This window comes from Stegodyphus dumicola, chromosome X1 (assembly GCF_044657685.1).
Source record: "Stegodyphus dumicola isolate Sdum_Otavi_A_Nest chromosome X1, ASM4465768v1".
Lineage (NCBI taxonomy): Eukaryota > Metazoa > Arthropoda > Arachnida > Araneae > Eresidae > Stegodyphus > Stegodyphus dumicola.
This window is the reverse complement of record NC_140780.1, coordinates 66657543-66801721: the sequence shown is the minus strand read 5'-3', so window position 1 is coordinate 66801721 and position 144179 is coordinate 66657543. Positions and strand designations below refer to the sequence as shown.

Genomic DNA, 144179 nt, shown 5'->3' with positions numbered 1-144179 from the left:
AAATTCTAAAAGCTCCGTGGTTTGTACGAAACGAAGAGATTCATAACGACCTCAAAATTATGCCCATTATTCGCTATATACAGCGACTTTCGGAAAAATTTTTCAAAAATATTCAACGTGTTGCAAATCCTGTGCTTCATATGCTACCCGTATACGATCCTGCTGTTGCTTCTTCCCGAAAAAGACCCAGAGCGGTTCTTAACAGGGAATATTCAGCTCTGCCATTTAAACGGGCTAGATATGAGCACACTGATAGCCACGTGAATAACTACCTCTCGTTCCTTAACCCCCCGCCTCTAAAGTTCTTTAATGCACACGGCATTAACTCGAGGAACCTCCTTAACGTTTCTTTAATAAGAAACATCACAGTCAAATAGGACTGATTTAACATACTTTAATCTATCAACTGCAATAAAACTGAAAAAGATTCTTTAAACTTTAACTTCTCTCTTCCTTTAAAAAGGAACTTTCTTAGGCGCTTAACAGCGTCCTTTTGGCTTTTAAAAACCGCATTGAATAGCGGTCAAAAATGAAACTTCTCCGTCCCAGCTGATCACTGACAGAACTACTTCTTCTAAAAAGCGACCCAGAGCAATCTTACAAGCTGATTATGCTCAACTACCTTTTAAACGGCGTCGGTATTGGAATACAGACGCCCAAGTGGATGCTTTCCTCTCGTTCCTAAACCCCAACCGCCCCCGCGTTAACAATGCGTAAGGGCATTGACCGGGGGAACCCTGTTCTTTAACTCTTTAAGAAGAGTCTTCTAACGTTTCTTTAACAAGGGACAACTTATCTCCGCAGCCGCACGCGACTGCACTTAATTTCTCAATAGCTTCTTAAAAGCTTCTTTTCCACCCGCTAAACGGGTTGCTTTCGACCCCCTAAGGGGACCTTTTAACGTCGCACTAAATAGCGACCAATAATTTTCTTCTCCTGCTTCAGTGTATCACACTGAACTGCTACCAGAACCCGCCCAACGGGTTTCGCCCCCAGCCCTTTTTGCCCAACTCTCCGGATTGTCCTAAGGATTTTATTTTGCTGTTGATATCAAGAATCAAGGAAATGTATTGCACCTTTTTATTCTTTTCAAAACTTTTTGAATGTTGACTCCTCTTTCAAAATTTATTCCTGGCCCTTTTTAAACACAAAATTTAATTTAAAGACTTTCTAAGAGTTTTCCTTTTTTCTCATGCGGAAGGCATTATCTGAAAAGCTTTTATTTTTATAATTAGGCTTCAAAATTTTCCCTTATTAGATGAACCCCTCTTTTGATGTAATTATTCTATCTCTGATGATGCGGAGTTAAAGGCCTAGCCTAGCGCACTCCGTAAATTAACTTCCTTGATCCTTGATTACGTGATTGGCTGAGAGTAGAGTGAGTCTGGTGATTTTGCATATTTGGGGAATTGTTTGGTGTTTCTTCATTAATTTTTTCAATATCTATATTTCCTCGTCTTTTGGGGCATTCCTTACTACAAGATGCATGTCCTCCTCCACAGAGGACACATTTCGCAGGAAATTCTTTACCTGTTTGAGGGCACTGGAAGGATTTGAGATTCTCGGCGCATCTGACGTTTTGTCAACGAACGTTTCTTCTTAACACGTGTTCCTCAATTTCCTGTACAGGCGGTCACAAAAGTATTCGATTACCGGTACCCTATCAGAAAATGACAAGATGGCGTTTTTTCTCTCTATCTCTCTCGTATTATTCCATCCTAGGTTTTCTTCTTTCCCCATCTTGGAAAAGACTGAAAAATGGTCACTATCTCTCTTTGAATTGGGACGCCATTTTGAGAAAAGCGGACGACATCACCTTGGAGAACGGATATGACCTAAGGCTCCTATATACCAGGCTGAATCATCAGGCATTCGCTATCCCAAGTGGGAGATTAAATGGCGGCTGTGTAGTTACGGTGCAACAATTTTTTGTGTTTTTTTTTGTGTAAAATGGGCGGATGTGCAGCTATTAATTGTTCAAATCATTCACGGAAAGGTCATACATTGGTAAAATTTCCTAAAAATGAAGCAAGAAGAAAAATATGGGTAAATAATTGCCGAAGAGACAATTGGAAACCTGGTCCAAGCGCTGAAATTTGCTTAGTAAGTATAATGTTAATTACGCCTTGATTTAGAGTTTATATCTTCTCTGATGTTTATAATGTCTAAGTAAAGTGAAATTCTTGTGTACAATAACCTAAGTATCTGCTAATTTCTGTAATAATAGCTATAATTAAATTAGTCTAGGGTTAATGTACCCGTCGCCAAACATCGCCAATGTGGATGTTTTGAATGTGGAAAAGAAATTTCTCTTCTAATATAAAGCGCAAATTTTGTTTTCCTGTGCTAATTGTGGAAATTATACTAATGTAACATGAAAATCATTAGCATATTGAAATTTATTAAAAAACAAATCATAATTTGGAAAGTCAAGATAAAATCTGAATGTTTGCTAAAGATATATGTAACATTATACTATAGTTGCAATATCGTTGGAATGATATATAATTTTTTTCTTTATTTTATAATCACTATTGTTAAAAAGTTAGATGAGTTTTTTATGCACGGTGCCCACTAATGTTTCTTGGTTAAAATAACTTCCAGAATTTTGACATTGACATCTGAAGTCAATAGAATAAATTGAATAGTATGAGACAAAATATATATAATCTGACTTCAATAATTGCAAGTACCATATATTTATAATCACAGTATTATACAATTTGGCAATGGAGTAAAGATTTAGAAATGAATGCAGAACATTCAAATAAGCACAGAAAACTTGTGAAACTGCATGTGTATTTTTCAAAAATAATTGTAGTGTTTTTAATGCATGTGTAGTGTTTAATGCATGCATAACAATCAAATAAATCTGCCTATAATGATGAATTTCAAAGGCCAAGCCAAAATCCTTTCATGAATTTGATACTTCTAAAGAATGTGATCTCGTCAAATTAAATCCTCATGACATTGATAAACAGTTATTACTGATATGTGTTACAAAGCAGATTTTTATACATGATAAATAATATTTTCTGAAGCGTTATTTTGTGTTGTCATCTCTAAATAAGAAATTGCCTACAAATTCAGAAAGCTACTGAACTACGTTCTAGAGTTTTTAATAACTTTAATTGGATATGTCTGTGGGGATGTAATTTAAAAAATTGTCGTTTAAACTGGCCTTGATGCTTTTTAAAATGCATGTTGGCACTGTGCTTCGAAATTAGGCCTATGTTTTGAATGATTAGAGAATTAAAAATTAAATATTTCAATTAAAGCAATAAACATTACTACAATTATAACAAGAATCATAGTCTGCTCTAATTATAAATGTATTTATCGGCCTAGTATCTTAAAAGTTGGGTGAAGTGAACTCATATTTTCTTATCTATTGTAAGAGCACTATAGCAAGAAATATAAAGTTTTATTTTAGTTGTTTTTAATTTTATAGCAAAACACTACTTCATTTAATTTTTGGATAATGTTCTAAAGAACACTTTAAATTATAGGCAAAAAATAAATATTGGATAATTAAATTCTGCCCAAGCTTACAAGATGCTGCTGCTGATATGTTAGGTTTGTTTATTGTTTCAGTTTTTTATAATACTGGGCCTTAATACTGGGCTTTAGAGGAGCCTTAATATGACCCAAGGAGGTTAGAATATAAGGAGGAGGGTTCGCAGTTTCCTCCACTATCGGGAAATGAAACTCCACCGAACAAGCGGCGTCCATGTTTGTAACTTCAAAACATTGCATTACGTCAGTGAAAAGTGCGTGTTTTTAAGCTGTTCCGTGCATGTATTTTCCACTAAATATATATAAAATTTATAATGAAATTTTACATATTTTATATATGATATCTTATAAAGATGATAATACCCGTAATTTACTACGTACAGAAAATCATTAAGAAATAGTTCGAAATCTAAATGCATGTGCATAACATTAAAGCCTTTAAAAATAGAATTTGTTTAGGTTTTATTAGCAACCTGTTGGGTGTACTTTCCAGTTTTTCCTTTAAGAAGTGATATTTCTGATTTATTCACAGTATTGTAAAATTTTAAAGAATCATTTAAAATATATTTAACCTGATATTAATAGCAGATAATTATCTAAAAAAATAGTCACAGGTTGCATTTTTTTTAAATGAAAGTTTTAAACTCTTTTCACAACTGACAATCTTATAACAACAAGAATATAAATATTAATAAAATAAAACAGATTTTTGTGAATTCAGTGATTTCAGTTTATGCGCGTTTCATATTTAAGAATCTGAAAGAAATTGCCTTGAATTAAGCTAAATTAGAGAAATATACCTATATTTTTGGATACATCTTTACACATGTTCAGTTGTGTAAATATTTTACTTACTTTTATTGCTATACTGCCCACAAATTTGTAAATTTATGCAAAAACATTTTAACAACAGAAAAGTTAGTTTATCTTGATCAAATGCACAAATTATATTCTTAACAGTTCAAAAATTTTAAATTGAATAATAATTAATACATAAAGAAAAGCATTACTTTATTTAATACCTTTAAAAACCATAAAAATAGTAACAATTGGTGTCTAATTTTTCATGAAAATTATCAAACGAATTACCTAAAACGTTCAAATTATACAGTTTAAATCCTAGCATACATCATTGTGTGTTAAGGAACAAAGATTCCAGCTATAAACAGAAACATTAAAATGTATTTAACATATTTTGATTATTATTAAGTCCCTTTTTTACATCTGGAAAAAAAACAACAACATGACATTGTGATATTTTTTTACCATAGTTATCAAATTACATAAAAAAAGATAATCAATACTTACGCGTGAAAAGTAATCCCAGGAATCTTTTTCAAAAATCTTTTTGTGCATCCATATACAACACAAGATGACATGCTTCAAAAAGAAAAGAAAAAAAAATATTCCAATTACAGACTTCCTTGCACAAGTCACAGCGATAACAGGAACATGGCCGCTAAGCCTCACCGTTTGAGTTGAACCTTCCCTCCTTCTATTCTAACCTCCTTGATATGACCAAAGAATATGTATTGTTGTTGCATAGACATTCTTTGATATGACCGCTCATCACGCCCAAAGAATCTCCTACCCCTCTCCCTCTCTTTGAATTGGGACGCCATTTTGGGAAAAAGCGGACGACTCCATCTTGGAAAAACGGCATTAGATATGTTTTGGCTTGCTGTATTGAAGTTGGGGTGGAATCCAGTCAGCTAGGCATGTTCTTTTCCTCGGTGAAATATTGCTGTCATTTTGTTGAAAGTGACCTGGTAATATTTCAGGATAAACCCTCGTACGTTGGGCTGAGCTGTCACCTCTCATGCATGAGAGTACCTGGGTAAAGAACTTAAAATTAGAAACGTTTCTTACGTTAGAATTCTGATTGAAATACTTCTTTTAAGTTATGTGACATAACTTTCCAAAGTGTCACTAATTGTGTGTGTGTGAATTAAGGTAGTTTAATATATAACACCTGCTTCAAAAATAACCGTAAAGTTTATTTTGTTTATTTGTCATTTAAAATTACCGGCTTATTGTCTTTCGGTGCCATCTTTCTACCATCGCCGAAATTATTTACTCTTCTTGAAGATCATTATGCCATTTATTCTGTGTATCCGTAATAACTGTATAATTTGTTTTTCTTTCATTGTTCATGTTGTACCCATACATTAAAAACACCATTCGCTTACTGTACTTCGTAGTATTAGGAAAATCATTTGCTTTTCTATCGACTGCAGTCATGATTTTAGTAACAATGTAGCACATTGCTGGAATTTAAAACAAAGAAGGCTACTTTTGAAGTTCTATATATATAGAAACAATATTAGATATTTCTCTTTGTGTACAATTATTCTTTAATTTCAAAGTAGTTAAAATCTAATGATTCCTTTTTTCCCCCTCTTGGCCTCCTCTAGTGTAATTTGTCATCATTTTTGTGCACTCTTGGATTGCAGAACATATCATGAAAGAAAAAGAACAGAGAAATAGTGCAGAGCAAAAAGACATCTGTGGTTGGTAATTCTTGTATAATATTAACTTTATTTTCACTAGAAATGCTTGAATATTATAATTTGTAGGTCCCTTTTCACATGTTGCTTTATATTGGAGTTTTAATACTTATTTATTTTACGTGAACGCTTCACTTTATGTTTTAATGTTTAGGGTAGCGTCTATGCATTAATTTCTTAGGTTTTGAATTCCATATTGAAGTGTCTGAATTGGTTCTTTCTTTATATTGTATTGTAATATTCGTAGTCAGGTTGAACTGTTAATCACACTATAATTATCAGAAGTCTGAGATTTGTTAGAGTTCTGTTGCTTCTTAGTGGTTTCAAAATTACTGCTGTAGTGTAATTTTTTCCCAAGTGGCCTCCTTTCGCATTACTATAAAATTATGAGAGAACACTTTTAGCTTTTAGAAACTATTTATTTACAATCTTAGAATGTATAATCACAGAGAACTGAAATACCAGCATAGTTCTATTTTTCAAATCTGTATCCAAAGTGTTGCCAATTACAAGTTACTAAATATTAAATGTTACCATTTACAAATTATTAAATATTACATCTTCCGTTTTTTTAAAGAGTTCAAAAGTTTTAATAGTCTAAAATCAGTCCAAATACCTGGCCGGCTTTCTAATCAGTCTCCCACTTCTAGTTCTTAGCTCACCGTTCCTTGTTTCTGAGTTAGCAGAGTTTGGTAGTTGATGTTCTAAACTTTGCGCTTGAGAATATCTGGAATCATATCCTTTTACATCTGTTTTCTGTGTATTAACTCCTTGTTCTGTTCCTCTGATATTCTCATCAACAGCTGAACTGTTTTCTCTAATATCTTTTCTATTTCTTCTCAATACTGATCCACCTGATCTAAGTATATATGATCTAGGCATCTTATGCACTTCTTCTACAACTGCTGGTTTCCAGCGATTATCGTGATATATCCGAACACAATCTCCTTTATTTAGTGATGGTAATGTTTTTGTATGACGATCATAATATGACTTCTGTTGAGTTCTTTCTTGGTTGATTTTTTCTTTTACATTTCTCACAACTTGAGGTTTAAGTAATTCTTCAGATGTAGGAAGAATTGTTCTTGTTCTACTCATAAGTCATTGAGTTGGTGATCCTAGCATCTCATTTGTTGGAGTGTTCCTATGAGCTAACAAAACTAAATAAGGATCAGCATGATCTGCTTGAGCTTTCTTTAACAATTTCTTCGCCGTTTGTACTGAACGCTCTGCTAATCCGTTCGACTGTTGATGGTATAAACTGCTTGTTATATGTTTAAATTGGTATTTCTTTGCAAATTCTGAAAATTCTTTACTTGCAAACTGAGGTCCATTATCAGATATCACTATCAATGGTATACCGTATCTTGCAAAATGAGATTTCATGTAACTGATCACTGTGTGACTTCGAGTATCCGGTAGTTTGGAGATTTCAAAAAAGTTGGAATAGTAATCTACAATTAATAAATATACATCTTTGTTAATCTCAAATAAATCTGTCGCAAATAAGGTAAATTGGGAATTTCATGTGGTATCATAGGCTGTCTTATGTTTTTGTTCTGGTATTCATTACATATAGAACATTTTGAAATTTTATCTTCTATCTGCTTGTTGATAAGTGGCCAAAACAAAACATCTCTAGCTCTTTTCTTACATTTTTCTATACCAAAATGACCCTCATGAATTAAATTTAACATTTCCTTTTGCATAGATAAAGGAATAATTACCCTTCCTCCTTTGAAAAATAAGTCATTTTCCATTGTCAACTCTATCTACAATTAATAAATATATCCCAAATACTTTACAAAGTCCCAAAATACTTTGACTTGAGGTTCTACCTGATGTTTCCTTTCTGGCCAGCCTCTCAGAATATATTTCTTTAAGCACTGTAGTGTAGCATCACATTCACTTTCTTTCTTCAATGCATAAATTTTGTCATCAGATGCTGGAATCAGTGTACAAATTTCTGTATCTTCATCATTATCTTCTGTTGTATTCAAATTTGCTCTACTCAAAGTGTCTGCTATTAATAAGTCTTTCCCCTTTTTGTATCGTACATCTAGATCATATTTTTGTAAATTTAACAGCATTCTTTGCAATCGCTGTGGTGCTTTAAAAAGAGGTTTCTTAGTTATGCTTTCTAATGGTCGATGATCAGTTTCAACTGTAATACGTTTGCCATATATATATATTGATGAAATTTAGAACATCCAAAAGTAATAGCTAAAAGCTCTTTTTCTATCTGAGCATAATTTTTCTGACTTTTTGTTAGAGCTCTGGAAGCATAAGCAATTGGTTGGTTTTCTTGTAGTAAAACAGCACCTAATCCTTCAGAACTTGCATCTACTGAAAGAGTTATTAACATGATAGAATTTTAATACGGGTGCTTTTGCAATCAATTCTTTAAGTGTTTCGAAAGCTTTTTGATGCTTTCCAGTCCAGTGCCAGAGGACATTTTTCTCAAGTAACTGTCTTAATGGTGCAGTAATAGTACTTAAGTTAGGAATAAATTTGGCTAAATAATTAATCATTCCCAAAAATCTTTGTAGCGAAGGCACATCTGTAGGTTCTGGCATTTTAACAATTGCTTCCACTTTAGAAAAATCAGGTTTTAGTCCATTTTCACTTAACTCGTGCCCTATATAATTCACACGATTAACTTTTATTTTACATTTAGCTTTATTGAACTTCAAATTATTTTCTCGTGCTCTCTGGAGTACTTTTGAAGTCGTAGCTCATGTTCCTTTTCATTAGATCCCCATATTAAGATATCATGTATAATACATTCAACGCCTTCTAGACCTTCTATTATTTGGCTTAATTTTCTTTGGCAAATTTCTGGAGCTGAACATATGCCAAAAGGTAATCTTTTAAATTTGTATCTGCCAAAAGGTGTATTGAATATACACAAATTACTACTTTTTTCGTCAAGCTGGATTTGCCAAAAAGCACTATTAGCATCTAAAACAGGAAATATTTTTGCGTTAGGCATTCTAGTGACAACTTCGTCAATGGTTAACATCGGATAATGTTCTCGTTTTATAGCTTTATTTAAATCTCTAGGATCTAAACATATTCTTATTTTGTTCGGTTTGACAACTGTGACCATTGAATTTACCCATTCAGTTGGTTCTCTTACTTTCTCAATAACATTTATTTTCCATTCTTTGTAATTCTTTCTTAACTTTATCACGTATAGCTATGGGTATTTTTCTTGGAGGATGAATGACTGGTGTTACATCTTGTTTTAACTGGATTTTATATTCTCTATTCAAACAACCTAAGCCTTCAAATACATCTTTGTATTCCTCCAGTAAGTCTTCAGTGTAAACAGACATTACTTTCTGAATCAAACCTAGTTGCAAACATGATTTTAATCCTAACATAGAAGGTACTTCTTTGTCAATAACTTGGAATTCCAGAACATAATTATTTTTTCCATATTGGCAGTTAAGTACTACTTTTCCTAAAGTATCCATTTTATTCCCAGAGAATGTAACTAATCTTTTAATTTCAGACTTCTGTATCGGAACATTTAGCAATTTCACTTTGGTTTTAGAAATAACATTGCACATTGCTCCAGTATCTAACTGCAAATTTAGTTTACTTTTATTTACATTAACGTCAACAGTCCATTTCTCTTCCTTGTTATCTGAATTAAGGTTTAATGTGCCAACATAAAATTCTAACTCTTCCTCAGAGTCATGATTTATTAATTTAATTTGTCTATCTTTTTTGTTTACCTTGACTGCTTCATTTTTTATTATATTGCTTTTACACTGACTTGCGAAATGATTTGCCTTTTTACATTTATGACAGATTTTTCCATATGCTGGACACATTCAATACTCATGAGATGTTCCACATTTAGAACAAATTTTTGTCTTTTGTTTATCGGTATTTACCTCTTTGTAAGTATTCTTATTATGTTTACTTGGTTTCTTTTTCACTAAGTTTACAGCAGTTTCCTCATCTTTTATGATTTTCATTTGATGTGCACTTATTTCAGCAGATCTGCATATATCAAGAGCTTTTTCTAATGTTAATTCTGTTTCATGTAACAATCTTGCTCTCACTATATCATCTTTAATACCACAAACAATTTTATCCTTTATTAAACTATCCGTTAATTGTGCAAACTCGCATGTTCTAGCTTTATTTCGAAAGTCAGTTACGTATTCATCTATGGTTTCTGACGCGGTTTGATTTCTAGTAAAGAATAAATGTCTTTCATATGTAATATTTTTCTTAGGAATACAATATTCCGTAAATTTTGTTTTAATTTCACTTAATTTAATTTCTTTACCCTCTTCTATAGGAAATGTATTATATATTTCAAGACCACAAATTCCTATTACATGAAGAAAAGTATTAACTCTTACCTTCTCTTCTTTATTATGTAATTCACTAGCTACTTCATATATTTCAAATGATTGCAGCCATCTCTGCCAATTCCAAGCTAGATTTCCATCAAATTTCATCGGCTCTGGTGGTTTTAAACTTTCCATTTTGAAAGCAAAACATTCCTGACACCATATAAAATTATGAGGGTACACTTTTAGCTTTTAGAAACTATTTATTTACAATCTTAGAATGTATAATCACAGAGAACTGCAATACCAGCATAGTTCTATTTTTCAAATCTGTATCCAAAGTGTTGTTAATTACAAGTTACTAAATATTAAATGTTACCATTTACAAATTATTAAATATTACAATTACGAGGAGGAGGCTAAGCATTTTCCTCTCTGTCTGGCCTAATATTTTCCTTGCCTAATGTGGTCTTCTCTTCCCAACAGGTCAGTGTAATTGCACTTCCTGTGTATAAACCAATTTTGTTTCAGTTTTTTCCGAATTTTTAGATTCTCTATGAAGTGCTGTTTCTCTTAAAACCATTGAAAGTTAAATGTTGAACAAAAAAGAAATGTAAATAAAAATTTAATGAGTACTCATAAAGAAAGTTAGTGGGGCCAAATTGTCTTCTGTTAAGGCTGCTCAAAATGTGTTTTTATTAGTTGTTTTAAGCATACTTTATTATATTTTTCCCTTAATCTCAACTATTTTGGCATATTGTGAAGTTTTATGAACCTATTTGCGAAGATCTATTTAAAATTGATTCCACAAATAAAAATTCGTTTTGAAATAAAATCAGAGATGTTTTCTTATTATCGAAGTAAAATTCTGCAGATTAACTTTCAACTTTGTTTTGCAAAGCACTCTGAAAGTTTCTTTTGGACTTCTTTCCGTTCTCTTGGCAAATGCATGACAGAATTATTTTTTGAGAAAGCTGATGTCTTTTGCTTATAAGAATGATTGATGCAACTGTATGGGTGTCGCTGTAAAGAGCACATGTTTTTTCTTGAATTGGGTAATTCTTCGCTAGAAGATCAGACATTGCTTTTTGTGTTACTTAACAATTTCTTCATCTTATCTTCAGTTAAAAGCTCTTTTTCATAATGAGCGCTTTTATTATCAAGGTGTTTTATAAGACCCCAATTCTTCTTTTGTAATTTTCTGATTCATTGTTTGACTTCTCTGTCTTCCATATGTGAAAATTCTTCGGCATCGATTGCTTTTGAAACTTGTAAGATTTTTCTGACTTCATTTTCAGTCGATGGAAATTGTTTAAAGTAGCAGATAAATTCTTTCCGGTGTTGATGGATGAATGTTGCACCACGTATGAATGAAATTCTAGCAGTGGACAAATAAAATGGGATCCTTTAAGGTACTGCTATACGCAAAATCACGCTTTACAAGTCTGCGCTCAGCAAGTACCTGCCGTATTAAAAATGATAGACTAAGAAATATGACTTGAAGAATTGTTTGAATTAATTGGAATGCAGATTGGGAGTTTAGTCGTGATAGGTAAACAGTCTATACACATGACCGGAAATAATAAAAATTTAGATGGGTGTACTATAAAATATTTTTCTCCTGGACCATGGATTAGTCATAAACAGTACTTATGTAAAAACAGATTAAAGTATATGAATTCCCTGTTTAAGAAAGGAATTTTAACTCTTTCTATATGAAAATGAAACCGAATACAGACAAAGAAATAAAATTGCATTCCTTCCCTTGGTGCAGTTATTAACAACTTTAACTTAATGGGAGCCAATTTTAAGTTTATAAAATTTTGGCTAGCTGCAATTATATATTGCACTTTTAATATTTCAGTTATAAGTGCATTACACAAAAGTATAAAAATGTGTGGTAAAATATCTTAAAGAAAAGGTATACTCTTTGTATTATTTACAAAAAAATTCCGCAAGATGAAAATTAAATACAGGGAAATCATATTTTAATGTGAAATTTAACATTGCATTTCTTCTGAGAGTTTTTTTTTCTCCCTCTGGTACATGCGATGTTATTGCTAAATCCATGCAGTCGTCCGGATGTTTGTTTGTTATTCTGTATCTGAACACTGATTTTAACAAGTTTGTTGTTGAAAATCCTCTTTCACATTTTTCAGTAGATCGAAAGCAGGAATTTATCTTTTTAAAAGTTTAACAGTTCATCATTTTTCTGATCTAGGACTATTCAAATAGCTTTTTGTGATATTCTTCATCTTAATTAGGATGAAAACCAATTATTTCTATTTTTAGATCAGTAGAATTGTTAACATGTTTGCAATCTTTTACCATTTTTCTTAAATACTAGTCTTATGTAATGGGTTTGAAGTGAACGTAGTAGTTGGCCTAATTTTAAATACACTCAAAACATCTAATTTAGAAACTAATTTAAGCTCGATGAGATTTTCCAAATGTTTGTTTCAGTTTTCTTATATTTCACGCTTTAGTTCTCCAGATTTTCAAAGTGGCAAAATGTACATTGCATTATGGTAAAAATGTATATTTCTTATATTTGTGTAATATTTTTACAAAATTAATTCTGATTTAAAATTAATTTAAAATACCCTTAAATTCAAAAACTTTAGTTTAGTTCTCTCCCCCCCTCAAGTTTAAGATTTTAGTTATTATGTCTGTAAGAATGACTAAATCATAGAACCAATTATGGTCGATAATTTCTTCATAAGTTTCGTTTCTAGATTTTTAAAATTCTTCTATGAAACTTTTGTAACAGAAGCTGGGATGGAAACCAGGCAGCCAGACAGAATGTCCCTTCCCTGAGTGAAAATTTCTATCATTTCACTGAAAGTGACATTATTATATTTCAGAATAAACCCTCGTAACACTAATAAATGTATGTAGATTTTTTGTAGATTTTTTTTTTAATGTTTATATAATGCGTGTTTGGTTCTTACAACATTTTGAGCTATTATATTACTAATTCTGTATGTGAGCTAAGACAGTTTAATATAGAACATCTGCTTCAAGACTAAAAGTAAAGTATTTAAATTGTGTTTTACCTTTCGTGTGTTTTGAGAGGTACGTTCTAATCTACAATTTATGAAATTTCTTGGTATTGGACATCTCACACAGCTGACAAAATTTCATTCTTATGTTTAGGTTTTATAGTACAATAAGTTGAGCATCCCTCCATTAGTATATGACTTTGATTCCTTCGAAAGAAAAAAAGAGTATATTAGTTTTGTTGAATTTTTGGTCAAAATTTTAGTATATAGGTAATTGCAATAGCTCATTCACGAAATTTTGTTCTGTTTTTAGAATGGTGTTTTTGAGCCCTTTCTAAAAAAAAAAAAAAAAAAAAAAAAAAGAAGCTATAAAAGTATATATGTATAGCTCTTTTAATGTCAATATATTGCGAGTTTGATTCTTACTCATTTTTGATCTGTTATGTCACTAATTCTGTGTGTGAATTAAGATAGTTTAATATATAACACCTGCTTCAAAAATAACAGTAAAGTTTATTTTGTTTATTTGTCATTTGAAATTTCCCGCTTATTGTCTTTCTTAGCCATCTTTCTACCAGCGCTGAAATTATTTACTTTTCTCGAAGATTATTATCCCTTTTATTCTGTGTATCCATAATAACTGTATAATTTTTTTTTCTTACATTGTTCATGTTGTACCCATACATTAAAAACCTCTTTCGCTTACTGTACTTCTGTCGTATTAGGAAAATCATTTGCTTTCCTATCGACTGCAATCATGATTTTAGTAACAATGTAGCACATTGCTGGAATTTAAAACAAAGAAGGCTACTTTCGAAGTTTTATATATTAAGAAACAATATTAGTTATTTCTCTTTGTGTATAGATATTCTTTAATTTCAAAGTAGTTAAAATCTAATGATTCCTTCCCGCCCCTTGGCCTCTTCTAGTGTAATTTGTCATCATTTTTGTGCACTCTTGGATTGCAGAACATTATATCATGAAAGAAAAAGAACGAAGATGAAAAGAACCGAAAAATAGTGCAGAGCAAAAAGACATCTGTGGCTGCTAATTCTTGTTTTATATTAACTTTACTTTCACTAGAAATGCTTGAATGTTATAATTTGTAGTTCCCTTTTCACATGTTGCTTTATATTGGATTTTTACTAGTTATTTATTTTATGTGAACACTTCACATTATGTTTTAATGTTTAGGGTAGCATTTATGCATTAATTTCTTAGGTTTTGAATTCCATATTGAAGTGTGTGAATTGGTTCTTTCTTTATATTGTATTGTAATATTCGAAGTGAGGTTGAACTGTTAATCACACTATAATTATCAGAAGTCTGAGATTTGTTAGAGTTCTGTTGCTTCTTCGTGGTTTCAAATTTACTGCTGTAGTGTAATTTTTTCCCAAATGGCCTCCTTTCGCATTACGAGGAGGAGGCTAAGCATTTTCCTCTCTGTCTGGCATAATATTTTCCTTGTCTAACGGGGTCTTGTCTTCCCAACAGGTCAGTGTAATTGCACTGCCTGTGTATAAACCAATTTTTTTTTTCAGTTTTTTCCGAATTTAGAGTCTCTCTATCAAGTGCTGTTTCTCTTAAAACCAATGAAAGTTAAATGTTGAACAAAAAAAGAAATGTAAATAAAAATTTATTTAGGAAGTTATTTGGCTTAATTTTAAACACACTCAAAACATCTAATTGAGAAACTAATTTAAGCTCGATGAGATTTTCCAAATGTTTGTTTCAGTTTTCTTTTATTTCGCGCTTTAGTTCTCCACATTTTCAAAGTGACAAATCGTAGATTACATTATAGTAAAAATGTATATTCCTTCAATTTGTGTAATATTTTCACAAAATTAATTTTGTTTTAGAATGAGTTTATAATACCCTTTACACCGTTCAGTACAGGCGTGTGATCATATGTGCATCAGCAGCGAACATTACCTCAAGGCCGGGTATGTTATATTTGAATCGCCATTTAATTCACTGTATCGACCGGGTGTACCACATTTGACTTTTTAGCCGCTAGATGTAGCTGTATGCCTGTTATGGGGAAATATATGGAAAGTTAAGTATGGTTACCTTCATTCCTATGCAATGATTTTTATTTTTGGTATTTTGTTTCCGAATGCGAGTGAGATTTGTGGGTGGGTGTTGAACAATGTAATGTCTCTTAAACGGGCTGTCCCTGCATTGAGGTACCATTTTTATTTTTGGGATATAGTGAGGTAGAGGTTCTATCATTAGAGTATTTTTTTATTATTATTACTCTGATATTTTTCCTCCCTTGTTTTTATTTATTTTATTACTCTTAGATTTTTGGTGCTTTGTGATGAATATTTTTAATCCTCAGCAAAACATACAGGGGTTGGACAAAAATATGGAAACACCTTTAAAAAAACATGTTTCTTTGCTTAATATGGTGTAGGAAACTCGTTGGCATCAAAAACAGCTTGCAGTCTTCTCGGAATGGATAAATACAGTTCCTGTATGTTTGCCAAGGGAATATTATACCATTCTTCCTGCAAAACGGTGGCAAGTTCAGATAACGATATTGGCGGTGGATAACGAGAACGCACTTTCCGTTCCAATGTAGACCACAAAGGTTTGATAATATTCAGGTCTGGTGACTGTGGTGGCCAGGGGAGATGGGACAACTCATCCTCGTGCTCAGAAAACCAGTCATGGACAATGTGAGCTGTGTGAACAGGGGCTTTGTCGTCTTGGAAGACACCATCACCATCGGGAAACAAAGTTTGTACCATGGAATGAACTTGATTGGCCAAAATGTTCACATAAGTCTTGGCAGTCATGTGCCCTGACACAGTTATCATGGGGCTAGCGGAGAACCACAATATGGCTGCCCAAACCATAACAGAACCCTGCCATGTTTCGCTCTTGGCAACAAGCAGTCTGTATTATAGGCTTGAGATGGCGTTCTTCAAACGTAAACTCGGCCAGAAGTGGGAAACAATGTGAAAGAAGACTCGTCAGACCATATTACTCGCTTCCACTGCTCTATAGTCCAGGCTTTATGACTTAAACACCACCTTTTCATGTTACGGGCATTAGCATCACCGATGGGTGGCTTCTCAATTGCAGCACGGCCAGGAATTCCCTGTTTATGAAGCTCCCTTCTAATTATTTTGGTACTCACAGGGTTCGGTAACACAACATTCATTTCAGCAGTAACTTTTGCAGCTGTGGTCTTCTTATTTTTCGTCACAATTGCCCTTAATGATCGTCTGTCACGATCACTCAGGACACACTTTCGTCTGCGCTGTGATTTAGCAGATGATGTTTTTCAGCTTTTCAAATATGCGGAATAAATCTTTGATACAGTACCTCTTGAAACACTAAACACCTCGGCTACCTTGCTTACGGAAGCACCTACCATACGTGCTCCAACAATTTGCCCACGTTCGAAGTCTGTTAACTCTGACATAATGCAATGACAACCTCACATAACAGTACTCCGACAACAACTGAACTGTTTAGCACATTTACGAAGTTGTATAGGTGGCGTCAGTAGTCAAAAACGCCAGCGCCACCTACATATTTCATTAAAATCAATCTTTCTTTTCAAACATGCATTTCACAAGGTGTTTCCATATTTTTGTCCATCCACTGTATATCTTTTCTTAATGGCAAACGAAAGCAATCTAAACTAAATGTGTAGAATATACACAATCACTAAGTGTTGAGTAATGTAATGGGTCATTTTATATAAACAAATGAATGTAGAATTTATTTTCGTAATATGAGGAGAGCACGGATATTGCATTATTAAAAGCTTTATTTTACTAATAAGAAATATATAAAAATAATAAAGGTAAGTCAAGTAAAAATTAATATTGCAGGTGATGTCATGATAGTTAAACTCAGTCCACAGGATTCATGTAATGATGAACATTTCAGTCCTATACACACGCAACATCCACAGCTATTTTAGATAATATGATCAGCTTGGCTACATGGAACTTAAACATCAAAGGAAATCGTCTGTTTCCACCAACTCTTGGAGAATTTACAAGCCATCTGATTGCCTCCGCTCGTCCCCCCCCCGTCTGGACGCTATCTCGCATTGGTCTCGACTGCTCCGCACTGTGCTTGGCTGGGATGACGTCACCTCCCTAGGTATTCTAAGTCCGCATTGGTCGTCGATGATTTCTACATGAATATGTTCTGGATGCTCTGGAATACTTTTAATTTAATTTATTAATTTGTCTTATTTTTATTATCGGTTATAGTGAAGTAGATGTTCAATTATTAAAGACTTTTTTATTACTCTTTGAGTTTTCCGGCATTGAGAGGAATATTTTGTATCGCTTAGTGAAAGTTTTTTTAATGGCGATATGAAAGCTCTATCTGACCGTATAACATATACAAATGCTAAATGAGTCAAATTTGCTGAGTAAAATATCAGCAGATATTATATTCCTGTGACAAATGCAAGGTTGACCTATGTTTCAAAGAATATCATACACTGTCTCATTTTGAAACATTGCTTACTTTTCGTTGTTTGCTCGTTGAATTTTTATGAAACATGGTTTTAATATTTTTTAATTGTGTGTTGTGTTAAATAAAATTTGCGATTGTTTGGATATTTTTCCATGTATATTTATTTGTGGGAAAAGGGCAAAATTATATTATTTTAGAAGGAGTATTTTATAAAATCTTTAAGGAAAATATAATAATAAAGGTTTAGAATTAATTCTGACGACTACATGAATGTTCTTCTCATAATGTAACTAAAATTATAAGACGAATTTCATTTATCCTTTTTTTTTTTTTTTTTTAGTTAGGCTTAGCATAGTAAATTGCCCATAGTGAACGGGTTAATTCAAAGACTTTAGTTTTCCCCCTTCCTTGAAGTTTAAGATTTAGTTATTATGTCTGTAAGAATGGCTAAATCATAGAACCAGGTATGTTCAATAATTTCTTCGTAAGTTTCTTTCCTGGAATTTTAAAATTCTACTATGAAACTTATGTTACAGAAGCTGGGATGGAACTTGGGCAGCCAGAGAGAATGTCCCTTTCCCGAGTGAAATGTTTCTATCATTTCTTTGAAAGTCACCTTATAATATTTCAGGATCAATCCTCGTACACTAATAAATGTATATAGATTTTTTTAATGTTAATACAGTCAAAAGTCGTTAATCCGGAATGATCTATAATCCGGACCTCAAAGCTACAAACTTTCTGCGCATGTGTTGTGCGTACGGCAACGCAGTTGATAAACAGACGGCGCGCAATGAACTGTAAGTTGATCTGTCAGCACAATCCTTATCTTCAGGGCAGATGTTTTTATTTTAATCGGCTTATAATGTAGATTTCATCTCGATGTACTCAGTCTTTGATATGATTTAAATCAAATTCCTCGTCATTATAAATATCACGAATACAAATCAAATAGTTTTCTGGTTGCAATTTTCTACTTTTGACTATGCGTAATGTATGCTTTACACATGCGCGCGTTGAAAGAAATGTTTAATAAAGTAAACAAATAAATATTAAGCTTTTTTTTTTTTTTTGTAAATTTTGATACCCTTTAGATCATAATTGCTCTTTATTTCATAAATTACGGTTTCATATTTTTCATTTTATAATTTCTGCATGCCATTTTACCAGATTTAAACTGATGATCTATAATCCGTAAAAATCGATAATTTGGAATCGCCGAAGTCCCGACGAGTCCGGATTAAAGACTTTTGACTGTATAATGCGTGTTTGATTCTTACAATATTTTGAGCTATTATATCACTAATTCTGTATGTGAATTAAGACAGTTTAATATAGAACACCTGCTTCCAGGCTAAAAGTAAAGTATTTGAATTATGTTTTACCTGTCGTCTGTTTTCAGACGCAGGTTCTATTCTAGAATATATAGAATTTCTAGGTATTGGACATCTCAGATAGCTGACATAATTTCATTCTTATGTTTAGGTTTTATAGTACAATAAGTTGAGCATCCCTATATTAGTATATGACTTTTGTTCATTGGAAAGAAAAGGGAGTATCTTTGTTTTCTTGAATTTTTGGTCAAAGTTTTTAGTGTGTAGGTAATTGCAATAGCTCTTCCACAAAATTGCATTTAAAATTTTTGCAACATTTTAAAATGCTGTATCATTCAATTGTATTTGATGTGTTTTGGCTTTCTGTATTAAAGCTGGGCTGAAACCCGGGCAGCTAGACAACATGTTCTTTCCCTGAGTAAAAATTAATTCTGTTAAAATACATTTATGTCATTAAATGAAGAGGTTAGATGAAATATTCAAATCGTCTAGCTTCTACATTTAGTTTGACAGTAAAAAGTCTGAAAATAATATTAATTCTTTGGTGAAAAATATCTTTATTTATACCAAGTGTTGTAAATCAATCTTAAGTTATTTCTCAGAATAATATATAAAAACTGTTACCCTCTAGCTACATTCCTGAAAGTAAGCATTAAGTATTTAACAAATAGATTTGATCGTATTTTATGCATCATGCAGACTATATTTCCAGCTCTTTCATTAAAGTGCACTTTATTTTCAGTGTATGAACATGAAATATCTTCTAAAATACTGTACAAGCCCAGTCACTTATTCGAAATTTAATTCAGTTTTCATATAAGAATTAAAATTTGCCAGACAATTGCTTTCTTAACAGTTGTAATTTAACACTTTTGACTTTAATGTTTCAGAAATTTGCTAAATCGAGTTTATCTTTGTGTGACCTTGCATCAAAGGCACCGATAATAAATTTGTTTTGGCATTCACTGGTTAAATTTTTAAAGAAAACTTATTGATGTAAAAGAAGGAACAAATTATACTTAACTTGGTAGTATGTCTTATGATATTGTCTTAAGTTATCGCGTCTTATGGTTATTTATGGTGTCTCATGATATTGCAGTAACTTAAAGTGCATTTCATAGAACTTGTTGTTTCTTAAGTTGCATAACCTATTTTCATAACTTCTTGTGATCTTTATGTTTTACTGTTCCATGTTATCAAATATATATAAAAGGTAAATTTCTAATTAAATATTCTTCCATTCACAGCACAGTGATATAATGTGTGTTCGCATTTATTATACAGTTATGATCATTATTCATTATAGAGTTTTATATATTTATTATATGTATTTAATTTATATCATTATGTATTATATAATTTTGCTTTTAGAATACAGTAAGACCCCGCTTAACGCTGTTTCGGTTTGGCGCTCTTTTATTTAAACCTGGAGATTCCACGAAATCACTCGCAGCATACGGGGATTCCCCGAAATATTATGTAGCGATAGGTTTCAAATACATATCCGAAAGAGTGTACTTGTATTCTTTGTTTCGAGCGGTATTGTACAGACATATTTTGAAGGGGTAAATGTGGAAGATGTCGAAGAAATAATTCAAGAAGCAGCGGCTAGTCTTTCTAATGATGAGCTCAAGGAATTAACTGAACAAGAAGAAAACAAAAATGTTGACAGCAGTGATTCAGAAGAAGAGCAAAATGAACTTTCGATGGCGTTTGTAAAAAGGAGTTTGTCTATCATATCTGAAATAATGGATCAATTCATTGAAAATGATCCAAATTTTGACAGGAGCTCAAAAGTAAGGCGTGGTGTTAGAGATGCTCTATCCGTTTATGAAGAACTTTTAAGAGAACAACGCAAAAGAAAAAGGCAAACAACATTAGATGCTTTTGTCACAAAAAGGCAGAACACTGAAAACGCAGAAGGCTAACTAAATATGACTGACTGAGAATTTTATTTGTTTTTTTTAAGAATATTCGTTTTGTTATTTATATTTTGTTTTTATTTTTGCAAGAAATAATAATGTGGTATTAATTTGGGCTTTAAGAAATAAATGTTTGGTTTTATTTTTATTAAAAAAACATACTTTTTAAATTTAATACCTAACCAATTTCCTAGCCATCTTCCCCTAACCCCAATATTTACATGTAAAGATAGCCTCGTTTAGCGCTGTTTCGCATTACGCTCTATTTTGATGGAACGTATCCCCTGCGTTAAGCGGGGTCTTACTGTATATCACAATATATAATTTGAATTGCTTATAGAACTATTATGTTTTTCATATGTTAATGAGATCTGTGTGTCTTTTAGGTTAATTATTTTCATAAAGGAATTAAAATAAAATCATACCCTTTTGATGCAATTCACATTTTACTATAAAAAAAAAAGAATTTTTTAAAGTCACATTTGATAACAATATAAAAAATGTTGACAGAAACTTTAAAATTATTCCTATTTTTATTGGCAAGTTTAAATTTTCTTCACAAAATTCCATTTCTCAGCACACACCATCACAATTAATTTAATCAGTTTCCAAATAAAAATTAAATTCAGTATGTCGCAGAGTAAGTACCAGAAGTAGAACTGCATGAAACACACAAGAACATATCCATATTTAGCCAATCACTATTCATTTCTAACTGTTAATGATTGAATAAAAGAAAATACAAGTATAAAATTCTATGAATAAAAGAACAGTTACACTAAAGAAAATTTTTTTAATATATATTACATCTTAATTCTATATAATTATTCTTTTGTTTTTCACTTGCTCTTGACATTAGTTGATGACAGCTGATTCATATCAGAAATATTGTTCCTTATAAAAAATACACACATAAATTTTATGTTTTATTATATAGAAAAATCTATGTACTCTTCTGTTATAGGGACTGGATTCAGAAATGTATGTATGTGTGTATGCACTTTTATATGTGTGTTTATATACAAACATACATGCATACGTACATATATACGTGCATATGTGAACGCATTCATACATACATTTCTGAATTCGGTCCTGATAACAGAAGTGTACCAAATTTTGCCGCAGTTGTTAAATGAATAGTCTAAGGTAAAATGGTTATGGTTTATTTGATTACAGTAAAGCTTGCTCAGGCTCATCTATACCCAAGGGTGTAGATGATGCCCTTGTGTAGTGCTTTCGATTGAAAACTGGCACACATTAATATTACATGTGTATAATCAGCTATGAAATATGCACCAAAAACTGAAATTGTCAACAGTAATTTAGTATACTTTATTTTGTGTTACATACGAATAGTACATTGTTTTTGGACAAAGCTATATAAAGCATACACAATCAACCTCATTCAAATACTAAATATTTAAGTATTTTCTGATTATCCAACCCCTAGTTTCAGCATTTTATAAAAGTGTTAGGTTTTTTTTTAATGCATTCCTGGTACACGTGCGACCAAAGACAGTGCATACAAATGGTTATATTATACAAATGGTTATGATTTTATAGTTAACCGTTATTTTGCTGGCAAATGCCTTTTTTATTATAATTATTAGAATTCTGGAGTCTATGTACTTATAAGAAAGAAAGCGTCGTCTTTCTTTCAAAATACAATGTTTTCCGTAAGAACAAAGAATAAAAAATGTGCATTATATGAAATTGTACTTTTTAAATGATCAAATTTCCACCAAAGTGCTTTTAATATTCTGTGATGAATGGAATTCTCTTATGAAAATTATGTTATGTTACTTGAAATGGTTTCTTGTTTGCTTAAGAATTTTAACCAGATAATGAAGCTCTTACAACAAATTTTATCTGATTAATGTAATTTATGCCTTTTTTTTTTAATGAAATGGCTGTTGTATATAATGATTGTAGTTGTTTATCTAAGAGGTGTGTTATATTTTCCCATGAAACTGTTATGGCATACTAAAATTCTTTTGATAATTTTTTTTTGGGGGGGGGGTATTATATTTCTGTTGCAAAGATATTAATGTATATTGATGATTATCTTCAAACTCCTAATATTTTTACTCAACCTTCGACCATTTTGGGCAAACATAAACTGATAACAATGTATGTTAGCCCCAATAATGGATAAACATGATATCGAAACATACTCATAAATTCTCGTTGGTTTCTTATAGCACTGAGAAATTTTTAATAAACCACTTTTACCTCTTGATTATCGAACCAAATAAATTTCCCCAAATTTCCACAAGTTTCAATATATAATTTTTCAAAGTTTTTTATACGCTATAGCTGTATAGTTTCTGTTGATCATGTAACTCAAAAAGAAATATATATGTTTCTCCAAATATACGTCAGAATAATTTTTGTAAGAACAATATTTCCATCAATCTTCTTGACTGACAGGAAAACACATGTGTAGATAATGTGTAAAGTTATTATAGCATAAAGACATGGCACCAATTTTACAACAAATCTGAATTTTTTTTGTGTGTGTGTCTTTCTTTACTCTAAATGCTATAATTTATTCAGGAAATTTAAATAATTCTTTGGCATAATGTAATTTATATCATCTATGTTGCTACAATTCTGTTTCAGTACAAGACCATTATGTCAGTGTAAGATTTTGTAAGTGGAGTCTTGGTTTCTAATCTTTGTGTAATATAATACGGAGAAGCTCTTACTGTGAATTTTGATATGTATAATTTATTCTTGTATTAGATTGAAATGGACTCGGTGTTTTCATTTAGGATGTTTCATATTCAAAGAGTTAGTTCAGTGTTTCATATTCAAAGATGATGAAGTTCATACAATGTTATTAATTAATAGACTTATCACACAGACCTTTTTAATAGACTTATTCTTAAATTTTTTGTTCAGACATAATGTTACTAATTAAAAACAGCATTAGAAAAGCAAATTTGGTTAAAAGAAAACTTCAGTTATTTTTAAAATTGATATTTTATATTTAAATGCTTTTGTTAATATAAAAACAACAATAAACGCATTTCTAAATAATAAGGTTATTAAGAATCCTTAAGAAAATTTGGAACATTTATAAAGGTTTGCAAGGTGAAAACATCGATTTTGTTATCAATCACATGGATTTGACGTTTTGAGTATGCTCCTGCTGGATTGGTAGAAGCTTGGTGATCCTGTTATGAACAAATCTTAACAGATAAAGATATAACATGTGAATATGGAATCTAAAGGAAAGGTAAGGTTAGATTAGGGTCTTTGAATATGACTAAGCACATTGGTTATCAGCCTGAAGAAGAATGCTTTATGAAGAACTTTATAGGGAAAACTCGCTTGTATTCGAAAAAAAAAAAAAAACTGCACTGCTTGTTCACCCGGATTTGAGCTGAGATGGAACTATCAGTTTTAACCACTCGTAGGACAAATCTAAAGAAAATGCTTGTAATATTATGTAATCAAAAATTAACTACACGTTATATGGCAGGATTGCTTTATAGTACTGAGTACTGAGGTAGAAAATACTTAATCTGCTTTTTTTTTTTTTTTTGAAGTGTTTGGTAATGGTATTATTCATTTCATGTATTTTCTATAATACATATAGAACACTAATATTTCTTTTACAAGTGTCTTTTTTTCATTTTTAAGTGCTTTGCTTGTTGATATTCTCAAAATTGCATCTGATAAGTAGTGCTATTATGTATATAATAGCCAGTGCTTAAATTGCATCAGAGCCCAGCACCGGTACTTCTCAATTTTTAAAATAAATTACAATTCTAGCTGGAGCACACCGGAGCCCTAACTAAGATGAGGTCCGGTACTTCATTTTACAAAACTGAACTACAATTTCAAGGGGAAAAAAGTAGAATTCTTAATGTTTTAGTTTAACAATAAGCAGATCTTGCAATACTCAATTTCCCTAGAAATGCGAACTAATGAGAACATGAGACGTTCAAGTAAAGCCCCCTCACTGATATTCGGAAACGTTTCCCTTTAGGAATGGCAATAAATTTGGGGGACTTGAGTAGGAACGCGTAAATTCCTCGCCAGACAGACAGACAGACAAAGTAGACAGATGTGTTGTTTTGCACCCGCTAAGTCTTTCTGCACCGATGGGCGAAAAATCAAGCATAGGTGCGAAGGAAAGGTATATAGAAAGAGGGGCAATTTCGTATTTGAGGAGAGTAAAAAGGAACTTCGTACATTTTGTACGAGTTCAAAAGGCCAGAAAGAAAAGATGGGACAAAATAAAATTTAAATTAAATGGCCCAAAAATAATAGAGGGGGAAAAAAAAAAGGGCCTATAGAAAGAAAAGGAAAAGAAGTAGAAAATACCCTAAAATACGATTGTGTCCATGAGTGTAGTTAAGGAGTTCATCTTCAAAAATTTTTGTGTCTTTAAGAAGCAAACTTTAGCTAAGTTAAAAAAAAATAAATGAATGAAGAATGAATTCCTACATGGTAATATGTATGCCGTTATCTTGAGACCTAACAAGAAAAGACATATATCATCACAGAGATGTACATAATATTTTAACTAAAGTAACATTAAATATTACCGTTCCCAAAAAATTCATGTATATTTCATAAAAACAGTAATTGACAAAATCATAAATCCATACACAGTGTGAGAGCATTTCAGCAAAAATAAATTACACAGTTTATTTTTCTTAAATATTAGTTAAATATAAAATTAATTTATTAATTTAACCGTTGTAATTTATTATAGTACAACTTTAACAAATTCCGCCACACTGTATTTTTATTTGCTCATAATTCTAAGTTTGAGACCTGAAAAAAAAAAAAGTCGGGGATCTTAGTTACAAAAATCACAATCTATACTCATCGATGGTCAAGAGATCCCCATTTTTTCCCTCTCAAGAAATTCCTAAGCACGAAGAGGGGGGCCTCCGAAGGGTGTGAATTGCTGTGGACAACTTGTATTCATAGCATTCTAAAATGAGCTTTTGGTAAAATTTAACCGCAAATAAAACAGTAGTAATGAACGAATGTTTTTTCACGAAGTGGGTCCAATACTTTCACAGCAGGGTTATTTCATGTATTCTGCAGAGAGACTGTTGTATGGTTTGTTGTAACTGCTGTATACAAATGTCTGGCTCAGAATTCCACAGCAGTAATTAGCACAACTTTCATGGTTGATGGTATAATATGGAGGTACCAAAAATTAGTATTATCACAGTAACTGCAAGATGGCTTATATTTCTAAAACTCAGTTAACACATTTCATGCAGAAAGAAAATATTATCCAGTTTCATACTTAAATCAAGGTCACTGAAATGTGGTAAAAGCAATCTGCTTAAGAAAACAGATGCCTCTGTAGAGGACTTTCTATGGAAAACTGGCTTTCATTACCATTATACATGGGAAAAACCAATGTCATGTAATATAATAATCTATTAGTACAGTAAATACATTTAATTTCTTTGTATTTATTTATGTCATGCTGCTTTTCGTGTAATTTAGTATGATAACCTTATAAGTTTATTTAATTCTGATCATGTTCTACGGAAGTAAGGTACGTCACCTGTTATCGAGAATATCAAGTTATTAATATTTATGTGAAAGTCTGCAATAACTTTTCATATCATAAGAGATTTACGAATGTGTATATAACTTACATGTGTAGTTATTATGCAAGATCTATAGAAAGTATCCAAAATTACCATGACATTAATCACACTGTACGAACAGGCAAGACATTATACATTAGGAGAAAATTAACTAATATTTTGGGGGATGAAATACTATTTTACACATGGGAACTGTTTAAACAGCTGAGAAAAATTCATGCTTTTTCCCTTACAGTTACAGAATATATATATATATATATATATATATATATATATATATATATATTGTTTCATAAGAATAAAAAGTAAAGTTAAATTTAAATAATTCTCATGCGCCATTGCTGCAAAGAATTAAATTTGAATTTAACAAATATTCTCTCTTCATATAAAGTTAATTTAAATTATGAAATTTTAATTGCATACATATCAAAGATTAATTATTGCTGCGAATTAATTTACTATATCATTGAAATTCTGAGAGCATTTGTAAATTAAATGCACGTATCTAAAACCATGAAAAAATATATAATATTCCAAAAAACTAATCCCAAACATATACATATATATATATATATCTCAAAGACAGGCATATGCATAATTTCTGTTAGAGAAACAGTTTCTCCGAGATTACGTTTTAGAGTAATTAAAACGATAAATTAATGGTGATATTATTACTGCATTCCAAAATTCGCAGTAATTAACGATTTCGATCATTACTATGGAAAAAAAAAAGGGGGGTTGAAAAAGAAAGAATCCTGATACAATAACATTAAAAATTTGTGTTTACGCATAAAAATATATAACATTCTCAAATAGGTCATTTAAGCATAGTCTTTGATTCGGAAACATTTCCAGAAGTATTTCAGTTTTCATAATTTGAAGTAAAAACAAACCTGCTTTTGCAGAGAATATCCATTGGCAGTTGCCTTCAGAAAAGGTTTCAATTCATTGAAGCAAACCGATTTAATCTGAATCAACTGATGAATTCACGCTCCACCATTTCAAGAGCATTACGACTGTCTCTTAAATGCCAAGGGATTCGATCAGCATTTCTCCGATTTCTTAAAGGTCTGAGCAAAATCACTTCATCCATCTTGTTTACAGTCGCTGTTAAGAGTTTGCGGCAGGTCAGGAGTAGAGCTACTAGAGATACAGGCTGACTCGTCAGCCATTTTGAATCTAAGCTTTAGGGTTGCAATTTAGGTGTGGAGCGGCAACTTTGGCTCTTTAGCGCTGTCCGCTAAAATTTAACATTCTAGAAAATCCGAATTTCATCTTTTTTCTGCACTCCTATAAAGATGTGTGGCTTTTCCCCCTTCTTTTGTCTGCAGTTCAGATTCTTTCTCGTATTTTTTTTTTTTTTTTAAATTGCTAAATTTCTCGTATGATTCAAGTTATTTTAAAAGTTTTTAAAACATTTTCACATATCATATTTCAAATTTGTATTTTTAGTTAAAAATACTTTCTTTTTGAATTCCTTTATTGAATTTTCAATTTTTCTTTTAAATACACGTTTAATGTTATTTATCTCAAAATGTATTTTTTGACAAGAGCATTCACATTCTTAATATGGTTCTCCATTAATTCAGGATAAGTTTTAATCTTTAATTTTTGTTTTTTATTTTTAATATGTTATTTGAATTTTGCTCACATGGAATCAAACGTCTATTACTGTAGCAAATTTGTTAAAAATGTTATTTTGTGTGTGTTTCCAAAAAAAGCTGCTAAACACTTTATGATTTTAAATACTGATTCAAGATATACACCTTTAAATTATAATGCTTTTAGAATGAAATGCAGAATGCTATAAAAATTACTTCAATGCTCAGATGACTGTGGGATTCATAGATTTAATAGAGTAAAAAATTCCATTAAATATTTTTTTTTCTTTATTTAGCTAAAAACAATATTAAAATAATACAGAAATAAATAAAAATAAAAATAATACATTTACATACAGAATTTACAGATACTATTTACTTATAAGTTTATTTGTTGTTGATGGTTACTTTTTATTATACTTGGAAAAATTATACTTACATACATATGCTCTTAATATTACACGTATCTGAATATTTAAATGATAATTCCATAACATAATAAGATTCAATCTATATCACAGCAAAGACAATACTTAAATCACAGTTCTTTTTATTAATTAATTTGCATAAGTAAAAACATAAAAATATTATTTAGCTTCAAATCTATAAAAAAAGTCCTCCAGTAACAAACATATGACAAACACATATAGTGAAAATAAAGATAAATAAATAAAAATGTTTTGCTTTTTGGTCTAATGTAGTGCAATTCAGTCTATTACATTCAAATTTTATTAAAACATACTGCAGTAATTGAATTTTTTCCATTATACATCAAACAGCTTTATATAGAATGATATTATATTAGTTTTACTTTTAAAACTAATATAATATAATTAATTCTCATTTATATGCGGAGATGTTTGAATAAATGCAAAAAACCATCTGAATAAATTTTAGCCAACACTATTCAGATAGTATTCTTGTTTTCAAGGTATATCATTTTTATTTTGTTCTTTTTCCATTAAAGGAGCTAATCTAAGACCACAAAGGTTCAATAATATTCAGGTCTGGTGACTGTGGTGGCCAGGGGAGATGGGACAACTCATCCTCGAGCTCAGAAAACTATAGTAGCCTTAGTCAGGAGTAGCCGCAAAATTCCTCTATGGTAGTGACGTATTTTCAGTAGGCGTGTCCGAAAAGCGTTGCACTTGAATTCGGTTTTGCAATGCAAGTGCGATTACCATGACAAGCGTTGCACTTGAATTCGCCCCAAAAACGGATAAGGAATGTGGCGTCTCTACGGAATAGTTACGAAGAAAAGAACCACATGACTTGCTACTATTACTAACTATTGTATAATGCTAGAATCTTATGAAAAATAATAAATAAAAAAATTTAATTGCACTCTAGTGATAGAGAAACATATATTGTATAGAGAACAGAATGTTACTTATCTGAATATTCCGTGTCAGGGCCTCTTTTGGATTTCTCGTGTTGATAGTAAACAGCTAAGAAAACACCTGAAGTTTCGATGAAGCGAAGTTTCCTTTTTCAATTTGATGAAAGAGACATTGCATAGGAAAGGTGCATTAAACTTTTTTAGAGAGTTGAAAATATTTACTGAAACAGTTATTTAAAAAATTTCGGAGCTATGTTTAGACACTGCCTCCAGTTTTCGTGATCGCAGCGCCATCCAAGAAGACCAATTTCTCGCCATGCTATCGTATCTAGTGTATTGTTATCGATGGTTAGAGTTAGTTATCCTCGCAGGAAGGAAAATTTGTGTTCTTAAATGTGCGTAAAGTGACAACGAGTACAATAAGAGTGAAATACTGCAATAAATGGCTCATTGCTTCTATACATCGTCTTGTCACAGTATCCACAAGTGTAACCAAATACGGGGAGCGAAAAGTGTAACCAGTAACTTTACATTCAGCCTTAGGATTCAGATTGAGGACTCATTTTACCCGTGACACACATCCGTTTAATGGCTATAATTATATCAACAAAGAGCCGCGGTCAAAGAAAACATTCTCTCTCACCAAGATTTCCCTCATTTTTTGTTTCCACCCTCTCATACGCTAACACCATCATTCTCTTTTGCCCTGTTTTCAGCATTATCTGAATTTCCATCAGCTATACTTTATAAATTTTAATTATTACTTTATATTATTTTAATAATATTTAATTTTTGTGATGATAAAAGAAGTTTTTTCACCCTACGATCAGAGCTTAAATTGGGCCGGAGCTTCCCGGATCCCGGCTCCGATGCTTCTTAGTTTTTGTAAAAAATCATAATTCCAGCCGGAGTGCACCAGAGCTCTAAAGAAGAAGGATGCTGCACTTGTAATTGAATATTGTAATTGCAGCTTTTATGTAATTGAATAACAATTTCAGTAGGAATTCTATCTTGAAAATTTTATTTTTAGCAATAAATTTATATTAAAAATCGCTTATTAAATTGAAATTTATCTGTTTACATTTAATTTAATTTTAAATATTTAATTACTTTAATCTTTAATTATTAAATCTTTCAATAAATAATTAACTAATTATCTAAAAGCTATCAATTAAATTGTAATTAATTATATATAATTATTGATTAAATAGCATTTAATAAACAATAATTAAGTAGATATTAATTAATTTGATAATAATTGACTATTGAATTTTAAAATTATTAATTAGTTTAATAGTCGTTTTATTTATTTACTCTTGTTCCCTATTTGCTGACGGTCTTCCATAGGGCTCCGGCACTTCAATTTTAGAAATTAAGCTAAATAGCTATATATTATGTATAAATTATAATATAATGTATAACATATAATGCTATGTATTATGTGTGCTATTATGTATGTATAAATACAATAAACGCATATATAGATCAATATATTTTTAGTATATAATGATTCAAAATAAATTTTATGGAAAAAAAACACACTTTTGACAGCAAAGAATTTCTGGACATCCCAAGTTAAATACATATGAAATCATTTGCTTACATTCAGTGAACGTTAAAATCAAAACAGCGACACAATGCTTACAACAGCCAGCAATTCCTCCTTTACATGAACAAGAAATTTAAAAAAAAAATAATAATAAATTATTTTTCCTTTTCCAGCAATGAAATGTCCGTCGATTTCATGCGATCATTACACTATAGAACTTACCCTTCAATAGGAAGTCAAAATTTGTACATTGGGATTTTCAAGTAAAATTCCGTGCTTTACCAAATGATGCGCTTTTTAAAATTCTCTCTGCTTCAGTAATATAGCGAGAATTTACGCCTCCTTGAACAAAATCAAACATTTCGCAAAAGCTAAGCAACTCCATTTTTGGATGGACGAAGTCAGATCACAAATCAAAATACCGGTTTTTATCCGCCATACCTACATGCGAATTTAATCGCGGATAAAAAGATAAGGAAAAGTAGTAGAAAATATCATATCTAGAGCTTTAGCAACTTTCCACACAGAATGGTCGGTGTGCGAAAGACTTTCAATGAAGTTATCCCAGCAATTGTTTCTGTACTCTTGGATAAGTTTTCTGAGGTTCCGATTGGCAGCATTAAATCTTCTTTTGTCTTGGGTGGAGTGAGAACGTTGATAAATTTTTGTTAGTCTATTTTTCTCTGTAATTTTCTGTCTAATATTCTGTGGGACCGTATAATTAGTCTCTTTTGGAATAAATTTGGCGTGGTTGATGGCTTCGTTGATTTTACTGCTAAGATAGACTGTGGCATCATGAATTTCGCTTTTATTAGTCATTTTAGTGGTAGCAGATATGTTTTCTTGAAGGTGTTAAGCATAGTTTTCCCAATTAATGCGGCACTTTATAGGCGGAAGACCATGTTTTAAGCCGTACAAAGTGAAGCGTACTGGTAGGTGATCTGAAGAAAGTTCATTATCCACTTGGAGAAAAGGTATTTGAGGAACATTGAAGGTAATTAAGATGTCTAATACATCAGAAGTATTTGAGATTTGATGAAGATGCGTAGGTTCATCTGGACCATAAATGTTGATATCAGGGTTGTTGATGATGTAATTATTAAGAATAATTCCGTCTGGATTATTTCGCCTGGAGTTCCAGTTAGCGTCCTTACAGTTTAGGTCCCCCGCAATAATAGTTGGATAACTTGAGAATATAGTCAAGATCTTGAATGTTGAGGCTATTGTTGAGTGGCTTATAAACAGCAATGATGAGATATTCTTTATTATCACTGTTCAAAATAGATACACTTGCTTCAAAGCTCATAAGGGGAAGAGGAAAGATGGTACTGTTCAGACATTTTTTCATGAGAATAGCTGTACCGCCACTACGATTATGAAGACGGTCAGATCTATAGATGTTGTAGTTGGGAATTTTAAATTTGTCATTTGATTTGAGGTAGGTTTCAGTTCATAAAATTACATCCAGACTGTGCTGGTTGATGCAGTTTTGAATTTCAATTTTTTGATTTTGAATACCATTACTATTATAAAATATAAACTTGGCATAATTAATATGTTGCATGGTATTTGGATTAGCCGTATGGGCGTAATTATTGGCCGATGCTATTCGCACCACCGGTGCGATTAGCCGCTTAAGCTATTCGCACCAACATTAAGCACGCATGCGCATTGAGTTGTAAAAGGCGGGTTTCTACCTTGGCGTAGTTTATCATATTTTAAGCGTTGGCGACTTTCAAAAGTTTAGAATGGAAAATGGGTTCCTTTTCTTATAAAAAGAAGGAACGCATTTCCTTTTATTAAAGTATATATAAAAAAGGCAGATTTTTATGTTCGCAATGTTTATCCTTTTCCTGAACGGTTTAAATAGTTTAAATGACTGATTTAAAGGGGGGGAAATCGTGCTGACATTTTTTATACTTCTTAGAATACATTTAGCTTTAAAGATGTGTTTTGCTCAATCATGCCTTTAATTCATTCCTCTTTGAAAAATTTCGTCCGATAAAAGATACTAAAAATTAGACAGCGGATTTCTGTGCAGAAAATTTAGACATGAAATAAGTTAAAAGCGATTATATGAAATATTAAATGAATTATTCTGTATGCCTGATTATTTTTTTTATAGAATTCCTTGGCATTTTCAGGACACAAAAAGTACTTCAAAGAACTTTGAAATATTAGTACAAACACATTAATCAATTAAATTGAAATAAACAATGGGATGTAATTTAAAAGACAGTTATAATTTAATGTAAGCGATTTAGATTTAAAAATTTGCACACACAAATGATTTATCAGATTTTGTAAGGCTTTATTTCATAAATAACTTTAATTTTGAAATATGGCATTTAAACCTATAAACCTGCCTGGATACTGAAGAAGTGCTGAATATATAAGAATATTATCATTTTCAGTAAGTTTTCTTATTGAATAATAAATTTTGACAGTCCTATGCGATAAGAATAGGTGTAAGTTTGCATAAAAATTCCTCTGTTAAATAAAAGAATTTAAGTAATTTTTGTAGCCTTTTTGTCAAGACACTAAAGATTTTTTTAACTAATTACTTGTCCTCGCTTGCAATGAGAACCATCATTAAATCCCTATTTTATCTAATCATTTCCTGCACATTTTCATGTATATAGATTGACTTCGTCTTTGTAACTGCTAATTATTACTTGCAAATTATTCTCTTGCTGGTGAACTACTAACAAACCTTTCTATTGCTGAGTTAGGGTTAACAACCTTCGCTCTCACTAACGCCTGCCTTACGGAAATCGGCGTAAAATGCGGACGATGCTATTCGCACCAGCGGTATACCAGCTCCTATATACCAGGCTGAATCATCAGGCATTCGCGCTCCCAAGTGGGAGATTTAATGGCGGCTGAGTGGTTAAGGTGCAACAATTTTTTGTGTAAAATGGGCGGATGTACAGCTATTAATTGTTCAAATCATTCACGGAAAGGTCATACATTGGTAAAATTTCCTAAAAATGAAGAAAGAAGAAAAATATGGGTAAATAATTGCCGATGAGACAATTGGAAACCTGGTCCAGGCGCTGAACTTTGCTTAGTAAGTATAATGTTAATTACGCCTTCATTTAGAGTTTATATCTTCTCTGATGTTTATAATGTGCAAGTAAAGTGAAATTCTTGTGTACAATAACCTGAGTATCTGCTAATTTCTGTAATAATAGCTATAATTAAATTAGTCTAGGGTTAATGTACCCGTCGCCAAACGTCGCCAATGTAGATGTTTTGAATATGGAAAAGAAATTTCTCTTCTAATATAAAGCGCGGATTTTGTTTTCCTGTGCTAATTGTGGAATTTATACTAATGTAACATGAAAATCATTAGCATATTGAAATTTATTAAAAAATAAATAATAATTTGGAAAGTCAAGATAAAATCTGAATGTTTGCTAAAGATATATGTAACATTATACTATAGTTGCAATATCGTTGGAATGATATATAATTTTTTCTTTATTTTATAATCACTGTTGTTAAAAAGTTAGATGAGTTGTTTATGCACGGTGCCCACTACTGTTTCTTGGTTAAAATAACTTCCAGAATTTTGACATTGACATCTGAAGTCAATAGAATAAATTGAATAGTGTGAGACAAAATATATATAATCTGACTTCAATAATTGCAAGGATTGTGCAAGTTTATTTATAATGACAGTATTATACAATTTGGCAATGGAGTAAAGATTTAGAAATGAATGCAGAACATTCAAATTAGTATTTTCTTGTTTCTAATATATAGAAATATAATCTATTTTCCAGTATAAAAGTTTTACTTAAAAGTATGGGAAAGCAGATTTGTTTCATGCATGATCTTTATAATACTGGTATGAAATGAATGAATTTTAATCTGTAAACAATTTTTTGTTAATATTGAAATGCGTTTCTTTGGGTACATTTTTAGGTACTTGTGGATCATGTCAGACAACATGCAATAGAAAAAAAGATGTCCGTGTGCATAAATTTTCCCATTGTGTTACTTCATTTTATCTAAATTTCAAGGATAATTCTTTTCATTTTTATATGGCATGTTATCAGTATAAAGGCTAGTGAAAATAAATTGGTATGTGTATCTGTTTTTGAAGTGTAATGCTTAAATAAAAAGATGGTGTGTGTTTCTTCATTTAAACAAAATTTCAAGGATAGTATTTTTCAGTGTTGTACGGTTTGTTATTTCTCAATGTAAAGTGTAACAAGGGGAAAAAAAACTGGTATGGTATATCTGTTTTTTAAGCATGATAATTTTATTTATTTCTTTAGTGATGCATATATATAGAGAGAAGGTGTTTGGTCCAACTGAAGTTATAATAAATCTAATTTTACTAGATCTTTCCCTCCCCTCAGGTGTAGAAAATTTTCAAGTGCAGAAAGTTTATTTGCAGATTTAATTCATTTCTGATAAACTTATTATCATTAATTTTTTATATAACATGTTATTAAGTTACACATTTGACTACTGTATAATAAAATTGTATTTAGGGCAAAAAATTAACTATAATTTTGCATCTGGTGACTAATATCATATGCTTCTAAGAATATTACTTTAACTTTTTCCATAATTTTTGTATTTCAGGAACATGAAACTGTTATTTTGATATACTTAAATAATAAAAGTGTGTATCTGAATCAATTAATGGATACAAATATTTTACAGTTATTTTTAGAAGATATTTGCCATATCGCTTCTAATAATTCATAAAGTATGTTAAAATATAGGTAAATAATTTGGTGCAGAATTCAAATTTAGGGTTTAAAATATAGTCAATCATAAGACTAAATGATTTTTATTGTCATGATTTGCCTGGGCTTAAGAATGTACTTTTCGTCCGGTGGAAATTGTCATCAAACTGTCCTGAACAGGCTTTTTGTTGATAATAACTTCCAGGCTTATCAGTACCTCCTTTTGAGTGGAGGGTATGCAAATATAGTACCCAATTTAAATTACATTGTGATTGTAATAATATTGTGGTATGAAATAAGTGATTATAATTACAATTTAGGTAATTGCATTGTAATTATATTACATTGTATCTGTGAACTCTTAATTTCATTACTTTATGCAATTATGTTGTAAGTGCATAATCTAATTGCAATAATATAATCTATTCGCAATTACAAAATAATTATAAATGCAGTTACATCTTAAATAGAGGCCATTTTAATACTTTTAAATTTTCGCAAGATAACTTCCCATTAAGGTTCATTTGGAGGAAACTATGCAAATATTAAAAAAGAAGTTATGCTAAATTTACATATTTTGTACAGTACTTTCTTGTTATAATGCTGTTCAATATATCTTCAATACTTTTGTAAATTTAACGACATTCTTTGCAATCACTGTGGTGCTTTAAAAAGAAGTTTCTTAGTTATGCTTTCTAATAAGAATGGGTTTAAAATTAAGTATTATGTATAATAACTAGCAGTTAAAAAAACTTGACTGCATGAAAATGCTGTTGCTGTGTAAAATAAAAAATAAGCTTTCTTTTATGCTTTGAAATGAATTACATGTGGTTAAGTCGTCCTTTTACAATTTAAGAATGTGGTTAACACACATTCTTAAATTGGACAGGTTTTATCTAAATTATTAGTATAAAATATATAAACTATGAATTATTTTGTAACATAACTCAAATTACAAAATTCATTCTATATACATTCAAAGTTATTATCTTTTATGGAATAACTGTTTTTTTAATTTAGGTAAAAACTGGATTTTTAGAAGTATTACAAATACAATGCAACACAAAGGTGATCTGATTGAAGAGGAAGGACTTTTTATTACGGTTTCTAGTTCGTATTTATATTACATTTGATGAAAAGCATCCAAAACACAGAATGCTGTACTTTCTTCTTCCATAATATGTTATGAAATATTTCACACATTTAAAAGAAAGTGTTTCTTCAGAATCTTGCACAATTATTTCCGTGTACCTCAGACTTAAATGACAACATATTCTTAAGTTATTTTTTTAGTATGAATTTACAGTGTTTTTATGGAAATTTTTGTTAAAATGTCATTAAGATAAATTTATTTGCACACTCTACGCTTTAACTATTTCCCCATTTGACACTATTGAAAGTTTTTATTCATATCTTATTTATTATAGTCTGCTAACGAAACTGAAACATCTAAAGAATAAGTTATTTTGAATATGTTTACAAAATATACGCGAAATTTTTATTTAAGTGAAAACGTCTATATACTATTCGAGAATTAATAAATTATCCGAAAAGTTTATATGCGCTGAATACCGCGCGTCTATAAAATAAATCTTTAAAAAAACAGCAGACATTCAGCCAGCGTGTGCGATAAACGCGCCAAAATTGGCAGCGCGTTCACTCCCTCGCCAAGAGAGAAACGTTGGTGATTCAGCCTGGTTTAGAGGAGCCTTAGGTGCGTTTAGCCGCTTAAGCTATTCGCACCACTATTGACCACGCATGTGTATTTAACTGTTAGATCCATAACGGATTCGACGTACGCGAACTGCCTAAGTGTTGTAGTGAGCCTTTTTTTTTTTTTTTTTTGAAGGCGGTTACTACCTTGGCGTAGTTTATCATTTTTTAAGCGTTGGAGACTAAACTTTTAGAACCATTTTGCTTTCTAAAATTTGTTCCTTTTCTTATAAGAAGAAGGAACACATTTCCTTTTATTAAAGTACATATAAAAAAGGGTAGATTGTTCGCAATGTTTATCGTTTTCCTGAACGGTTGAAATAGTTTAAATGACTGATTGGGGGGGGGGACAAAATCTTGTCTACATTTTTTTGATTTTCTTAGAATACATTTAGCTTCAAAGATGTGTTTTGCGCAATCAAGACTTTAATTAATTCCTCTTTGAAAATCTTCGTCCGTGGAAAGATAATAAAAATTAGACAGAGGTTTTCTGTATAGAAAATTTAGACATGAAATAAGCGATTAAATCAACTATTAAATGACTAATTAATCACATAATACTGGTTAATAACAATTCTGTATGCCTGTTTATTTTTTTATGGAAATATTTGGCATTTTCATGACACATAAAGTACTTCAAAGAACTTTGAAGTATTAGTTCAAGCACATTAATAAACTAAATTGAAATAAATAAACAAATAATGGGATGTAATTTAAAAGACAGAAAAAAATTAATGTAAGAGATTTAGATTTAAAAATTTGCACACAGAAATAATTTATCAGATTGTATAAGGTTTTATTTCATAAATAACTTTGATTTTGAAATATGGCATTTGAACCTATAAACATGAGTGAATACTGAAAAAATGATGAATATATAAGAATATTATAATTTTTAGTAAGTTTTCTTATTGAATAATAAATTCTGACAGTCCTATGCTATAAGACGTCTAAGTTTGCACAAAAATTCCTCTCTTAAGGGGACTCATACACCTTAAAACCCATAAAATGTTCGAATAGGTGACTGTTGCAAGAATCTGGATAACTTATTTATTTTACAAGCAATTACTACCAACTTTTTACAGCTGACTACATAATATAGCTGCTTTCTGAAACAGTAATCAGAAGAGTTTGTGTTCCCACAAATATTTTTATAATTTATTCCGCTTTGTGACTACATTTTTCTTCATGTTTCCGCCATACCTACATGCGAATTTAATCGCGGATAAAAAGATAAGGAAAAGTAGTAGATAATATCCTAAAAATATTATTGTGTCCATGGGTGTAGTCAAAAGGAGAGGAAGCTGTGATCATTTGCAATAAATAGTGTCTCACACTGAGTATGTTTGCTAAGGCTGAATAGATGTGATGATGGGGGGGAAAGGTTAGTGTTGAGGTGCTTCGTATTCATGGTATTGAACATGGAATACAAGGCAATATGTATGCTTTCATCCTGAGACACACAGCAAAAGACCCATAACATCAGACAAAAATATATATTACTTTAACTAAAATAACTAAAGACAATAAACATAGATCGGTGGTATTTATTAATATATTTATCATAATTTATTACAAGTTTATTTATTGTCAGTTTGCTATCATACAATGTAAGCTCGATTTTCCGACCAGCGTGTAGAAAGACTTTGCGAGTGCAAAACAAAGCATCTGTCTACTTTGTCTGTCTATCCATCCTTACAGATTCTTTGGTCTATCTGTCTCTGTTTAAATATATTAGCTGCAACACAAAATGGAGGTAGTGGAGTTCGTGTACTGATGATTACGTTCTAGTTAAATGACTTTCCTATTCTTTCTTGTGATGTTAATATGTCCAATGTGGATTTAGCTAATGGGGAAAGAGAAAGTGAATCTAGTTCTGAAAATGTTGACGGCGTTCCGCGAGAAGAATTAGTAGATCCTCGCGTCCAGGTTAGTGTTCGCTACTAAAATATATATATATATATATACCTCTCTTAAATATTGTCTCTGAGCAGGGATGTTCTTTTTTTTTCGTGGCTAAATGTTATCCTAACTTTTTCGATTTCGCTGTGATTAAAGTTTGGTGAATTAAACTCATTGATTAAGCTAGCTCTATATACGAAAGTTTTGGATTTGCATTATAAATATATAATGGCAGGACGAGTGAGGCGGCTTCCGGAGTGTTTAGTTTATATCTAATGAAATTACTGCTCTTTATGTACGTATAATTCGGAATTTGTGTTATTGTAAATGTTATCATCCGTCTAAAATATAACTACTGTTGCATGTAGGCAGTCATATTAAGAAATAGCTGGAAATCAAAATGTTTCATTTCCATCAAGAGCTTGATAGTTCCAGATAAAAGTTGAAGACTGCTTATTGAAGACTGTCTTAAAATTTGATTCGGAGAGTAAGTAAAGAGTAAAGGTACTTCGAAGAATAAAGAAATGCAATCAAATAAATAGCGGGAATAAAATATTTTAAAATATTGTTAGGAACATGTGTAAATTTTGATTAGCACATATGCTATTTCCTTTTATTTAACTTACTCTGTCTATGGATTCTTCATACGGCAAAAATTATGTGACCATGACCATTAACTAATTCAGTTGAGGATTTTTTTACTGTTTTCTAAATGTTTAAATACTTTTCCATTCAAATTTATATCAGTCTCAGAAGATTCACAAGTTTTACTTTCCAAAGAAAGAGCTTTCTATTGCTTTCTAATTGCTAATTCAATTTGCTTTCTAATTGTTGCTGATAGAAAAATTTTATGTTGACTGATTTTCCTTTTTCTTAGTTCAAAAACGGGTTGATCTTTACATTATGGTAACTTGGCGTTTTTTTGGCGAAAATTTGGCGACCAACTCTCCTACAGGAACACTCTATTTTTTTTTTCCCGCCGCCATTTTGTCTTCACGAAGTAAAGACATGTTTCTTTTCTTTTTATCTACTGAACACTTTTTAAAACAATCTTACTAGCCGAATTACACTTATGCTAAAAATTTTATCTAACAAAACTGCTTAATCATGACAAATATTCACTGCAAAATTGGGAAAAGTGCACAATACCATACTCCTTACGCGTTTTTCAAAATAACACATACACATAAACCATGTACACGTCGACTTATTTTTACTTAAAAAAAATCCCAGAATTACACAAAAATGGCATTGCTCACACTCTTCACTATATCCATGTACACTGCTTTTTTCTCATAAATTAGAAAAATTTCACGAAAATACATGACAATTTTCTCAATCTTTAAACCCGGTAAAAAGAACATATATGAAATTACCTTATCGCGAAAAAGCATATACCCTTTCCAAATATAAACATTTCCACGTATAAAATAAATAAAATATCTAAAAACTTTTACCTCTAAATTATCTATTATATTTTAAACGTCACCAACGAATTCATACCGCAAACATTACAAATACTTAGTGTCAAATATTTAAATTATTTCCATGCACGTTTACTTCAGCTAAAACGTATACCAAATTCCTAGAAACATAAAATTCACAAAATAACTATCATTTAATTAAAATATCACTAAACCATGTACACGTCGACTTATTTATACTTAAAAAAACATCCCAGAATTGCACAAAAATGGCATTGCGCACACTCATCACTATATCCATGTACACTGCTTTTTTCTCATAAATTAAAAAAATTTCACGAAAATGCATGAAAATACTCAACGTATACTACTCAAATATATTCCAACAAAATCACGATCATTAAATTAAAATATAATTAAATTAAGAAACACTACTTAAAATATAAATAAGCACATACATTAAATTAATAAAAATTAGATTACAATCCTAATTACTTTAAACTAAAACATTGCTAATAACAATTTTCAAATAATACCATTTTAATTTATTTACTCCTTACATTTAGAACAATGCATAAAAATAATATCCTCAAATGATTAAAAATACTAACTTACCTAATCTTCTTTAGAATCTTCATTACGTCCCTGCAGTACTACTGCTAATTTTTAAATCCTAAATCCAGTAGTCAGCTAGAAGTCTATTCACAAATAATAAGAAATTAATAAAATTTCACCTATACTCAAACTACTTTCAGCAAACTAAGTACCCTTCCTTACACTCCTTTTCACAAAATTTCCATTTTCACCATATTTCTTGCACCGCCATTTAAACTTGTAATATCCTTCCTTTCACACAATCCCAACTTATTATTATTATCAGATAAACGCATTAAAAATTTAGAATTCACTTTACAAAGCGCCATGCAATCCAAAAATTAATCAACACTATTTCACACAACACACAATGAAGCTTTTCCAAATTAACCCCTTTTCTGATTAAAGAACTATAATTCGTCCATTAATGTCACGTTTCACACAACACAGAATATAGCTAAATACGAAATTTCCAGATTTCCCCCCTTTTCCGATTAAACAACTGTAATTCGTCCATTAATGTCACATGACATATCTCATGATCTCTCATTTCCCTCACACAAAATAATGCGTAATCGGAACTGCGTGCTTCTCACATTATTACCAAAGTCCTAGGTAGTAACCTTTATCGCCTCCAAAATGTCGCCAAACTACCAGTTACCATATTCTAAAGATCAGCCCAAAAAGGACATTAGTCATGAATTAGCCTCGAAACGGCAATTTGCATTAAATCGTTGACGTATCACTTTTCAAATTAATGCCACCAAATATTGTTGCCCTGTATTATATTTAAAGAAATTAAATAATGAAGAATCTGCATGAAAACAAGCGTGTTTCTTGCATTGTAAAACAACATCGATATCTAGAGCCATCAAATTTTGAATAACATAGACCTCCATTTGACCTGGAAGTCAGAATTTGTTTTATTATCTATTTCATATTTTCAGGGTTTGTATGGTCCTTAAAAGACCTTAGGTTTTCAAATCGATTTTTGGCCCTTAATTTTGGCCAAAATCAGCAGAAGGTCCTTAATTTTAATCATCTGAAATTTTTGTCTGTTTTTACGACTACCATTTTGAATGTGAATTAAGATTTTGGAAGAATATTTTTAGCAATTCACCAACAAATATGGTTATCTTTTGACTGGGTTAATGGGTTATAATTTGTCCCTATTTCTAATATAAATGGGTTTCATAGTGAAAGAAGTGAGATGCAAGCATTTCGAAATTATTTCATTTTTTCTAATGAAGAGCTGTTAAGCAACTTTTTGCTTTAGGGATGCAAATTTTTTTACTAAACGGGTCTAAATATAATATAGTGACTCATAAATGTCATGATGTCAGTTTCTATTGAAAATTTTTAACCTGGGAGCGTGCATGCTCCTTTGAGTTACGCGAACATGCGCCCTGGGTTCAAAAGACCTGGCTCGTGTTTTTTGAAGAAAAATGTGTAAGGTAAAAGTGTTACATTTATACCAAAATATTATGATCAAACTTAAAAAATATGCAAATTATAGAAATTAAAATTTTAATCTTAATTTTTGTAATATTTTTATGAAATAAATTTTTTTAAAGGAATAGAAAAACATATTATATTAATAAAGAATTTATTAGGTATTCATTATATCTTTAACGGTTTGACCCGTATTTTCTCATTCTTTTATGCAGTTCTCTTGATGTTTCATTATGTATTATTGTTAGTTTAAATGTACCCTCGAAAACCGATCGTCCCGTGTTTTTGTAATAGCGAAAAGATATGGCAGAAACGACTAGCCTGTATTTTTGTACGCCTTCCAACCTCCATTGCCTAAGGGGACAAGGGTCCACGCACACCTGACGACAATGGGTAATGGCTGTCATTAGCATGGGGAGAAGTCTTGATGTTTTGAGATAAAGGCCTTACACTGACTCTAAGGAAACAAATTTATTACCAGTTACAAAGTGAATGTATATATATATATAAGGAATTAAGAATTTCCATTTTAGAACAATTATTGAATAAAATAAACAAGTTTTTACAAATAATCTTTTATTTATGACTCATAAAATTATTAATGAATTAAAATGAGAAAAATAATGTGTTATATAATTTACTGGGAACACGTGATTAAATAATTCTCTTTAAAAAAAAATTCTACAAATTTAGAAAAAAGTGCGGCTCTCTTGATAAATTTATAAATCTCATACTTTTGACAATGCGATTCGATTATTTGATTTCGTTATTTAAGAATCTATTATTGTTACAAAACTACTGTACAGGAATTTTTCAAAAGGGCTCGTATTCTCATTAATCTGTACGACAAATTATTTTTCTCCTTTTGGTTCAGTCTTTTACTTTCTATAAAGTTTTAAAAATTTGCCCAAAATCAGAAATTATATTAATTTTATGCAAATTTTATTTTAAAAGCTATTTTAGGCTCTGTAAAATGATGCAAACTTAAAATCTGTGAGATTTTGTTTATTTTTTAAATGGAAATATGTGCAAAAAATTTTTTCAACATTAAATTTTAAGACTTCTAAATCGAATTTTATAAAACTTGGTTTACCACGTCATATTTTCATCTGTAAACGGTGTGAATACAAAATTTGAACTCGGTAGCTTATCGAGAAATAGTCTAAATATCGATGACGAGCTTCTGATTATAGCAACAAACACCGTGATTTGAAATGCATACAATTTTTTAAACAATCTTGCCGACTCTTAAATATTATATTTTTAAACATTTTGGAAAGTTTGGTAAATGTTGATATCAGTTAACCGTCATTTTTATAACATTCTTGGTATTATAAAGCATGTATGTGACATTCATACGCTATTCCCGACAGTTCTGTTCATTTATCAAAGTGGCTGCTTTTGCGACAAACACAATTATATATTGTGATGCTCATTCTATATGCTGCACTATCTATGATACTCATTATCGATATTTAATTATGTTCTATATCTATACAGAACACTCGAGTTCAGTTAATATTGTAGAGGGCTCTTCGAAAGTCAGTAATGCTCTCCCTAAGATTTTCTTCAGAGGTTCCTTGATGCTTCTCATCAAACGCTCCCAGAACCCTCCCCACCATGGGGAACGCTCAGGTATGAATTTCCATGTTACCTCTTTGGATGTCAAGAAATCTCACACTTGGCTCTGCTTTGATTCTTTTAAATCCTTTAATTATTTCACATGTGCTGCAGAAATTCTTGGCATTATCTGAATAAATCACTTTGCAGCTCCCTCTTCTTGCTAAAAAACATTGTAATGAAAAAATGAAACTTTTTGCTGACATATCTGAAACCACTTCAATGTGTACAGCACGAGTGACGGCGCATGTAAATAAGGCTATGTATACCTTTTTGTTGTTATCTGCTTTTTCTCTAATAGTAACTGCTTCCGTCAAGTCGATGCCTACAACTGTGAAAGGATTACTTTGGACTACTCGATCTCTGGGTAACTGGCCCGTTAACTGTTTGGCGGGCTTCACTGCGAACTTTTTACAGGCAAGCGTTAATAATTTTCTTTACTACTTGTCTTCCTTTAGGTATCCAAAATTTATTCCTGACTTTGGACAACGTTGCCATGACTCCTGAATGGAATAATTTTATGTGTTCACTAAATATCACTAGTTCGGTGAACTTCATTTTCGGCAGAATAATGGGATGTTTTTCGTCATCTATTAATTCCGCTTGTTCCAGACGACCTCTGACACGCAAAATACCTCTACTGTCCAGATATGGTGCTAAACTGTAAAGCTTAGAATCTGGTGTTATTAGATTATACCTCTCTAGTTGTTGAATATCCGAAAAGTAATTCGCTCTCTGTACTTGTTTTATCCAGCACTCTTCAGCTTCTTGGATCTCCAGTACAGTAAGAGGACCTTCTTCACAGGCACGTTTTCTTAGCTTGGCGACAAACCGCTTTACCCAAGCTGTAACTCTCAACAATTTTTCGAGACTGCTGAATTTGGTAATGTCTAATGCATTTTCTTCTTCTGGAATAGTCACCTGAACATAAATGTTTAATTCCCAATTTTGAGTATCAGTTTCTGCTCAGGCCATTGATCTTTAGAATCTTTCAACCATGATGGACCATGCCACCAGTTATTATCTTTCACCAATGCATTTGCTGTTTCACCACGAGTTAATTTATCTGCTGGGTTTTCCAACCCTGGACAATATTTCCACTTATCAGGTGAGGTACAATCTTGTATTTCTTCAACTCTATTCGACACAAACTGCTTCCACTCACGCGCTGACCCCTTTATCCACCACAAGCAAATTTCGGACTCCGTCCACAGAACTAACCTACTTACCAAATCCTGACACATTTTCAATAAATATTTGCCTAACCTAGCTGCAACTACAGCCCCCATCAATTCCAACCTAGGGAGGGACAACTTTTTTAACGGAGCTATCCTACTCTTCGACATTATAAACGACGTACATACCTCTCCTTTCTCATTCTTATATCTAAAATATGCCACCGCTCCATATGCCACTACTGACGCATCACTGAAAGTATGAATTTCAACCGACTGACCTTTTACTTAGAACTTCTGGAAAGTAGTACCTCTCTATTTTCAACACGTTTAATTCCTCAATTTCAGTGCACCACTTTATCCATTTGCACCGTAACTCCTTTGGCAACTCTGCATCCCACTCCAAACCTCTCTCCCACATTTCCTGCATCAGTCTCTTAACTCGCACCACAAATGGAGATATAAATCCGACTGGGTCAAACACCTTAACTGCTTTGCTTAACACCAATCTTTTGCTATTTCTCAACGATTCTTAACTATTCAACAATGATGTAACGTCTACTCTCAAACCATCCTCTTCTAAGTTCCACACCAAGTCTAACACTTTCAACTTACTATCTTTCTCAGACCTACTTTCTTCACACAACCCTTTCTGAACCCACAAGTCATACAACTCTTTAGAATTAGTGTTTAGCTTTCTCAAATTGAAACTCGCGTCTCTCAAAATAGATACTGCCTCTGTTGAAAGATTGAAAGCTAATTCTGCACTTTCCTCTCCATAACACAAATCGTCTGCATACAGTGAGCTATTTAACATCTCGACACAGTTTCTGTTTGTTTTCGTGTATTTCTTTAAATGATATTTGATCGTTGCCCTCAATAAAAACGGTGAACAATTACATCCAAATAATACTCTGTTCATTTGCATAATTTTAAAGTCCTCACTGTCATTATCAGGAAACACCTTTTCTACGTCACCGCAGAATCCAATTTTAAATTTTCGAAAGGCAAGAATGATATCCAAAATATTCGGATTTAGGTTTGGGCCCTTTTCTAAGCAATCATTTAATGATAGCTTTCCTCTTTTGCAACTGCTACAATTAATTACCATTCAAACTTGAGTGCTTTTTTTATCTTTACAGACCACTGCTCGGAATGGCATAAAGTACCCCCTCTCTCGTATCCTCACACTCTTGAATAATGTTGTTTTGTGTCTGAAATTTAATTATTTCCATAAACTGTACCCAACCAAAGCTGTTACCTTTTAACTCTTGCTGGACTCTTTCGAACTGCCTTTTCGCTAAACCAAAATTATTTTCCAAATGCTCTGGACTCCTATTCCACAACAAGCTAGCCTCATACCTCCCGTCTACATATTTCAAATCCTCTTCAAATTGTTTAATTATTCGCTCATCACCAGCACTCCTTTCCGATGCGCACTCAGAGATTCCTAGACTTTCAATCTCCCAAAGCTGACGAATCTTTTCTGATATTTTTAATTCCTCTTCCGACTCGATATGTATAAACAAGCAGGTGGAGTCTGACCCTGAACTTAGTACTGGTTTAGTAAAGTTAGCAAATCTACAGGGTCGACAGTAATATGTTTGGTGCACTATTCTAAAAATTAAAAGTAGCAAAAAACACCCTACATCGCCTCCTTTTACTTATTTTTATACTTTTATCTTAGAATTATATATTGCATCCATAAAATTTTTTCTAAATTAATGTTATTTGGATTTGCAAACCATTTTATGCTAAAATACATCTTCTCAGATGGTCGTCTTTTACTCACTGGGAGTCAATGCTTCTTGAAGATGCCGATTCATAAATGAAAAATTATTTTATTGCTTTTCCGGTTTCCCTTAATCGTTTACACAAAGGCCGAACCTTCGGGAGAAAACAGCATGTCTATTGGTGTTAATTTGTCAGTAAAGAGATACAGCACGGAACGGAGAAAAGTACATTTTTTTTTTATTTTTTATTTGTAGAAATCTTGACTTATCTTTTCCCTCAAAATTCAAGCAATATGAAATCTACTATAAAAGATATACTCTCTAAGGTATAAAACTTTTGTGTAATGAAATTATAAAATGCAGTATATGTATATATATATTGAATGATCTATAATTCACTTAGTTTGAAAACAAGTTTTTCTAATACTTGCGCAAAGTAAGATAATAATAATTTATTTACTAAAGAAATATTGATTATATTATTTCCTAATATAAATTTAGTAGAAGTATCAAAAAAGAGAGAACCCATATGTAAAGTTTAATTTCGAAAATTGTGTTTTAAAGTAACTTGAATGTAAATTATGTAAAAAACGTTTTACAGGGTTGTTTCACCTATCAACATACTGTAATGGAAAAGCAATACCAGAAAAAGAAAATTTGAAAAATTTGCGAAAGGCAGAATAATAGGCGGACCTTGGATTTTTTTCGAAGCAAGAAATGCGAAAATTCATTATTCTTAAGTTATTAGTGTTATTAGTGTTCTTAAGTTATTAGTCTTATTCTTAAGTTATTATTAGTGATGTCATTATTCTTCTACCAACAAAGTCTTCCAAATTCTAATTGGGAGAACATCCATTTGTAGCAAGATAGGGAGAATGGCATAGTTCCTTATTTTTTCCCTCTTATAGGGCGAAAGAGAAGAAGCACGAGACACTGTCGGCCTAATTCATGTGTTCACAAATTATCGTTTATCACATTTCCATACATTCCGTTTTTCTGAGGAGAAAATACGAAAAATCCTGTATGCTCTCGCACAGATACAAACTGCAGACCTTCCGACTGCTAGTCCGATCTACTATCTACTATCACTTACATCACATAAGCCCTCAAAAAAGAATGAGATACTTTCTTATAATATATACGGATATACAAACTGATGAATCTAAAATTTTATTATCATAAGACTGGAAAAAATTCAGGATTTAATTCATTTTCATACATTTTAAAAGAAGTTTAATTTTTCAGAAAGTTAAGATAAAATATTTAGGAACTACTCTGATATGCGCCCTCAAGTCGCCAAACATTTTTGGCGAGAAACTTCACGCTGCCATATTACTATCTAACTTTTTGTCTACATTTTGAACTTTTAGCCTAAAATGTCTCCAAAAATGCGGTTTTCACACAATTTAGCTAAAAATCCGAAACAAAAACAAAAAATTTAGATAGCAAAAACGTAAAGTTTCTAACCAAAAATATTTGACAAGAATCCATGTACACAGCGACATGTTTTAACTTAAAAAAATTATCTACGAATTGCACAATGAACAAATCTACAAACTACGCACACCTCGCTTTAATAAATTAACATAACAACAACAAATTTCAAAGAATACCATGTACACAGCATCCTGTTTAAACTTGAAAAAATTCTACGAATTGCACAATTTAGGCAAGGAAGGAATCTACGATCTATGCACTCCTCGCTTTAATAAAATAACATAACAACAATAAATTTCAAATAATACCATGTACACAGCGTTCTGTTTCAACTTTAAAAAACATCTACGAATTGTACAGTCTAGACACTAAACAAAAAAGTAAACTAAAATAAATTTCAAACAATTTAAAAAAACAACAATAACGACAGAAATTCATACTAAAGAACCAATGAACATAGCATTCTATAAAATAAGAACAAGGATAAAATAAAATGCACTTATCATGAATTAATGCATTTTCGAATAGCAGAAATATAAATTTCATACCGCCTTTAACATGCCACCACGTAATCACTATCGTATTTACATGACAGCCAGACACACTACCTAGAAAATTTATACTATGGTTCACAAATAAATAAAATCACAAATCCCTACTTCTATCATGCACTGCCATTAAAAATAATCTCCCAGACCCTCTTTCCACACTTCCAAATACCCACTACCCCTCAACAGGATAGCCACAATCATATTTCCTTTTGCCGAACTTCAATTCAACAACTATCATTTTATCTTTCCCTCGCATCTTCTCAGACACAGAGGCGAATCAACGAGCTCCAGCGAAAGATTTTTCAACGTCAACAGGGTTGCCATAGAACATGCAATCGTGCCAAAAACCAGAGCAGAACACATATCGCCACTTTGGTGAAATTAGGGTGTATATTAGAGTTGTACCAATATTTATTAGAATGTCAAATTTAAGTATTTCAATTATTTATGTAATAAAGGATAAACTTTATATTTATAAAGAAGAATTGTTAATAATATCCCTCTGATTTTAGAAAGAAATTTATTTCAAGTGATATGTTTAGCTTAAAAGTAACAGGAGCAAAACTATGCTAAAACAAAAGGCGCACATATCATAATTATCTCCTTTAAATTAATGACATCTATACTGCTGACAAATTGTTACTTGACGTGCCTACTACAATATTTACGCACAATTGATCCTTTCTAGATTAATACAGGCATATCATATTTCTATGGAATGATATGATGTAATTCCTAATTTAAGTTTCACATACTTACATATGTAGGGAATTAATTACATAGCACTGAAGATTACTCAATGTATCATAAAAGATATGCTATCTGATTTATGTTTAAAATGACTAAATTTAAATGTTATATGCTCACATGTACACATACTCCAGAAACCTGACACATTTTGAAATTTCTGATAAATCAAAATTGCTGAAATATTTCATCAGAAAGCAGTTTTAAAAATTTTGCTAAATTATGTACGATTTAGACATAAATTAGCCTGATCAAAAAAATGCAAAACTCATGAGGCCCATTAGAACACAAGTGATTAAGGTCATTGAACCACAGTAGTTAAACCTGGCTCCAAATACTAATTAACGAGCTAACCGTACGGATCTTTTCGGGATTTTCCCTCCATGTGTAACATTAATACAAGTAATTTACCCTTATAAAGTACTCTCCCAAAACATTCTTTTCTTAAAATAGAGAGTCCTCGTATGTTTTGAGCTAAATGAAAGAAACATAAACAAAATTCGGATGCATGAAACGAACGCGAACCAGTTTCCTATAAATCCTACCTGAAGGCATTTTATCTTTCAGGTTGAGAGGCTTTGTCTGCTTTGCCTTTATTCATTGAAATCAAACAACAGTAAACAACGTCCCCTAATAACAACAAAAACCTAGCATCGGGGAAGGAAAGAGGTGATAAACAGTTCTTAAGTGAAAGGCTCTTTGTAAGTGTAAAGGAAAGTGTAAGTGTAGCCTGTGGCAACCGAATACCGGTAGTTCAACCGGTATTCGATCCCAGCCGAAAATGTTGAGCGCATGCGAATACGAGTCAGTTTTCCTACAAAAATCCTTCACGAAAGCATTCCTCACCTTATTCAAATAGCCCTCATCTACTCTGTCATATTCTAATAGCCTAACCTTTTCTACTAGACAGACGAATGTTTTTTTTTTTAATGTATGTCTCCTAATGGTGTCAAAAACTGCAGTTTTCTTCCCCCCCTCTTCAATGCAAAAAATACACATCAATCAATCGATGTTACTTTACATAAAATCTACCTTAATTTGTATTTTTTCCACTGTTTATGTACGTGTTGGAGAGTTTTCATATCCGTGAACTGAAACTTGACACGGACAATAAGCTTCTCTCTATTATAAGCGCAGAATGTTTCCATATTAACTTTCTCTGGAACGTTCAAAATTTAATATTTCGAGAATGTGATGGAAAGAAGTTTGCATGTAATATTAAAACATAGTCTCTAGTTTCTAGAAGTTTACTGTCACTAGTTTTTCAAATAGAAATATCGTTTATAATGTACATTAAGTTGTATATTAACTTATAGTAGCAGGGAATGAAACTCGAAAATCATTTCATTCAAGTGTCATGATCATTTCATTCAAATTTCTACAGCAACTGACACTGAAATATTTACATGATGGCATTAAATTGCTTGCTAATTAAAAGTTGTTAATAATATAACATTTAATTTTGTAACAAAAAAGCTTGCTTTAAACTGAATAATAACATTATCAAATATTAAATTTTTAGTTAAAATTTTAAGTTTATGAATTAAAACTGTGATAATTTATTAAATTTTCATAGACAAATATCTCAGCAATCCTTGTGAAAATTTAAAGGCTGTTCTAATTTAGAACTTAAAAATTTAAAGATAGTATTAATAAATTTGACATTTGTGAAATTTTTGAATGACGATATTGTGCATTTCTTTTGAAGCAATTAGACATGAATCAAAGACTGAATGATTTTAAGATCAAGCATTGTTATTAATAACCAATAAATAAAACAAAAATGCACATAATTTGACGTAATTGACATCCAACTTGGTAAAAAGTATTTCATTCTTACAACAAAAATTTTGAGGATACAATATTACTAATCGTGAAAGAAATGGGATATGTTTATATTATTTGATAAATTAAATAGAACAATAGTAATAATTATAGTTGTAACAGAAATAAGTGCCTTTATTTTATTTCTGACCCAACTTAATAATACTTTACACACCCAATCAGTTTGCAGGAAACATTTTTAAATACAAGGGGTGATCAAATAAAAAGGTACGAAATGACACGGTGGGTACAAATGTAGACTTTATTCAAAATATACACCATAGGCCTGAGCACAACGATCCCACTGATGAACAAGCTGCAGGATTCCTTGTTCTCAGAATTCCTGTGGCCGTGACGAGACCCAGTCCTTCACAGCATCCTTAAGTATGTTGTCCGAGTTGAAGCGGTTTCCTTTCAGGTGTTTCTTCAGTGGATCAAACACATGGAAATCGCAGGGTCACATGTCCGGACTGTAGGGCGGATAGTCCAACGTCTCCCACTTGAACTTGGCCAGTTCCATGTGTGTGACTCTGGAGATGTGTGGACGCGCGTTATCATGGAGCAGAACCACACCCTTCATGAGCAGCCCCGGTCTTTTGTTCTTGATGGACCTGCATAGGCGTCAGTGTGTCTCACAGTACACATTGGAGTTAATGGTTTTTCTGTGCTCGAGGAATTCCACAAGTACCGGACCTTGAACGTCGAAAACGACGGTGTGCAACACCTTGCCTGCTGTCAGCACAGCTTTGAACTTTTTATGAGGAGGTGACGACGCATGCTTCCACTGCATGCTGTTCTGCTTTGTCTCTGGCTCGTAGCGATGGCACCAGGTCTCATCACCTGTGACGATCCGCTCCATGAAAGCGGGGTCTTCCTGATACCTAAACAGATGTTGCAGTGCTAGCCCCATACGCAGTTCCTTTTGCTGCTCGGTGAGCTGCTTCGGAACCCAAGCGGCACACACCTTCCGATATCGCAACCTGTCGTGAACAATTGTCCACGCGGTTCCATAGCTAACATCCACCTTCACCACCAACATTCGCAATGTGGTACGCCGATAACTTCTCACTAGGTTGTCCACCTTGTCGATGAGAACGCTCGTGATGACAGTGATTGCCTGGCCTGGTCTCGGGTCATCACCCACATTCTCACGGCCTGCACGAAAACGGGCACTCCATTTTCTGACAGACATGTCAGAGACACATTTCTCCCCGTAAACTGTCACCATCCGGCGATGAACAGCTGCCGGTTTCTCACCTTCCGCTGTCAGAAATCAGATAACACCTCACTGCTCCTCAGTCGTCGAATTTTGCAACACGAACGCCATCCTCTCCTTATATGGACTGCTGCATCATTTGGACGGCGCTTTTGATAAGAGCCTCTGCTCTCTCCTGCACATGCGGGTGCCCGTGCATGCTCCGATTCCAGTCGTGGCTCCAATCGCATCCCGCGATGTCTCGCTACGCTTTTCCATGGCGGAATATGCAAATATTTAACTGTTACGTTTTTACGTTGTTTCGTACCTTTTCATTTGATCACCCCTTGTATATAGTTTAATTTCCACAAAAATCTCTACAGAAATTAATTTCAAATATTTAATGGAATTATAATCGTATAATAGACTTCTGTATTCATAAATGTGGTTATAAGAAGCATAACATGAAAATTAAATATTATTGTAGGGTTCCATAGAAACATTTATTGCTTTATATTGTAATATCTAGATTAATAAGAAAAGCTATCTTGCTGAAACGTCGTAGAAACTCTAATCCTTAATTTTTGCTTCATACAAACACCTCAGTAATAGAATAAGTCTGGGACATGGGGTAACGTTTTTACAGAACACAAGTTGATCATGGTTCATCCCTGCCCCAAATAATTCAAGGGGAAAATTAGGAGGATCTAAGCTTTGAATACGCTTCAGTATTACAACTCTCTCATCTTGAATGCTTAACAGACGGAAAACGAATAGGGAAAAAAAAATGTTTTTGCTGGAGGCAAAACCATTTTGAGACACCCTGAGTCTTGGATGCAAGCCCGTTTTGAGGACAAAAGTGAAAACTTTTGCCAGGCATTTTGGTCTGTTTTCGCCATCAAAGTGAAAACTGGCAATGGGTTATATTATTCAGGTTTATTAGGAATATACTGCCTGAAAGAACATCTTCCTCGTAAAGCTTCAAGTTTTTCATCAATTGTTATGAGCTCACCAACAGTGTAATATTTCTGGCAGTTATTCACAAACTCTTAAACAAACTCTGTTATAGGCTGAAGTTTATCTGATTCTTTCTCGACGATGCGAGCTCCTATGTCATCAAAACACAACCATCTTAATTAAAAAATATATATTATTTTTATAATTTTTTAAGCTAAAAACTCTAGAAATTGAATGTTATGATCCTAGAGACAAATAATATATGAATTTAAAAAAATCTACTCTTGCCCATTGTTCTGTAGGTGGTGGTCGCACTGTGAAACCACTGCACATCTAGGACTTTGAAACTTACTGAGGTAGTAGGGGGAAAAACTTACCTTTTTGCTATGCACGTTTTCAATAAATGAAGAAATTTATGAACTTTTTTTAAAAAATGTATGTAAGAATTGCATTATATATATATTTTTTGCATTATTTTAGAAAGTAAATCGTCAGAAAAAATTAAAAAATAAACATTTATGTAATTTTTCTATAGCAGTGAAAATATAAGTGCTTACACAATAAGGACGTTCAGATAAATGGATTAAAAAACTCAGTAAAATAAGGATTAAAAAAACCTCAGTGTTTTTCTTTTTTAATTTCAAAGAACTCTTTTTTTTTTTTTTTTTTTGTGTGTGTGTGTGTGTGTGTGGTGACGCTGTTCAAAGCATGTTTTGTCTTTTTGGTACATGCACAGAACCACATTGCACGTTTTGCCCATGTATCTTGTTCTATGAGGTTTCTTCCTTGTGCTACAAAATGTACACTGCCTGGATCTAAATTTCAATGGTATATGTCCAGCATTATTTAGTTTCTTTTCATCTGGCACATGAAATTTGTGGTTTTTTTTATGTTAATTGGGGGCAGGGCTTGTTTTTTTTTTTTTTTTTTTTTTTGGTTTTGGTACGGATCATTCGTTTTCCATTCATACTTATTTTATGTGTATTTTGTCCCAAAATATTCAGAAAATATTTTTAATTTAAATAAAACTTCATGCGATTTCTATTTTTAATTATAAAATCACAATGCTAGTTTGGGGAGCAAGTGTGTTGAGGTCAGAGAAAAGTCTCTGGAAAAGAAAGACCTTTTTACTGGGCAGGTGTATGTATTGTTTAGTAATATAATAACTCTGTGGTTTCAAAGCCCCTTATCTATATCTGGGTAAAAACAAATATTCCTATTTGAGAACCAAGCAAACGCCATTATGAAGAGCAGTGGTTTCAAGGCGCGATCACCGAGCCTCTAGAGGACTGTGATCACTGTGACACAATGCTCTAGTGGCGCAGTCATCGCGCCCTGAAACAACAAAGCAAATGCGATACATATAGAGGGTTTTTTTATATATATGCAGTTTAATTATTGCAATTTTTTATTGTTTATGATAGAAATCATGATGTGCGATGAATGGCATTTGAAATTTAAAGTTGTTTATATTAATGAAAGGAATTTATTTTGTCTCATTGAAAACGAATTTTAAAAGGCATCCGATTTGAAGTACTAAGACTTAAAACATGTAGGATTCTGCAGTCATTTTGTGTTATTTAGAGGTCAAAGATCAGTAATCAATTGATTGTCACTCAAAAATTTCGGAAAGAAGAGAAGAAAAAAATTCAAAAATTGGTGGTTTCAGGGCGCGACCACCGTGCACCAAAGGGTTAAGGTAAGAAAATTGATTCAAAGTAGCTTGAAAATTTTCAAAATTAAAAGATGCACAAATATTTTGTTATGCATTGTTGCTATGAAACATGCATGTTTTGTACCTTTTTTTATGTAATTATCCTAATATCGTTTTAAAATCAGTATCATAAATTACATGTCTACTTATCTGTTTTTTTTAACAGATGCTTTTTAGAAATTAAATATATATATAATGGCCATGTAAATCTGTAATGTTTCGGGTATCTAACTAAATGATAAGGCGCTTGTAATTAATTGCTTAGAAGTTATCTCTACATATTAAGGTTAGTTATCATTTAATCCTTACTGTGGATGTAAGAGGTACAACATAAAAATGTAAAAATTATCATAAAACTTTATTTCTTACAGCTATTGATACTTAAAATAATATAAAACAATGTACCACCTGTGGTGCTTCATCAGCTTATTGGAACTTTGTATTAAATACTGTTAATTAATTGGATTATAATTCCAGCAACTCTGTGCAGAGCTGCAACATTAACTGGGTCAGACAGACAAAGTGCAACTAGCTTTCAACGCATACCAATCTTGCCAATGTCAGGCACTCATGTCTGTTCTGATCACTGTTGCTCTCTCTTAGCAGGCAGCAGTGATGGCAATGGCTAAGCTTGTTACAGATCATGCTGGTTAAGATTTTGTTTCTCATTTTAACCTTTGCGGCTTGACATAAAATTTACATACTGGATTTAGAGATTACATTATGAAATGAGACAAAAGAATCAACATAAACCTAATTATTAATAAAACTTAAATGTCGCTAATCTTCTTTAAAATATGTGAGACTATTATAAGTGTAAATTTTGAGGGATTTTGTAATTTAATGCTAATTACCTAATGAATTTTACAAAGTTGATTTTATTCTCAAATTTGTTTTATAGTTATGCAAAGTATTATGTTTAATGTATCCTACTTACAGATTTATTTTGTTCTTAGAATGTTATTACAGAATTGAAGTTTAGGTATAGATAACCATGTAAGTTTATTCAGTACCTTCTGCTAGGTCCTTAACTTTTTTCATTAATGATCCTTAAAAATCCTGAAAAGTACTTGATTTCAGTGTGCAGAAATGTGTAATGAACCCTGTATGTCTGAAGTCTAATGGATCAAGGTGAAATGTACTGCTGTAAAAAATATTTTGGGTAAAAATTTACTCTACGGTAGGTACCCTTTGGTGAATCGTTTCTTTTTTGACGCCAAGATCAGTGCCAGGAAGGATCGACGGCAATTTCAAGATGGCCACTACACAAAACCAAAATCAGAAGTCAAAGACTTACACAAACTCAGTGTCCATGTACACATTGACTTATTTTCCCTTAAACAAAATCAGGAATCTAAAACAAATTTAAAACTCTCATTGTAACCAGAATAAATTCGCCACTGTCTTAACACACGGAGACAAACAAATAACCAAAAATAGACAGGAATAAATAACCAAAAACCTAACATAAAAACAATAAACATACCTTATCCCACCACCATCTCCTCCATCCTCCAGGTAAGCAATTCAGTTAAATTTTTCAGTATTTACGGAAAATCCCGTCGACTACGAGAGATGGCACCAAACCAATAAAACTCATTTACTGAGAACAAGAAAGAAAAAAAAGTTCTGTTCTTATTTTTCTTTCAAATTTCTATTATCATTTATATTTAATTTTTCAGAAAAAATTTCCATTATTTTTTATTTATTACTGCTCAGTTTTTAAACAAAGCGCCATTTTGTAGCCACATTTTTTTGAGGTCGGTAAGATTCTATGACTTTGGAAATATTCAACAGCATGCTCTTCTGTACTAAGCAGGTCCCAGATTCTAATCTTTTTTTTTTTTTTTTTTTCTCCCTCGAAAATGTGTGATAGAGGTAAAAAAAAAGGAGTCTTTACTCAAGAGTAATAACACTAATCGAGGTTACACTAAACCTAGCATGTTTGAAGATGACTTTCCATTTTTGGTGAAAAATTGCGTAGTTTGGCATCTTTTCTTTAATAGGCAAAAATAGTCTACAGGATTTTCCAAAATTACCAATTTTTTGTTTTTTCAGCAAAAATGGTCAACATTCATCCTCTTACTACCTCAGACATACTCAAATGATGGTACACACAACAAAATAATAGCAAGCTCAAAATCCAAGACCATACCACGCACGTGCAAGCAAACACAGCAACTGAAAAGAATAGTAAGAACCAAAAGCACAGCGGGGTTCCAGATTTCACAAACAAGCAATACTGCTTGCTGGTTTTTTTCAGAAGGGTTACTGTACTTTCAGAACTTGGTTTTTTCAGAAGGGTTACTGTTTCACAAGGGTTACTGTACAGTTAAGATAAGCCAATATTTTGTAACTGAGTGCCAATTAAAGAGGCCACTAAAAATATGCTAAAGTAAAACAGAGCATGAATGAAATAGGCAGGGTAAATTTTATTATTAAAAAGCATTTGAAGTTACATTTTGTCTTAAATTATTGTTTGAATTTTGAAATTGTGTATTTTACATATATTTTACACATGCATGCTTGAATTTCTAGTTAACTTAAGTTCTTATATATGTAATGTTTTGTGAAAGTGTTCTAAAGCTGCGAAAACAAGATCAAATTGTCAAGAAAATATGCATTACTAATCCAAAACATTCATTCTACCTTTAATAACAAACTGCTGAATTCCTTGCTCAAAAACTGTGCAGGATAATCATAAATATTCAATTTTCAAAAGCTTTTGATGATACATATTAATGAAAAATAAAGTAAACCAAAAGCAATTATGCTACTCATAGCAAAGATCTGTATGTACAGAGCAGTTGTATGCACTTTAAATTAAAATTGACTGCAGTGAGAAGATCAAAAATATATTTCCTATAATAGTGTGTAAATGTGCAAATAATTGTACACTTTTTAATTTTTCATCTTATTTTTATGAAATAGTGTAAAAAAATCTATAATACTCTCTTTTTTTTTCCTTTTCCAGATTGAACTTGAACGGCTTAATACTGCAACTGATTTGATTAATAAGTTTGAAATTGAATTGGATGTAAGAAATACTTTTATATATACATTTATATATATATGTAAACTTTTTTTGCATTAAAAATAAATGTTAAAACGAAAATTAAGTTTGCATAATTTCTGATATCTTCTTAACTCTCTGAGTGAACATGACTGCTTTTATCTGATCCTGAGATTTTTTGTTACTTGGTATATATTAGCTAATAGTTTAAGATATTTTGCTTTTCTTACTATCTTCAATAATGTAAATGTCATCTTAATGAATGTAAGTCTATGAAAATAAAATCTAAAATAAGTAATTAGAAATCTAGCTAATAAATACAGTTTAAATCCAGGTCTTTATGAGAAATCCAAAAACCCACGCTGCTCAGAGTGTTAAATCTGTATCAGAATTTGAAAGTAAATTATTTCTAAGAAAGGAAACTCTTAAAAAAATATTAATTATTTTCTCTTATGAAATTTTGGATGTAAACAAGAAAAGTTTTAATCAGGATGTGCACATTTAAAGCTTTGGTTATTTAAGACAACATAGTATTGGTATTCTAATATTCAAAACCTAATCTGCATGAAATTCTGCCATTAAAATCCTCCCTCTTGGTAAGTCTATGTAGCATGATATCTGGTAAAAAGTTAATTCAACTATGGCCAAAAAAACTGAAATATTTTTTGCATATTTAAAAATTGTCATTTTAACTTTTTTAATATATATGTAATATGTATTATTTGGATATTAGTAATAAAATTCACTGGGAAAATATAGACATCAATTATTGGAGTGTTTTTGCATGGTAATGCTTTTCTCTCAACTACCTCAAAAATGCAATGGACAAAGAAATGGAATTCTGTGACAAGAAATGAAATTTACTGCTTAAAGAAAAAATAGTTTAAATTGTGTCATTCATTTAGTTCAAATCTAAAATTTCTCCCCAAATGCCTTTCTTATATGAATTGTGTTGGAAAAAAAGTAAATTGAGGGAAACATTGTAAAAACTACGAGCTTTAACAATGCAGAGCGATAGATTATCAATCTGAAAAATTGTCATAGTAAAGCGATTGATGTACTGTTTTTTTTTTTTTTTTTTGTTTATTCACTTACCTGTAGCACACTTGTTCTAGTGTCCAAAAAATTTCTTAAGTTCAGAAGAATGAATGTTTGATTTTCCCACCAAAAGTTTCAAGTGGAAATTGATCTTAATGTAAGCGACAGAACAGTTCGACCAACGCTGGTGAATGAAAAATTTTACCCTCAATGTCCAAGGAAGATGCTAGTTTTAAAGAAAATATATACCACAAAGCATATGCAGTTTACCAAATTGTACCATATCCAAAATAACACTGAAAAATTTAAGAAACGGTGAAGAAATGTACTCTGGAGTGAGGAAACGAAAATATATATTTTTTTTCAGTGGATAGGAAACAGTTTGCCATCTTCAATGCCAGGCATATAATCCAAAATATGCAAGGAAAACTGTTAACCTTTTCCCGGGGGCTGGGACATATATGTCCCAAGCAAAGTGTACGGCAACTGGGGGCCCGGGACAGTTTTTCCTGGGTCGCAGGGGTAGGAATTCTAACGCTTGAGGCTTGAGGACTATTTTACGACACCCTAACGAGTGCCTTCTTTTGAGGGATTCCGCTAATGGGTAGGGGTAATTGTCCGTAGTTTGAACTCACATGGCCTGTTTGCGAATTCGGTGTCTTCCAGGAAATATTTTCTCAAGAGGAGAAAATAAAAAGACTAATTTGTTACTTCGATTCTTGCGCGTTTGCGCTTTAAGATCTTTCTTCAATTTTTTTTCCTTTTGCAAATACCGTTATAAATTCTTTGAGTTGATATTTATCATTTTTCCGAGTTCGGTATTAAATAATGGCTAAATGTAAAGGAAATTTTCTTTGTTTCATTCTTTTTGTAATTGTTTACTTCAGTTTATTCCAGTTTTTAATGTGCATGTAAAGGCAGTGTAATGAATATAAACGTTTCAGGTGATGAAAATTAATTTTAATGTTATTTCTAAATGACATACATTCCACGACTACTGTTTACTTGAGTGAAATTTTGCTTTGTTATGTTCTAAATTATAACTAGCGGCTGAGCGGATAAATTTTCTTTAACACTAATAATTCAACCTGGGTTCAAATTTCGAAGAACGGATTAACTGCATGAACCTTTCGTATTCGTTCATGTATATGAGCCAATTTCCTTCGAACGTCCTCCACGAAAGCCCCCTTCGATTGGGCAAATATTCTTTTCTTTAATCAGACGAATGAAAATAAAATTATATTCGAAATAAGAAAACTATATTTATGAGCGTCTCATAACTATATTTAGAAACCCTTCCTTTTATGAATAATTTTGATGAGAAAATGAATTTTGACTGTGCGATAAATGAAACACGAATTTTTATTAAAGCTGTTAGTAAAGAACATTTTATACTTCAAAATTTAAAAAAGTTTCAAAACTTATTAATTTATCCGTTGTTATATCAGGGTTCGTACGGTCCTCAAAAGTCCTTAAAAGTCCTTAATTTTTTCAAAAATGATTTTTGGTCCTTAAAAGTTCTTAATTTTGGCCAAAATGAATATATGGTCCTTAATTTTGCTCATTTGACATTTCTTATCATTTCTAATGATTGCCATTCTATGTGTGAATTACGATTTCTCATGAATATGGAATTAAAATTGCACGGCTCTTAACCAATCTGTTGGCGGATTTGCATTGCAAACAATTAAAAAAAAAAAAAAAAAAAAAAGCTACCCGAACGAAAGTATCAGTGTCTGATTGGCTATTCACCCAATCTTTCGAAACAGGTGTTATCTATAAATTTAGGCAGATTGTGACGAAAGCGTGAAGCCGGAAGTTCTTTAAGAGGCGAAAGTGATGATGAAGGTGCTCGAGAAAAAAAAGAAAAAAGGGGGAGGGGATTCTGAAAATATTTGCCAAAATTAGAGCAATCCCAACCTGGAAGGCCACAACCCTTCCGATGCCAATAGGAACGAGATGCCTGGAAAGTGCATTTTCAATAAACTGTGGCTTCATCAAGCTGACTACAAAGACTGGATATTGATGGATGGCAATCCTTAAATGTGGTCTTCGTCTGAAACAAATTGAAATTTCTAGAATGGGAGAGTCAGCGCTGAAAATTCACATGAAAATTAAGTTTCGTTTTATCATTTCAGTTTGTTTTTACACGGTTTTGCTTAGCTTAATTTCTGTGTTTGTTTCAATTAAGCCATAAATTAATTTATCACCTTCTACGGAGTTTATTCTCTTTTGCACATACCATATGTATGGGATATCGGGATTATGAGTTTATTTCTGCAGAGGGTTTGTTATCGATTTCGCGGGAAATCTGTTGGCTCCATTTCGATTTTAGGTCGCCAAGGGCAAATTCGCTAATGCTAGCCGATAAAAAGTGAAGTTCGGAAATATGTTTAGAAGCTTCAATAGACAATTAAGTATTTGTTTTAAACCTATTTTGTTGATAGTAATGCATAATTTTTGCTAATGGTGATACAATTATTAGTTGAAAATAACTAATTAAAATTTTTTTAATATCTTTAAAGCTGAAAACAACTAATTGAAACTAATTTTCCTGAATTAACTAGACGCAAAATTAACTTTCATGAATTACTAAAGTTATTGGGTAGAAGTTTAACTGAAAATATACATTCCGTATTATATATATATAATATAACAAGCAAGGTAGTTAGTACAATACTGTAAGACCAATTTGGTCTAGATAACATTTTGCGCAATATGCTGCAAAATAAGTAAAAAAGAAATTGTAGTAAGCTCGCCTAAAAGTTACCAAGAGCTTAATATTTATATGTTTACTTTATTAAACATTTCTTTCAATGTGAGTTGTTTGATTTGTTTTCTCTGCTAATACTTTAGACTAATACTATAGACATATAATTTCTTGTTCAGTTATTAAGTTCCATTGTTCAAGTCCTGTAATTGCTGTGTCGAGAATTCCGAATAACTTGTCAATCAAAATTTTTTTCTCGTTCAGTAACCTCTCTGTTACTTTCTTCTCTATCGGTAGCTGTATTTTCTGGATTTAGAAACCATACTACAGATTTCGCCCTCCGTTAATTGATTGATAATTGGGCATTGTCATCGCATTGAAAAACTTCTGTTTAACTTCGCTAAATTCTGCCGCCTGTTGCGGCCATGCGAGCTCTGGCGCTGGTTCTGGCTTTATGTGAATAACAAATCAGTTATTCTTAATTCAAGTAGCACTAAATATAATCGTTTGTCCTATGAGTATCATTAACAAAATCTAATTTTAGCATAAGGAAAGAAATTTCTGCTAAATCTCCCCTTGTCAACATTTTAGCGCATTAAATCTGTAATTGGATAATACTCTGTTATTTGGCGTCGCTGCATGATTCATCACTCAAGTTGTCATCCGTTGATAAACATGCGGTGATGAAAGCAAAATACAATAAATAATGATTCGCGATTTCGGCATCAAGGATATAAAATATTAGTTGGTGTAAAATTAACAAATGTTTCGGTTTGAGATTATGCCAAGCAGATACGCAGCTATGGAGTCAAGTTACTAATCACACAAATTTATGCTAAAATAATTATTTCTTCAATAATGAGATATTTTATTTAGCGCCAAACTGAGATTAAGAATCGGGATTTCCGACATGTTTTTTTATGATGAGAAAAAAAAATCTAATGCGCGTGCGTAAAGCATACCCCTTCCCTTCAAAAAAGCCCTAAAAAATTGGTTGGTGGTGGCTTTGAGGTCCGGATTTTAGATCATTCCAGATATTGGATGTCCGGATCTCGGACTTTGTACTGTATATTTATATATATATATATATACATCTTTCAAAATATAACTACCAGCATGGATTCACTCTTTTAAAATAATTCTACTTTAATTAAACTTAGGAGATAATATAATCAATTAATCAATATTGTTTAGGAAATAAATTATATATATATATATATATATATATATATATATATATAATAATCTATTTCCTAAACAGTATTGACTATATATATAGTAAAAAAATGTATATTTTCACTATTCAAGTATTCACTGTGACAAGTATTCTTATCTTGTCACATGAACAGGCCTCTGTAGAAAGGGGCTTCTCTGTAAATAAAGCAATTGAAATTGAAAATTTAAGTGACTCATCATACATTTTTCAAGGCACAGTATTTGATTACATAAAATTTTCTGGAGGTGATCTTAATATCGAAATTAATAAAGAAATGAGATCAGCAGCAGCTTCTGCAAGAAGTGGAGTTCGTTATTTAGAAGTTCAGTATTTAGAAGAACGTTCAGTATTTAGAAGAACAAAAATCTTTTAACTAAATCTGAAAATTCAAAGAGGAAAAGAAATATTATTGACAAAGAAATTGATTATATGAAGCAGAAGAAAAAATTTCTTCAAAGGGACATTAAAGATGTTAATGAAGAAGTAGATGCTTTAGCAGATGAAGCTGAGACCAGCAGGAAAATTGATTTGTTTATCAAAGCAAATGAACTTAGAAGAATAGTTAAAGGAAAGGAAATAGACATAAATAAATTAGATGTTAAAATAGCTGAAAAGATTTCAGATTTAAAAAATAGCACAAATATTATGTATCTTTTATTGTACAGTTTATTATTCTAGTATCTTTCAAAAAACCAAGGAAATAAATTGTATGTTTACAAATCAGTTATTTTAATCTGCAAAATATTCTTACATTGTGATTATAATAGTAGTTGACTGTGTTTAAATAAATATCAAATAAGTTAAATAATAACCATGTAAATCTCTAAAATAGTGACTGTTATTAGTGTAAAATACACTTATACATGTTTTTCAAGAGATTATGTTCCTAATTTAATGTTATCTACTTCATAACTTGTAGGGAGTTAGTTTAATTTTCAAAATTGTTTTATGGTAAGTATTAAATTGAATTTAATAATAGTGCATAATACACACTTCTGTTAGTTTCTTAAAGTGAAATTTACAAGCATGAAGTCGGTTGTATGGATAATTGCTTTATTCTATTCATTTTTTTGTTTGCTGATAGGTCCTTAATTTTTTCTTTGATGGTCCTTAAAAGTCCTTAATTTTCATGTAAGGAAATGTGTACGAACCCTGTATATGTTTGCGTCTCTAAGATGATATCTGTATCAATTCTTTCAGAAAGTAGATACGTTAGTTTAGATTAATTAAACATGGGAAAAACTGACGAAGGCTGCCTTTCTAAGGGAAATGATGCCTACCTATCGAAAAGGATGACTTCGAGAAGAACTTTTAAGGGAAACTATATCGTATTCATGTTTCACACGGGGCAAACAACGAAAACCAACCATGCAGCCAACGCAATCGCGTGGCCTCGAACCCAAGTCGAACTACCAGTATTCAGTGGTCTTGACCACTCAGTCACTGGTAGTGTTCAGAAAGTAATTAATTTTTACGTGATAACTGTATTTTGGAGGGAATCAAATGATATATTAGGATACTAAGGATGTATAGAGTAATTGAGATGTGTACTATTTTTTAGTTCCCTGAATTTAATCCTCAGTACGATTCTTTATTAATATTCATCAACTCAGTACGAATCTTCATTCTGAGCTTCATTACTCCGAAAGAAAGCAGCAATAAAAAGCTTGAGATCTGAAAATTTCGCATAACAATCTGATACCTCAAAGGCGATTTTAGCATTCTGAAAATGTAGATCATAAAAAACTGAAGAAATATTTCTCTATTCGACAAAAATCTTTATTTTTCAAAATTTTAATGGGTTCCTGAATATGCAATTTTGCTTTTAAAGAAAAAATGCAGCAACAATATAAATCGACGAACAACTATTTCCCTTCTATTCTAAGGTAAAAGCAATATATAATATCTCTAAGTGGTAAACCTAAATTTTTGTTATTGAATACATTGAAACTCAACAAGTTTCAGTGTAGTCAATAATTATTCAATAATAATTCAATATTATTTCCTCAATCTCCAGCATTTGCTCCTGCATTTCTTTACCGAACCAAAAACTGTGAAGTGGTCAAAAAAATTAAAGATCTTATATATCTCTGATATGAAGGCAGATCAAGCCTGGGAACGCTATTTGCAACGTCACATGGAAAAAAAATTTATTTAAAAAAATTCTTACCTCGTGCATTGGTAAATTTTTGTTAGTGCATGTTTGTTAGTGTTGTTCAATAATGATTCAATGCAGCACAAACGCAGTTACCAATTTCTTTTTCTCCAGAAATGAATTTTACAGAAGTGTAAATCCAATAACACTCATTTGGGAACTCGAAAATGCTTTCTAAATGACACTTGTAATAATTAAACTGTATTTAATTTGCTCTTCAATATCAGGATAATTATAATACTTAAAATGAAAATCTATATATTGTTTGAAGGATATGCTTGAATATTTTAAATCACTAAATTCTCTATACTGTGACAAGTCAATATAGGTAACTCTGATTACTTCGCTTATTTTTCAGTATATAACCTAGGTGCAAGTTTAAAAAGTTATTTTAACCAAAAAATGAACAAAATTGTCTAGTTGTAGCATAAAACATTTCGTCTGAAAATAAAACAATAAATTACGTTGCGTGGGAAAACTGCATACATCTATCTGCAGTGTGAAAGCGATTAGAATACTTCCATCATTCTATCGCCTAGAGCTTTGGAACTGGACCGAAAAGAAATGCTGACCATTTCTCTGCCTGCCAACAAAAGAGCACTAATCACCTCGTCGTTAAGACTCGACCTGAAAAATTTTACCCCCTTTCCGTAACCGCTGAGCGAAGAGCCCCCAGTGAAGGAACACAACTATTTTTCCAACCCACGTGAAAAGGTTAAAGATGGAGATATCAGTCTTATGTAGTGGGGTTGTTTCTTATAGTGTGGCTTGGGCCCAATTTTTCATGTGGGTGATATCATGACTAAAGAAGTGTGTATCGATATGTTGGAGAATAGAAAGAAGATTCAAAAGAGGATGTCATCTGTCATTGGATTTAAATACACTTGAGAACTTATGTCAAGTTTTAAAAAATAAAATTATATTCTTACTGAAAAATTAAAAAAAATATTGGACTGCATGCTAAACAGAATTAGTGCTAAAAATGAAAATTTGCTGCTAAACATTAATAAAGAAGTTAAATTTTTTGTAATAAATAGTTTTTTATTCAGTGACCAGGTTATTCTTTTTTTTTTTTTCCCCTTCTTTATTCCTCTTTTTTTAATCCACTGCATTGATGGGATAGTTGAAAGAAAACTTTTAACATGAAAACACCTCAATAATTAGGAATAATACTTACGAAATGAATAGGTTATATCACTAAGGCCCAAACGGTACACATTTTTTTAACCTAGAATTAAAGTAGTTATTCTTAAATATGCAAAATAAATAAATAAAATGTTTTTCTGTAATTGAATTGATAGTTGTAGCTAATTTCATGATTTTGTATTAAGAATTTTCCAAGTAATAGAGATTTCTGAAATAAGATAAATTTCTTAAATAATTTAGTAAATATTTCTTCAATAAATTTCATCAATGATTATTGTGTTATATAAACATTTGGAAGTTTTTCAACATTTGCATGTTGGGTAATACAGTACAAAGTCTGTAATACGGATGTCCATAATCCAGAATGATCTATAATCCGGACCTCAAAGCTACAAACTTTATGGCCATGTGTAAACGCATGTGCGTTTAATGTATAATGGACGATATAAGCTAGGCTAAAATTATCTAAGGCATTTCAGTTAATGTTGCAGATTGCGCTGTTCCTTAATCCTCTAATTGGATCCGGCTTATTATTTTTTGCAGACTGTTTGAACAATTTTATAAAATTTAAGCTTGAGCTTTTGATTATGTCAAAAAGAATTTCCAATTGTGGAGCTGCCAAAGGATCTACAAAGCGAAAGCATGTTTCGATGTCCATTAAACAAAAAGTGGAATTGCTGCAAAAAATAGATAAAGGCTTATCCGTCTCAAAATTATGCGAGAAGTATGGCATTGGAAAGTCCACTATATATGACACAAGAAAAAGGACCTTTTTGAATTTTTTGTGGAAGCATCTTAAACAACTTACATTGAAAAAATGTTTAATAAAGTAAACAAATGAATATTAACCTTCTTTTTCGTAAATTTTGATACCCTGTAGATCATAATTGTTCTTTATTTCATAAATTACGGTTTCATATTTTTAATTTTATAATTTCTGCATTCTATCTTACCAGATTTAAACTGATGATCTATAATCCGGAAAAACCCCTAATCCGGCGTATTAAAAACTTTGTACTGTATAATAAATAATTTTAAAAATAGTTTTAGGTATATACGTGGTATTCTACATTATCAGACTGTGATCTTCAAAAATTTAACAGCAGATAAGTATCTTATGCACAGAGATAAATTGAAGCAGTTGTAATGGGTTTATCTGTGAGACAACCTATTTTGTAATTTTAAACTGTATGATATTCATCATGTGATAAATTTGATACACATTTTTAACAGCTTGAATTTTCAGATTTCTATTATGAGAGAAGGTTAGGTGAAATCATATATTTCTTTGAAAAATAGCCATCTGGGTAATGTTTCATTGAGTAATAATATGCTGTGTATTTTTTGAAACATTTTTCATGGTCAAAAACAGTTTCATTTGGCTTCATTGACATATTACCCTATGAGAGGATTTTGTGATGTCAGTACTATATAAATTATATAGCAGTGATGTATATCAGATTTAAAATTATCAATGTGTGTGTTTTATTTAATTTTGCTTTTATTGTAATGTAAAACATGACAATGTCAACTTAAGAGTCACAGTTTGTAGCATGAGCTGATTCTTATTTCTTGCGAGTTTCTTATGTAAAGAACATGATGTTTTTAAAACTGATGATGATTTTGCTTTTGTTATAATTTTTTATAAAGCGGTTGCAGAATACCATTGCCCAGATCTCATGTAAAACAAACACTTCATTCACTGTTAATGATATGTATTATGCTTAATAGTTTTTAAATTACTAGAGTAAGTTTGTGTAATTATTTTCAGTCTGAATTTAATATTCATTGAGATAAAGAATATATTATTAATAATGTAGGTTTTCTACAGCAGAATTAGCTTCTTAATTTTTTGGTGGTGTAGTTATTTGATAGGTTTAATGTCTGTGTTCAGAAATGCATCTACTGAGCTGCCATTTTATATCATTAGTTTTCTTTCTTTATTTTTCATTAAATCAGGCAGGATTCTTGAAGTATCATTTACATCTTTTAAGAATTAGCATTTTAGTATTTTATATGGCTTTTCAATAACAGTATTTCTCATTTTAAAATGGCACTATGTTTTGCTGTGCTTACTCATTTGAATTCTACTACAAAGTAATCAAAAAAGTTCTTGTTTTTTTGTGTTCCATTTGAAGAAGCAGAAATTGAACAAAGAGACTCTCTCATCAGAAAAGCCTTGGAGGATTAGTGTAACCACTGACATGCACTATATAGGCACATTGTATACATACAACAATCACAGTCTGTCCAATGTATAACAGAAATGGAGGTATCAAAGCAGCTCATTATCAGTTTGCTGTATGACTTTTAAGTTAGACCTGTCAGCAGCCACGTCAATTTGCTGATTATGTTAAGCATTTGGGGAGCATGTCATAAATGAATGCACTGCCAAGCATTGGTTCCAGAAGTTCAGGTTGGGAGATCTGAGCCTTTGTGATGAACTAGATCACTACAGGTAGATCACTACAGGTTTTGGATAACAAGGTTCTGAAAGCAGGTGTAGAGGAAGACAGCAGTCAGACAGGTGGTGAACTTGCTAAACACTTCCAGATTTCTGAGGAAACAGTCAAACTTCTCCTGCATTGCATAGGAAAGGTATATAAAATGGAACAATTGGGTATGCTACGTATTGTTAGCAGCCAGTGAGAAACAGCAAGTGACAGTCTGTTTATCATTGCTGTCTCAGCACTGCAGTACACCCTTATTTGGTCAAATAATCATGAGTGACAAAAAGTGGGTCCAGTATGATACTCCTAAGCATAAAACACATTGATTGTCACCTTGTGATTCTGTGCCTTATACTTCAAGACTACCATTGCACACATTCGAGAACATGCTATCTGGGGGGATTGGTTGCCAAGTGGTAATACTGCCAATAGACCACACTATCACTGAGGGCTGTACTCTAAGCAGTTGTAACAGATGCAACATGAATTGCAAGGAGCCAACATCGGTTAAATGCCAGGATGTGTTGTACCTTCACAACAGTGCAAGACCATACACGGTAAGGATGAGCAGGGATACTAATTTGAGAACTTGGCTAGGAGACACTGCTTCCTGGACCTAATGCTTACAAATTATCACTCGTTTCATTCCTTTGACCTCTGTTGGAAATCCTTTAAGATTGAATTGATCTGCAACATGCATTTTGATTTCTTTGCATCCCAAATCCTCAAGCTTTACCACCAGGGTACAGCACAAGTGCAGGAACTTGGGCAAAGGGTGTTGGATGTGGATGGAAATTTCTTCAAGACCTAATGTTGAGTGTCTTAAGCTGTATGTATGTCTGTTTCTGATAGTCATAAATGACAGGAATGTTTTTCGTTACCTTGTACTTCTTTTAACGTAGCTGTTCCTAGTTGGTTGTATTAACCCAAACACCAATCATTTACATGTTCTTATTTTATTCCTGTGTAGTAGATTATAAATTCATCATTATGACATAGAAATAGTAGCTCAGAATTAGGTAAAATTCAACATTAGGCCGAATCTAATTGTGGGAAAGTTTGATTTTAAATGATTCATTTTTTTTTTTCATTATTGTATAGTTATTGTTGATAAAGTTGTGTATTAATTTGATTGTTTATATGTCTATAAAGATATTTCTTCAGTATTTATTTGATTTGAATTTGCAAACTAAACATTAACACTCACAATTCATTTCTGCTGTATTTTAGTTTAAAATCATTTCCTAATGTGTCCAGTGTTAAAGCTGAAATGTGCTGAAACTGGACTTAAAATTTCATTTCATGTGCACTGAAAAGTGGGGACATTGTATCCCTCGCTAAACTTTGTCAAATCGGAGATATTTTACTTCCTGCTAATTTTTACATGTGCTGTTTTAAAGCAAATTCTTGAAAACCATTTCGTATTTCTGGTTTCCAGTGCCTTTTAATAGTTACCTTTGCTTTTTATATGATGAAGATAATTTAACAGATATGAATTATTATCAATTATGAATTCATTGATCTGCTGTTACTTTTTCTTCTTCAAATAGAATCTCTAATTTTCTGTCCTTTGATCGTATTTTAATAACGTGCAACAAATTTGATCTCATCACACCCGATAACCAGGTTGTCACTCTGCTGAACAGAAAAGCTTTCAAAATCAAACATTGAGGGAAGGAAAGTTCTGTTTTGTCTTTCCTTCCCTTAATGTTTGATTTTCATTACCTTCTGTTGCTCAGGATTGAAGTTACTTGACAGAGCTTTTCCCTCTTTTGTTGTCAGTATGTACTTAAAAACTTTCTCTTTACCATTATAGACACTATTCGTTCAAAAACAAGTGCAATTATCATGTCATCTGATATGTCCTTTCTGTTAATTACAAATTTGCCCATGTATTTCATGAATTCAATTTCTAAGGTATTTTAACATCTGTTAATTCTATTATGTTTTTATTCACAACACAGTATAAAATGTTTGAATTTTTAGAGATTTTAGTGTGATTTATCTTATTACATTGGTGAAACTGAATATTGAAATCTTGTATTAAGGAACAAGAATCTTCTGTCAGGCAAGGAAAAATTAATAAAATGATAAATTTAATAAAGCTGTTGTTAATCACTTAATTTTTCTTCTAGTAGAGTTGTGAAAAATTTATTTGCTAAGTCAGACTTCTGTGAAATTTCCCACATTTATCAAAATCTGTGAATTGCTTGATTTAAAAATTGTTGCCCCATCCTACAAATTTTTAATACAGTCTTTGTCATACATTCTATTTTTTAAGTCTCTTGATGCTCAGTAGATAGCATTTTATGTTCCTTCTTTTTTATAATTATAATAAAAAAATTGTAGAATCATGACAGAATATTTAAAAAATTAGATTGGCATTTGTCGTAGTCTTTTGAAATTCATAGATCTTTTTCCTAAAATTAGCGTTAATCTAAGATTTGGATTTTACTTAATTTCTCAATTAAAAATTGGCTGTTTTTGCTGTATTCTTCAACTGAAAATTTGTAACTCATTAGGGAGCTATATATTTGCAATTTTTGTTTATTTATTATTAGGAAGCAAGATCTAATTTTAGGCTGTTACTGAGTGAGTCTTCTTTGCGAGTGAATCAATTAGCTAAGAAGTTGGGCTCATGTGTTGAAAAAGCTAGACCTTATTATGAAGCTCGAATGCACGCTAAGCAGGTTTGTGATCCGTATGTTCTGGTTTTCAAGTGCCTGTAATGTTAGATTTGAATTGAATTAATAATATTCTAATTACTATGGATTTTGATTTTATTTGGTAACTTAAAATTTATTAAAGTTTATAAAATTTAAAATTTCTGTCAGATGTGTAATGCAAAGTATTAAATACAAAGAATTTGAATTTGATACATCATATTTTAAGTTTAGTCTGGCGATGGTTTTTATTGTTTTTATCTGTTCTTATGTTTTTATTATTGTCTTTATTCATGTAGTTCTGTATGAGAAAATCTGTAATCTAAAAATTTTGTAATTAAAATTTATAAATTAAGATAAATTGAATAAAATTACATGGTAAATGTTGAATACCAAAATAATGTTTTGACAAAGGCTAGGAAAAATAATAAATTGTACTAGTACTTACCAGATTTAAAGGAGTGGAGCCATTGCCTACTTATTGGAAATTATGGACTCAAGTAAGAAAAAGAAAATTGTTTTAAAACTAAAAATTTACAATTGCATTTATGTAAAATGCTCAGAACTTAGAAAAAAATAGTGACAATATGTCATGAAAATATGGTGGGATTTATGTGTAATTATTGAATGTATTAACACATAAATTAGTGTTATGTGTAAGGGATTATTCAACAATTAGGAGTTAAAAAATTGTCAAAATGGAAACTAAAATGATGCTGAGTCAGCAGAAATGAATATGATTTAATACCACCAATATGTAATCACAGAGTATAATCCAAGTTTAAATACAGGCATACTTAAGAAAATCTGGAATTAGTATTACCACAGAGCAGCTACAAATCACAATAAAAACCAATCCTGAAAATACTTATTGTGTTTCCAAAAGGCTCTGAATGACAGTTTGAAGATAAAAATCTGGAATTAGTATTACCACAGAGCAGCTACAAATCACAATAAAAACCAATCCTGAAAATACTTATTGTGTTTCCAAAAGGCTATGAATGACAGTTTGAAGATAAAAATCTTCCAGTAAGGAAAAGATAACCTAAAGTACTATATTTTTTTGGAAAACATTAAAATGACATAGGAGAACCTCATTAATTAGAGATTTAAAAGAGTAGACCTTGGTGGAAATCTTACAAAAATTATCTTATTTGTGCAATGAATGTTGATCGCTTTGATTATAAAGAGTTAGGGATGACTGGCAATTGATGACACTCATCGCTGTTATGAAAGTGGACAAAATGTGAAGAGAGAATGTTTTGAATTCAAAGACTAATGAATGCATTAATGTTGAGTATGCACTAGTAATGTTAAGAAAATGAGAAAGGAATCAAGGTGATTAGAAGATTACTTAAGGTACTTAAGTAATTACTTACAATCCTCTATATTAACTGAAATTTCTTGGAATAAGTAAAGTATAATTTTTGCCTAGTTTAATAGCATCTGCTGTACATTATTGGCTATGTATCATGAGATTGGTGATGAAAGACAAGTTTTTTTGTTAAATTTTGTCTTGCTTCTATCGTGCACTGAGACAATTAAGCCTGAATTGTATTACACTCATGTCCATAAATTAAGGATAATGCAAAATCACGCAAAGGAAGAGTTAAAAGCAAAACAAATTTGACTTATTTGCAAAGCTTATTTATTAAACAAAAGGTAAAAAGTGAAAAAAGATGTTATATGTTTGATATTATTAAAAAAATTAGCGATTTTTTCTCCCTGGAGCAAATTACCAAAAAAACCTGTTTACAAAAAACCAATATTACATGTGTTAATACATGTAATACATTGTATGTCTCCCAGACGATGCAATACAGTCCGTACAACGCCTAGGCAGGCTGAGTATCAAATTATCGATCTGATCTTAGGGGATATTACACCACTCAAAAAGCAATGCTCTCCGAAGTTCCGGTAGACATGTAGAAGGAGGTTGACGGGCTGCAACTCGTCGGCCAAGCATGTCCCACACGTGCTCTACTGGATGGCCAGTCCATACGGGTGGTATCCTCCGATTGAAGGCTTTCGCTTACGATGTTTGCACGGTGAGGACGGGCTTTGTCATCCATAAACACCAATTGTGTGCTGTGTCACGCCGAAACAAACGTACATGTTATTCCAGAATGACGTCCTGATAGATTTGGCTTGTCATGATTCCAATTTGAACATGCAGGTCAGTTAACTGGAACCCAGAATAATTTCACCCCAAACGAGCACTCCTGCACCACCGTAACGGTGTCATTAAATGATGTTTTCTTGGTGGTAACTGGTACCTGGAGCTCTCCATATGAAAGTCCGGCGAGAATCAAATTGCAAGCTAAACCTGGACTGGTTGGAAAACATCACACAAGCCCACTGTTGCGGTGTCCACAATGCATGCTGTCTACTTCAGGCTAACCGCAGGCGACAGTAAGTTGCAGTAAGTGGAACGCATCTGACAGGTCTGCGAGCATATAGACCAATCTGCCCTAAGCGTCTGTACACGGTCTGCCTTGAAATTGTCGTACCAGTGGCTGAAGAGAGCTGACGAGACAGGTCTGTGGCTGTGCTCCGCCTGTTTCTTTTGGCAGTAACTGCCAAATACCGGTCCTCATTCGGCATTGTAACTCTGGGTCGACCTGTGCTGTAATGTCTGCTCACATTACCATCATCTTGGAATCGTTGCCAAAGCCTGGAGATGTCACTCTGGGCAATTCCAAGTTCGTCTGATACTTTCGGTGGGGTACGCCCACATTCCAGACGGTCGATAATTCTACCACGTAAGAAATCATCCAAATGTGTCCTTTGTGTCATAACTATTCGGTTATTGCAGTGAAATGCTTATAAAGCGCCTGCGAACAATTTTACTTCTTCGCCTGTATTCCTTATATATCACTCTCTTACACTCTCGTCATTGTGACGTACTATCGGTGTCATCTGGTTACTTCCTAAAATTTGCATATGATTATTGAAGATGTGTGTAGTGATATTACAGGTGTTATATTTATTTTAGAGTTCAATTTCTGCGTGACTCCGAATTATCCTTAATTTATGGACATGAGTGTAGTTTCTTATTATAATTACGTCAGATATATGAAATATTTGTAGGTGTAAAATCAGTGATGTTTCTGTGTAGAATGTTTCAGTGAGATGTATGCCAAGCAGATATGCAACTATAGAGTCAAATTATTGATCACACAAATCTATGCTAAAATGACTTTTTCTTCAATAATGAGGTATTTTATTTAGTGTCAAATTGAAATTAAGAATCGGGACTTTCCACATGTTTTATTATTGGGCGCATGCGTAAAGCATACAAAAATAAAAGGTTGGTGGCTTTGAGGTCCGGATTTTAGGTGTCCAGATCTTGGACTTTGTACTGCATTAATTTTCTCTATGTATATCTTAAACCAATAAACATAAAAACCTAGCACATTTGGATAAAAGAGATCTTATTTACTTTCTTCACATTTAAAATCCAAAAATGTTCTCTTAGAATACCCAACAGCCTTCAAGAGCTAGCATGAGAGTTCTCCTAGTATTCTATAATAATTATCCTTTTGACAGCCGGATGCTGTGCCAGTTACAAAATTGGATGTATAACATTCTCTGTAGTCTTCCAAAATATAATTCTTGTTTTCAGTCTAATACTTCCTCCTTCATCATTGTGTGTTGTCAAAGTTTCTAATTTTCTTTTGTTTAAATGATTAGAAAAATATTCATTTTATGTTAATGATATGACCTTCTTTTCTGCATTTTTTACTTCTTTGTCGGATAACTCTCCAATGATTCGCATAGACTTTACATCTAGAAAATTAAAAATAAATCATCTTATCCAAGCAATCAACTGCATCATTTTGTCATAGCTTGAAAAATAATAATTGTACTAACTTGATCTGTTATGTCAGCATTCATTATTTTTCTTTCCATCAGTTTTACAGATAGAAGAATGCTGATCAGATTTTTTCTTTGGATATAGAATATTCATCAAAACATTGTTCTTTGTTAGGCCAGCTAGATGAAGTTATAATAACCAAGTGGATCTCTCCCACCATATACTTGATAACAGTTGTCTAGCAGAACATCGCTGCAAAGACAAATCAACTGTATTCCAGGAAGGTATTTCCATGCAAGAGGATTCATTAAACTATTTATTTCAGTTGTTCACAAATACCGTTCCAAGATTCTTTCTGCTGAATCCACCCTAAAATGGCCGTGGAATCAGTCCAATAATTTTGTTTGGCATCTTTCCATTGAAGCTTTTCTACAACAGATGTGCACATTTGAACTACCACAATAGCAGCCATCAGCTCCAATCAAGGGTATAGTAATGGGTCTTACAGAAGCTACTCTGGCTTTATGAACTTGGTATTGTCCAGAGGTTTCCACATAAATGAAAACAGCTGCTGCAAAGGCTGAATTACTGGCATTACAAAATGTATGCAGAGCAATGTTTTGTCTGCTTGGATCAATCAAAAAACACTGTGAAGTGGTCATTTCTTTCAACAAATAAAGGTTTGGAACTAGCTCATCTTTTTTTTTTTTTAATTTTATTTTTTATTAGCGTCAAGTGTTGGTGGTATGTTTTCTTTCCACATCCTTTGCAACAACACTTTGAGTATCAGCAAAACAGGATATAATAAACCAACAGGATCGAATACCTTATGATTCTTTTGAATGAAGTTTCAAATTTATAGCTGTCTAAACAGTCTAGATTTATCATCAGCTTATCTTTTTTTTTCTATCCCATGAAAGTCCTAACATAGAATTAAATGGTTGAGGATAATTATCATTCGTATATTGCCAACTGCTCAAATTGAATTTTCCTTTACTCAGCATAACTTAAGGCATCTCAGTAAAGGGTAATATATGGATCATTTATGCTCATTACTAAATTATCGACATAGAAACTTGAAAGAAGGATCTTAACTTAATGTTGATTGTACCAGACATCATTCAGATATCTTCCCAGATGATAATCCAGGACAGTTCCAAAAAGAAAAGGGCTGCTCTTTACACCAAAGGTCAGTCTGTTGTGTAGCATTACCTTAATTTCTTTACAGTCGCTATCCTTCAACCAGAAGAATCTCAAATAGTTTCATACCTCCGGCTGAATGCTCATTTGCAAAAAGGCCTTTTCAATATCTACAATAACACAATAAGACCATGTTTAAAATATCTAAATGTGAGAAGTAGACTTGGAATGAGTTTTGATAAATTGAGACTGGATTCTAGACACTGGTTCAAAGATGGGGATCCAGTTTGCCTGGCAGATACATCGAGCACAGGATGTATTTTGGTATTACTTTGTACCTTGACTACAGGTCTGTGAGGAAGAAAGTGCTGATGTGAAACATGTTCATTTGTGACATTATCTATTATTTCCAATTCAGTAATTTTTTTAAGACATCATCATAGGTATCAAATAATTTTTTTGAATTTAGCATTTTAGTTGAGGCTTCAAGTCTTCTTATCGCTATATCTTTGTTGGTGGGGAGAGGTAAATGATTGTTTTTCCGTGGTAAAGCAGCTTCATACCTCCTGTCATCTTAAATTCGTAAGAATCTCCTTAAAATATTCCTTTCTAATAAATTCCTTTTCTTTTCATGATTTTACCATAACTGCATCGAATATTCCTAAGATCTTTTAAGAAAAAAGATTAAAAAAATATTGGCATCTTTCACAAACATGGTTACAGTCCTCATTGGTGTATTTTCCCTTTCATCATTCGTTGGCTTTTTTTCCAATCAATTTCTGACCTAGGTAAGTTTCTGTGGCTACTATATCACTAGAAAGTACTCATTTTCTTTCTGTGAAAAGTCAATCAGACACATCTGCATCAATTAAAAGTCAATTAATTAGTCCCTGATGAATCTTTAGTATCATAAATTGGACTGGAGCTCTTTAACCCAGAAGGTACAGCATCTAAAATTTTGTCTTGGGCAGAAGGTACAGCATGTAAAATTTTGTCTTCCTCATAAATATCAAAAGTTCAAGCAAAATTATCGTCTAGGCTCTTGAGCTTAATTTTGTAGACATTATGTAAATGTCAGATGTCCATTTTCCTCTTAAAAAGGCATGGCTCAAAATGTATTTCTAAAAGGTATCAGGCCTAGAGTAGAAATTAAGTACTTCCTCAAATACAATTTTTGTGATTGTTTTGTAAAGCTCTGGCACAAAGTGTACAATTATTTGCAATTAATTTTACATTCAGGAAAGTACTTGTGGTGAGTTACTAACACTAGCAAGATTCACAGAACTTTTCTTCGTTGTTAATTTCTTTTCCATTGCTGTTTAACACAGGTTTCATAACATTTGTTTTATTTTTGGTAGTTCCAAACACATAATTACTCTGTGATTTTTATATTTTTATTTGCGCAGTGGTGTCAACCTTTAACTTTTCGCGACGGCACATCTTTGTTTAAGACGCTCATTCGGGACGGAAGGGAATCGAAGGCAATCACCATACAGGACGGAGGTTTTGCATCACTAAGCCTAATTTTATATTAAAAAAAAAAAAAAAAACAAAAAAAAAAATTCAGAAAAAAAAGTTTCACTTCTAGCATCATAATTTTTGGTATCACTTTAGATTATTACTTGAGCTCTTATATATGTTAAAATTAGCACTTAATAACGTTATTTTCTTTATTTTACATGAAAATATACTTAAAAATTTCCTTATCTTGTAAAATAATTTTCGGAAGTGCTATTCAAATTATTCCAAAGTTTTAATTGATAAAATTAATCAATAAAGTTTAAAATTAATAAAACAACACAATAAAGACTATTTACAGTAAGAAGTAACAAAATTTAAAATGAAGACTGGATTTGGTAAATCTCAAAGCACGGAGAATTAACACTTTCTAACTCTTAGAAAAAGTATCACTTTCTAATTCTTTAGAAAAAAGAATCATCACTTTCATTTGCGTTAGTAAATGCTTCATTAACCAAACGAGGGTATTCTTCCTCTGATAAATAGCGCGGTCCATAATAGACTGGAGGTGAGGCTTTCCGAAATAAAAAGAGAAGAAATGAAAATATATCTGAAGGCAATGCAAAACGTAACAGAACTCCGCATATTAACCCTAAAAGACCGTATATAGTAGGGGAAAAATACAATAAAAAAGGAATTAGATATAAATCAGACATGCTAATATTTATATTAACACGCAGCGATTTAAAGAGCCCACCTCTGTTTACGCCCCCCAACCCTCACAACAGTTGATGAGTAAAATAACAAAGTCAGACAGTATATATCAAACTCAAGGTCATGAACCTAAAACTGCGTTCATTTCAAATGTAATGGACATAGAATGCCATCTAGTGGCCTTCAGAAGAACGTTCCAGCTTAAAATGCATATAGACATCATCCGTCCTCGGAATGCAATCTCTAGTGATGCGTGGATGGAACGCCTGTTCTGAAAGGGTTAAACAGTGAAAGCAGTACCTTTTATCTGTTAACCCTATGACGCGCGGTGGTCGCGCCCTGAAACCACCAATATTCGAATTTTTTTCTCCTCTTCTTTTCGAAATTTTTGAATGAAAATCAATTGATTACTGATCTTTTACCTCTAATTAACACAAAATGACTGCAGATTCATACATGTTGGTCTCAGTACTTCAAATTGGATGGATGCCTTTTAAAATTCGTTTTTAATGAGACAAAATAACTTCCTTTCATTAATATAAACAACTTTAAATTTCAAAAGTTATTCATAACACATTATGATTTCTATCATAAACAATAAAAAATAGCAATAATTAAACTGCATATATAAAAAAAACCCTCTATATGTATGGCATTTGCTTTGTGGTTTCAGGGCACGACCACTGCACCACTAGAGCATTGTGCACTGCTCTTGACAATGGCGTTTGCTTGCTTCTCAAATAGGAATGTTTATTTTTACCCGGATATAGATAAGGGTTTTTGAAACCACCTATTTATTTTATTACTAAAAAATACATGCACCTGCCCAGTAAAAAGGTCTTTCTTTTCCAGAGACTTTTCTCTGACCTCAACACACTTGCTTCTCAAGCTAGTATTGTGATTTTATAAATTATTTCCTGTGGTTTAAATTTAATGTAAATATACTTTGATGTAGTTAAAAATAAAAATCGCATAAAGTTTTATTTAATTTAAAAATATTTTCTGAATATTTTGGGACGAAATATGAATAAAATAAGTATGAATGGGAAACAAACGATCTGTACTAAAGCCAAAATAAAAAACCAAGCCCTCCCCTCCCCCATTAACATAAAAAAACACAAATTTCATGTGCCAGATCAAAGAAACTAAATAACACTGGACATATACCAGGGAAATTTAGATCCAGGCAGTGTGCATTTTGTAGCACAAGGAAGAAACCTCATAAACAATTCATGTGCAAAACATGCATGCACCAAAAAGACAAAACATTCTTTGAACAGCGTCACAAAAAAATTTGTTCTTTGAAATTAAAAAAAAAACAGTCTTATTCTTATTTTACTGAGTTTTTTTAATCCATTTAGCCAAACGTCCTTATTATGTAGGTACTTATATTTTCACTGCTATAAAAAATTACATAAATGTTTATTTTTAAATTTTTTCTGACAATTTACTTTGTAAAATAATGTAAAAAAATTATATATAATGCAATTCTTACACACATTTTTTTTAAATTCGTAAATTTCGCCATTTATTGGAAACGCCGCACGGAGAAAGGTAAGTTTTTTTTTTCTCCAACTACCTTAGTAAGTGTGAAAGTCCTAGACGCACGGTGGTTTCACAGTGCGACCATCACCCACAGAACAATGGGCAAGAATAGATTTTTTTTAATTCATATATTATTTGTCTCTAGGATCATAATATTCAATTTCTAGAGTTTTTAGTTAAAAAAATTATAAAAATAATATCACACGCGTCAAAGGGTTTAAGTTTTCTTCTTTTTTGGTAATGTCATTGTTTGAGCTTTAGAAAAATTAAGCGAATCATGTTTTCTACTGCAACACGTGCACTTCTTAGCAGGAGAATCAGTACTTGCTGCCGTTGATAGTTACATTTTGGGTCACTTTATAAGGTATTTCTCCCGCCTTCTTGGAATGGTGGTCTGCATGCTGGGCACGTATTCCAGAGGTCTGTGGTTCGATTTACGGCGAAGGCATTGCTAATTTTTCATTTTGCCTGCTTCAAAAAATCTTAATGTCTCTACAATGGTGCCCAAACTAAAAAGGTTGTTCGATGATGATTCTCCACACCCGGGATTTGGCGATTGGGTCCCCTAAAAACCCCAGTCGCCCTTTAAAAGAGGGAGTATAAGGTATTTCTCCCGCCTTCTTTGTATGCTTTCGTGGTCTGCACGCTGGGCGCATATTTCAGAGATCTGTGATTCAATTCCCGGTGAAGGCGTTGGTAATTTTTTATCTTACCTGCTTCTAAAAATCCTAATGTCTCTACAACTTAACATTTTGGGTTTAACACTTGCACTTCTTTGATAGGCTCTTAAAAATTCCGAGGGTAAGCAAGACTCAACTAAAGTATGAAGAAGTGCAGCATGTTTATCTGTTAAGATGCCAAGTGTTTCCAGAAAACGAATTTATTGTTCCAGATTATCATATAATGCACATAAGTTATTAGAGAATTTACTAAAATTTGCATTTCTAGATCCAAGTTAAAAAATTCTTTCACATAAACTGCCACTTGCAAGTTATTTTGACCAAAACGAGTCTTAAAAAATTCTATGATCTTGGCATAATTAGCAGCTGTAGGGAGGAGGGGGACTTTCTATAACCTCCCTTGCATGCAAACCCTGAACAATACCTTCTAATAAATATTGAAATTTATCATTGTCAAATATAATAGTATCTTTGTCAATTTCTTTCAACCTGACTATTCCTGAATTTCACCATCAAATTTTCGCAATTCAAGCTTTGGAAGTTTAAATGTACAACAGTGAAGGATTTTGTAAATGCAGCTCTGTGAATCTTCTTTTCAAGTTTAATATCTTCTTTACCTTCCATTTTTTATACTTTAGAATTCCAAACAAGTGTCTCTTGCATCCTGCTGAGGGGTAACAGAAAAATGTTTGCTTATGCGTCAGAGTAAACTAGTAAACTATTATGATAACAGTTTGGTACGGACTCTTAACCCTTTCAGGACGGGCGTCCCATATACGCATTCCCTAAGAACGTCTCTTACAGCCGGGCGTCCCATCCATGCATCACTAGAGATGGCATTCAGGGGAAGGGTGATGCGTATACGCATTTTCAGCTGGAACGTTTTTCTGAAGGCCACTAGATGGCATCCTATGTCCATTACTTTTGAAATGAATACAATTTTAGGTTCCTGACCTTGTGTTTGATACATTCTGCTTGATTTTGGTATTTTACTCATCAACTGTTGCGAGAGTGGGGGGGGGGGAGAAAGCGTAAACAGAGGTGGGCTCTAAATCACTGCGTGCTAATGAAAACATTCGTGTGTCTGATTTATATCCAATTCCTTTTTTTATTCTATTTTTTCCCTCTTCTGTGTATGGTCTTTTAGGTTTACTGTGTGGAGCTTTTTTACGTTTTACATTGCCTTCAGATATATTTTCGTTTCTTCTCTTTTTATGTAGGATAGCCTCACCTCCAGTCTATTATGGCGGGAAGGTGCTATTTATCAGAGAAAGAATACCCTCGTATGGTTAGTGAACCAATAACTAACGCAAATGAGAGTGATGATTCATTTTCTAAAGAGTTCAAAAGTGATACTTTTTCCAAGAGTTAGAAAGTAATATTTCTCCATGCTTCGAGGTTTACCACACTCAGTCTTCATTTTAAATTTTGTTTCTTCTTACTGTAAATAGTCTTTATTGTGTTGTTTTATTAATTTTAAACTTTATTGATGGATTTTATCAATTAAAAATTTGAAATAATTTGAATAGTGCTTCCGAAAATTATTTTACAAGATAAGCAATTTTTTTAAGTATATTTTCATGTAAAGTAAAGAATGTTACTATGTGCTGATTTTAACATATATAAGAGCTCGGGTAATAATCTAAAATGATACCAAAAATTACGATGCTAGAAGTGAAACTTTTTTTTTATGATTATTTTTATAAAATTAGGCTTAGTGATGCAAAACCTCCATCCTGTACTTGGACTGCCTTCGATTCCCTTCCGTCCCGCACGAGCGTCTAAATAAAGTTGCACTGTCACGAAAAGGTTAAAGACTAATAAACGTGTTCTAAAGTTTTATTGTTGAAAATAACTTTGGATCTTAAAGAAATATGTCACTCATGTAAATAACAAAGTATTCTTTTAATAAGCCTACTTACTGCAAGCAAATATTTTTGGTTACCTTCTATAGTTATATTCTATAGTTGTCGCTTATAGAATTACCAAAAATATTTGGTTATTGTTGCCACTTCCAAGAAGCAAAAAACTAGCAATAATTATTACTGGCCAAACAACATTAAGTAGATACAATTAAATGAAAGTTCGTGTTGCATGTCATCTAAAATCTAACAGTTGCTATACTAATATCTGTATACTAACTTGGAATCTTTTAATAGTAATTGAAGATGATTTGAAGCGGTGGTAATAATATCTTCAGGCTCTGTGGATAGGCTTAACTTGGATTTCATCAGAGAAGAAATAAAAGAAAATTGACAAAAAGGCAGAATGTGCATTGCATTCTAATGTTGTCACATTGTACCTTGTTTTATACTGTTTGATGATGGAAAACCCATTTTGTTCTTCATTTTTATGGTTGTATTGATTGTGAATTTCATTTAGATGATTGTTATTGTATCTAAACATCATATGAAAACCCCATATCTCACTTTCTGGGACCGCATTGTACTCAAAATTTCTCATGTGTCAACAGTAATGGTTATGTAAATGTTAGCATTGATATGTCTGTTGTTTCTGACTATTATGTGCCTAAGTTGGTCCTGAATAACATACAAATGAGCACATAAATGTTTTCATCAGTTGTAAAGTTTGTTTTTAAGTATAAGGATCACCACCAGTAGTATACAGTTTTTTAGAGAGATTGCTAGTCCTATATCTGTGAATTCTTCATTACATTATCTATCATTTATGCGTCAAGATGTATGTAAGGAGAAATAACTCTAGGAGCTTTTTAAAGCTATTTTGTTGTTTTGTGATATTAAATTTTTTTTGTATGATATTTATTTTTCTCAAAAATGTAGCTCCAAACTCAAACACAGAGAGCTGCCCTGCGGTATGAAAGAGCAAGTAGTGCTCATGCTGCAGCAAAGGAGATGGTTTATTTAGCAGAAGAAGGTTTGAAGAAAGAAGGAAGATGTTTTGATCCTGCTTGGCAAGAAATGTTAAATCATGCTACTCTTAGGGTAAAATATTTGCACATTCATTAAATTTATTACAGTTGTTAAACTGCATACTCATAGCATGAATTCATAAAATTTATTACAACAGCATACTCTCATAAAATTTTTTGTAGTTATTTATTTGTATTTGGGAACAAACTGTATAAGTTCTTTGTGTATTTAATGTCATATATTGGGTATTTAAAAAGATAATTTGGTTTTATTTCCTTAAATATACAATTCCAGTAATGTTTTTCAAAACAAGGTAGAGAAGTTTTTGTAAATAGTCTCATGTGGATAAAGGAGGGTTGCCAAAAAATAGAGGTTTCATGTGGTTTGCACAAGGTAAAAATTCAGTGAAGTCAACTTATGCATTAATTCATACTTATGATGCATTCATGTATATACCATATAAACATGAATGGATAAATTCTGCAGTTGCAGATAAAAATCAAAAGGGCAGTTTAAAGAACTGTTTTTCAGAAGTAAGGGTGTTTGGAAAAACACTTTTAGTAACTATGCTGCAATGTAACTTAATCTTTTTTATGAGGACTTGATTAATAATTCAGATTTTGAAAAACTTTTTTTATAAATTTTTATTAGCATTTTTTATTAATGTTTTGTTTAAATATTTTAAGTATCTTTTTTTTATCCTCAGTTCTTGTCAAAAATTTCATTTAATTTGTATTATGTATATATACTGAAATTTAGATTAGTATTTATATTGAAAGCTTTTCAGCAAAAGTCTTGTCATTTTAAAAAAAGAAACTAATTTTTTGACCTTTCAGAATTTAGCAACTGTCGTAATACAACAGAGGTGATTGTTTGACAATTATGTATTAATATGATAGGTATAACTGCTCCCCCATTGCCATTTGATAAACACTAAATTCCATTCTAGAATTTATTTCTAATAGTTTTTAAAACAATAAAGCTGTCATTCATGACATAATATTTTTACATTTAATGGTGGAAAAAATCCGATGTTTAAAACTATACATAGCGCTGAAAACTCAATGAATTTCATTTCTGATTTTGTTTCTTACATAGATGGAATGAATTGTAAGTTTTAATTTCTTTTGCATTGTAAATGTATTTTTTATGCGTGTAAAATAAATACTTAACTTTTAGCTAGTTATATTTGTACTGATGTATTATTGTAAATGTATTTCAGTGTCAGTAACTGCAGTTATTTCAGATGTACTATCGCTTTTAGTAACTCGTACTCTTTTCATGTAATTAAAATAGGAAATTTATTTGGACTTAACTAATTCTGTAATACAAATGACTGCTGAAGATAATGTTGATTTATTATGTAAATATAATACAGCAAGTTTTCTTAGTTTGGCTAAAATGTAATTTGAACATTACTGAGGAGATAGACTCCTATTATACTTATAATACTAATGCTTTGGGAATTCAAAAGTAATTTTTTATGAGAGTCATGTAATTAGCAAATTTTTGTGTTTTCAAGTGGGGCCACAATTAATTTACCCTCAGCATAGCCATCATGCACTACGCAGCTACACTGAAATTTTCTTAAATCATACCTAGAAAACCTATAACAGTCAGGGAATTTCATTCTTCTGTTAGAGTAGCAATCCTGTGCTATGCATGTGGGAGTAGATGTGTCTGAAAACATCATGATCCAGTTCTTCAGTGGGCATTGACTGCAGCTGCAGGTTATCTAGCACACATCAGCTAGTGAACACAAAACAGGATCGAAACAGTTGTCTGCATTTCTGGAGTGGGTAAACTGTAAGACTGATGTGTATTTTGAAGTTATTTAAGGCTTTACAATCTTTTGTTGTAGTTATGTCTGTAGAAAAAATAAAATACTTACATATTTTCAAAAAAACATGTGCATACCTGCCAACTTTTACGAATTTTTCGTAATTTTTACGAAAATGCGTTTGTCTTTACAATTTTACGATCGTAATCCATTTTTTACATTTTTTTCCTTTTTCAAGTGTTTTTAGTGATTTTTGTCGAAATTTTAGAATTTTTCGCCAATTGTATCATGTTTTACCGCCAACTACCGACTACTTCGAATCCAGTAACCTGCGGTTTCTCCCAACTCGCCGCTTAACCAGCCAAATTCAATGCGCTGAACTTGTTTCTCCCACTGTTTTCTTTGTGGGCGCCAGATTATTTTTTTCGCGTTCGCTTCAGCATCAAGGGAATTACTCAGCGAGCGTGGATTGTCGCATTCTGTTTTTTCTTTTTGTTTGCATGGGATACGAATTTTCTTAATACGTCATTGTTACGAAATGAGTTCAAAAACACCGTATTCTCAATATTTTCGACCTGCCTACAAAGCCTAATTTCCAACAATTAAAGAATCCTTCAAAGGAAATAATTATGCATTTTGCAACGTGTGCGTGTGTGACTTCATAATAAGTCACGGTGACATTGTGAAGCATGTTAAGTCTAAAAAGCATGAAGTTAATGCTTCGGCTTCGACAACAATCAAGATCATGAGAAAAAACAATTTTTTTCAATGTGTTAGAAAGTACTTTTCCTCAGCCTGTGATTACATTGTAAGGAAGTTTCCTTTGCAAAATGAAGTTCTTTTAAATGCTGAAGTGGTAAATTTGAAACAAATTGAAAATTCATCTTTTGAAAAGATTCGTCTTTTTATTGATAAATTTCCATTTTTGTTAACAATTAAAGAAAATGAATGCCATAATGATGCTTTAGATGAACTACAGAACCAATTTTCTGCTGCACAGTTTGAAGACTGAATAATTTGAAGTAATGCTGAGTGCAAGAGAGTCTTCAGTGTTGTGAAGAAAAACAAAACTATGTTTCGTTCTTCAATTTCACCAAAAACTCTAAAAAACATTTTAATTGCTAAATGTTATGAGGAAACTAATTGTTATGACAGGAAATTTTCCAAAGAATTTTTGGCTAAAGCCAAAAAATGCACTCTAAATTCATTGCAATAATTGTTGTTTTTTTTTTTTTTTTTTTTTTTTTTTTTTTTTTTGTGTGTGTGTAACATTAAGTTCTTGTTTTATGTTTCCTAATAAATTTTTTAGTTACTACTTAATTGAGATTTACTAATGTAAGTACAATTTTCTTTTTTCTATTTGTGTAAATTGTTATTTTTTTAATATCAAAGCATGATATTAATTCTTCGTGTTCTTCTGAATTTTGGAGAAATCTTCTGAATTTTTATCTTTAGGGGTTAGCAGGTATGCATGTGCATTCAAACCTCTATTTATCCCATGAAAAACTGTCCAAAATGAATATTATGATAAAACACGATTTGAGATAAATTTTAAATGTGAAAAGTAGTGAAATGGAATATAAATGCAAAATTATGTACATTAATGTACCCATTGTTTCAGTTATGCATGAAAATTACATAACTATATTAAAAAAATAAAGTTACTTTTGTTTGTTTGAATTTTTAGAAACAACATTTTATGCCATAATTAGCAAGTCTCACATCTTTGTAATGCATGGAAAACATCTTCTGGTACATTTCCTTTAACCCCTTAATCGTTGCAAAATTTTTCCAAAATCATCATTTTTTTTATTAATGTTTTTATTGCTTATGAAATTTAAAAGAAATTCATATAATAAATGCTATATTTTTCGTTAAATTTAACAGTTTTATTAAATATGTAAAATTTTTTATTAACTTACCTTGTTTTACTTTATATTTCACTTTCTTCTTATACCCAAGCTAGGTACATGCAAATTCTGGAGAGAGAAAAATCACGTACATTTAAATAATGCACACTATTATCTGCAAAAAGGTGATGCTGTTATTCAACATCGATAATAGCTGTAATATTTTTTCAAAAATTTAACAATTTTTCTGGGTATGGTAAAGTTTGAAAGGTTATATGCACAGTCCTACATTCCAGTCTTTAAAACAATACCTCGTTTCTCTCTTAATTCGTTTTCCATTTGCATTCTTCTTTGATGAACACACTTTATATTCTGGAAGGGTTTTTTTATTATTATTTTTTATTCTGTATATGGTATAGGTTCCAAAAAATGTCGTTCAAATAAACGATTTGATGGCACTTCACTCGATGGACAACCTCGTCTTGAAAAATTGATAAAAGGATGATATTTGTCAATTTCATCGATAAAATCCAGTCTAAACTTTAAATGTGACTTTTTTTTTTACCTACTTTTTTTATAAACTTGAAAAGCATTGAAAATGGCTTGGTCTGAAAGGTGAAGGAATATTTTTTCCCCACTGTTTCTTGCTACTTAATAACTAGAAAGGTATTGATATACAAAATCCCCACCTCCCATTGTTTTATTGTAGTCAATTATTACCTTTGGTTTTGTTTTCAGTTTTTTACTTCAGATCATTACTTCAACAGAGTCAGAATTATGAAAAAATGATAACATTGTTACGTCCTTTTTGTCCTTCTCTTTGAGAGCGAGGATTTTGCCATGTCTAAATATAAATTGATATAACTTCCTCAGTTGTTAATTTATTTTTCAATGCTAAAGGTAAATCCTTTTTGTTCTGTCCAACAGTTCCAACCACATTAATTCTGGTGAAGTGTAATAATTATCTAAGGTGATGCTGTAGACTTGATTTAATAATGGCATCATCAGAGTCATAACAACTTGTGAAGGTGCCGAGAGAAATCAGAATTTAGGGTGAAACAAAGCACCTTTACCAGTATATATAATAAATGACCATATGTAACCAAAACTAGATTCACTTAGCATGTATGTTTTGATACCAAATTTTCAAGGGTATGTATTGGCGCCAGGATAAACGTCCTTTGTACAACATCAGCGTTTTATCTATGGTAATGTCTCTTTCTGGAGCAATGTTTTTTGATATACTTTATTCAGGTGCTCACATATAGGCCAAATTTTGTAGAGTTTCGGGTTAGGATGATTTTCAGAATCGTAAGAATTGTTCACAAAATGAAAGTATTTTTTTATTTCACAGTATCGATTAAATGACATAATTTTATGGAAAAAAAGGAGTTTCTACTGATGATTTCTTAGTCCAATACATGCTTTCTTCAGAGTGTTTATAATACCTTGTAAAACTGAAAGCGAAAGGAACAAATGCATTTCATGTGCCAATTACAGGTTTCCATTCTCTTCTACCTTTCAGTTTCCTTTTCCCAACAACATTACCTAATTGCTCAGCATAACAATTAGTCTCTTTTACAATTATATCCACTGTTTCATCATTTATAAAATGCTCATAGTATTGTAAAACGCCTGCACTGGTTTGGAATAAAATATTAAATGTAGGCAACAATTAGGACTGAAAATGGGGAGGACAAATATCTGGGACATCTGCATTTGCCATAATTTGGTTCCATTGGTGCCCTGGTAAATGTGGCATGAGATAGTTACTATTGTCTCTTATCTTCAGAATCAAAAGCATCTGAAAGAAAGCTGCCTTCTGAATCACTTCCCGATTCTTCAAGACTTAAATTCTCTTGTTCACTTGAATTATTCATTTTACAAACATTAAACACAAAAAAGCGATTAGCTGCATCCTTTCTAAATATGTTCTTCTTCAATGGCCAGAAAGCCCAGGATGGGCCTTTGCCTTCATTAAAATCGAATTCCAAGCTCTTCTATCCTTGGCCATGGACATCCAATTAGTTATTTTAAAAATCTTAAGTCTGTTTCCAAACAGTCGAGCCACCTAAGATTAGGTCTCCCTCTTTTTCTGGTGCCGAATGGTCTGGCTGAGATATTTTTAGTTACACGATTTTCATCCATTCTACACAGGTGTCCTGCCCATTTAATTCTCTGAATCCTTATATATTTTATTATATCTAGCTCTTTAAAGGATTTATAGAGTTCAGAGTTAGTTCTTCTCCAGATATTGTTACATCTTATGCCACAAAAAATACTTCTCAATATTTTTCTTTCAAAGACAAAAATGATACTTTTAGCTTTTTCTGTCATTGCCCAGGTTTCAGCAGAGTATGTAAGAATGGGTCTGATTAAGCTTTTGTAAATTAGAATCTTTGTTTTTCTGCTAGTGAAGTTATTAGACTTCAAGTATTTTTTTAGACTGAGAAAACATCGGTTACCATTTGTGACTCTACTACGGATCTCAGGCATTAAATCATGGAGAATATTAACTTCTGATCCTAAATATTAAAATTTGCTAACAGTTTCAAAATTTGTAATTCCCAATTTCAAACTAGGGCTACTGTTATTACCACATGGCATGTACTTATTTTATTTTGGTTGATTGTTAGATGCATTTTGCCGGCTGCAGTCTCTAGAGATGTAACAGCCTCTCTAACTGACTCGGGAGTGCATGCAACTGTGTCAATATCATCAGCAAACACAAAAATCTGAACAGACTTGTTAAAGATAGTTCCACGAGTATTAATGTTGGAGTCTTTTATGATTTTTTGGAGGGCAAGGTTAAAAAGCAAGCAGGCCAGTGCATCACCCTGTCTGAGCCCATTTGAAACAATAGACTCAGAAAGATTATTCTGGATTTCAACCCTAAGCTTTCTCTCAGTAAGAGTAATGGTGACCAAATTTATAAGTTTTTCAGGTATAGCGAATTCTCTCATAGCTTCAATTAAATATTTTCTGTTTACCGAGTCATAGGCAGACTTAAAATCAACAAAAAGATGGTGCGTTGTAATGCCATATTCATTAGTTTTTCCAAAATTCGCCTAACATTAAAGATTTGTTCTGTTGTAGATCTACCTTTGCGGAAACAGCATTTTTAATCACCTACAATGTTTTCTGTATAAATTATTAATATACTAAAAAGTATATTGGAAAATAGTTTGTAAAAAACACAAAGGAGACCAATTTCCCTGTAGTTGGTACATTCCAAAACGTCTCCTTTTTTGTGTACAGGGCAGATGATGCTCAGTTTCCAATCTTCGAGTAAAACTTCTTGGTTCCAAACTGATTCAATGAGGTGATGTACTGTCTGTCTAAGAGAAGAACAGCCCCCCCACAGTGTCTGGCGGGTGGCAGTTGCTATAACAACAAGGCTAGTACATTTCTAATAGGGATGAAACGAGGGTTGCTTTATTGTTATTTTGTTTTTGACGACTGTTGGCTGAGGGGGAAAAGAGTTATCATTCGTCTTCAAGGCACTCCTACAGAAAATGGGTCATGGCTCATTTCTACAGCAACAGACAGCTGCAAACTAACTGGCGAGAGCTTTTCTTATGGTAGACTGTATTTCCTCAATGTTTTGACCCTCAGCACTTTTAACGAAGTCTGGGCCTTGGGCCCTGTTACTTTTGAGCTTTTTAATTCCTTCTCTAACTTCTGCCAAAGATGGTGGTAGGATACTATCGGTGTTTGCAAAGGTAATTGGATAGGTTGGAGACCTATCCCGTGCATGGTCATTCAACAAGTTAGTAAAGTACTCATTCCACCTGTGAAGTACCTCTTTTCTATCATTTAGGATGATGTAGTATTTGTCTTTACAGGCAGTAGTTCTAGGCTTAAAGTCTTTGCGTCCTATATTAATTTCAAGATAGAAAGCACTGCTTTCATTGGACCCCCTCAGATGTTTAACATCCTTAAATAGATCATCGTGAAAAGTCTTTTCTTAAGCTGATGGATCTTCTCCTGTTTTCTAGATGTCTTATATTCCTCAACAGAGTGTCTTAAATGTCGCTTTTGGATCATATTTTTATAAGCAGCCTTTGCCTGCATTACAAGGAAGCATTCATTATCAAACCAATCCCTTGGTTTGGTTTTTTCCATATATCCCGGTCTGTTGTCAGCTTAGTGGATTATCGAGTCTTTGAGCATACTCCACTTATTTTCCATGGTTTCCAGTTTGGCCATGTTTTTAGATCTTAGTTCTCACCTGAGTGAGGACTGGAAATTTCGTTCAATTGCCTCATTTTTCAGCTTTTCACAATCAAACTTTTTTTGCCTCCTGTATCTTTCAGGTGTTTGAAATTTTGGCAATTAGTTTAGAAATATTCAAAAAGTGGTCGGAATCACAGGTAGCACCTCAATAAGTTCTAGCATCCTGGATATCCGAAGAATGCTTAGAATCGATGAGTACATGATCAATCTGATTCCAGATTTCTCCATCAGGTGAGTGCCAAGTCATATGTATTCTCTTGTGGCTGAACACAGTGCTTGAAATTATCAGCAGCAAAAAGTACTAGTCGTTGTTCATTGTCATTAGTGCTATCATGTAAGCCATGCTTTCTAATTTTTGGTCTAAATTCATCCTCTTTACCCAATTTAGCATTCACATCTCCCATAACAATTTTAATGTCATGCTTGGGACAAGATCCGTATAACATAGAAAGTTCCTCGTAAACATTTTTCTTCTCTTCTTCTTCCTTGTCTTCTGTAGGTGCATGTCCATTAATAATACTGTAATTAAAAAACTTTCCTCTTAGCCGAATTTTGCAAAGTCAGGGGTGATTTAGGAACAAAATCAATATTATTTGATTTACTTATATATTAAACTTATGCATTATAAAATATCTGATAAACCACATTTCTTCAGGTAAATGAAGCTGAAAGTGAAAGAGTATTGAGTCAACATGCGCATCAGAAAACTTCATTAGCTTACAATGAAGCAGAAAAAGTTGTGCAGCAACTACACCAAGAATTGAAAAAATCTATTATAAAATCAAGGTATAAAAAATTTATTATCAGAATATCAACTTTTAATATATCAGCTCTGTTTAAGTAATTTCTATTTCAGGATTGCGTTAAAATTTGTAAATGGTGAAGGGAACTATTTAGAATAAAATGTATTATTATGTGTTTCAAATGTAACTTTTAATTATATGTGTATCTCACTTCAGCCCTTTTTCCGATGTAAAAAAAAATTAAAACGCTTAAATCTGATTTAGAAAGGACAACACAGTCTTTAACTTCAGTTAAACTCTCAACTTCTAAATATTCTAATATCCAATAATAAGTTTTATTTATTACAGTATTCTAATTCTGATTTTCTGAACCACAGTCTTTCAACACGCAGAAGCTTGCTTCAACTAAACAATCTAGCGAATCAACACCAGTTACAACTTTTGTAAGTATATAACATTACGTGACTTCAGGCCACACATTTTCATTTATTTGTTTTGTTATATTTTTGCTTTATTTATATTGGCTAAAAAAGCAGCAAGTTGAAGAATATCATTATAATTCAAATGTTCTACATTAAAAAAAATAAATGTTGATTATAATATTTTAAAAGCTTTAGTCTCACAGTTTGTTCTTAGATTAATTGAAACAGTTAGTATAAAAATGTATGTTTCTAAACATAAATTTATTTACTAAGAATAAAATTTAATGATATATGTCTATGGTGATATTTCAGATTAATCGATGTAGTCCTTATTCTATTTAAACGGAAAATGTGTAGAAGTCTTGGACTATTATGAGTATGTAAAAAGCAAGTGTAAAATGATATCCATGTGAGCTTAAATCATTATCATGTTCTATATGATTAGTAATGCTAGATGGCCTAGTGCAGTACTCCATTAAATTCAAGAAATTTTGCTTATGTTAATGAGCATAATTAGCTTTTAAAATGCCTTTTCTTTTTAATAAATAGATGTTAATAATTCTTGTTAAAAATTATGAAAAATATTTTAGGTCAGTTTGCATTTCTGCTGTATATTCTGATTAGTAGAAGCATATAAAAATTACATTAAAAATTGTTTCTTATTGTGAATTATCTTAACCGCTTGTGCTACGACAAAACGTCACGGGGTTGCGGTGCCGTGCACTACAATACAACAAGCGGTAAAGTGTCTCATTTACGCTGCTCCGCGTCTGCGAGTGCAATCCAGAGCTGTAACTCGAGAAATAAACAAACTCGTTGTTAGGCGATGTGTGCACCACGTTATTTTCATTTTTTGCGATAAATGCCTAACAATCTCATTGGTGTTCACGTTGCTCGCGGTTTGAGACAAAAGTATCTCGCCGTGCGTGGCATGTCTTTTTAGCGCAAGTGTTTAATATATATATATAGTAACGATTGCAGTATGTTGGATTGTTACTAGAATAATCTGTAGCTTAGTATTAGCTCATTATATGACTATAATAATGGGCTGGGGGCATGAAAATGGACATTATACAACACAAATGTGTTAAAATATCAGTGTTTGACTCTTGGGTCATCTGGTCAATTTTAGACTGAGCTAAATATGCTTTTAAATGACTTATTTGTATTAACATGTGCATAACCGTAACTGTTATACTGACATAAGATTTAGTAGTCTTAACAAGGAATGTCTGAAATATGTTTCCATACCTGAAGCATTGATTTATGTGGGGTAAGAAATTTTTTAGAAAATCATAGGCAAGTGGCATTTTGTAGAGTTGCTTGTAACAAATTTGCATAAAATGCTGCTGTTATGTTGCTTGAAAGCTATAAATGAACAATTCACTCTCAATAAAAATGTGCTTTGTTAGAATGTGTATGAATTGTAAAGTTATATTATCAAAGAGCAATGCAACAACTGCTCTGTTATATTCAGACATTGAAAATCTTAAAGGCCACGTCTGTCAACTGTTGCAGTTAGGATGACGATTTTACCTTTTAAAGACATTGGAGACTTGCAAGACGTAAGCCACTGTTAATGAGAAGGTTATTGGATAGCATTTGCAGAAGGCTGTTCTACAGTATAGAAAATTCTGTAAAAATTTATCAAACTGTAAGATTAGGCAGCAACAAATCAATGAGCAAGGGATGTTTTGGATAAAAACAAGATATAATGATCCTTGGGACATTATGGGATGTTTTGAGTCTCATTTTTGTCTGAACGATGCTTTAAACACCCATTTTGGGTTCAGTTAAAGAACTGGATAACCCACCAGTGGCTGTGTGGTTAAGACTGCTGAATGTTGGGAGTTCAAGCTAGTCTTGATCCCAGGCGAAAGGCCTGGCTGCATGGTTGGTTTTCGTTATTTCCCCATGTGTAACATGAATATGAGCTAGTTATTTGAGTCCTCCACAAAGGCATCTCTTCTCTTAGGCAGCTAATCCTCTCATACTTTGTCATATTCAATAATCTAACCTAACTTGAATGATTAGGCAAACTTCAGTTTCATTCCACAATTAAAGTATTTTGCCTGGCTAAGATAACTTTTATGCAGAATGAAGAAACTTTTGTGTAACCAATACTAGATTTTTAGGCAGTGCTGTGCAGAAGAAAGTGAGTGTAATTTTTCACATTTTTTTACTACCTTGCTCTACTGCTATTATTCTACATATATTTGAAAGCCAGCATCTATTGTGGCACTGTTTCTAATCTGACATCCTGAAGCTGAGAAGTCTGCAGAAAATGCTTGTAGGTTAAAGCGTTTGCAGAAAATCCTTGTAAGGGAGTTTTGTTTGAAGTGTTAAAAATATGACTTGGTTGACTTCAAAGTAATAATCATCTGAACGCACATTGTTATTCTAGCACTAGTTCCATAGCTGGAAGTACTAGAAGAGCACTTCATTTGCTATCTGTTGATTAACCATTGCATAGTATCGGTAAAATATTGCCCCTTAGTTTCATAACCTTGTTTATAAAGCTGGAATTTGCTGTAGCTTCCTCAAAAAGATCAATCAACCTTTCCAGCTAATTCTGGTACCTAAGGTCCTTTCTTTAGACTAGGTGTAGATCCACAAATTATAATAGATTGATATAAAACAGGAATCTTGCAGCTCTAACCAGTATGCAGATTCTCAGCATTTATTTTATAACATTTGTGATTCATATCAGATGCTCTTATTCCAAACACAATTTTTGAGCGTTAATTTTTTATGAGCTTCTGGTCGTATTTCTAAGGATTCTACTGTAGACTTTAAAACATAGCAATATTTAGATCCAGTATCAATCAAAGCTTGAAGATGAAGTTTCTTTCCTTCATGTTGAATGGCAGCCTCTAAAGTTTGAAGCTAAACTCTTCCTGAAGTAGATGAAGAAAGAGTGCTAATTTCACAACTTTCTTGATTGCACTTGACATGAACTTTTGATTTCTGCTAAAAAATTCTGGACAACAAACAAAGTATTGCTTTCTACCACAAAGCATGCATAGAACTTTGCTTTTACAATTTGTAACTCGATGGTTTGTTTTCAAACACATAAAGCAACACTTTTTACCTTTTGTAATTTTCAATTTTTCATCATGACTTAAATTTTGTGCTTTGTAGCAATCTTTGCTTTGACGAGATTTTTCACAGAATATACAATTTATTAAATTATTGTTATTTATTTCTTTTGCTGCCGAAAACTAGTTGCTTGCAGTAGGCATAGTAATATCTTCCCTATCCTTATGAATTTTTGTGTAGGGATCACTGGTTCATACCTGACTTTGCTAAAGTTATTCTTTCTTCTAAGTAATGATTGGCTCTGTTTTGTCAGAGATTTTCAAACAGGAAGAGGGTGTGCTTCAAGGCTGTGTGCTTAGTGTAACCCTGTTCAACCTAAAAATAAGTTCTGTATTAAAACAATTTCCCCCCACCATTTCAGGATCTTTATATGTTGATGATCTACAAATTAGCTGTCGAGGTGCAGATATGAGACATGTAGAGAGGCAGCTCCAGATTGCTTTGAACAGGATCCAGAAATGCACAAACAGACAAGGATTTACGATTTCGAAACAGAAGACGTGTGGGCACTTTTGTAGAAAGCGAGGTCTCTATTCTGAGCCTGAATTATATCTCAATGGGTCAATGATTCCAGTTGCACCTGAAGTAAAATTTTTAGGGGTGATTGTTCGACCAAAAATTGACTTTCCTTTCTCATATCCTAAACTTGAGAAAGAAGTGTACAAAAATTTTTAATATTTTAAAAGTCTTGGCGAACACTTCCTGGGGTGCAGAACATTGTTCTATTCTTCGCATTTACAGAGCTCTTGTTTGCTCTAGACTGGACTACGGCTCAGTTGTTTACGTATCCGCTCGGTCTTCAGTGTTGTTAAAACTAGATCCTGTTCATCTTCAAGCTCTGTGGATTTGTTCTGGTGCTTTCAGGACATCTGTCCAGAGTCTTTATGTTGACTGTTACAAACCATTACTCCGTTTGAGACGTGAGTTGTTGTCTCTTTTACAGTATTTTAATATATTGTCTCAACCTGACCATCATTATAAACTGTGCTTACTTGATAATAGCTGTGGCCTTTTATTTGAAGCATGTCCATCATGTGTGCCTTCTTTTCCTACCAGAGTTCGTCCTCTCATTGAAGAATTCTCCCTTTCTGATATGTCCCCACAAGCAGTACAGCATTTTGAAATCCCATCTTGGAAAAATGCACAAATCCAGCTTCTTTATATTTTTCACAGTTACGTCAAAAGAACCACTAATGAGATCATGTACAGACAAATTTTTGCTGAGCACAGGCATAGTTTGCAGCAGTTATCTTTCCATATATAGGAATGGATCCAAGTCAACTTGTCATGGGATGTCATTTATATAATTGGTGACCACTTGGAGGGCAGACATTTACACGACGTCTCCTCGGTCTTAACCTCTGAACTGACTGCTATATATTGTGCGCTTTTGTATATCTCAACACTACGCCACAAAAATTCATTATATACATATATACAGACTCCCACAGTGCATTGAAAGCTTTAGAATCATTTTCCAGCACCGAGAATCCTGTGATAGTAGATGTACTGAAGTTGAGTATAAACTTAACAGGTCGGGTGTATGAAATTCAGTACTGCTGGGTTCCCGGACATACAGGAATAAAAGGCAATAAGCTGGCAGACATCACAGCGAAATATGCTGTTGAAATGTCCGGCCGCCTCATCTCTTTTAGAGATATCTGTTGTGGCATCAGAGAGAAAATAAGAAAAAAAGAAAGAAAAAAAAAATGGCAGCAACTTTGGGACAGTCAGCTTCATAGCAAGTTGAGAAGGGTAAAGGCTAAAATAATGCATTGGTATACCACTAGCAATCGTAAGGAAGAAGTTCTTTTGACTCACCTTAGAATTGGTCACACTAGAGTGACACATAACTACCTTCTGAAAGCTGAGAACGAGCCTGTTTGTGCAAATTGTAATATTTGTCTCTCATTCCATCACATTTTAATTGAGTGTCCATATTTTAATAGGCTTCGTGAGAAGTATTTTAATAGCTGTGACCTGCCTCTCGACTGTTTAATCAGAAGAGAGGTCAATACCAATTTGTTTCTCTACCTGAAAGAAACAGGTTTGTGTTATTTAATTTAATCTTGAGATTTTATGTTAGAATTTTAATGAATCAGGTGTTTTAGGATTTTATATCTATACTGCATATCTCATTATTTGAATCATAATCAGCATTTTCATCCCACCATTTCAATATCTTTTTACTCTCCTTCATTTTATAAGTGTGTTGTTATCTTTAGATTTTTTTCTGTATCTAAAATTTTTACTGTAGTTTGTATGTTGAAGAACGAATCCTGTGTTTTCCTTTAGAGCTTTATGCCAGAACTCCATTACCACCACCACCATTACTTTCTTAGGTACACATCTCATAGAATTTGCTTTACTATACCTTTTAGCAAATTGCTTTCCAGTACGAAGAATTCTTGATTAAATAGTTTTATAGCGTATTTGTCAACAGGATTTCAATTTATGTTTACAATTCAATGTTAATTTTATTGTATATTTATAAGCATTATAAATTTAGATAGATTTAATAATTAGATTCTTCACAGTAACTTTCTCAGGTGTTTATGAATGAATGAATCCTTCATTTCAAATACATTTATAAATAATTTAATAAATACTAATTCAGAAGTCAAACAACAAAAATCAGCGTTAATTTACAAAATTTTCACAGGACTAGTTTCGATGGTTTTACCGAACCATCATCTTAATTATTGTGTCTTAATTTAATAAATATTTACGTATTTTGTTAAAGGCAGATATGTGCTTTTGCAAGCATATGCATAAATACCCATATATATTTCATATTTTTCATTTCCAGCATATGCAAATGTTTAATTTCTGTGCATTCAATATATTTATCGAGTAAAGTAATTTACAATAATTTGGCATATATCCGAAATTTTTAGATAAGAAATATGTATATATCAGTTGATAAATTAAGTATCCTTTACTTTTATAACAAATAAGTGATCTGTAACAGCTAGTGGATTGCTGCCGCTATAATGCACTTACACAAGAAGCACATTTAATTTTTGCAGAAATTCTGTGTACCACATAACCAGATAAGTTATAAACTATTTGTTCTACACATAAACTTAAAGCATTTGGATGAAACATGTAATCATGTTCTTCAGGATTAGTAGCTATTGGTGATGAAGTATCATTTAAAAAGTACATGTGACAATAATATGTGGCTGATAAAAGAAATTATTTTATTTAAAACATTTTGGTGTTTGAAACTTAAAGTAAAAGTAGTGAATACTCTATCAAGGGTATCGAAAGACGTATACAATTTTAAATGTACCGTAAGGTATTTTTCATTCTTTTAGCATAACATTTTTCTTAAAATCTATATTTTTGTAGTGCAACAGCTTAGAATTTTATAAAACAAATTCATAATCAAAATCGCTGTTGTTAGTTATCGAAAAATAACCAAGATGTGATTTTTGCGTAAATGTCACTAAACTATACAAATTGCTATTATTAATCACACAATGAATGTTTCTTGTATGCAAAAATCTCCCATTTTTTATTTGTATGGAACTGTCATGCCGAAATACTATCGAAGCACTGTCAAGGGAGCTTCTGAATGTAAACAGAAAACACCCCATCTGGAGACCGAAGCTTCAGAGCAGTGCTTCACTCTTAATGCCGAGTTGGCCACTCCTTCCTTTCTTACCTCCATAACGATTTCACAATATGATCATATGGAATCTGAACGTGATCCAAACTAAAAGACTTTCTGGATTAAGGCAACATGATGCTTTTGCCAAACATTTCTTATCCAAAAATCTTGCATTGCTTTCGTGCATCCATCCTTTCTCGTGAACATGAATAAAAATGCTGTTTGGGAAATTACATTTCAGCATCATCATTCGTTTAAAAATGTTTTAATTTTGTACCATTTGCTAAGCAGGAAAGCACGGTGGTGAGGTAAGATTTTTCGTCATCTGTTGTTATCAATCGTTTTTGATCATTCACGTAATTTTTTTATTTCCTATCATATCAAACATTGCTGATGTTTGATACTTCTAATATGTGACAGTAAATATTCTTTTTGCCTGTGTAGGTAAATAACATACTTCTGGTAACTTATCAAGTTGTTGTCCAAATCTATTGGAAGCAAAAATATTTTTTTCTTGTAGAAATAAACTATTCCATGCCATTCCATACTCACCAGTTCAAAGATGCTTTGAGTTTCCACTTTCATTTGCATTCTTTTTTGCCTACTTTAAGCCCACCAGCAGCCGAGCGGTAAAGTCACTGAACACTGGTAGTTCGGTCCAAGGTTCGAATCCTGTTAACGGGCTGGCTGCATGGGTGTTTTAATGGTTTTCCCCATGTGTAACGTGTATACGAGTCAGTCCTCCACGAAGGCATCCCTCCCTTTAGGCAGATAGCCCTTGAGGCTTTGCCGTAATTAAATAACCTAACCTTACCCACTTTAAGGCAATGACACCATTTTTTTATTATGATTAATCCATTCTGGTGATTTTCTAGAACCCAGTTTGCAAAATGTTTTTCTAGGATAGGCCATTTCATTGCTACTTTATGCAAAGCATATTTATTCTTTGCCATATTAATTATTGTTATTTTGTTTTTCTTCCACTCTTATATGGAGCTTTCACCAGGACTAAACATCCTTGCTGCAGCACGATTTCCATTTTCTTTCAAAATTGAATGACTTTGCATTTGAAACCAGCACTGTGTTCGTTTCATTTGCTAGGAGTCATATTTACATCTAAAATCACTAAATTAGTTGTACTTCAATTAAAGCAAATGCAATTAACTAAAGCCTTCACACTTCAAAATCACGCCTTTAAATGACTACAGAAAAGGGGAAAAAATTTGACTTCTAATCCTGCAAATTCATTCGGGTCACAAGTGCATTCTTACCTCAAATTCTGTTTTCAATAACATAATTGTTATTATTATTGACATAATATGTCATTAATTTCTCAAAGCCTTAGAATAACATTCTTTGCACAGCTGCATTGAACAGAACTTACTGTCTTTGCAGAATTATTTACTCCTTCAAGCATTCCCACACACACATATAGTTCCCCTTTCCGCTTTTCAGTTTGCTGTACCATTGTTCGAAAGCCTGACAAAAATCTTCAAGTGAATGACTTAAGAAACATAATAGCATCGCATGTATATCCTTCAGGTTTCTTCGGTGAAAGGTTCGTTCTTCAGGTTCGTTCTTTCTTTCAGGTGAAGTAAAGGGTACATATTATAAGGCAAATGTACCTAAAAATTAAAAATTGTAGTTTGAAGTTACAGGCACACTATACACCAAGGTATATGGTAATTGTCAAAGCTTCTGCTATTTCTCTGGCATATTTTCTTAGCTTAAACATGGATTTAGAGTTTGTTCTTTTCTTGTCCATTCTACAGTAAATGGTCAGAATATCCTTGGAAAGTGTATTAATGCCTCTTTGACAGCCAGATTTGAGTATTGCTTTGAGTTGATATTGTTTATACACAATATAAATATGCTGTTAGCTTGTTGAAGGTCAAAATATACCTCAAAACATGTTATGTTGAGCACATCATGGAGCACTAAATGGAATTTTCAATCTCCGGAAATTGTTGTCACATTGGACATTAGTGACTATTGATATACGACTACAGTCAAATACCGAAAATCCGCCAACCTGAAATCCGCGTTGCCTCTCAAAATATAAACATTCAGTTTATAGGTTCCAGAAACAGCAACATTGAGTACGAAATATCGAAGAAAAAATAATTACCGAATAATAATGAGTCATAATGGAAATACCAAATTATTGACATCATCATAAAAGTTTTTTCCACCTCTAATCTGCATCGAGGTAAAAAAGCAGACGATTCACTCAACTCTTCTTTCAAGTTCATGATTCACGTTTTTGTATTTTCTAAGCTTTGTTATTTCACGAGATTATTTGGTGCTGCCTTCTTTTTTTATCCGGATATTTTGTGGATAAATTAAGAATATTTTAAATTTTAGTCCTTTATAATACAATTACAGATAAGAAACACACTCATGATTTTACTGCTTCCAACGTTGAAAAAACGTAAACACATTGCATTGACGGTAATGCAAAAAGTGCAAATTCTGCAAAAGATGAAAGCAGGTGCTATTCGTCGGTTTATAGCAGAATCGTATGGAATTGTGACGCGATTGTGTATGATATACAGAAAAATAAAGAAAAGCTGTTGAAATTTTACAGCAACATTGATTCTAACACCGGAATCCGAAACTGGGAATCTTTGCATGAGGCGAAATCGACAAACCTCGATGCTGTGTACATATAGTAATACAATGAATAATATAATCAATTTATATATGTAATAATAATTGAACACTTATAATAAGTTATTGCAATAATGTATATAATAATTTAATTAAATGTATCTAATACACCTTATTTATTTTGCACTTTTAGTGTGAATATTATGATTTATCTTTTCTGCCCTGAAATCCGCAAAATCCTAAAATCCACACAACCTCTGGTCCCAAGCATTGCGGATTTCTGGACTTCTACTGTATAATATTTGGGAACTGTAAGAACAATATTTTGTCTTGAATGTTTCTGTTCTTCAAGCTTGTGCAATAATTAAAATTCTTATAACTTTGGAGTAAATTTTTTTATCTTTCATCTGTATCTTTTGAGTTATTAGCTTTAATTTTGGGTGACGTCTGGAACTAATTTTTCCTCTCAGCAAAATTCCTTTCCCTTTACCTTAGAGCACAACTCAGTTCTGATGCAATTGTCATGTTTAGAATGATCCTTTAAGGACAGTACATAAAAGAATTTAAATTGTGGTAAAATTTTGCACGAGTTATAATGTATGCACCCTAAGAACAGAAAATTGAGGCTTAAAAAAAAATCCTGAATTTTAAAGGCCAGTGTACGTTTAATACCACTGTCCCTGTAAGACATCTTTTTCCTGTGTAGCTGCCAATTGTTAATTTTTGTTTTTTTAATCTATTTTTGCATACTTCTGATGTGTGTCTATGGAAATGAGTGCTTCAATATAGTTATGCAAGTTTGAAGTAAAAAAGTTGTAAAATTTCTCTAGAAATTTAAAATTTTAGAAATAAAATTTCGGTTTTTAAACACTGTGATGGTGCCACCCAGTTGAACATACTTATGTAAAATATGTGTTAAAATTTTTTGAAAGAAATTTAATTTCAGTGTTATTTTATCAAAAAATGTATCAAATAGAACACTGCATCCGTTAACCATATGCAGTAACTGAACTAGTATAATGTTAGAAGGAAATGTAAGTCAGCTGAAAATAAAAAGTTGAAAAATTAAATGCTACAATTCAGTCGAAAAATTAAAGTTACATTCTTGAAGTTATTATATTTCATGCTTTAGATAATACATAGAAAGAACATTCTTCTTGCTATGATACCAAGAACTCCCCTCTGTACACGCTTTGATTATTCGGCCCCGTAAGGTTCTAACGTTTTGCAAATATAGTTTGTAATATATCATTTTGTTCAGGAAGAAAAGCTGTTAAACAATTTTATTATTTAACCCTCAGCTGGAGGGGCTGGCATATGGTACAATATTAGAGGAATGGCGTATGAAGTACGCCAGGTCGTTTTTCGAGCCTCTGCTTCGTGTTTGAAACTATTTAATCTTGTACATGGCATTAATAAGGTGATTCGTCATAGTAACAATGATATAAGAAAATTAATAACAGAAAAAAAGCAGTAAAAATGGAAATTACAAATTTTTAATTAATTCAAAAAATGAATGTACTGGAAATGTAATTTAAAGTTATACAGTATTCTGTATTATTTTCTGTATGAAAATTATAAGATCATAAATCAAATTTACAGATTATAAATATTCCGTAGAGAAAAGTTCGGTAAGTAATAAATTCCACAAATGAAAAAATTAGAAAACTTTTGCTGCTTTAATCCTCTTCAGATTGTCTCTGTTTACTGCAGCAAAGTTTGCAAAGTTGTACTGTCTTGCCCAGATAATTTTTGCTGGTAAACTTAGAACACCCAGAACATTTTATGGTAGTGTAATTATTCTTCATTCTACCAAACTCGGTGCAGCGTCCTTTGATCTTTTTTGCAGGTGGTTCCTCATCCCTTTCGGCCGTCTCGTCCGCTTCTGTTGTTACCAGCCTTCTAGTAATAGCTTTGGAATGCGACAGGAGAAATGGCATTTTTAGACGATTCTAAAGTTGAGGTTTCATCAAAGATGTAGCTAGATTTTTCAAAAAATATCTTCTAAACTTGATGGTTGCATCAGGTTTACAAACTTCAAGAGCACTTGCGAATTTATGCCCGCTACGTTTAGCAGTGCAAATATTGCCATTGCACCTCTTGGTTTTTCTGGCGACAGTGAAATTACTACAAAGTTGGTCTACGGTGTCAACTTCGCCTTTGTTATAATCCAGGATTACGTGAGGTTTATTTGTTTCCTGGCCAATTTTGTCATCGTGTAAGGTACTGAGCAGTAATGCACACTTATTTTTTTAGTTGCATATGAAACAATTGTGACAAACTAAAATTAGAAGCCTCGTAAGGTGTTGGGGATTGATTACCACAATAAATCTCAAGCTTCAATGTATAAAACGTTCGTGAGTCAACAACTGGAAAATTTTTCAGACCATGCTTTGCGGGCTTCTTGGGAATGAATTGAATAAAAGAGCATCTCCCGCGAAAGGGTTCCAACTTCTAGTCGATTGTGAGTTCGTCACCTGGTGTATAAAAGTTTTGACAGTTCCGGTTGAAAGATTAAAAAAATTCTCTTAGTGCAGCAAGCTTATCAGTTTTTCTTCTCACATACCTTATGCCTTTATCGTCGAATCTAATAGCAGCACGCAGGTTTCTAAATCGCTTGAGACCCATGACCCTTTGCAAAATTTCAATTCCAGTACTGTCTTTTGCCCATGCTTCCTCCACATTGAGTTTTGGCATTTTTTTGCACCATAATAAGAATAAAGTTCCTAAAAAGACCAATATTTCATCTCTATTAGTATCATACATGCTTCTCTGTGAGATGTTTTGGAGATCATCTGCAGTCCTGTTACATTGGAAATAAATATTCATATATTGTACAATAGCATCAATCATATTTGTATTTATGATTTTCTGGAAATCAGAAAGCTCATAATTTATATCGTCATAAGTTTTGGCACTTAAGAATATTTTTTTCATCAAATTTTTCCGAGGTGTTCTCGCGAATTTGCCCTTGATGGGAACTTTATTCCATTTATGTTTCCTTTTCTTCTTTCAGAAACTTTCCTCCAACTTTCTTCGTTTTCTAAATTTTTTTTACAAAAAAGTCCTCATATGGACTTACTATGTCATTTTCAACATCACTAAAATTGTCATTTGTTGGGGAAACATCATTTGAGGAAGGAAAAGGAGTATGTTTAGAAATACTTCCCTCAATTTCTGAGTTACTTTCATGATCAGAATGTTCGATGACTTCTGATTCATCGACATCATATGCATTATCCAATTTGTCGAAATCTTCATCAACCAAGATTTCTTCTAAAATAGGCAAATAATCTTCTGGAAGTACAATATTGATTCTGTACATACTTGGAGGAGCAACGTACTGTGTTCGCCTACGCGACATATTCACAATAACTGCTTTCGGGAGGAAGACGAAAATCAGATTGACCAGAAATACCAGATGTGCTGCACTCATGGAATGTTTCTAGGAAGGTAGAGGAAGGGAGGAAGCTCAGGAAGGGGTTGCATAAAAATTACAGCCCATAAGATGGCATTGGCATAAATCTGTACACTAGCTCCTCCATTGCAGGGTTAACCCTTTTGGCCCTAATGAGCTTATACGTCCCAGAGATTAAATTTCATTCCTTATTGGTGAATAAAACCCACTTTTAAATGGGTTTTTACGTTTGCAGTGTTTGTAAGGAATTTGAGAGCAAATATATGACTAAAGAGACCTGGCCTATATGCTAAATGTATCAGGTTGCACTTTGTAAAGACTGTTTTACACCATATCATACTTAACTTGTGCTATAAAAATAATAAAATATTCGGTACATTTAATTTAACTTTATTATTTATTCACATGCAGTGTAAGGTTATTATCACAATGTCCTAGATGATTGGAACAAATAATTTCAGTTGACAATACCATTGGGACATACTGTCCCAGGAGATTTCCAGGAAGCGGGAATAGTTAAAAACTTTAAACTCGTATTACATTTCTTTTAGAATGGGAACATTCAATTAAACTACTTTTCATAGTTAAATTTTAATCATGCAAAGGTCTGGTCAAAAAGGTCCATACGCTTCAAAGCCCTTATTTCAATTTTCAGTCCCTTAGGGGCCTCTGTTTAACTTTTCAATAATTTAGGTAGTAATATATAATTTGCCTAGGAAGAATATCTCTTCAACAGAAGTAAAGTACTAACACACCTCAAAGCCTTTTTTTAAAATTGTTGGGCTCACGGGCTCCGTGGAACCAGTGTATATTTTCATTCCTAAGATAAATTATTTTGTCTGAAACTGGCCTTAGAAATATTTTCCTCCTTTACTCCAGCTGTGAAAACTTATTTCTGAAACCACCTACTTATATACTACCTCCTTACCCAGGTGAAAAATTTCTCTTATGTTTCTTAGTCCAATCTAAAATTAACAAAGATGATCTAAGGCATAAAAGCATCTTTCAAATCATTTGATTTTCCTTTTCACTACCAGGTAAAAAGAGACAGAACTAAAGTGTATTCCTATTTTCTATGTTTATAAATGAACTTCTCTTTTGTGTGATCTTACCTTGCAACTTTGCAGTGGATTATCAAATTACCCAATCACCTTTTTTCATTTGCGCTGCATTATAGGGTTTTGGAGAGCATGCAGCAGTGGGTGTCTTATGGGGCTAACATGCCACATTTAAACCCTAAAATTGTGTAACATTTTAGCTGCAGATGACAATTATGAAATAGATGAGTTTTCTCGGGGGAGGGAAGGGTGAAGTGTTGAAATGAAAGTTTTAGCTGAATAAAGATAAATGAAAACTCAACTGGAGTTAGCGAAGTATATATATATAAAAAAAATTAATACTTTTATTCATTCTCAGCACAAGGTCAGTAAACTCCCTATCCCCCCATGAACATAATGTTTAATCCTAAACTACCTGTAAATTCGCCATAAACAACTATCATATTACATCATAAACAATTATAGTATAAGTAAATTCTGTCACCTGAAAGAGTAGAGAAGGGGAAGTCTGGTACTGCAATTTATCGCCAAGGTACCCTCAGTATGGGCGCTAGTATATCTTCAAACATGAATCCTTTGAACAAGGTATGTTAATTTCATAACTCACTGTAGTGCTGCCACTACCCTATGAATGCAAAATATTGAGCATTCATGGTGTAGTGCTGCCACTTAGAATCAAAAGGAAATACTAGAAACTCATCTTTTGGTGTAAAAAAACTAGCATTTTTAGGAGGTTAAAAATGACAAACTTCCAATATATTTTATATGTTGGTGCCCTTTAAAGAATTAAGCTGCAGAATGATATAAATAACAGAAATTTATTTTATGGCTACCCTCTGTTTAGTTTTTAAATAAAAATTGTGTTTTATTTTTAAATATGACTATGTCTTACTCTTATTGTACTATAACTTGTATATGTAACTGTAAAGAGTGTCACATTTGTCATTTTCTTTCTTTAGACCTTATTTTGAAATGAAAGCAAAATTCAATCAGTTGCTTGAAGTAAGTTCTATTTAATTTTGGGCAGTTTTAAGAAATTTTCCATTCACTACAATGCCAGCAAATAATACAAATTCCAGTTCATTATTTCTGAAAGCATATTTTTTAATATGTCATGGTAATATTCTAAATTCATTTTTTATGTAGGAGCAAAGGAAAAAAGTTCATCATTTAGAAGAAAACGTTTTAAAAGTGAAAATGAGCTATGCAGATGCATTACACAATCTAGAAGAAATCAGTGATGAAATTCATCAAAAACGAAAAAGGCAAGAGAATCAAATTGTAAATGAGAGAAGTGAAGATGTAAGCGCAGCATCTCCTAATTACACATGGGATGGTTTGAAAATACCGTATCATAAATTTAAGAGCAACAGTGTTTCTTGTGAAGTAAGTAAAAAATTAACTTCTCATTTATAAAAAAGTAAATCTGCTAATGTAACTACAAGTCTATGTAGGGTCATTATATAAAAACTTGATACTGTAATATTAAGATACATTTTTTTTTGTTTCTTTAAAAACCAGAACTTGAGTGATTTAAATGAAGATTTAATTGAAATATGAAATGTATATGTAATATTGAAGATTCTGTGAAATAAAGGAGGTGCACTTTCAACTGTTTAAACCATTTGGGTAAAAGACTAGAATATTATATATTATAGAGCACTCCACTGCTAACATAGTTCTATTTGTGCTTGCATTCCAAACTGTTGCCATTCACAAGTTATTAAATACTAAATGTTAATTTTCCCATTTAGTATTTACTAAATGTTACATCTTTCTTTTGTTTAAAGAATTCAAAAGTTTTTTTTTTTTTTAAGTCCAAAATCATTCCAAATACCTAGCCAGCTTTCTAATCACTCTCACACTTCTAGATCTTCCCTCTCCATCCCTTGTTTCTGAATTAGTGGAGTTTGATGATTGATCTTCTGAATTTTACTCTTGAGAATATCTGGGATTTTTTTTTTTTTTTTTTTTTTTTTTTTGAGTAACTTCTTGTTCGGTTCCTCTGATCTTCTCTTCAGCAGTTGCTGTTTTCTTTAGTGTCTCTAATGTTTTTTTTTTTTTTTTTTTTTTTTTTCCCCTTCTGTTTCTTCTGAATACTGTTCCTGCTGATCTCAGTATATATGATCTGGGCATCTTAAATACTTCTGCAATTGCTGGTTTCCAGTGATTATCTTGACATACCCTATAATCTCCTTTGCTTAATGATGGTAATGTTTTTGTATGATGATCATAATATAGCGTGTTTCGTTTTTTTAAAGGTTCTTATTCTTTCTTGGTTGGTTTTTTCTTTTAAATTTTTCACAATTTGAGGTTTTAATAATTCTGATGTAGGAAGACCTTGTTCTTCTACCCATAAGTTGTTGAGCTGGTGATCCTGATATCTTCTTAGTTGCAGTGTTCTTGTGAGCTAACAGTGCTAAGTAAAGATCAGCATGATCTGCTTAATCTTTTTTTAACAATTTCTTCCCCCATTTGTACTAATTGCTCTACTAATCTATTCAACTGCAGATTGTATGGACTGCTCATTTTATTTTTATATTGGTATTTCTTGGCAAATACCCTAAATTTTTACTTGCATCCATTATCAGATATCACTATCAGTGGTATGCCATGTCTTGCAAAATGAGATTTCATATAACTAATCACTGTCTTATTTTGAGTATCTGATAATTTGGAGATTTCAAAAAAGTTGGAACAGTAATCTGCAGTTAATAAGTATAAATCTTTGTTAATCTCAAATAAACCTGTTGCAACTTTACACCATGATAAATTAGAAACTTTATGTGGTATCATAGATTGGCTTATGTTTTTATTCTGATATTCATTACATATAGGACATTTTGAAATTTTATCTTTCATCTGCTTGTTTCATCTGCAAGTGGCCAAAAACTTTAGCATCTCTTTTTTCATAGACAAAAGGATAATTAATTACTTTTCCTCCTTTGAAGAATAAGTCATTTTCCAGTGTCGACACATCTCTGTAGTCCAAAATACTTTAGTTGATGTTTCCTGTCTAGCTAACCTCCCAGGATATATATTTTTTTAAACACTGTGTTGTAGCATCACATTCAGTTTCTTTCTTCATCAGTTTTCTGATCACATGCTGTAATCAACATCTTTCTCTTTCTTCATCATTATCTACTATTTTATTCAAATATGTTGTACTTAGTCTTTCCTTTTTTTGTAATGTACATCTAGATAATACTCTTGAAAATTTGAATTTGCAATCACTGACTTAAAAAGAGGTTGCTTAATTGTGCTTTCTTATTGTCGATGATCAGTTTAAACTGTAATGCATTTGCCATATATATATTGATTAATTTAGAACATGCAAAGTAATGGCCTATTTTTTCTATCTGAGCATAATTTTTCTGACTCTGTTAGGGCTCTGGAAGCATAAGCAAATGGTTGATTTTCTTGTAGTAAAACAGTACCTAAACCTTCAAAATTTGCATCTACTAAAAGAGTAACATCTTTGTTGACATCATAGAATTTTAATACTGCTGCTTTTACAACCATTTCTTTAACCTTTTCATGGGGTGCACCTTTGTTTAAGATGATTGTGCTGGATGGAAGGGAGTCGAAGGCAGTCGCCACGCAGGACGGGATTTTGCATCATTAAGCCTAACTTCAGGACTGGAAAAAATCATAAAAAAAAGTTTTACCATTTTAGATTATTACTTAAGCTCTTATATATGTTACAATTAGCATTAATAATATTTTTTCTTTATTTCACATAAAAATATATTTAAAAAATTGCTTATCTTGTAAAATAATTTTCAGAAGCACTGTTCAAGTTATTACAAAGTTTTAATTGACAAAAATCCGTTAATAGAGTTTAAAATTAATAAAACAATACATTAAAAACTATTTCCAGTAAGAAGTAACAAAATTTAAAATGAACATTGAATGTGGTAAATCTCAAAACATGAAGAAACACAAAGTCCTACATTGTTGGAGTTTAATATTGTTAAATCCTTCAGCTCCCCCCAAACATTTTTTATACCACTTAACTTTTTTCGAAAACATGAATTGTGTGTCATGACTCTGTCCTATGTGTACACCACCTATGTTTTCATTATAATCTATTAACACATTTAGGTTTTAAAATGTCTTTTCCAGTAATTCTATCTTTTCTGCCAGATTTAGCCATTTATGATCCATGTGGGCTCGTTAGCATAAAAACATCTTTCTTTTTTTCGTTGCATTAAATCCAATTTACCCTTTATAGTTTTTGTCCTGGAAAGTCTTTAGGCATTCTTTTTCCTGTATTTAATTCCACAAACGTTTTTGCGGAATGCAAATATTCTGCAAGTGTTAGGGAATTGAAGAAAGGATCCAAATATAAATTAAACCCTTTCTCATATAAGTCGCTAATCAATGTTTTTGCAACTTTTTCTTCGCAAGACCCGTTGCTGCATAACATTTCTGTGTCCTTCCCTGAGTAAATTAAAAAATTCCATATATATAACCAGTAACTGATTCCCATAACTTATATATTTTTATCCCATGACACGATTTTTTGGATACAACTTGCTGTCGAAAGCCAAGACGTCCTTTCCAGCAAAAAGAGATTAATTAATTCAAATATTTTCCTTGGGTATTTAGTTTCTTTTAAATTTATTTTTTAGGTTTTCTATGATTAATCCTAGTTTTCCCAACATAATAGCGCTCTTGTCTGAGCTGAAATGCAAAAATTAAAAAATATTAAGGAATGTGTTTGTAGGCATGGCTCTATTGAAAAGTAGAGTAGCAAATATTTCGTTTGTAATGAAATACGTCTTCAGATTAAGCTTCTTGATAATGCCCATCAGTATTATCATTACAAAAAATACTTATATTCTCAGTTTTATGTTATATTCTCAGTATTTACATCTGAAAACCTAGCTGATTTAAAAGTTGACAGAGCACTTTGAGAAAACCTCTATTTCTCCAGCAATCAAATTTTATAGATCATCATCAAAGAAAATATTAGAAAAATCAATTTCTTTTTCAGCATTTACTATAGAATTTATTCCGGGTGTTCCAGTAAATGTTTGGGGATGCAATTCCTCAAGTGCGAGAGTCCAAGATGAAGTACCTTGAATCGCACTTTCACAGGAAGTTGAGGGCAGCCAACACTGAGCTCTGTCTCTGATAAAATGTCTGTATCAGAATCACTAGAAGTATCACTTTTTAACTCTTTAAAAAATTATCATCATTCTCGTCTGTGTCAGTAAATGGGTCATTTACCATACAAGTGTATTCTTCTTCTGATATATAATGCCTTTGTGCCATATTAGATTGGAGTCAAGGCTTTCTGAAATAAAAAGTGAAGGACCTGAAATATATCTGAAGGCAATGCAAAATGTAACTAAACCTCACACAGTAACCCTAAAAAACTAAATAATAGAGGGGATAAAAGAATAAAAAAAAGGAATCCGATATAAATCAGAAACGTTAATGTTTATATTAGCACTTGGAGATTTAAAGAGCTCGGCTTTGTTTACATTATGCTTTCCCACCACCCTCGCTACAGTTGATGAGTAAAATAGCAAAGTCATGCAGAATATATGCAAACTGAAGGTCAGAAACGTAAAACTGTTCATTTCAAAAGTAATAGACGTAGGGTGCCATTTAGTAGGAATGCATATATGGGACACCTGTCCAGAAAGGGTTAAGTGTTTGAAAAGCTGTTTTATGTTTTCCAGTTTACTGCTAGAGAACATTTTTCTCAGGTAACTGTCTTAATGATGCACTAATAGGAGTTAGGAATAAATTTGGCCAAGTAAATAAGCATTCCTAAAAATCTGAGAACCAAGAAATGCTGAGAACGTTGTAGAATTTTATCAATTGCTTCTACATTAGAGGATATTTTCTCGTATTCTTTGGTCATGTTCATAGGTCATGTTCCTTTTGATTAGATCCCCATATTAAGATATGGTCTATAATGCATTCAGTGCCTTCTAGACCTTCTACAATTTGGTTTAATTATCTTTGGCAAATTTTTGGACCTGAACATATGGCAAAAGGTGTATTCAATGTACACAAATTACTACTTAACTTCATCTGGTAGGATTTGCCAAAAAGCACTATTAGCATCTAAAATAGAAAATATTTTTGCTTTTGGCATTCTTGTGACAACTTTGTCTACAGTTAACATAGGATAATGTTCTCATTTTATAGCTTTATTAAAATCTCTGGAACCTAAATATATTCTTATTTTGTTAAGTTTGACAAAAGAGACCACTGAATTTACCCATTCGGTTGGCTGGCTTTCTTACTTTCTCAGTGATAGTTAAGTTTTCCAATTGTTGTAGTTCTTTCTTCATTTTATCTCCTATATGTGTACGTTTCTTGAAGGATGAATTACTGGTATTTCCTCTTGTTTTAACTGGATTTTATATTCTCCATGCAAGCAGCCTAAGCTTTCTAATGCAGCTTCTTATTCCTCCAGTAATTCTTCAGTAAAAACAGACATTACTTTTTGAATCAATCGCAGTGCTAGACAAGATTTTAATCCTAAAGAAGGTACATCTTTGTCAATAACATGGAATTCTACAACATAACTATAGTATCCATTTTATTCCCAGAGAATGTAACTTAATCTTTTAAGTTCAGACTTCTGTATCGGAACATCTAGCACTTTCACTTTGCTTTTAGAAATACCATTGCATATTGTTCCGATGTCTAATTGCAAATTAATTATTTACATTAATGTCAATAGTCAATTTCTCTTTTTTGTTATCTGAACTAAGGTTTACTGTACCTGCATAAAATTCTAACTCTTCCTCAGTGTCATGATTAAGTAATTTGTTTCTCTCCCCGCCCTTTTTTTTTTTTTTTTTTTGGTTTTTGTTGTTGTTTTGTTTGTTTGCCTTGATCGCATAATTTTTATTTTATATCTTTTACATTGATTCACAAAATGATTTGCCTTTTTACACTTATTGCAGGTTTCTGCATATGCTGAATGCTAAATTCATAAGATGTTCCACAGTTAAACCCAACTTTGGTTGCTTGTTTCTGAATATTTACATTTACCTCTTTATATATATTTTATTGTGGTTCCTTAGTTTCTCTTTCACAGTAGTTTCTTCATCTTGTATTATTTTCATTTGATGTGCATGTATTTCTGCAGATCTGCATATATCAAGAGCTTTTTCTAATGTAAATCATGTTTCATGCACTTGCTCTCGCTACACCATCTTTTGTACCACAAATAATTTTATCCTTTATGAAACTATCTATTTATTGTGCCGGCTTGGTGTTCTAGTTTTATTTCGAAAGTCAGTTACATACTTTTCCATGATTTCCAATGCAGTTTGATTTCTAGTAAAGAATAAATGACTTTTATATGTAATATTTGTATTAAGTATACCGTAAATTTTGCCTTAGTTTCATTTAATTTTATTTTCTTATCATCTTTACAGAAAATGCATTATATATTTCAAGACTGAGAATTCCTATTACATGAAGAAAAGTATTAACTCTCACCTTCTCTTCTTATTATGTAATCCACTGGCTACTTCATAAATTTTAAAAATAGCAACCATCTTTGTCAGTTTGAAGCAAAATTTCCATGAATTTGAATCAGCTCTAATGGTTTTAAACTTTCTGTTTTGAAAGCAAAACACTTCTGAGACCATTAAAATAGGTACCTTCCAATATAAAATAAAGAGGGTGCACTTTTAACAGAACACTGCAATACTAACATGAGTCTATTTTACATGTTTCCAAACTGTTGCCATTCACAACAGGGTTGCCACGCTACCTGGAAAACCGGAAAAAGTCAGGGAATTCGGAAATTGACCAAAAAATTCAGGGAAAAGTCAGGGAATTTTAAGTGTTTTAGTCAAAATCTGGAAAAGTCAGGGAATTTCATACAACGATCCCGCCAAAAAAGGCGAGTTTTGCGCCGACGTTGGAAGAGATCACTTTTTTGGTGAATTGTGTATCACGTGAGTGTCATTCTGGCAGCTGGCGTAGAGCCAATTTTCGCAGCTCCAATTTGATTGTCTTTTAGAAAGGCAAATCAAGTTTCCCGCAACTTTTAGTTTCCAGTAACCTCGAGAATCGCATGTGCAGTGCATGAACTAAAGAAAGTACCTGTTCTCGTATAAATCAAAATGGGTTTAATCCTAGTATATGGTACCATGAAGGTTAGAATAAAAAAATATGTATTGTAAAGAAAGAAAACATCTCTGCAACAGACATGGCTCCGTTCCATCATTGAGGGAAACAGCTGTGCATGCGCGATATATCTGTCGCTCGAAACCGGTGTCAGAGTTCGAAGGTCACATTATCAAGAGTTCATAAAATGAATATCGTTTAAAATTTCTTTAAACTCTAAAGGAAAAGAAAATATTTTTTGGCGCAAGTAAATTAATTCATGGATTAGTTATTTTGAGGGGGGGAAAACTACGAAAATCCGTTTTTAAAATTATTGCGAAAAATCCAAGAAAAAAACGTTCTTTGATAAAGCGTTTCTTCTTGGATTTTTTGCAATAATTTAAAAACGGATTTTCGTAGTTTTCTTTTTTGTCAAAGAACGTTTCTTCTTAACACATGTTTCTCAATTTCCTGTACACATCGCGGAGAGGGAAATTCTGGCCGCCAGGTTCCGTCGCCAAATCCCTTGGCAAATTTTCCCTCCGCTTTCTAGCTGCGTAATAGCATTTATGTGTATGGAACCTTTTCTTCTTTACATAGACATTCTTTGGTTAGAATAATCTCCATGTATTGTACAGCGGGATTTGGCGACATGATGGTGAGCAGTAAACGAGTCATTTTGTTCTTGGCGACAATTTTCAAAATCGTTCGAAGGCCGTACCGTATACTAGGATTTTACCGCAAAATCTTTTTTTTTTTCTTTTCTTTTTAATAAATAACTTGTCATTTTGCAGTAAAATAAAAAAAATTGTAATCAGTCGTCTAGGCTAACCATGTAATATAACTATATTCGCTAAAATATCGTTGATTATTCTAATTCAATTTTTAAGTAATTATCTTAATTTTTATGTTATTCATATCATTTAATGTTGCTTCTTCCCTCTAAATTTATTTATCATTAGTAAATAATATTTCCAAATTTTAGGAAATTTTCTCTGGCATAATCCTGAAATTAATTCTAGCAGTATGATAACATCACGAAATTTAATGCACATATTTTTTCCTTATGTATGCTGCAAAATAAATATAAAATACCTCAATTTAGTAAAAAAAATCATTAAATAGATTTCTTTCTTTCATTTAGCTGCAGAATGTCTGCAAAAAAAAGCCTTATTTTATTCCAGATTGGGGAGATTCTAATCTCAATCTTCAGTGGAGAAAACAACTCCTATTATAATTGTATTTGTGTTTTCAAGTGTTAAGGTGCCTTTTAAGAAGACACCTCACACAAATTAAATTAACCTAAAATCTAACGTAACTTTTAGCATTGCGTTGTGATTTATGAGAACCGAATTAGCCTCATGTTGAACTGATGATGATCATGAGTAATAATTAAATAAAATGTACAATTGTTATCCAACGTATGTATCGTAAATTTTATTAAGTTTCTTAAGTGGAAAAGTAAACAAAATTATCAAACAAAGTGTACCAAGAACAAATGTCCTCTGGGATTTATTGAATAATTAAGTGAATTTGCTACACAGTACAAGTAATACCATAATTAATTTACCTCTTAGCACAGCTAACGTACATTATGCTGATAGACTGGAATTTTCTCGAAACATACCTGGAAAAGTCGGGGAATTTCATTCTCCTGCTTGAGTGGCAACCCTGTCACAAGTAGTGAACAAGGGTTGTCTGTTGACTGCAATGGTAGTGAACAAGGGTTGTCAACAGTTGCTGTACAGAAACATGTTCTTTTATCATACTGTCCAATATTCAGCTTCAGGACTTCAGAAATTTATTCTTTCACTGTAATCTTTCTTCGTTTGATAATGTTTATCTGAATGGTTCTCTTTTCTTGTGTTATTTTAATATCAGGTTTTAATGAAAGTTTTCTGCAACCGCAAATATCGTCTGTTTACGTTGGCGTGTTTAATCATATTTTGTCAAATGATTTTTGCCATCTGAAAGAAAGAGACTTGCTTTAGAACACTAGGTTGGGAAATTTGTAAAAAAATATGGTTATCATTAAGTACAAGGTGTTTGAAATGGAACTATAATGCTACCAGATTAGAACCATCATTTACTTTCCATTCTGTTGCAAAAAGTCAGCTACAATATGTCACCAAATCATATGTGCTGCTTTAGGTACTAATATTGTATGATATGATACTGTGAATGTTTGGTATTGAAAGATAAAAAACAAGGAGTATGACATTCAAGAAGCAGAGTGCTCTGGCTGACTTACTGATGTTGATGAGGCTCGATTGCGAGAACTGGTGGATGAAGATCAGAATGCAACCACTTGAGAGCTTCTTAAGAAGTTAGACATTAGTGCCATGTCCATTAGTCACACTATCCATCGCATAAGTTTGATGTACAAGTTCAGTTTCTGGGTGGCGCATGAGCTGACTCAAGCAGATACGGACAGACATGTTCAGGTCTACACTAATCTGCTTGAATATCAAAGCAAAATTCTGCATCAGATCGTAACTTGTGATGAAAAGTTGATTTACTTCAATAACACAGGCCGAAAGGGGGCTGATCTGTGCCCAGTGAGCCTGATTGTGGCAAAAAGAACTTGCTTTGTATCTGGTGGGATTGCTGTGGTATTATTCACAAAGAGTATCTGGAAAAAGGTAAAACCCTCGACTGTAAGGTGTACAGCAAGATGCTAATCCGTGTTGATGGCTGCTATTGAAGAAACACCTCGAACTGAGTTCCAGTGAAAAAAGGTAATGTTCGATCAAGATAATGAAAGACGTCTCTGCATTCACCACTTGAACTCTGCATGGACTCGAATCGGAATAGCATTGAAAATAAAATTGGCTATCTTCATTTGTTGGCTGTTATTATGAATAACTGACTTGTTTTACATACTAAATTTCTTGCATATGATTTAAAAAATAGTTAGAATCAAAAATTTCTTCAACAGTACAATTTTAATACTGCCTTTATAAAACTGCCATATTATGTTTATTCTGAAGTGATTTCCCCCTTTTTTGTTGTTGTTTTTGTTTTGTTATTTCCATTTCCTGGTATGGCAGGCAGGCATATTGTGTAATTCTTCTAAAGTTTAACCTTAGTGACATTATTTTTCAACTTGCTAAATGTATTACACCTCCTTTGTAGGTATTTCTTCTTGCTGATAGGCACACAGTTAGATCCAGCTATAAAATAGTTTTATTAGTAGGATGATGTTAAAGTCTTAAAAATATTGGAAAGTTATACTATTTTAAATACTTATTTCCTTTCATAAAATATGTTCAGAAAGTGTTGTTTTTAAATCTTTTATTTTTCTTATTAAATTTTGGGAAAAATTTTTGTATTTGTATAGGATGTATATTTAGATAACTTAAACAGTGAAGAAATGTACATGAGTCTTCCTGATAAATTGAAAGTCCCGTCTAGCATAGTGACAACCACTTGTAAAGCAAATAACACTCAGGTAAAATGTTTTAAAATAAATATTTTCTTCTCCATTCAGTTAGATACTTTTTAATACATTAATTTTTTAAATACTGTTGCTTCTGTTTATATTAATTTTTACATTAAAGATTTTCTATTACATTTACTTGTACTGTGCAGTTTTTTCTATTAGACTATTTGTTTGAAAATGAAGTATAAAATTTTGTGTCAGAATATCTGGTCATTTGAATGCTATGCTTCAGCAAATATTTAGAATAAAATACTATAAACTGCATGAAAATCTGCTTTTAGTCATTAAACAAAATACCTTTAGGACTTTCATATATGATTTCTAAAATAATTTTGATATATTGAATTCAAAAAATTATGAATGCCAGGCTTTTCCTTTTAATAATTGTAGTGACTTTTAAAATATAATTATTCTGAGTTCTACTGAATACTTCTTGAACTTGTTCTTTTTAGACTGCAGCTTAATTGTGATCACGTTTGTCCATGGCTGTTTTGATAACATTAAATGATGAAAAAATTCTTCAGGTCAGCAATAGAATTTAACTAATTTAATATAAGTAGAAATATACAAAATATACATCACAGCATTTAAACTAAGAAAATTGTCGTTACTATTGGATTATCTGCAAGATTATGCAAAAATTCATTTATGAATTCTAATGTTTGTGGAAATTATTTTACCAATGTTGTGGTTCTAATCTTATTACTTGGAGGTCAGTCCTGATATCAGCATTTATTGGGAAATCACTAAATTCATTGGTGCGTTTTTCAGAAAGTTTATTTGCATGATGTGCTTGGATTTGTTTCATAAAGTCACTGTCATCGTCATCTGTCTGAAGAACAGAGACCTGTGTCTGATCACTCTCAAAATCTGCATAAAACTAAACAGAATGTTGATTTTTTGGCCTAATTTTGAATCGTTGATTAAAATAAAAAGCAATGAGTTTATTGACTTATCCTTTATTATGGGGCATTTCAGTCATTTGCAATTTTTTTAATTTATTGTGATCTTATTTGAAGAATTTACTTTCGTTTGAAGAATTCATTCTAAAATATTTTGGTAGTTGATCACAGTAAGTAGGCTTACCATAATATTTTTCATTCAAATTGGAACAATTTTGAAAAAATACTCATAATAGAAAATAAAACCTACTAGGTTTAAGTACCTATGATTGAAGAGGCTAAATAAAAAAGTTTTGAGCTAAAAACAATAATGAATTAAATGAAATTTTTATTAGCATACTTTATTATTAACACATTAAAGGCGGGAGTCGTAGTACTACGATTTATCTCGACTGTAGCTTAAAGGCGAGAGTCATAGTACTACGATTTATCTCGACTGTAGCTTAAAGGCAGGAGTTGTAGTACTATGATTTATCCGCTTAAAGGCGGGAGTCGTAGTAATATGATTTATCTCAAATGTAGCTTAAAGGCAGGAGTCGTATTAGTACGGTTTGCAACCACATTGCACAATCCATGCACCACTTTACATTTGTATTTAGTATGTTTTGTGGTTTGAAGCTGTTCGGTTGTTCAAATTCTACTTACAGTAAATTTTGAAATCCTTCAATATGGTTTCACATGAAAATAAAGATATATATGCAGACGATTTGATGGACATTGAAGAGTCACAACCTGGTACATCGAACTCGGCACCACGGACTCCACAATATAAAATTGATCCACCTGGACGTCTTTTGCTAGACATCAAAAAGCACAAATTAATTCGGATAGAGAAAATAAAGGCGAAAAGCTATATGCCCAACAAAACTGCTTAGTTTGTACGGCACATAAAAAAAGAAAGTTGACTTGCTTCAAATGCGAGTTTTGCAATGCACCTCTTCACCGTGGCGAGTGTTATCAACATTATCACACTCATAAAAAAATACTAGATTAATCTCATAAATATGTACTTCAAAACATTTTTTGTAATTAGTGTTTAGTTCTTTTTTAATATTTCTTGTAGTTTTAAGAATTTAAATAAACTTTTTTAAGTCTAAATTTTTTATGATTACACAAAATATCACCTGCTCTAGGACGAAAAACGAGGGGGGCGGTTGGCACGTTACCCAGCATACTTTCGTCAAGATCCCCCGCCTTTAATGTGTTAAGAAGATATTAGTATTTATCACTAGTGTAAACTGTCTAAAAATTCTTCATTATTTTTAATGGCATCGAAAAATTCCCTGCAATTAAGTTTGCTGTTGATTTTGCAGCTTAGTAAAACATTTATTGTTCATTCAGCCAATATGCTTATTTCTTTAGACCATACGATATTCTCAATTTGCTTTGAACTAGTGCCAGTATGCCGGGCATGCTGGAAATGTATTCTGCCATTTGAACAAGATTGGCAAAGAAATGTTTTTCTTTGAAATGACTGAAAAGTTGCATCCATTTTTCTAATATCTTCACAATGCTACTGAAACAACAGTGGCTAAATCATATTGATAATAAAAGCTTCACATTTTGTTTCAAAGAGCTTTGAAAATAATTTAGATGAACCTAAAGCTGAGTTCGAGAACAGCAACATAGAACACATAAGCTGCTTCTATAGCTGTTAAGAATTTTTTGTCACTTAAATCAGTATATTTAAAATATAACAATATGTTTGAGAAAGTTCCTGCTGCTATTACTAGGCTTGCTGTATGTTTTGCACACTTCAAGTGATCTATAATATGTGGTTATGTGATTTCTAATGTCCACAAACAACTGAAAATTTTGTAAAGCACAGTTTAGCACTTTGTGAATATGATCAAAACAATTTTCAGAAACATGTAATCCTTTCTTAATTAATCAGTAAGTTGCTTTTTGGCAATTTGGAAATTAATTTAATGCACTGTACAAAATAATCAACAAATGCCGACTCGCAATTTGAACTCAACGAAGATAGTTGATTGTGCAACAAATACGTGGCCATTTTACGTTCCAGTGCTGCCAACTCTAATTGAAACAAAAATCTTAAAAATCATAGACTACATGCTATTGTAAATTTGGTGAACATGTAAAAATATCTTAATTTATTGAACCAAATGCTCTAGTTTTGGGGGGAAGGTCATACTTAGATCTATATAAAAAATCTAGATTGGCAACAGCCAGAATAATAGAGGGAATATTTTCATTGCCCAATCACTAAAACGAGGCTGTACTAATTTCTGTATATTCAACACTTTAAAAATTTAACTGGGACAAAATGACAAATTGGCTGTAATGCAGGGACCACATCATCAAACCTGAACAGTCCCATTAAAATGGAACATCTGGCAGCCCTAATAGTAAGCAATGTGTTTTCCATGTTTTCGCATATAAACAGGCGGAACTTTGGCTGTTTGATAATAATATCCAAATGATAACATTTAACCATAATCATGTTACGCAGCATCTACTGTATAAATTTCATGTGCTTATATTTTCAGTTTCTGTCATTATTGTCATATTTTATTTGAAAAGCTGATATTTTAAGGAAGCAGGTTTAGGATGTTTTTGTCAATCTACACATGTACCATATATTATTTTTCATATGCCATAGAAAATGTTTTGTATTATAGGACAAAGGAATAGCTACTTTTCTATTAACAGCCTGTCACTTAGTGTCAAATAGAACATTGGCATGAAATCTTATTAGATGGATGCAACCTTGATATGATAAGCTTTATGTAAAGAATGATTCTTTATTAAATTCAAAATAAGTACCAGAAATACAGACAAATATAAAACAGATTTTACCAAATTAATTGTAGACTACTCATAAGGCATGAAACTGTCAATTTCATTGACTATTGACAAAAACATTTTTCGTCTTTGCATGCCATTGCTGCCACATGAATTTAATATGGTAAGAATCTAGATGGTGGCAGCTAGTGCAATAATGTTATATTTGTGATTAACTTGCAAGTGTGCATATATAGAAGCTGCCAGTTCATGTGCTTAAGGAACTGAAAATCCAGAGGAAGAAATTTCTGAATTAAAGTTCATTTTTCCATATTATTCACATAGATGTCATTGTGTAGCTATTTGTGATGTAATACAGACAGATTACCATGTGGTTGCTTTAATTGCAGAATGTAGCATTTTGGTTTCTAGTGTGGCAGATATTTCTGAATTTTTGATTTGAACTGATTAAAAACTAATTTCTGTTAGTCTCTGCATTCATAATTTTTAGCATAGTTATAAATTATGGGTAAATTTTCCATTTTTAATTGTTTATCCAAGTAATTCAGTTGTAATCTTTGAGTTACTTTAAAAGCCATCTTAACATTAATGCAGAAGTAGTTTTTGAACTTGTAATTTAGAGTTATGCATTACTGCTGACATAACTTTCTGTGTTACGTGTTTGTTCACAGAAACTGAAGAAAATCTTGATGTCAGTGGGGTAGTCGTGTTAGAAATGTAATCATTCTTCTGGTCTATGTAGTCAGTGTTTTAATCTGCTTATTCTTTAAACTGATGATCTATAATCCGGAATCACCGAAGTCCCGACGAGTCCGGATTAACGACTTTTGACTGTATATTGTTGCGTCCGTGCAGGTTCATAATAGATTGAATAATACATTAATAAAAATTTATTTTTGGTCAAAAAAATATTACAGAACTCTAGAATTTTCCTCAAAAATATTCATGCAAGTGTTCACAGTATCACACAGTATAATTAGTAGTTACACTTAAACTACTTAGAACGTTAAACACGGCGCAATGTAAAGTGTATCTAAAGAGAAAGCCAATTTGATCTAATGCTAACTCACAAAAATAACAATAGCAGCTAACCAAACAGCTGTGATGCTCTCGCTTCACCCTTAAATAGTTTTCAACTAGCCATGAGATATTTCTAGTACAGTACAAAGTCCGTTATCCGGACTCATCGGGACTTCGACGATTCTGGATTAGGGGTTTTTCCGGATTATAGATCATCAATTTAAATCTGGTGAGATGGCATGCAGAAATTATACAATTAAAAATATGAAACAGTAATTTATGAAACAAAGAGCAATTGAAGGGTATCAAAATTTACAAAAAAAAAAAAAAAAAAACTTAATATTTATTTGTTTACTTTAGTAAACATTTCTATTAATGTAAGTTGTTTAAGTTGCTTCATTTTTTCTGCTAATACTTTCTCTTTAATTCTATAAACAGACATAATTTATTGTTCAGTTACAAGTTCCACTGTTCAAGTCCTGTAATTGCTGTGTCGAGAATACCGTCTAACTTCTCAATAAAATTTTTTCGTTTTCAATAACATTCTCTGTTACTTTCTTCACTATCTGAAGCGCGCATGGGTAAATGCTTTACTGGGTTTACGCGCATGTGTAAGTTTGCAGCTTTGAGGTCCGGATTATAGATCATTCGGATAATGGACGTCTGGATTAGAGACTTTGTACTGTACTTTCTGCTTCTCGAAATTACTGGAAAGCAATATGAGGCTGAAGTTATGGTTACAGCTGACACAGTGGTCAATTACATTTATTCAGTTTCAGTGCAAATTACTGAGATACCCATTTACTCAAATGTTTAATGCACAGCCCCTGTATTCTTAATTTTCCGGCATAGCATTCTCCTAAAATTAGCCTTGCACTACATTACACAGAAAAATACAATTTTGCTTAAAATTCTACTCAAATTGCCTAAATACAAATTTCGTAACAATATACTTGCAAAAATATTTTTAATCCATATTTTGGAATCCAGAAATTTTAAAATGTCAGTATTGTAAAAATTGTGAAATCTTAATTTTTCGTTCTAATCTTAATTTATCTTTCTTTCGTCCCTGTAGTTATATTTAGTAAGATGTTGTAATTATTCTTAAAATAAAATACAGGGGTTCAAAATAAAATATCAAGAAGTTTGGAGTAAAATGAGAAAGACGTATATGAAGTTTGTAATATTTTTACAATACTAAAAAAATCAGACTTACTGCTGTCCTTAAGGAATCAGTTAAAAATCCACCCTCCTTCCATTTTAATGTCATTCAATGTTTTGCTGCATTCTTTAATTAATAATCTTGTTACATTTGGAATTCCAAACACATTATCTGCAAGTAATGTATAAATCTCCAAATGCTGTTAAAAAAATGAAACAAAGCAATACAAGATTGTCAGGTGGCTCGAGCTATATGTGTAGCGGATAAGTTGATACCGGTTCTATCTTGAAGCAATTGCACGTGTCAAATTCATGGACATAACATTTTATTGCGGAAATATAATTATGAGATACACTTTTTCATATATATAATATGAGCTGAGTCATATTTCAAATCCATTGTAATGCATTTTCATATGTGCTTGATATTATATTTTTATCAGTGCATGGCAAGGGGTGAGAAATGTAATCTTGCTGTGGACATCTGAGGAGTATTTTGAATCAAGGAGATGGAATTATTCAATTCTGTTTTCATAAAGCATGAAGATAATTTAGTCTCTGTAGTACAGTTAATGCATAAACTGTGTGATTTAAAAAAAGTAAAATTTATTCAGCATGCTTAACTTGTATAAATAAATTATATGTGTGACAGCTTCACATGAACATAAATAATACTGGCAGAAATCACTCAAGTTTAGGCTTTCTTTATAAACAGAATCATTATTAAATAAAATTGTTGTGAGCAAAATCTCAGATAAAATAACAACTGTAGTTGAAGTATATTTCTACAGTGGTTAAAAAAAAAGTTTGAGCTGTGAATAAAAGTCTTAAAATCTGAATGTAACTTAATTAAAAATGACTGTGTGGGTGGTATCATATGGGCTAAATGAATTTTGAGTATAATTAATTAAAAGAACAAGTGCCAAAGTCCAAACAGGAAAAGAAAATAATAAACTTAAGGGCAGAAACACTAGGTGCGCAATCTGACGTAAATAAAATACAATGTGAGGATACTAATTTGCAAAAACTGATAATTTAAATACAGCAGGCAACAAAAACGTTTTTGTTGGTTTTTGGATCCTAAAGCTCTCTGCTCCACTAGAAACATTCAGCCAGTAAGTACACAAGAATCTGTGTGTAAAAAGTGAGAACTAAAGTATTGGGGGAGGGGGAATTCGTGTTACAAACTGAAATGCAAGATAATTTGGAATTTTATGGAATTAATTAGAAACAGGTGAAAAAGGCATAATTCATTAAATTTAGGGATGAAATATAGTTGTCTGATGTATGATTTAATGATTTGTAAAATAAAATAAAAACATTATGAACACAACATTTAGAATTCGAGCTTACACATAAGATTTTTGTGTGACTATTAATAATATTAACTATTAATCAAAGTGGCAATTTGTACTTTTTAAAGCAAAATGTATGTTAAGTTTGTAGCGAAAGTTTTTAAAAAAATCTTTGAAATTAAAACTACAAAAGATACAGATCATGAAGATTTCTAGTTTCGGTTTTTTATGTGCAGGATAAGCAGTCACTTAAATATGCTATAATTTTAGATTGTAGCATTCTTGAAAGCAAAATTTTTTATTATGAAAAGTGTACTTTGAGAAATTATGAGTACTTCCTGAGCTTTGAACACTTGCCAACACCGCAGAATTTCTACAGGTACTATCAACTCCGTGTTGGTCATTTTATTTGTAGAGTCTAGATTTTACTTACAGCTGCCTCCAAACCTGTCTTTAAATTTAAAAATCAAATTAAATAACTAAGGTGAAAAGAATATCAAAATAACAGATTTAAGACTCTTGGCATCAGAACACCACATTGTTCATTAAATCTTAAAACTTCCTTTAATAGTACCATATATTTATTGAACTTTTGGAAAGTAGTAGAAACAGCATAATTCAAGGATCAGCATTATTCCATGTAGCACCATTGCATATATATTGTGTTAAGCAGTTAAGAAAAGCCTAGCATCGCAAAAGCTTTGTATAATGCTAGAGCAATTGTGTGTTTCACCAACTACCAGACTGCATTTAAATTCATTTAGATTTCTCATTTTGGCCTTCCTAGTAGGCAAATGAACTGGAACTGCTATTTCTCTTCAGTTATCAGCTCGTTGTGAAACATATATCCCTTGACTCTGCTGCAAAGAAGAACAGCTATGTAGTTGAATGATGTAGAATCTTTGATTCTATCTGTTAACTTTTCTGTGAGGATTGTACCTGTAAAATGTGTACTTAGACTGCCTTAAAATTGATCAGCGCACCTGTTTGCTCTTTCATTTCTAAGTATGGTATTATCTGAGAATTACCTTTTTCTTATTAGTAATAAAGTACATATTTATGTTGACAGTACATGTGTGTGTAAACTAAATTTTTTGTTGTATGTTAAAACTTTGCTGTATACAGTCATTTTTTGCATTGCAATATATTCATTAATTTTTAAACATGTATGAAAATATGCTTTCCTCCCCATTTTCTTATTGTATAGTTCATAGTTTTTCCATAATGACTAAAATTAGTTTCCTGTATTTTTATATGACTTAATTCATTTTTAAAATAAAAATGTGCGTGTTTTTATTGAGTTTCAGAATAATAAATGCCATTAGTTTGTAATGAAATTATTAAGCATACCCTGCTACTGAACCTTAGTCCAGCAATTGTTTCATATTAGTGACTCTGTCATTGCTGCTCAACCTTAATCTAATAGCAGTGTTAGGGCGTCCGTTTTTCTTCATCCTTTTCTGCTTTTCTCATTTTTCTTGTGTTTTAGCTGCCTATATCTTGGTTTATGTATAACAGTTTTTCTAGATGTGAACGCTAAAATCAGTATTCTAACAAAAAATGTTGGAGCTTAGTTTGTACCAACATTTGGCCATGCACAGACTCGTTATGTTGTAAACTCAATATTAAAAAAAAAAACTATTTGTATATACATTACACTTTATGCATCTGTTTCAACACCCTCTGTCCATGAAAACTTCCATTAAATATTATCCCTTCCCAAAAGATCTCTCTTTCTGCAGTTTATTTTCAAGCAACCTGTACTCTGTTGTACTCTTCCCCCCCCCTTTAATTAAAAAAAAAATCTTGTGGAGTTTTGCACCAGTCTTTTTTATCAGAATTACTGGTTTCTTTAAAATACACTAAAATAGAAATAATTTCAAAATAATTTAGATCATTCGTATTTATACTTACATTAGAAATTGCAGTCTTTGGGAGGTGAAATTCTCCTTTATCTGCTCATAGTGTAAAGTTTAAAAGAAATTTTACTCATAATTTATGCTAATAATAATTAATATATTCAGCCCCTCCCCAATTCCTTTTTTGGGGATGATAGATATTATGCTTCAGTTAAATGTTTATATGAAAGTTACATTTTTTGTTTCTCAATTAATCAGATTTATAAAGGTTCTGGAATGTTTTCTAATTTTTCATATATTATTAAATTAACTGATTCAACACTTTCTGTAAATATTATCCTTTTGTATTATGTATTTAAACATTTCTTAGTTTGCAAGTTGTAGGGGACATTTTAAATATTTTATTAGCCTAGTATTTAACCATCATGCATTCTAAATGAATTCGTGAAGGCTGAAGTTTCATAATTTTATTGGGTTTTAGTATTTTCCATTTTATTAATAAAATGCTATTCACTTCTTTTGATATTTCTCTGTGTCAGGATGTTCCAGTAATTTTCATCTGTGCAAAATTATGTTTGTTGTGGTAGTGGAATAAAAACCCAGCCCTGCATCGGTCAAAATCTTTTGTTTGTTTGTTTATTATTATTATTATTATTATTTTTTTTTTTTTGGTTATGCAATTTCAGTATTCTTTCCCTCATCAGGATAAGTGGATGAGTAATTTAAATACTGATGTTATGTTCATGAGTCTTCCACCTAAGTTTTTGAACTCAGGATTAATTGCTGCATGCTGTCTTGGAAATAGCGCTCAGGTAATTGAATTTTTAGTGTGCTATTAATGAATTTCTAACACGCCTTCTGAAATTAGGTCATATTTTTCATCAGAGAATGTCCTATGATTTCTTTTTCTTTTTTCCCCTTAATCTTAGATGTATATATACAGAAAACAAATTCTGCTGTAATTTACTACTTTGCATTTAGTTATAGAAATTTTGGTTGCAAATTTGGTTATAGAAATATTTTTATTAGAAAAAATGACATCTAAGTCAAAAGCATTTTACATAAGCTTATTTAACCAAATTAGCTGGTTGCAATTATTGGGCTTCCTAGCATAGTTTTACCTCATGATACATATTGTATTTTGATGCAGAGCAGCAAAAGTAATAAAAAATATTGCTGTAAAGTCTGTGTTAGCAAGTAAGGTACAAAATGGTTCTGTTTAGCTTATAACATTCAATTGGGCAATCTGCTATGCTAAATGAATATGTATTAGTGAATTAGGTCATATTAGACCTGAGTTTTGCATGTAGATTTCTGCAGTTGCTGTTGTAGCCTGAGCTATTAATATAAGACTTTTTAACTGTTCAAGACCAGTAGGTCTTAAGATCGTTTGATTGAAGGACATTTAAAATGGATTGATTTACTTTAATACATCTATGCCAGAATAAAATTTGAGAGTATGGCTTTTTGCATAAGGTCAAAATGGTTCAGCAAGGTAGTTAATATAAAATCAATGTATCTCTTTATATAATTTCTTTCAGCCTGATTTTAAAAATTGAACAAAATACACTGGTCATCTTCTGACACCATATATATGCTCAAGAGGCCAGGTATTGTCATCCATTAACAAAAAACCTGGGCCAACAGCCCTAAACACACTAACTTGGGATTCCAATAACTCATCCTCATATATATTAATGGTTACAGAACCTTCTTAAAAAATATGCAGCCATTTGTCATAATTCTTCCTTCACAATCATTAATCCATGATCATGGAAACTGTTTCAGGGACAAGGGAAGGCAAATTGCATGTTCTTTCCACTCTCGAGATCAAGACACATCTAGAATCACTGTTCAGACTCTATCTAGACTCGTTAGTATACTTGGGCGCACTTGTCTTGACTCCATTGAACATGACGATGACGCCAGTGACCCTTGGAAGCTGGAGCGAATGGGACACTAACCATTGGTTTTCTCAACATACTGTCCAATCTTGTTAAGCCTTTGTGCAGCTGTAGAATGGCTAATTCAAGCTCCTGTGGCAGCCTGAAGATCTAAAACCAAATCTCATGATGATGGATCTATTATGCATATTAGATATAACAGAATTAAATTAAAATGATGCATGTGCTGATTGCTTCTCCTTAATTCTTATTTGAATAATACAAGCAGATTAGTTTTCATTTAATTAGACAACACTCGAGATGATGAAACATAAAAAAACTTGAAGAATGAGTCAGTGTTCTCACATGTGTGTGCTCTAAATTTTTTCTGTAGGAGTTTCGATTTAATTTCATTTTGTAAATGTTGACCTTCTCAATTTTTTATCACTGTCAGACTTATAAATGGTAAATTTCTACATCAAGAAACTATTGTTTCAATTATTAGAATTTTGAAGCCTACCATTGGTATATTGGTTTTTTGTAGTAATGAACGTTTTATACAGGATGTTTTTTTAGCTGACACTATTAAGAGCCATCTGTAGCTAGATCTATCAACTGGAATGCTACCGAATGTGGTAGGATGACTAACGGCGACATGGAAATAAGAGTCGTTAGGGGAAAGAATTAGTTCCGGAAGTTGCCGCTATGAAAAAAATGTGGCGTTCTTCTAGGTTATACAACTCAAAATTTGCATGAAATACCGGTAAAATTTGGAAATGCAAGTCCTTGGTAGGGCAAACAACAGCAGTGTCAGTAATTCAGACTATAAAGATAAGGAGAAAACACCAAAGGGCATTCCGAATATTAGCTGAGTTCAACATGTGTCTCGCTTTTCTTCAGCATGCATTACTTATGAAGTTGTATTATCATATTCAGTTGAACACAAGCAACTGCTCTTGAGTTTGGAAATCATAACAACCTACATAAAGTCCGCCTAAGAATGCATTAAAAGGCACAATTCAGAAGTTTGAAGAAACAGGATCCATAAAATACATATCACATTCTGTGCTGAGCATTCTTAATGACATGTTGCATTCAGCTGTGTGGGATGTTGTGTACTGAATGCAATGTATAATCCATGAGAAGGGTGGTCATATTATAAGATGTCTATGCCTTTACCAAGGAGTGCTTTTATTAAATAAAGTGCTATGGTGCACTGAAATATCTCTGTAAACCTTTTGGGGGTGGCTCATTTGCTGCAGTAAAGAGGTTTGCATTGGTATTTCTGAATTAATAATTTGTCTAGTTTTCAGTTATATAGCACCAAGTTTTCCCCCATCGACAACTTTCAGAACTATCTTTTTTCACAGAACCTTTTTTTCCATTAGTCTCCTTACTAAATTTGGCAGCATTCCAGCTGATAGGTGGAACTACAGATATCAGTTTAAAAAGGAAAAGCACCCTCTGTATCTTCAGTCAGGCATGAAAAAATGTTGAAAGAGTAACACTTTTTTAACTCTACTAAGCAATTTCTGCACCCATAATGCTATTTTATATGTGTGTATATATATATATAATTTAGTAAATATTTTTCTGTGTGTAGTATAAAAGATTGCAATGAAAGAAGATAAACATTTATACAGGTAATATTATACCTTGTATTCAGATAATTACAGATAACTAGTGTCAGTGTTTCAGCAAGCATGCATACCTGTAGTGGAATGCAGACCATTTCTTTAACTTCAGTATTTAGAAAAATGCCAACTCTTCTTATTTTTTTTACTGTACTTTTGCCAACTCGATTTACAGCACATTTCTCCTGACTTCCCTTGTTCCTGAAATTTCGCATCATTTTAATATAGGTCCGCTTAATTTTTTTTTTTCACCCACAAACACAATTTCTGACATTTGAAACTGATAAGTCTCCTCCCCCGAATTATGTGTAAGAGAAAGAAAGGCAATTTCTTCAATGACCATATGGTGACCCAGTGGCACAGATATGTCTGAAAATGTTGTCTTACAGTTCCATGAGCATGAAGCTTTGCTGCTGGTCATCTGACATATATTAGCTAAGGAGCATAAAGTATAGCAAGACTACTTTTTTTTTTTTGTGTGTGCTCTCCGATCGTTAAAAGTTAGGTGTTTCTCACACATTAAGATGAATTTGCAATCTTTTCTGCAGAAAATACTTAATATACTGTTCAAAAACTGTATGCAGATGACTTTCTTGCATCATTTCACCAAGGAAATTTACTCTGTTTTGTGTACCAACCGTAATTGTGATTTTTAATTTTGTGCAGTGGAGGAGATAATGTTTTTAGATATAAAAATGTGGTTGACTTTTTTAGCATAGAAACACAGACATTCCAAATGCTGTGAACAGTATATACAATGCTTGCATAAATTTAAATTTAAAGTGAAATTTGTAACCATTTGTAGCAGTTGTATAAATGTTGAGAAAAATATTTTACTTTATTTTACTTTACAGATAAACTTTTTTTTTACATGTAGGTATTCTACTGTTTGAATTTAAAAAATTAATGACTGCTCCTTCATTTATGGATTTGATGCCTTAAAAAAGCGATTTCGTTACTCTGAATTTTTGAGGTTGAGAGGGTATCATCTTTGTTTTTGATATGAAACTATCATAATTGAGCTTAGGTGTTGAATCCATATACACTCAGTTCAACAGTGTTGTAGTACCTGTGTATGTCTTAGAAAAAGCTTGTTTGTAATGATCAGGTAAATGAAGTTAATTCCAAATGAAACTGAAATTATAATAAAGGTTTAACATGATACTAAAGGAAAGTTATTGTAATATTGTACCTTGTATTCAAGATAATTATAGGTAACTATTGTGAGTTTTTATAGGCAAATTAACATAGGAAATTAGGAAATAGAGAGTTTTGTTAATTGTTCCCCATCTTTTTACTACTAGCTGACCATTGTTCAAATGTACAGTTTAGTTTAATTGCCCACGTTTATATGCTAAAGAAAAAAAGGTCGATATGCTACAGCAAATGCTATTTTGTTTCATGCAACAATCAGCTGCAGAAATGTTTTTGAAGATAGTGAATGCAGTCAGTCATATTAAAGCCTGTGCCTTTTATATGTTTGTAGAGTTCTTATATAAGTGCATATTTATATTAATGCTCAGAATGATGATTATTTTTTACTGTTTTCTAATTTTTAGACTAGGCTTTCAAAGTCATCATCTCAAGAATCTCTTACCCGAGAAGAAAAAGAGAAAACGGAATGTGAAAATTATTCCAGTGAATTTGCCATCTGTAGTGACAAAGTACCTAATGGTACAGCAACAGAGTCTCATTTTGCTGTGCATGATGATTCCCATTTTATAAAAAATCAGTTTAAACATCTAGATATATCAAATGATAAACATCAGTTTAATGTGAATAAATCTGAAATCAAAGATAGATCACCTGAGAGGGATGAAACACATGATCATAAATATTTAGCTGCTGATTTCAATATCTTAAGAGTGCAGCGGGAAGAAATATCAGACTCCGAAAGTTTAGCAAGTAATGATACTGCAGATACTTTAGATGATAATCAGATTGAATGTTTATTGTTAGACAAGGTTTTGCCTCAAGATGTGGAAGAGGGTAATCCAGAAAACTCTTTTAATAATTACAAGTCCAATGAGAAATTTCTTGTTTAGTTACATTCAAAATATCAGTTTCTAGTAAATGTTCGAATTAGGTCTATCTATCCTTCAGTGCAGTCACAGAGATCAAGTAATTTTTAGAACATATTGTATGTATGTAAATAAACAAATTTCACTTTAGCTTTAAAAAGAGTGATAACGGGGAAATCAGTGTCCTTTTTTAAATGAAGTTGTACTAGTCATTTGCTCGTAACTTAATCACTCATTTGTTCATATCATAGACATATGAAGTTATTTTGTAGCGCCGTAATTTTTTACTGCATATTTTCAAATTTAATATATGATTTTGCATTTCTGTTTAAGATGCGAGGGTATGACCTGTATGACTGTTTTTGTTTAATTGAAGGAAAGATTTAATTGAATCAAAATGTTCTGGGATTTAGCTGTGTATTATGTATATTTGTTGCAATAATTTTAAAGCATCTTTTAAATCTTTGTTAATTCTGTATAAATTTAAGAACTGTTATTAAAAGGTTTTATTTTAATTCAAGCATTTTGTATGTTTCATTTGCAGTTTTCTCTTGAGAAACATAATTAATGATTAATCGATCTAAATCCCGAATTTAAATTATTTAGTTTCAGCAACATACATAAGAGTGTTCTATTCTCTGCATGTCACCTCATTAAATTTTTCTTAATAAGAGGGTTGATAAAATTACATTTTTAAATTTTGTCTTTAACTTTTCAGCACTTCTTTCTTTCCCCTTCTTCCTTCTTTTTGATTAATCAATGAATGTTCTGTTTAAGTTATATTTTATTTTTTAATAGTTTTAGTATATTGAAAGATTCTTGCATTTAATTCTGATGATTGGGGGATACCTATTTGAATGCATGGCAATTTCATATAATGCTTTTTGACAATTGTTAGTTACATTGTTTTAAATTTTTCTTAATAAGAGGGTTGATAAAATTACATTTTTAAATTTTGTCTTTAACTTTTCAGCACTTCTTTCTTTCCCCTTCTTCCTTCTTTTTGATTAATCAATGAATGTTCTGTGTAAGTTATATTTTATTTTTTAATAGTTTTATTATATTGAAAGATTCTTGCATTTAATTCTTATGATTGGGGGATACCTATTTGAATGCATGGCAATTTCATATAATGCCTTTTGACAGTTGTTAGTTACATTGTTTATTCATAAACTTAATGCTGTTTAACATGGCTTGAGTTGAGGTACTGTGTCATTAAAGCTATTAGAACATCTGCTGTTCTAGATTTCTCACGTAAACATATTTGATGATGCAAGTATATCAATGTAAAATCTAGCATATTTATTTCATGTCTGATCTTAATACCTTAAATTGTGAGCTAGTTCTTCAAAGGTAAATGAAATTTGAAATTTCCTGCTATTTCTGTCCGGTGATGACATTCCCAGGTACCTGATATCTGTAAAGTCCTCCCCCCCCCTAGGAGGGAATCAGTTTTCTCAATTATGTACAAAGATTTTACAAAATATCTGTATTTATATTCTACTACAGTGTTCTATTAGAAACAAAAGTAAAATGCCTAATCTCAATTCAGTTTAACATTTGGATCAATGAAAGTCACAGGTTTTGCTGAACAGAATAATTCAACTTTCATTCACTCTGGCCTGAAACTCCAGCTTATGTTCCTGAACAATAATTTCTGTGTTGCTAGAATTAATTTGGTAAATTAAGAAATTGAAGGGAGCTAATTTCTTTGTTGACCTTGATTCATTCATACATTTTAAAGTGTTTCTATACTCTGAAAAGGAAATGGCTTAATTTTAAATTATTTGCGAGTGGATAGGATATATGCCCTATGAAACCCATTAGGTTATACAAGGTTATTTAAAATGATTGGACCAATTTTTTCATTATTTTGTTTTTTAAATTTATAAAATGGTAGCACATGTGCATAGTTTCTTTTAATGGTATGAGCAATATCAAGACATTAGACAGGGTTGCCATGCTACCTGGAAAACCGGAAAAAGTCGGGGAATTCGAAAATTGACCAAAAAAGTCAGGGAATTTAAATATCTTAGTCAAAATCTGGAAAAGTCCGGGAATGTCATACGGCGATCCCCCCAAAAGCGAGTTTTGTGCCAATGTTGGAAGCGATGACTTTGTTGGGGAATGATGAGCGTCGTTTGGGCAGCTGGCATAGAGCCAATTTTCGCAGCTCCAATCACATTGTCTTTTAGGAAAGGAAAGCAAGTTTCCGGCAAGTTTGGTTTCCAGTAACCACAAGAATCCTAAGACTCGCATGTGCAGGTTATGTTGAACTAAAAAAAATACCTACCCATTCTCATATACAACAAAATCGGTTTAATCCCAATATAAGGTACAATGGAGGCTAGAATAGCCCCCCATGTACTCTGTTCTAATGTAAGAATGTCTATCTAAAGAAAGAAAGGTTCCATAGATGTAATGTAAATCAGTTTGCTATAGTGCCGCTAGAACGCGGAGGGAAAAACTCGCCAAGGGATTTGGCGACGGAACCTGATGGATGAGAATTTCCCCCTTCGCAATATGTACAGGAAATTGTAGAGCATATGTTAAGAAGAAACGTTCTTTGACATTCGCGATAATTTATACTCGGATTTACGTACTTTTTTTGCTCAAAATAGCTAATCTATTAATTAATTTACTTGTGCAAAAAAACATTTTCTTTTCCTTAAATGTTTAAGCAAATTTAAAACGATATTCGTTTTATGTAATAAAGTTGACCTTCGAACATTGCGAGCTTCGCAGACAGATATTTCGTGCATACGCAGCTGTTTCCCTGGGACGGAGCCATTCCTGTTGCAGAGAAGTTTTTTTATCTTAACAATACATATTTTTTTATTCTAACCTCCATGTTCGGTACACATGGCGACACTATGATGAGCGGTAACAACAGTTACTGCTTTCTGTCTCTTAGTCTTTGTTTAAGAAGGTGTTGGGTAATAAACCGGTCATTTTGGTGTTGGTGGCAGTTTTCAAAATTGTACAAAGGCCGTAGCGAAAACTGGGATTTTACCACAAAATCTTTTAAACATTTTTTTTTTTTTTTTCCCCATTTTGCAGTAAATTAAAAAAATAGTAATCAGTCATCTAGGCTAACGTTTAATATTCGCCAAAATAGCATTGATTATTATAATTCAATTTTTAAGTAATTAACTTCATTTTAATGTTATTTATATCATTTAATGTTCTTTCCTCTAAATTTATTTATTATTAGTTAATAATACTTTCAAATTTCAGGCAAATTTCGCTGGCATAATTCTGAAACTAAATCTAGCAGTATGATGACATAGTATCGTAAAATTGAATGCACATATTTTTGTTTGTGTATGCTGCTAAATAAATATAAAATACCTGAATTTATTTTAAAATATCATTAAATAGATTTCTTTCTTTCATTTAGCTGCAAAATGTCTGCAATTTTTTTTAAATCCAGATTGGGCAGATTCTAATCTCAATCTTCATTAGAGAAAACAACTAAACAACTCCTGTTATAGCTATAATAGTAATGCTTTCAGGATTATATATATAATAAGTCATATGCAATTGGCAAATTTTTGTGGTACCATAATTCATTTTCAAGTGGTACCGTAATTAATTTACCTCTCAGCGCAGCCAACACGCACTATGTGGATAGACTGGAATTTTCTCAAAACAAAGCTGGAAAAGTCAGGAAATTTCATTCTCCTGTTTAAGTGGCAACCCTGATTAGAGTTCCTGCCATACTTGCCTCAACAATAACAATGCAGTTACTGCATTCACATGTAATTTGAGGGCAAAGATGGCAGGAAAATATCTGTAATGGAAAGAAATATAAACTGACCATATATTTATATGACATAATTTTTCAAAATCAAACTGAAACTTTAAAAACAATCAAAAATCCAGTGATGAGGTTTCAGTTTAGCAGTGGTTAAACTTTACTGGTTTTCAGGTTAGTTTTACATCAGTTTTGTGCAATGTAAGTACACTGGCTTTTGGCATTGCAAGCATAAATATTACTTTATTTGTTGTTTCTGTTGACACTGTAGACACATTTTACATTTTTATAATTTTAATGAAGATTATTTTTACTTAACATAAATGTGGCAACTTAGAGACTACTTTTGATTTTATGTTATGAACAATTTCTCAGAAAAATGACAACACTCACCAGAAGTTGATATTATATTTTGCTTTAATAGACATGCCAATTAGTGGATTAATTAGCAAATTGGAAAACTCTTATGTGTGTGTAAGTTTGTTTAATATGGAAAATGCGATGTTACAATGTGTGTTTAGCATCACGCAATCATATGAAACAGATTTAGATAGCATAGGTCTGCTTGAAAATGATGATGAGAATTAACTCCTTTGTGTGTAATTCTGTAGAATTTTTTTTAATATTATCTTACTGCTATATATGGGAGGATACAAGGAATTTAAGGGGGTGGGTGGGAATGCTTAATTTCGAAAATTCAATAAAAAGTGTGTCTGCTTCATATATGCCTCAACATGCAGAGGTTTAAATCCTTCAACCATCAATTTGACTTCAACCATCTTCTGGAATAGTCAACACATGATCAATGGCAATAAAATTTGGTATGTTATATAGTCAGACTGTAAAGATGGGAAAGATAGATTAGAAAAACAACTGTTTGTAATGTTATAAATTTTAATAAAATACTAAAATCTCTACATTTGCCATGATAGCTATGCTGCTGGATTTACACGATTAGGATTAACTATATTTCAACATGCTACTGAATGTTCGAATACTCTCAGAGTGGAAAGAAATTGTTATGAGCCCAAAAAAGGACTTCTTCATGGTGTCTGTCAAAATTTACTTATGGAATGAGAGGACTCACCATTATTTGTTTGTGTGTTAAAATTATATAGATGCATCAAATACAGTTTATTATTGATTTGTATATTTTTGGGAAATAGACCTGAACCCTGCTAAACTATGATACAGTCCGCCAACTCCTGAAATCCGTTTTGCCTCTCAAAATATAAACTTTGAGTTTATAGGTTCCAGAAACCACAACATGGAGTACGAAATATCGAAAAAAATACTTACCGAATAATGTCATCATAATTACCGAATAATAATGAATCATAACAGAAATAGCAAATTATTGACATTATGATAAAAGTGTTTTCCCCTGCAATCTGCATCAAGGTAAAAAAGCAGATGATTCACTCAACTCGTCTTTCAAGTTCGCGATTCATGTTGTTGTATTTTCTGAACTTTGTTATTTCACAAGATTGTTTAGTGCTGACGTTTTTTTTTATCCGGATATTTTGTGGATAAATTTTAAATTTCAGCACTTTTTAATAAAATAACAGATAAGAAACACACTCATGATTTTACTGCTTGCAATGTTGAAAAACGTATACACGTTGTATTGACAGTAATGCAAAAAGTGGAAATTCTGCAAAATATGGAGGCAGGAGCTACTCCTTGCTTTATAGCAGAATCATATGGAGTAGCGACACGGACTGTGTATGATATATGGAAAAATAAAGAAAAACTGTTGAAATTTTACAGCAACAGTGATTCTAACACCGGAAATCGGCAAACCTCGATGCTGTCTTGTACCAGTGGTTCCGGCAGCTGCGGAGTGATGGAGTACCAATTTCAGGACCGTTCCTGAGAGAGAAAAGGCAAAGCAGATTCATGCTGATTTAAAAATAGAGGAGCTAATACTACATCATTGATCCAACCAATGGACATAATACTTAGTATTAAATGCCACTATAAATCAGAGTTTCTGAAAAAAATTCTTTCAGGTGACCCTTCTATTCCACTTTGTGATTATAAAAAAAAAATTCACCATCAAAGACTGCATTTATTTGTTAGCTGAATCATGGAATTCTGTTTCCCAAACCACATTAGTAAATGCCTGGCATAATGTATGGCCACCTTCTCTGTTTATTGAAACTGAGAGTGATGACAGTGATTTTTCTGGTTTTAAGGTCAGTGCAGCAAGGATTAAAACAAGAGAATTGCTTTTATTTTCAAAAGAAAAAATAAATGAGGCTTTGCAAGAAGAAGATATTGTTGAATGGATGATGTGTTCAGATGAGCCAATGCTGGCATATCGGATGACTGATGATGAAATCATTAGCTCTGTTTTGAACTTGCCACAGAAGAAGACAATTCTGACACCAACACAGATAGTGAATTTGATAGAAGTGAGAAAATATCTTTTAATGAGGGTCTGGAACTTGGTGAAAAATACCTAAAATGGAACTACTCTGATATGCGCCCTCAAGTCACCAAACATTTTTGGCGAGAAACTTCACACTGCCATATTACTATCTAAATTTTTTGTCTGTATTTCGAACTTTAAGCTTAAAATGTCTCCAAAAACGCGGTTTTCGCACATGCAAAAACTACGTTTTGAACACACGATTTAAGCTAAAAATCCGAAACAAAAACAAAAAATTTAGATAGCAAAAACGTAAAGTTTCTAACCAAAAATATTTGACAAGAATCCATGTACACAGCGACATGTTTTAACTTAAAAAAACATCTACGAATGGCGCAAATTAGGCAATGAACGAATCTACGAACTCGCACACCTCGCTTCAAACAGCAATGAATTTCAAAGAATACCATGTACACAGCATCCTGTTTAAACTTAAAAAAACATCTACGAATTGCATAATTTAGGCAAGGAACAAATCTACGAACTCGCTTTAATAAATTAACATAACAATAATAAATTTCAAATAATACCATGTACACAGCATCCTGTTTAAACTTAAAAAAACATCTACGAATTGCGCAATTTAGGCAACGAACGAATTTACGATCTACGCACACCTCGAAAGATTGTTCAACGTCAACAGGGTTGCCATAGAAAACGCAATCGTGCCAATAACCAGCGCAGAACATATATCACCACATTTGGTGAAATTAGGGCGTATATTAGAGTTGTACCCCTAAAATTTTGAGAACAACAAATCTGTGTCACAGAGCAAGAGATTATGACTATATATAATTTACAAAAAAAACTTACTCTGGAGCACCCTAAAGTTTTAAAACAAAACTCCATCAGAAAAATGTTTGAAACATGTAGAAAAAAATGAAATATTTTATGCTTTATTAATATCCCTTATTTCTATGTCTATTGAATACATCCCTAATGCTTTTAAATATCCCTGTAAGCACTAATGTAAATGAATAATACATATAATATAATCAATTTATATGTATAATAATTAATGTACATAATAAATTGTTGTAATAGTGAATAATAATTTAATTAAATGCATCTAATACGCCTTATTTATTTTGCACTTTTAGTCTGAATATTATGATTTATCTTTTCTGTTCTGAAATCCTTTGGTCCCAAGTTTTGCACATTTCTGGAATTCTACTGTACAGATATTCACCTAACCCTCTAAGCGGCAAGGCCGTATTAGCCGCTTAGAGAATATTTTTTGTGAAATAAATTTTTTGCTAGAATATTTTTTGTGATATCTGTAAGAATGTCTGTAAGTTTGGTTTATTTAATTTTGGCACTAGGGCTATCTGCCTAAGGGGAGGAATTCATAATATACACTAGGGCTATCTGCCTAAGGGGAGGAATGCCTTCGTGGAGGACTTTCTAAGGGAAACTGGCTTGTATACATGTTACACATGGGGAAAACAGAGTTTGTCCAGTGTTTGATCTCATGCAAACGGGCTGTCTGTGTATGATTGGGTTCCCCTATCAGCAAGTTCCTTTTAGAAAGTTTTCCATGAAGGCATCCCTTCCCTTAGTCAGATAGCCTCATGTGCTTTGCCATATGCAGATAATGTAAACCAGGGACAAATTTGGTGAATACTCCAGACAAAATAGAATTGTAACCTGTCTGTTAAGGAAGTACGGGACATCAAGTGCAACATATTCTTGCATATTGCACTACTGACAGGCAGCTCTAGGGTGCTGTTTAACATACAGGACAGCCACAGGTAATATGGGATGCTTTGTAATATGACATGTACTGGGTCAAAGTGCCTAATATACATATCAAATGCGAAACTTGTATCCATAAGCACCCCGTGCTATAATGTCTGCTGCTGAACTATGACAATGCATAAGGCAAGATTCTAGCAAGCACTTTCAATGGTTGTTCCACACATGAATATCCATCATGATATTGTATGCAAAATTGGAATTCTGAGATGTTATATAATATATGTGTCATTGTAGACACTGACGCCTGCAATTGCTATGTAGATAATCCATGGACCCCAACTAGGAAGATTTCATAATATACATGTACTCTTCTTGTCGTGTCGCTTACCATATTTCCTGTGCTAGATTGTGAGTTGTGGTTGTGCAAACCATGTGAGGCAGTCACGCAAGATATCTTTCCTGGGCACTGATGCGTCGCTGTTATTGTGTAAGCCTGTATGTATTTCTCTGTTTTGGAGCTATTAATTCCATACTCTGATTACTCCGGTTAGATTTTAATCAATGCATATAACAGTTTGACAGTGTAATAATCTGCAGTCACAGTGCACTAGCATCCCACCTTCAGCTTTGTATATATTCTGCATTATGTTCTGTCTTCTCTCACGAACACTAGTACAGTACACTAGTGTAAAACAAATAAGGAAGAAAATGTTCCCGATACACCTCGTCCTTTGTTTTTTACACTGATTCTTGGTGTTAAATGTGCCTATTATTTGCATACTCTGCATTGCTAATTATTTTTGTGTCCTGCCAAACTATACATGTTACACATGGGGAAAACAGAGTTTGTCCGTGTTTGATCTCATGCAAACGGGCTGTCTGTGTATGATTGGGTTCCCCTATCAGCAAGTTCCTTTTAGAAAGTTTTCCATGAAGGCATCCCTTCCCTTAGTCAGATAGCCTCATGTGCTTTGCCATGTGCAGGTAATGTAAACCAGGGACAAATTTGGTGAATACTCCAGACAAAATAGAATTGTAACCTGTCTGTTAAGGAAGTACGGGACATTGAGTGCAACATATTCTTGCATATTGCACTACTGACAGGCAGCTCTAGGGAGCTGTTTAACATACAGGACAGCCACAGGTAATATGGGATGCTTTGTAATATGACATGTACTGGGTCAAAGTGCCTAATATACATATCAAATGCGAAACTTGTATCCATAAGCACCCCATGCTATAATGTCTGCTGCTGAACTATGACAATGCATAAGGCAAGATCCTAGCAAGCACTTTCAATGGTTGTTCCACACATGAATATCCATCATGATATTGTATGCAAAATTGGAATTCAGTGTTTGACAGTGTAATAATCTGCAGTCACAGTGCACTAGCGTCCCACCTTCAGCTTTGTACATATTCTGCATTATGTTCTGTCTTCTCTCACGAACACTGGTACAGTACACTAGTGTAAAACAAATAAGGAAGAAAATGTTCCCGATATACCTCGTCCTTTGTTTCTTTTGTCCTCGTCCTTTGTTTGCATAACTTCTGTTTTGCAAATTTCATGTCCATCAGCTGCTGACTTTATGGTGTTGCAGTTTTAGCGGCTAGCAGTGTATTTACTTTTTTGGCTAAGTGGCTAAAACCACTGAACAACGGTACTTTCATTCATATCCTGGCGAATGGGATGAAAGCCAGGGCATTTTCATGGTTTTTACCATGAGGGTAGCAATAGAAGGAGACTCCATCCAGGGTTGCCACGCTACCTGGAAAACCGGAAAAAATCAGGGAATTCGAAATTTGACCAAAAAATTCAGGGAATTTAAATATTTTAGTCAAAAATCTGGAAAAGTCGGGGAATTTCATACGGTGATCATCCCAAAAAAGTGAGTTTTGTGCGGACATTGGAAGCGATCACTTTCTTGGCGAATTGTGTATTGCGTGAGCGTCATTCGAGCAGCTGGCATAGAGTCAATTTTTTCCAAAGGAAGTTTCTAGTAACTTTGGTTTCCAGTAACCTTGAGAATCGCATGTGCTTGTGCAGTGCATGTTGAACTAAACTAAGTACTTATTCTCATATGAAACAAAATCGGTTTAATCCTAGTATACAGTACCATGGAGGTTAGAATCAAAGAATATGTATTGTTGTTAAGAGGGAAAACTCCGCAACAGGAGTGGCTCCGTTCCTACGTAGAGAGAAACAGCTGTGCATGCTCGAAATATCTGTTGCCAAAGCCAACACCACCTTAAGATTGGATTTGGATTATTTAATTATGGCAAAGCACATAAGGGATATCTGCCTAAAGAGAGGGATGCCTTCGTGGAGGACTTTCTAAGGGAAACAGGCTCATATACACGTTACACATGGGGAAAACCACAAAAATGGCCATGCAGCCAGCCTGTTCATGGGATTCGGACCGAACTACCAGTGTTCAGCGTCTTTACCGCTCGGCCGCTGGTGGACTTAAAAAGTTTAAGAAGGTGTTGCCAAAGCTTGAAGCCGGTGTCGAAGGACGTTATCAAGAGTTCATAAAATGAATATTGTTTAAAATTTCGTTAAACTTTAAAGGAAAAGAAAATATTTTTTGCCTAAGTAAATTAATTAATGAATTAGTTATTTTGAAGGGGGGAAAACACTATGAAAATCAGTGTTTAAATTATTTCAAAAAATCAAAGAAGAAACGTTTTGTTTTGTTTTGTTAGGGCGTAGAAAGGTCCACCTTGCAAAACAAAGTTTTCCCTGTGACCATATACGGGCTACGCCAGTACAAAAATCACCATACAACTATACAAATACACGAATCACATAATGCCAATGGCTTCTTTATTGTTGTTAATAATCTTCATAATCCTATGCACTATTCCTCTTGCCCTA

General features: G+C 32.2%; 1 protein-coding gene and 1 long non-coding RNA gene across 9 annotated transcripts; both read left to right on the top strand.

Annotated features, from left to right (window-relative positions):
• The first annotated feature begins 33965 nt into the window (after positions 1-33965).
• Positions 33966-35982, top strand: LOC146993165 (uncharacterized). The gene is made up of 2 exons (XR_015038513.1): positions 33966-34196; positions 35057-35982. It is a non-coding gene; the product is annotated as an uncharacterized LOC146993165 (long non-coding RNA).
• A 3244-nt stretch (positions 35983-39226) lies between these two features.
• Positions 39227-133932, top strand: LOC118193211 (SH3 domain-binding protein 5-like). 8 transcript variants are annotated; one of them, XM_035364263.2, is made up of 11 exons: positions 39228-39474; positions 58845-58907; positions 72160-72288; positions 84417-84578; positions 93028-93158; positions 93493-93558; positions 108298-108340; positions 108485-108724; positions 118770-118880; positions 128579-128686; positions 132951-133932. In XM_035364263.2, exons 1-11 carry the CDS (start codon positions 39373-39375, stop codon positions 133434-133436), a joined length of 1641 nt encoding a protein of 546 aa, XP_035220154.1. In that variant the 5' UTR covers positions 39228-39372; the 3' UTR covers positions 133437-133932. The 8 variants fall into 8 exon arrangements, with proteins under 8 accessions (XP_085664169.1, XP_035220158.1, XP_035220156.1 ...); XM_035364262.2 differs by having other exon boundaries at positions 128561-128686; XM_085808043.1 differs by lacking the exon at positions 72160-72288 and having other exon boundaries at positions 39227-39474; positions 128561-128686.
• Positions 133933-144179: the final 10247 nt, after the last annotated feature.

Excerpts from the sequence above, each read along its gene's own strand:
- LOC118193211 (XM_035364262.2), top strand. The coding sequence starts at position 39,373 with ATGTCCAATGTGGATTTAGCTAATGGGGAAAGAGAAAGTGAATCTAGT. Across the intron at positions 108,725-118,769 it reads GCAACAGTGTTTCTTGTGAA|GATGTATATTTAGATAACTT; the intron begins GTAAGTAAAAAA and ends GTATTTGTATAG. Across the intron at positions 118,881-128,560 it reads GTAAAGCAAATAACACTCAG|TATTCTTTCCCTCATCAGGA; the intron begins GTAAAATGTTTT and ends ATGCAATTTCAG.